The sequence below is a fragment of the Strigops habroptila genome, chromosome 7 (genome assembly GCF_004027225.2).
Source record: "Strigops habroptila isolate Jane chromosome 7, bStrHab1.2.pri, whole genome shotgun sequence".
Classification (NCBI taxonomy): Eukaryota; Metazoa; Chordata; class Aves; order Psittaciformes; family Psittacidae; genus Strigops; species Strigops habroptila.
The window spans coordinates 63,314,326-63,419,602 of NC_044283.2; the positions used below are offsets into that span (position 1 = coordinate 63,314,326).

Below are 105,277 nucleotides of genomic sequence, written 5' to 3' on the forward strand. Positions count from 1 at the left end.
AGTTGTATGTAAACACCTTCTCCCCCACCCTCCCATTCTGAAGTTGGGTTGCAATAAGCCCCGCCGGCCCCTGTGCTTTGTGAAGGAATAGCTGAACACATCCAAGAAATTCCGTGGGGTTAGCTTTGCACTAGTACGATTTTTCTTTTCTAACACAGGAAGAGAAAACGTCTTATTTTATTTTAATATTTTTTTTTTAAGGGTTGATGTTACTATTTTCTTTTCCACCAGAAATGAGGGAATCGCAGTGCGAAGACCCACAGATGTCCTCCCCCCCCCCCTTCCCATACACAACCCCTTTATGTTTGCAGAAGAACGAATCGGAACGGTGCAGGACCGGGGCAGCGCATCCTCCGCCTGGACCCCGCCGCCGCGCAGCGCTGCGCGGGAGCGGGGGCACCTTCCCCTTTGCTCTGCGTGTGCCTGTGCGTGCCCGCCCGCCCGCCGGGGTGTGTGTGTGTGTGTCTGTGTCCGTGTGTCCCTGCCTGCCTCCCGCCGCCCGCGGGCGAGCCGTGAGCGCCGCCGCCGCCGCCGCTGCCCTTTGATCCCGGCGTTAGTGTTAGTTAGGGGCCGGGAGGCGCGCGGGGCGCAGCCCTCGGCACCGCCGCGCCAGCCCTCGCCCCGGCACGGCGCCCGCTCGCCCGCCGGGAACACATCCCCGGCCGCTGAGGGATACTGCGACCGGGGACAAGCCAGGTGCACGACCGGGTTGGGGGGGTGGGGGGTGAGAGGAGAGGGGAAAAAAAGAAAGAAAGAGAGAGGGGAGAGGGAGCCCTTCGCGGTGGCTCCGGGAAAACCGGCTTCAGACCCCGTTCCCCCGGCGAAGAGGGAAAACCCGCCCCGGTTAGCAGCTCCCCCGGGGGCCCCGGCTTTGTGCCTGTCTGTCCCCCCCCCCCTCCCGGTCTTATTTGATCTCCCGTTAAACCAAGGAGGAGAATGTGAAAAAAGGGGGAAAATGCCCAGGAGGAAGCAGGAGCAGCCCAAGCGCCTCTCTTCACGTAAGTGCCCCCTCTTTTTGCCATTTTCTCCTTCCTTCTCTCCCCGTCTCCTTCCCCTCTGCAGCCGCCTCCGCCGTTTCGTGCATTAGTTTAGGGTTACAGAGGTGAAACTGACAAAGACACAGCCTGGGTTATTCCTCTTTTAGGTCTGAGCTAAGGCAGCCATGTTGGTGATGAACAGCCTTGTGCCCTTTTAATTTTTCCTCTCTCTCTCCTTTCCCCCCTTCTTTCTTCGCGTCTCTCGCCCTTTCCTCCCTCTCCCTCCCCTCGCCCGTGATTGTGCATTTGTGCTGGGGGGGGGGCAGGGGGGGCGGTGTGGGTTTCTCTTTGGGGCCGGAGGGAGGGGGGGATCTGTTTTATTGGGGTGGGGAGGGGGGCTAGCACCGGAGGGGAGGGCGGCGAGAGGGGAAGCGGCTGCTGGCGTCTTGTGCGGAACCAGCCGAGAGGTCCGTCCCCGGCTAAAGGTTGCGGCGGGGCTGGGCGGCCCGGGAGCGGGGGAGAGGTGGGCAGCGGCCGTGGAGGGGCTGCCCGCGGCGGGGACACCCCACACCGCCCCACGGCCACCCCGTTAGGGGGCCGGGGCCGCCGGCGGCGGCGGCGGGGGAGGGGTCGGCGGGGAGGCAGACCGTGGCAGGCGAGGTCCTTGCAGACCAGGGAGAGGCGGCGGCGGGCTCCGGGCTCCTCCTGGCCGCAGTGAAATGAAGGGTCAGGCGAGACTCGGGCTTCGGCGGCGCTGCCCCAGCCGAGAGCAGCAGAGCACAGGGCTAAAGTGCATCCGATCCGCCGCCTGCGGGCACCCTGTGCGCGCACACACACGCATACACACATCCCCTGACACAGCTCACCCTGCACTGCTCCTCCTCGCTCCCTCCCCCCCCTCCCTGCCTATTTTCTCCCCTCTTCGCAAAACAGTTAACTTTTCTCCCGCTCGCTCTCCCCCCTCTCCTTGTATTCAGCGCTCGGCGGCTATTGAGAGGGAGGCGAAGGGGAGGGGAAGGAACCTAAAAATACCCTGCCCCTGCCTGGCCCCAGGGTTGGTTTAAGGAGAGCGGGGGGTGGATGGAGGGGTCATTTGTCTGGCTCCGGCACATCTGCTCGGAGCGTGCCTGCAGCCCCTCCGCTCGGGCTAGGGGCAGGGTGATAGCTGAGCCGCCGATGCTGGAGCCGGGCTCGGTCACCGGGAGTTCACCGGGGCGGCCCCTGCCCCTGCCCGGGGGCCGCCGCTGCGGGCGGAGCTCCGCCCGTCTCTCCTGCGCTATGCGGGCGAGGGGGCTGGGGCAGCGCTCCCACCGGCACCCGGACTGGGGGGTGTGTGTGTGCCGGTGCGGGGTGCCGGTGCGGGGGGTGGCACTTGCAGCCCCGCAGATATTTTTCTCTCTTTTTCCTTTCCGCCGGCGTCAAGGGCTTGAGTTGTGATGGGGTTCGCCTCGGGGGGTGGAGGGTTTTTATTTCCCCTTCCCCTTCTCTCGCTGTTTGCCCCCGCGCAGCCCTTGGGCGGTCCGCCCGCTAGAGCAGCCGAGCTGGCAGCCCCGGTGCCGGCCGGGGCGGCGGGCACGGGGAGGGGGGTGCGGCGGGACCGCGGCGCCCGCCTCTGCAGCGCCCCGGCCCCGGCGCGGCGGGAGGGGGCAGGGGCCAAGCTCGGGCGCGCAGGGCCTTGCGTGGCCGTGGAGGGGCGTTCCGGGGCCGGGGGGCGGGAGCGGCAAACGCCGCCGCTCGGCTTGGCAGAAGCCCCGCGGGAGCGGGGAGGCGAAAAAGGGGCTCCCGGGGCGGGAGGCGGCGGCGGGGCGGGCGCTGCGGCCGGGCCCGGCGGCTGACCTTGCCCTCGCCCCCGCCCCGGTGCGGCTGCCCTCCGCCGGCCTCTCGGGCCGACATCAAACCTGGGCTCCATTTTAGCTCGCTCGGGCGTGCCGCTCCCGTGCGCGGCGGCGAGGCCCTGCCTGCCCCTGCCTCCGGGCTGCGGCGGGGGGCTCCCCTCGGCCGCGACCTCCGGCCGCCCGCGCCGGGGGAAGTCACGGCTTCTCCTGGGCCGCGGAACAATCGCCTTCATTGTGCGAGCCGAGCTGTGCGTGTGTTATTTGTTTTGGTTTGGGGTTTTCTTTCTGCACGGCCTAATTTGCAGTTCTTTCGGGTTAATTTTTCAGTTCGATTCGTGGGAGTTTTTTATTTCCCCTGATGTGTGGAACACGCACATGCTGCATGTCCCACACAAGTGCTGCTTTTTAATGGAGTTTATTTATTTTAATTTCTTTTACAACTACATTGCACTGGATCAGAAGCTATTATTTGACAGTGATAATAATAATATGTTAGATAATTCAGGAAGAATTGCGGGAATACTGTTCTAGCCTGCAGTCCTGCAGGTTCAGAAAATGCCTTGTAATCCATTGCATTCAGTGTGCAAATTCTATAAATAGTGATTATTTTTATTTTAGCAACATGTTGCTTTAATGGGTACTCAGTGTAAAATACATTTTTGTTCTGCAGTTCCTGCTGGTTTTAGCAATACATTTCTCAGAGGAGCAGTATGCGTATTTCGTTTTGGAGTATTAGTGATGGCAGAAGAATGTGAAGTGCACCATGAGCACCTAGAGAGAAGATGGCTAATACCATATTGACCCTTAACTCTGCCCCGTTGTGGTTATCAGGCCATGATTCACTGCAGAGTTATGTTACAGGTTGCTGCTGGTGTATGGATGCTCTCCAGTACACATAAACGATGTAGCATCTTACTGAACCTCTCTATGATATTTTGGATTCTGTTACAATTGTTTGGGAAATAAATAGTAAGATGTGGATACACAGAGTAACTTCCCAGGGTTGTGCTGTAACTGAGCAAACATAACTTAGTCTGGCAAGTCCTGTGGACTCTAGTGTAGGTAGGAAGCCTTCTTCTCAGGATCCCTAGGCCTTAATTAATTTCTTATAAATTGTTATGTAGGCTGAAATGCACCTGAAGAAGTGACAGTATGCAGCTGCTGCTCACTGCGACCCCGGTTTTGTATTTCTGGCCATTGACTTTAGAGGTAGTTTCATGAGAGAAGACTGCATTGCCATAGCGCATGCTATGGTGAAGAAGTTCTCTGTGTAAGAGTTTGCTAGAGATATATCAGGCTGTTGCGTCTATTTAGTGTAGCTTCAAGGCAGTCGGTAGATACTGTCGCTTCAGTGGTTGAAGGAAAAAAAGGATTGATATTATTAGGTGCAATAATACCATGTTTTGGCGGCATCTGCTTAAAAGGGCAGTGTTAAGGTTAAGCTTTCAGTCATCCGAGTTGTTTACAACATAATTTAGTTTGGAAGGGTCCTTTGGAGGTCATCTGGCCTAGGCTCCTGCTCGGAGCAGGATGAAGGAACCTCAGGGTTCAGTCAGGTGGATGGGCCCTTTGAGACTCTGGTATTAACACATACTGTAGGTGGAGTTTCCGTGTGTAAAGAAGTCCGTGCTTGGGAGCTGTATAGTCACAGATGTCAACAAAATGTCTTCACTCACACTTCGTGAAATACAAGAGAAAGTGCATCCTTTTAAATTTAAGATAACAAGTGAATGGGGAAAGGACTTCAGGAGTTCCTGGATAGACAATGGCTCATTCATAATCAAACTAAATACTGCGTCAGTGTAGACTCAGTTTGCAATGACAGTTAGGTCCATATGCTAAACATTTGCCCAGCGCACAGTGTCTTATGGTTACTTTTGTATGCAACTAACTTAGACAAGTCAGTTCATTCTCTATAGAATGTTTAAAGGAATTTTGCTCATTCTTTAGTGTGTGTTAGGGTTTTTTTCCCCCTTCAGCTACTTCAGCATATAGAGGTGCAGAACTGTCACAATGTTAGTTGCAGTATCTAAAGCTAGGTATGTGATAACGAGGGTGCATAACTCTTCTTGCTTTCATGGTCAGGTATAGTGTTAGATATTCCAGATACTGTGTTGAAGTGTTCAGCTGTTTCTGTGCAGTAAGAAGACCCTTAAACTCTCTGAAGCTTTTTATTATGTTGGGTTTTTATTGCTGGATTCTATCATCTAAGTGTAAAGAAAATACTGTCAAACAAGTAAATTAACGGTGATTTAGAGCTTCCTCCTTTTTTATTTCTGCAGCTTGCTTCATTTGATACTTTCTGATAGCAAGAGAGGATGTGTTAGATGGGTCTTTCAAAAGACTTCCCAATGTCAGAAAAGCCTTTACTATCATTTGGCATTTGAAAGTTGCTTCCAAGACAAAAGGCTTTTGCCAGTAGCAGGAATTTTTTCTCTTTTAATAGAGCTTATTACCTTACTAGCAGACATTGCATGTACAAGGGGAAGCTTTTAACATATTTTCTATTTACTATTTTTAACCTCTTACCACTGCAGGGATCGTGATATAGCTCATTGTCAACAAGAGGATCCATGTAGGGAAAATTATTATTCTTAGTATGATTAGGTTAATAATCTCATTGCTAGCATTGCAGTTGTCCTGGTGGAACTGTAATGCACCTATCAAGTGAACAGCAGCCTTTTGGTGGATGGAGTAACAGCCACATTACTCCACCTGAAAACACTGTTCTTATTTTGTCCCTCTCATGATAATGAAGTCATCATAGACTTTCCAGAAATACCTTCTCCCTTTAAGGGATTTTTTCTGATGTGTGAAGTCTGTGGTTTTAAATTTGATGGGGCTTTTATCTGTGTGTGGGGGGGGTGGGGAGTGTTTCCATTATACAAACTAAGTCACTTGTATAAAATCATTCAATGATCAACGACTAAATGCATTCAATGGTAGACCATGTTTTAGCGTTGGTAAATGGTAGAATATGTCTGATAGTGCTAAGTATGAATAAAGCACGCTGAAGTGTAGATGGGACTGCCAAAGAGTCAGCGTTGTGCTCATTAAGTTATTTAAGTCTTTAGGATCTTGTGAATTAGATTTTAGAGGGGGTGCAAAATATTGTAGAACAAACCCACAAACATTTTAGTTGGCCAAACAGGAAAACCTCAGGTAGAGGAGGGGAAGGGGAAATGTAAGAACTTGGAGTCAGAATGCATTTTTACTTTTAAATTTTAAAACGGATGAAGAAAGAATATGACTTAATCTTTGTAACAGAGTGATTGTTGTCTTTTTCATATGTAAGAAGGCAGGAGTAGGAGGAATTAAGTTTAGGGGAAAAAAAAAAAAAAAAAAGAAGAGCCAGGAGGAGCTGGCTGTTCAAAGTGAAGTATTAGTAATTTCCTATAATTTAATCAGACCAGATCCCAGAGCAAGATAATGAGAGCATGACCTACAAAAGAGGACTTTTTGGAAGTTAAAAGGGTTTCTAACATGAAGCTTTACAAGGCATATGATTTGTCATGAAGCACTGTATAGAGGACTTTTTATTTTTTCTTTCACATTGCAAAGAAATCATCATATAGGCATTCGTTCACGTGGCTAGGGAGAGCTAATGTGGCCTATGCCTGGAACCCTTTTACAGCTGATGTAAAAGAGTCATGCTTGAAGAGTGCCTCTTCTAAATAATCTTTTGTCCTGGTTTCTAGCATACTGGTTTTCTTGCTGACTAGTTTGCCATTCATGGTACCTGACTTCTATCATTTAGGTTTATGCATACAAAACCATTCAGGACGTGTGGGAGCTGAAGTATTGTGTGTTTCACAAAAATAACAATATGCAAACACTCTGGACTACAAAGTAGATGGTAGTATGTAGTAGAATCTAGTTTTCAAGGAGGTGGGGGGGAATTCCTTTCTCTTTTGCCCCCCAAAGTAAAACTTTTTATTCCACTTTAAAAAAATGTTTTCTGTGAAGCCTAATAAATGATATGGCTGTGAAGAACAGTAAATGATACTGGGCTGAAGGAAAGAAAAAACCCCACAACAGCTCAGAAAGGTAGATCATAACCCTTTCCCCAAAGATTTTGTATTTTAATGTAGTTTAATAAGAAAAGTCAGACTTGACCCATTCTTCAGTGGAAAGGATGCATGCTGCAGGGTACAGTCAGCATGGATTCTGCGCGCATACACGGCACTGTGGTTACTTTAATGAAGGATTCAGCAACGTGTGTCCATAAGCTCACATGAAAACTTGTCTTTTAGTTTTTCATTTTTACAGACTAACTTAGGGTCACAATTGCGGAAGCATTACGCTCACAAAGACGATTTTTCTTTTCCTCACATACCTTTAGTACATGTACAGTTGGTATCCTCTTTGGTCTAGACTCCAAATATTTTAAGTGTTCAGTCTGAACCTGTTGGATTAGTAGTTAGCTTTATTCCTTAAAGTTTCTCCTGCCTTTCAAGGGATTTCCTGCTTGTGGTGTAATTACACTGAGCAGTAGAATCCCAAGTTAAGCCTAACACTGAGACAGGCCTATTCTATTTTGCAGGCTAAGAATTCACACAGAGTCCAAGTTTGGTTAATTTGGAATCATGAAAGAGTTATGGGGGATATTTTTGGGAAACATGAAAAACCGGGCTGCATAAATAGTCCTTTCCCTCATTCTTTTCAGTAGTTAGGCAGCAGGGATGGAAGCTGGGGGGGGAAAGCGACCTGTGCTAATTGTACTGTAGACCAGGAGAGAGATGTTTTCATGCTGTTTTCAAGACTGATGGTTTAGCTGCTGTTTAGAATAAATTGTGTTAAAAATGAATGGGTTACCGAGTGGTAGAGGTCTTGTGATGAATGGTTTAATCAGCGGTTTCAGAAAGCAAAATTAGGTTGCAAACGTCTGCGCTGTTTCATTTCTTTTATTTGGGATGCTCTCCCACTGGGGTAGAAACAAAATTTTTGAAGCAGCTCTGAGCAAGCTATGTCATCATCCCTTTGAATTCTACGTGGTCCTGCCTCTAGGGATTCCCTTCCTCAAGAAGGGTTTTATAGCTCTGCTTGCCCTCATCTGGGGTTTGCTGCTTGGATGTGGTTTTCCTCTGTTGTGGGGCTTTCTATGCAGGTGCAAAGAATTCTTCTTCCTTGTGTAGTTTTAAGATTTATCTAAAAGTTTCTGTAAGGGAGAAGATTTGGCACAAGCTTACTTTAAAATTACAACTTCCTATTTTAAGCGAATGGTTTGGACATGTCCTGGATCTTGGTGCCTGTTAGAATTTGTAAGATGTTGTATCAGGGCAAAAAGGAGATTTCTGTTGGATTCTTAAAAATAAATGGCAAGTAACTTTTAGAAAATTGCATTAGAAGAATTGATGGCTTTAACAAGTGTGTATTCAGCTAATGAGTGATCTCCATATGTGACTGTTAATGAACACAAATTCTTTGCAAGCTACTTCGAGACTTCACTTTGACTTGTGTAGTAGTACAAATAATTACTCATCTCAAAAAAAAAATAATTTCTAAAATAAGAAGAGATCTTACACAGCTAGATGATCACACAGTGAAAAGCAGGTAAGGAACAAAGAGGGTGGCAGGCAAGCGGATTTAGATAGCAGCTGGTGCTGTATCTGTTTGTGTTTGCTTTCATGAAGCATAGCAAGAGTCTCTCCCCTTACAGACTGCTGTGCCAAATCTAGATGTGGCAACTAGTGACTGAGGACCCATTTCTTTATCCACGTTTGGAGCAGAACTTCGCCTTATCTACCTCTGTATTTCTAGCACTTTGAGGCCATGAAGAGCCCTTTTCAGGCACCATTGTAGGCATAACAGCCGAGAGCTGCTCTAATTTCTGCTGCCCCCAGGCTCTCACCCTGCTCCAAGTTCTGGAAAGGAAGGGCTGACATAATCCTTCTGTCAATTCTGTATTGCCAAAGGGAGTTCTTTGCACTGCAAATAACCCTGAAGGGGGCTCTTCTGCCCACCTGGAGGTACTTTTACATTGCCCATAAGGTCTAAATAGACTTCACCATAATTGTTTATATTGTCTTCCTGCACAGTGCTGTGCCACATTGAGATAACTAAGCAAGCTCTAAATAAGCTACCCTGTGTATGAGAGGCAGTTATCACAGCAGTCTACCCAGGTTAATTCAGCTATAATACTTCTGGGTATACTCAAGCTGGCTCAGATATCACTTCATAGCACTGCGATATTTAGTATAGACGTACTCTCATGAGAATTAGGGTTGTTGTCTATGAAGGCATTTACTGGCCTGCGTAAGAAGTGTTGGTAAAGCCCACAGAGTTTTCAGCCAAGAAATGCACTTTGAAAAAATAAAATCAGATCCCAGTGCCATTGGCACACTTGTTTGTTTGTTCAGCAGAAAAGCCAACAGTGGAATGGACATGAACATGAAACCTCCTCTTCATAGCTTTTAGCTATTCCTCTGCATCTGAATTTTAGGTAGATTTTTAGGCAGAATATAGAAGCAGGTTGCTGTCGTTTATGCTGTGTCTCTGCCCTAAGCAGCCATAGCATTAGTTTCTTGTAGTGAGAGCTTGGCACAGAATCCTAAATCTCTTTAAAATAAGATAAGGTTTGAGCAATAGCCACTTTTTATTCAGTGCTTCCACATTAATTATATGACCTCTGACTTGTCTTAAGGTTGAAAGCTGAGGCATTGCCTTAAGCACTGTATCTGAGAGTGAGGAGTACCTGTTCCACATGGAAAGGTCTGCTTCGGTGTGTTCGCCTACCACTACAAGTAGCTTCCTAATCCTGTCTTATTTGGCTTTGCTTGTTAACCCCAAGCAATCCTCTCAGGGACCGAGAAAGCAGCTGTCTTTGGTAGCAAACACAGCACAACAAAACAAACACTTCTTGAAGCTTCCCTTAGATATGTAACCATAATATCATCCTTCTGAGAGGAATTAGAAACACAGAGAATATAATCTTCTATGTTTTAATCTGACTTTGAGAGAGAGGAAAAAATTATAGAGAGCTAAATTCCTGTGACACTTACAGGAAGGAATGATTTAAGTATCTGAAACCTAAACCTTTTGTTTCTGAACCAGTCGCAAAGCAAATACGCATTAAGCATGTCAGGTGAGTAATGGGACAGAGTAAAATGGTGAATCGGGAGCACATTGTTTACCAAAAATAGAGGAGGAGAAGCTGCATATAGCAAAAATAAACAGAAACTAGTCAAAACCAAAGGAGATCTTTGTTAAAGCAGGTATGCTGGTCTGATGTCACCTGCTATGGTTGAATATTGCCATAGGTATGGTTTGTGAGCTCCTCCTCCCTTCACTTGTGACCCCTTCATAGAGGTTGATAAACACAATAGGGATAATTAAAGGCACTGTAGCAGCTTGATTTGAGGGTTCCTGTGTTTTGTTTGTTGCGGCCGACACATTAAGGAGTCATAAGGGTTTCTACTTGATTTTGTCATTTCTTTTACTTTATGATCACTGGAATAACCTTCATAAATATGTTCTAAAGCAGCAATTCCATATATTTTGAAATTCTAAGAGTCAATGTTTTAAGTGGTTAGTATGGGGTTTTCTTTTTCTATGTGTTAATAAAAGGGAAAGAAAGTTTACAGTATTTGCTGTCCCTACCTTTCCAACTTCAATATTTAGAATAATTTAAGATGAGTTCACTGAGTTACACTTAACATTGTTTTTAAACTAGGACTTAATGTTTATTATCAGCCATGGGCCAGCTTCACAGCCTTCCTCTCCCTTGTGCTGCTAGGGTGATGCAAGTGTAATGGAAGTTGCCTTGGCCTTCCCAGGTGGAGCTTCTCATTGCATGGGGATGTTCCTAGGAGAGAAATAATACTGTAGTTTCGTACACCTTCACATCACTGGAACTTAGAATAGACTGTGAATCAGAGATGAAGCCACAGCTGGAACACACTTGGATCTATTTATTGCTCGTTAACAGCCATTTCCAGCTGCTGTTGATAAGACAGTCTCCTGGCTGAGGCTAGGTTAGAGAACACAAGGGGGTATTAGAGTGCTGTAGAAGCTGTGTTCCTCCTTTTCCAAATACTCATGCGTCACACAGGAGAGAACCTGGCCCCATGTGTAAACTGAACAGAAGTGTCTGAATTATTGACGACGTAGCGGTAACGCTTCTTCCGAATCGGGTGGAATGAATTGCTTTTGCCAGGATGCCGCTGGGGCTATTGGGAAGTTGAGCTGTCTTATTCGTGCTCAGAGAAGGAAATAATGAGCTGACCAAAAAAGTTAAAGTAAGCGTAGGTCAGAATATACAACAGTACATCATATCATCAAGGCAAGCAAATGCAACCACTTCTTTCACAGTTTTCAAACTCCAATTTTTTTTTATATGAAGAGCAGCCAGCCTCCTGCAGCAATAAAGACACAGAGAGATGGAGAGAGAGGCTGTGTTCTTCCTTCCTTCCTTAGAAGCTAGCTGGGTTAACTTTGTGCTCAGGAGATGAAAACCTCCCTTTGGCAGACAAGTTTTTCTCTTGCCTTTTTTCTGGTGCTGTTAAGTTACAACTGTGTTCCTTGGAGCGGTTTTGGGGTCCAAAAGTTCTAGACTGCAGTGACAGAACTGTTGGGGTTGTATGATGTTTTTGGGGAAGTTTGGCCTTGGCAGGACAGTTTACAGACATCAAATCTGCAGCTTTTTTGTGTTTCTGGTTTTTCTTTTTTCCTGTGGCTCAATAGGAAGTTATCTTCGGAGATTCTTCACACCTATTGGGAGAGCTTCACAGACAGCTTTTTGGTTTTTTCCATCTTTAATCCTTGTGTAGTGCTACTACACTGAAGGGGACTAGTTTTCTTCCTTTTTCTCTAAAACCACTTGTGATATAATCACTACTTTTATCACTGATAAATCTTCTCTTTTTTCACCCTTTGCTAGTCAATTCTAGACCAGCTGGAGAACATTGGTCAGGAAGGGTAGGAAAGTAGAGAAATACCCATTTTTCACTTTGGTAATATCACTGCTTTATCAGTGTCACTCCCTGAAGACTACTGGCAGTCTCAGAAGTTAATAGAATGAGAAGTTATTTGGAACTGGTTCAAGAGAAGACATAGCATGCCTTTAATCCATCGGAGAAAAGAGGAAAAGTGAAGGTTGCCATTTGTTTTATCCCTGACATTTTTGGCCTGGTTTGGGAAATTAGAGCCAATAGTCATGAAGAAAGCAGACCAAAAATATCATGTTCTTCTGTAGGACTTCTGATTACTCTATCGCCTGAATGTCTCATGAACTTCTGTTTTCTGTGATAGTGACTAGACATCAGACAGTGCTCTCAAGGATTGCCTTGTGCATGAGAGAGAAAGAAATATTGTTTCCTTCACCTTCGCTGGTTTTGTATCGTGCACAGGAATACAAGCCAGGGAGTCAGCCTAGCGTCCTAGGCACGTGTGACCCAATGAAAAGATAGTTTCAGCCTGTAAGAGAACTTGTATCTAATTAGATGTCCTGTAGGAAAGATGCACTTGGCAGTTTCTCAGGGCAACCAAGGTAACAATAGTTGAGGTTGTGCATCTGTAGAACAGTTGGCCCTTGGAGGAACCAAGGTAAGTAGGGAAGAAGATACAAAATGTGCTTATGAAATTGCTAGATAGGTTCTGGATGTTGCTGTGTTTTCAAAGTGTTGCTGAAACCTTCTGAAGAGCTTCCCTCAAGTACTGAAGCTATGTTGGGCTTACATTAGTTTGTCCCTGTACAAACCCTGGTGGGAGTTCTCCACTTCTTAATTGCAAAAATTGACTATGCCTTTGAAGAGATAGAGGAAAACAGATCTGTTGTGCAGTCCTTTGTATTTAATAACTTCTGTGTGTAGAGGAAGAAGGATGATACATCGTTATCCTTTTGGTTTCCGCTTGTGTGTAATAATCGGCTGTCTTCACCCAGAGTACTGCGTTTAGCTTTGGGGCTTTGAGCAACCTGGTCTAGTGGAAGGTGTCCCTGCCCATGGCAGGAGGGTTGGAACTAGATGAGCTTTAAAGTCCCTTCCAACCCAAACTATTCTATGATTCTGTTCTTCTTTTCTGGAAATCCCTTGCTATTACCAGTGAGAAAGGAAGTATGGAAAGGGAAATTTTGTCCGAGATAATTTTGAGCCCAGACCAGCTCGCTGGCAAGGTCAAAGACCTTCTGTGGATTTCCCATACTCTCCCAGCACCTGCGAGGATTGCACTGTTCTTTGGATTCCCACCAGGGGCACTAAAGCATCTCTGCTTTGAAGATGAAATCGATAATTGCAGTGCTTCAGTAGTATTTGCTTGTCTTTACCTTCCTCTGTATGTTAATGATTTATTTCTGTTTTATAGGGGTATATGATTTATTTCTATTTTCTATTTCTATTTTGTGGGGGAGTGTATGGCTTGGGGAGGAAAGGTGAGACTTCACAGGAGGAGCTGAGGGGAGATTGGGGACTTCATTCGCTGTGTATATGTTCAGCTGTGCAGGGGGGTATTGATGGAGCAACAGCAGGTTCTCTTGCTATGGCATTCAGGTGAGCTGAGGGAGCACTGAGGGTCATGCACAGAGCAACACTAAACATGTAGACAGTGGCCTCAAGCAATGACAGCAAGGGAGCTTTATTTTCTGGAGCTATCGCTTTGGTGTTTTGAAATCTTTTGTAAATAAGTCTGTTGTAATCATGCTTTTAGTAATTAAGGATTTGCTAGCAGTTTAAATAGTTGGTTTTGGCAATGTACAAATCATCATCTCACAGGTAGTGGTACTGGTAATGTAAGGATGAAAACGTTTACACAAGAATAAAAGTCAAGGAAGCAGGTAATTGACCGATTTATCAACCTTAGCAGACAATTTTTCTGATACATGGTGGTAGCTATGGTAGATTTACTCTGGATTGCTTAAGAGTGCAGTCCTATATGGTGTGTACAACACGTGAGGGTGGCTCCTTGAAATGAATGGGTGAAGGAGCAGGTAATCAGCCGGTGTGGTTTTGGTGCCTCTATTAGCCTATTGGTCAATGGTTTGTCCCCTAGGAAGGTTTGGGATTGCCTTGCATGACATAGCTCAGAGCATAGGTGATTTATGGCTTTTTCCTGGAGCTTTTAGTTCAATTTTAGTCTTCCAGGTAATGTGAGAACTTTTTCTAAACTTATGGCTGTTCCCAGGCGGTAATGCTGAATTGCAGTTGTGATAAGGGAGTTATTTATTTTCATTGCAAATTGTTTGTATGCAACAAAGTGGCATGTTTGAACACTTTTTTCACTTTAGTCAGCCCCTTTTGCCAGCTGAATTGGCACTTGCAACTTCTCATCTGCTTCCTTTCCAACTGTAAGGGTGGCTAAAATCATGTTGCTGTGATGACCCTGTCAGTTTTAAATGACTAACCATACTAAAGTGAGTTGCACGTATTGAGGGTGAATCAGTGTTAGGGTAATCTATAGCATAAACAGATCACTTTATTCTTAGCTGCTGTAAATTGTGAAAAACATGAGGATTCTTATGCCTACTATTTACTGTGGGGGTTGTGACTGTGCTGAGGCTTGCAGTGCATTTCAGGCAATGAAGATGCATTTTGTCGCAGTAAAGAGCTGAGACAGCTGCCACTGCAGCCAGTTCTGGGGAGGTGGCAGGTCAGGTACAGGCCTTAATTAAGATGAATTGTTAGCTGATGAAGGCACTGAGTAAGAGCAGGCAGTTTACAGGTGTAGCTCAAAACCAGAGAACACCGGTATGCAAAATAGAGTGGACCACCGATTTTGTTACCAAGTTAAATGAAGATTGGAAAGCAAAGCGTTCCTGCCTTTTTTGGCACCTAGATCAGACAAAACGTGGAATAAGAAACTTTATACTATTTGTGCTTAATACCTTGCTTCAGTTTTGCTGTGGAAGCTTCTTTTCTTGGGAGGTTCTCGCTACATAAAAGTTATACCATTAAGGGTCCTTCTCCCAGTTTTCTTCTGGTGTTTGCCAAAGCCTTGTGGATACCAGTGACAGCCAAAAAGAATAGTCACTTTAAAATGCCTTGAGAAACCCAGTCAGCAGATAGATTTTCTAAACCATGTCTTATGCTTGGTCTTTGTTTTGGAGGCTGATTATCACAGCACCAAAAAACATTTCAGGGTATGCAGAAAGAAATTCTACTGGTTGTACTTGAACTGTTCAAGGCAGAGGCTTACCTCTCTGGAAATGGATAAATCTTCTTTATTTCTGAGCCTTTTCTTTCAAGTCATAGGTCAAGTTTTTGTCTAGTTCCATGATCATGAGCATGTACCCACCTCCTTTCTTGAAATCCATTCCTTTTTAAGGGAAGAAAGGTATAAGGAACTGAGGTTGTTATTCTGCTTTTTTTTTTTTTTAATTTTATATATTTTAATAACATAGTATGGTCTTTCCATTTTCTCAAGCAGAATTGTCCAGGTGAATAGATCTTGTCTTCCGTAACACCTAAACAGAAATGTATGATGATAGGAGTGCTGAGTTACTTCATTGCTTGAACTCGTAGTGATTGTCTAGTCTGACTGTGGTTTTCCTTCCTTCTATATCTTTTTCTTTTGTAAGTCAGGGATAATTGCAGCCTGAGATCTCATCAGAAAAAAATAATTCTGTATTTTGATGTCTTCCACCTCAAATATACAATAGAAGACAATGACCTAGAATCTAACTGCTACAAAGTAAGTAGCCGTTTGGAAATGAGTAACTGAGCCTCTGGTTTGCAGATAGACTATGTTTAAGATAAGGCAGTTTTGTGTTTCTGCTTAGAATTTCCTAACAGAGACACTAGTTCTCTGTTCTGTAAGCAGTGTTTCAAAGAAGATTTCATTAATGACCTGCCAAAGGAATAAAATCTCTTCTCATTTATGGAGTTAATTGTCATTCAAGGATGGCTTTAAAATATTATGGATTCCTATATTGACCATTTGGCATTCATGAGATTATCTCCCACAATATTTTGATCTAAAGTGGAAACAAAGTTCCCTCATATGGAGATCTTCCGGTTTAACCAGCTTTTCTGAATGGTTTGCTAGAATTTTTTGGGGTTTCATTTCTAATAAAGGGCCATGATGGGAAATCTTAAAGTATTTCCCTTCCTTTATGAAGTAGGCTGATAGGTTTTGGCTCTACACACTAAGGATAATAGAAGTCTGGAGAATAATCTTTAACTCTTCTTATTTTGGAGGTGCCAGCATCCCTATTACCTTCTGGTATTTGATAGTTTCTCACTACAACAGCCTATTGCCATAGACATCAATCTAGAACAAAACAAATGAAAAAGCAAAGTGAGTTTTAGCTAACTAGGAATAATTTTAAGGCGTTCTTGAATTTCCTTATAACTAAGAGAGGTTAGGGTTTCTGATCACTGTACTGAACTTAACATGTAAGTAAGCTCACAATGGGAAGTGTGCACTGGTGTAAATGATACACCACCACTCCAGGTGCAGGGAGAGTGTTCCTGGGCAGGCTTGCACATAGACCACTTGAACCATCAAAGATTGTTAAAGCTGATTCCCATTTCAAATAGAGCTGTGGGAATAACAGTTGATCCCTTGCATGTTTAGTTTGTCCTCAAATTTATAATGCTCTATCAGAGTCTTAATCTGATATTGTAGCTGGTTTTAAAAGACCCAAGGAAGCCTGAAATTCTTGATAAGGGACTTGAATCTGCCTCAGAAGTTGCTGCGTAAAAGTGTGTTTGGTTTTATAGCAAATGGTTGATCATATTCTCTTTTCATCAGGCAAAAGAGGTGTATTCCTTTGATATGTTAATGTATAAACTTCAGGTTTTCAGATGGCCATATTCCTTTAGTTTATAAATCATTCTGATCAGTATCTTGTGGTTTATGAAAGGTGTGCCCAAACTCAACTCTAGGCTATTGTAGGATGTTCATGAGGGTCTGTGGAAGAAACTTTCAATAAGGCTGGCTGTGGTATTTTGCTCAGTCTCCATTAAAGTGTTACAAGAACAACACTGGTACCATAAAATATGTTTTGTAAGGAACATGTTTTTCAATTGTTATACTGACACTTTATGTGCTTTATGAATCTGTCTTGGTGATACTAGCTAGCCGCTGCAGTGTAAGCTATCTTCAGAAATATTTGTGTCTTCTGAAAACCTCAATCATAAAAATTAACTGTCTTTGTCTACCTTCTCTCCAGGAGTTGTAGGTGTTGGTCAAGTCAGCTGATGAAAGCTTTTTGTGCAGGAGGCTCTTTTGTGGCGTACTGCTTGAGAAATGGTCTTCAGAAATATTCCCCTCCTCTGAGGCCATATGTATTCTGTTCTGTTTCATGCACACACCTCAAGTACTTCAGCTCACTGAGCCTCAGATAGTGCAAAATCCAGCCAGAACAAATTCTAAATTGCAGTGAGACAAATATTACACGTATATTATTATACACAGAATTATATATTATTGTATATTACTATATACATATACTATATATATTATGTATGTAACATTGTTATACATATCTATTACATTTTAAGACATACTGCTCTGCCCACCTACTTTTCTTGGTTGCTGATTACTGGGCCTCACTGTTAAGATACTATTTCTGGGTGGGTCCTTAGGACTTTTCTTCTCCCAGGAAGATGCTGCCAACCAATTTTAGAGAAGAAGCTTTTTTAATTAGTATCGGAAGAGTCTATGGTGGCCAACCCAGCTGCAGATGTCCCAGCTAAGGCTTCTAAAGCAGCCTGCATGATACTGACTGCTATGGCCATCCTGACTGCATGGGCCAGCTCTTCCCAAGAGGTATAGAACGTTGTTGAGGTTTGGGGTGGGAGGGGGAATCCTCTGGTGTTTTCCATTGACAAGACGTGATGTACTTTGTACCCCAAAAGGCCTCAGGAGATAGGTGGCTCAGCTTGTTGACTCCTTCTCCTGCTTCCCCATTCCTGCCTCCTTTGCATCAGTTTTGTTCTGATTTCTTCACAGAGTAGTTTTCTGCCAGATCATTGTGTTGAAATTGGCTCACCAAGTAGTCAAACAACAGAGCAAATGTAAGGGGGATGGTGGTGATGGGGTGTGTGCAGTACCACTATTTTTGTTGGTTTTGTGCTTTTTGTGACCTTAACAGCATTTTCTGACTGCACTCTGAGGCAGTGCCTGTTCATTTGGTGCTTAAAATCACCGAGTCCCAGTGGAAGCAACACTCCTCAAAGACTGATCCTACAGCTACTAAACTAGAACCCCTTGCCAAAACAGAAGAATAGTTAATCTTTCTTGGTGGCAAGATGTCAAACATCCATCATACTAGGAGTTATATTTTGAAGGGCTTGTTTTGGGGGAGATCAGGCTCGTTGTCACTATGAGGTCCTGTCTTGTGGTTTGTCAAGAGCTGTGAGAGCCTTCATCAAATAGTGACAGCTCACCTCAGGAGAAACCATGATTTCTGTCCTCTTCCATAAATACTTAGCTAGTAAAAGAAGGATCTTTTTGGCAGGTAATGAAACCCACTTGACACATTTATCCTGGGGCTTGTTGTTGAAAATAAAAGACCACTGACCCTGTTTCCCATCTACTACAAAATTCTTCTCATTTGAGGGACAGGAAGTAAAGGCAGTTTTATGTTGCCTGTGGGAAGCTTGTTCAGTAATTCATGCTGCTTCCCTTCTTGCTTGGAAGAGTCCCTCACACCTGGATTCTGCCTTTAAGAGAAAACTGAGGTGTTGTACATGCGTTTTGACCTTCTGTGGTTGTCCAGCAGTTGGCAAACCTGAATGCATGGTACTTAGGCACATTCACAGTTGTTGGTGCATATGGGCAAAGCATCTTGAAGAGTTGTATTTACTGCAAGGCAATTAACTTTCTCTAATCTTGTTCGTCTTGGAGCCCTTTTTAAAAAAAACAGTACTAGAGAAATTGCTAGGTGAATATTCTGTGATTTGCTTGTAAGTCAGTTTTTTCAAAGTCACTTTGTTAGGGATAAAAGTAGAGGATATATGCCTTGTCTTTAAAAGCTGTGCTTTTCTCTTCCCTCTCCTCCTTCCCTCCAGTTAGGAAAATCATTATTTTAGAAGATGTGGAGATGAAATGGAGAGTCCTACCTAGGGCTTCTTTTCCTGTCTAATTGTGTGAGTATTTTCACACATCTTAAACACAGGGGAAAAGGACAGAACAGAAGAGCTGTGGCATTTTGGCAGTTCCTTCTTGCAGCTGTGCTGCTCTCTCTAGGTCAGCCTGCAGTAGAGGAATTTGGTTCAAGCACCAGCAACAATGCTAAACCATTTTGTGATGAGGTCAAGAGTTGAATAATCATCCCGTTGATAGGAGAATGAGCCAGAAATTCCTTTCACAGAGGACAGTGACATCCTGTGCTGCTTACCTATTATAGGTCACAGAAATCATGAAGGGAAAACAGGGGACTGAGGTCAATCTAGCACATGACTATTTATGTAATTGTGACTTTTATTTGCTGCTCTTGATATAATAAAAGGAGTTAAGGCAGGACTTTGTGTCTTTATTAAAATCATGATTTTCTTGCAATCATCCCTTTGGGAATATACAGTCTAATGAGATGTGGCTGTAAGTGCTGCTCTGGATATACAGTCTAATCAGATGTGGCTGTAAGTGCTTTTTAAAGGTGGAGCCTGTGGGGTGTCAGTGCACAGCACGCTTAGTTCTTTGAGGTGGTCCTACAGCACACACATCTATAGGGTTTGGTGGGTGTGGGAGCCCACAGAAGTTGTTCAGCCCAGACAAATGACAATCACTCTTTTTTATTTGAAATGCTTAAAACCAGCCTGCATACAAAAAGGTTAACTTCTAGGCAGCTAGACTGAGCAATTTATATAGGATACCACAAAATAGACTTCCCAGATATGACTGCCATTTTTAGGCCTGTGCATGCTGCTTTCTATAGTACCTGGTTGTGAAATCAACAAGGCTTTATGTGAAGCTGACACCCAGAGACAATGTGAGTCACAAAGTCATGTGATATTAGCAAATGATCTCTTGTAATTATTTTTTACCATTGGTAAAAGGATGCACTTACACAGTATACATAGTTCACCTAAGATATCTACTGTATTGAGTCCTTAGCTCCTTCATTCTTTTCTCCTCTGTATTGTCTGGTCTGCACTAGATTCTGATTTGATGCTTTTGTGGCTGATAGTTCTCACTGAATGTTGCCGGTTGCACTTAGGACTTCAAGTTCCTCTCTCTAATTTCATCCTGGAGCTTCTCCAATATGGCTTTTGCTTTCCTGGTTCCACTAACACTGTTCTGCCCAGGGCAGCTAGCAACTAGTCTCTGGTCAATCTCAAGGCTTCCATGCCAGGGGTACTTACTGGGTTTGGCTAAAAGAAGTGAGCATCCTTCTGTATTCCAGTTCTAAAGGGCCTAAGTTGGCTGACTGTCAGAGAGCTAAGATAGAGACATTATGGGCCCATGTTCCCTTTTTGAACGTGCAGCCATCATGTGATGGGAAACTCCTCTTATTTGGATATGATGCTGATGGAGCCTGTGTTACAGCACCTGTAAAGAGAGGATTTTCTGAAATGGGCTGCCAGAAGAGTGAATTTTGGCATGTGGCCTGATCCCTAGTTCTCATTTGAGGGTTCTAAGAAAGCACATGAGTAGGACATGGGAAGCCATCCTGGAGGCCAAATATGTGCACACCAATTTACTGTCTGTCTCACCTCTTCGTTGCCTGTGACTAGTTAAATGCCTTTATGGTTGTCCATGCCTTCCTGGTTGTCTGCTGCTGCTTCTCTCTATTCACTCCCCTTTACTTGCCATTATTGGTAAAAGTCTTCTGAGGCTAAGTTCCAGGTTGCTCAGGTGTTGTCTCTGCCTTATTTTTGATGCATCTGCCTATTTACTTGGACTTTAACTGATTGGTCATCTGAGTCAGTCTGTATTTCCTCAGAACTCTTCATGGATGGCTACTGCATCATCATTTAAGTTTAATGCATCCTTTTAAATTCTTTAGGTATTTTTGCAGAGCTCCTCAGTTCCTTAGTGTAAACCTATCGCTTGATTCTAGATCTTTCAGTAGGCCTAGGTATAGTGTTTAGTACAAGATAATACAGAGAATGGTTTATGGTTGGTGTTACAGCTGTTGGGGTAACAAATCAGGAAGACAACATGGGTGCCAAATAGCCAAAAAATGCAATGGTATTTTGTTTAGATTGACACAAACTTGAATGATCGTATCTGAAATCCTTATATAGATCAAGATATTTGATAGCAGTATAATAAAAATGAGGTTTGGCTCTCCTATCCCTTTAAATCCTGGTCCTATAGATTCCCAGATTTTTCTTGAAACGTAGCTGCTGAAGTTAGGGCAATCTTACTTTATGTATCTCATCAGCAATTTTCCGGTGTGCATTTCTATGAAATTATTTGACTTCTGCCTACTTTTATATTTGTTTTAATTTTCATTCTGTAATCCCATAATTACAATTTCTGTATGTTTTATATCACTGTAGCATAAAGATTTTCAATGTTAATTCTGTATCAGAGTTCTTCAATTATTGCACTGGATGATCAAAGTGAGGTTTTGTCCCCCTTACCATTAAAATTCAGCCTCTTTGGGGTGGTTTCCTTAGCTGTATCCTCAGTTCTCTCTGGTGGTCCAAACGGTGTTCTTTCAGTCATGTTTTCATTGTCTGTTGCTCAGTGACACAACTTGGAGATTCTACCTGTGTGCTGCACAGACTGTTCCTAGGTCTAGCCTGCTACATTCAGATTTCTCCACACTGAGTCCTACAAAGTGGAACTGTGGCTTATCTCACACTTGCCACTTTCAGGAACAGCATGTGTGCATTACTTAGGGTAAAGTTAAAGTTTCCAGCATTTGAATTGGGTGGCTCAGTATATAAATCAACAAGCATGTTTGCCTCTTTCAGTTTCCAGATATAAGTAATTGGGGCAAGTTAATATTTACATTTCTATTGATATTAGGGTCAAATTCTAATCACCACTCTAAGTAAAAGGGCACATGCTTACAAAGTGAAATAATATACTTCAGGATCAATAAGGTTTGTCTGTCAAACTGATCTCTTGAAGAAGAAACAGAACTTCCCCGTATTTGAAAACAAACAAATGAATGGGTGAGCGAGGGAATCTGGCCCTTCTTTAAGCACTGCTTCTGCACATGTTTGTGGCTTTGCTAGAGATTGTTTGATATTGGGCTTGATATTGGACATCAGTGGTAGCAGTCACCCAAGAGCACTTTGGTGCTTTTTGTCATTGCTAACAGGAGTGGGAAGTACCTGTGTGAGACTCCTGGGTGCTGTGTGATGGGATAGTCCCAAAGCGTGCAGGACACCTGTAACTACCACCAGCCTCTGCCAATGGCAAATAGTTGGGGAAGCGGTTCTCCTTCCAGAACTGGCATGGGAATGAGGCAAGAGAAGCATGGACAGGTCTTGACTCTTCAATCAAGTTGAGAAGAGGCAATTTTAGTAGTGGTAGAAGTTGGTGAGATTCCCAACCAGGTCTTGTTACAAATGAAGTTAGTCAGAATTTGCCTCTAACTCTGAAGTTACCGTTTCCTGCTTTGTAACTTCCATGTTGTTTGTTACCCATGTTTAGCATTTCAGGCTGCAGTAGAAATGAAATGCCAGTAGCTTAATGTTCATAAGTAATTCTGTAATAACTATGGTATCTTTATGGTGGAGACGAGAAATTTAAATGTGGTATCCTATCCTAGCTTTCAGGAAGTTCTGGCTGGAGCTTATTAGCTATATTGCAAGAGAAGAGAAAACATATCATGCAGATCTTCTGCCAGAGATGTGAAATACAGCTGATGTTTCTTAACAGATATGTGGAGATTGGCTCCTGTTTAAGACAAACCTGGTCTTGGTGTCCCATGAACCCTTTGAGCTCTGAGGGAAGTTTTTTAATCAATTTGAAATCACAGGAAAGTTGGTAGGTTGGGCTGATTTCTCCTGGAGTTCTAAAGCTTACTCAAACTCCCAGGCTCACAAGTCAATGTGAATTCAAATCCTGCCGTGAAGGCCTCAAATGGCAACTTTGCTTAGAAATTAAAATGCCAGGCTTCACTGTTATGCTTCTAAACCAATTCACTGCTGTTTAAAAGGAGTCTTGACTGAGCTCATGATGCTGGCTTTTTCAGCATTAACCTTACATCCTGAAAATACGGTGGGCTTGATACTGCAGCGACTGAGGGAATTACTGAGAAGAGGAAAATTAGAACCGTGTCAGCAGTTAGAGGTCTGGTTTCTGGGTACAGAAAGAAAATGCACTGGTAAGGGAAAAAAAAAATTAAAAAATCATCTGATTTTGGGATAGAGATGCTGCAAAGGAAATTTGCCCTTTGTTAAGGAGACCACTTGGAGATTTGAGAGAGCGATTGGGTGGTACAGGTAGATCAGCAACGTGAGGGGGAGCTCTCACTGAATTACTCAAAGAGGAGGGAAATTTTGGCCTTAGTAGCAAACCTTTAAATGAAGAGTACTGCATTCCTGCTGCTCCCTGTCAATAAAATAGTGGTGGCTGCTCTTCGTATAGGCAAGACCAATGGAGAATATGCATGTCTGCAAAAAGAAAGGCAATCCATGTCCTGTTCCTATCTCTCCTGCTATTGCTACCTTATTTTTTTGGTTGCAGACATAGTATAGTTGTGTTACTGTTGAACAAAGCTGTACTGCAGCTGTGCCATAGCATGTGTAATTCCTTTTCCCCTACCCTTACCATCAACTTCAAATACCAGTCTTGTTCCTTAGCTCCTGTGAGTGTTCCCTCAGATGTCAGCTTTAGAGAAGAGAGAGAGATAGTGAAAATATATGTGGGACATTACTTTTATGGTTAAAGCAAAAACCAGTGCAGGTGAGAATGAAAAATTCATTTCTAGTGCAAATAGGGTGAACAAGATAGAGAAATTTGTAAAACAGTGTTATTTAACTGGTATTTAGAGGCTGGTTACAACTAGGAAACATATCAATGTTTATGAGGTACATGGCAAGGAACAGAGAAGGTTGGGCATTTAGTAAGCTGGAGATTTCTCTAAAACAGAAACCCACTTTCTCTTGTAACCATTTACACTTAAATATTTCTCAGACTAATTTTTGGATGACTTTCTGAATGAAGGGAAATGCAATTATTCCTCCCTATTTATGGATGAGGAGCAGAGACACAAAGAGAGTAGGGTTTGCAGGGGAGAGGAGAGGTTGTTTTAACAGTCGGTTTTAAGCAGAAACTGGATGTGAGTGGTAGGATGCAGGCTAGCTCTGGTTCAGAAGCTGTGTAGTGGTGTCAACTCTAGGCTGTGTCCCAGAGTATGTGCCCTGCTCTTGGTGTATTGGTGTAGTGGCAAAGTGCCAGTAAGATGCTTATTTTGGCTTCCAGTCCAGAACTTGCTTGCATCTGGGATGAGTAGACAAATCTCTCATCTGAGTGCACCCAACTGTACAGACATGCCTCAAGTTACTTTTTAATGTTCATGGGGTGAAAAAAGAATATGTTCAGTTCTCCTCTAACATGCATAAATGCTGGTTCAACTGATTAGCATCTATCTTCTTGATTTAAGTGTGCATTGTACTGGCCTTTATGTGCATGTTATTATTAATCTTGCTGTGTCTGTGATGCTAACTTGTTTAATGTCAGAATAATTTTAGGTAAGTGCTTTTGTTTGTTTTGAATAGGAAAGATGCTAGCCCTCTTCTGCTTGAATTACTAATCTAAGGTAACTAGGTGGTTTTATTGTGGGCTCTTAAAACATTGGTGAATTTTTTTCTAAAGGGTTTTGAGTAAAAGGAACCTATTGTAAGAGACTATTGCTCATATTCTGTATAACATTTAAAAAAAAATCTTTGCTTTCAAAGTGTATGTTGGTATCTCTAAGCTCGTGATATATTTGGCTGGGTTTCTCCTCCATAAATTCATTGGATCAAAGCAATAATATAAATCTGAGGTTTTATTCATCAACTTCTCTGCAACTTTTGCAATTTGCTGGAATTAAATAGGGAATCTGGGAATAATACATGGTCGTAGGTGCAGTACATAACATGCAGGCTTATTTCCAGGATGTCAGTGGAGGGTTATATTAAATCCCTTTGTTTTGCTGTAGTATGATTACAAAGATTCTTTTGTAGCTTGGGACACTGGCAAGAGAAGATAACATGAATTTCATCCTAGCACTGCTGCTGTTCTTAAATACATTTTGACTGGCCAGCAAGAGCTGCAAAAAAAGTCTTGGTCATGTCTGTATGACTTTGAATACCTATCAGGAAGAAGAGCAATCCAGGGTCACAGTGCTTTAAACACTGTCACTTAGGTCTCAGGAGAGACTAGGTATGTCGCAGTTACCAAAGAGGAGGAAATGTAACTAACTGCATTGAGACCAATGCTGGGGGTTTTTTTTGCCTCCCTCTCCCCCCCCCCCCCCCCCCCCCCCAACTTTTCAGCTAAACTAAGTTCAGTTTAGGATGGTCTTTAAAACTTCAACATTAATGGAGAGTGACAAGCAAATAATAAGCAAGAGGTGTCTATTAAGAAGAAAAAACCACAAATACTAGTTCTGTGTGTCTGATATTCCTTCTCAAATAGTTGGAGAGATGAGAGCTTTGGCCTGCATTCATGTATTAGTCATTTCAGCTGTTCAGGAATGAATTGTGTATTGACGGTACAAATTTTATTCTGTTTTAGATAGGGGTCACTGCAGGATTGGGCTGAGATTTAAAGTAACTGGAAGAAACTACTTTGAGTAGCTACATACTTGATTGGCTTTTGAAGGCGCGCCTGTGGTAGCTGTACAAAGACACGAGTATCCACTAATTTCTGGGCCCATTAAATCCTTGCTTTATACCACAAAGTTCATAATATTTTGCAGGTTGTACAGACTATACCAATAATGAAACGTTTGCAATACATGAATATGTATGATGTGTATTTGTATTGTTGCAGTTTTAGCTGGTTTGGTTACGCTGACTGAAAGATGACAGGCTTGTCATGATCTTGTCTTCCAAGAAAGACTTAATCATTTTCCAAAAAAATTTTCCTGGTCACTCAATCCAGGCTGATGCTAAGTCCAGTAGTGATGCTCAGTACTTTTTTTTATTCCATACAATGGTATTTTCCCCTCTTACCAAGTTCAGAGTAAGTCCATGCACTTCAGGGGGATGTTAGGTGACCGACTAGGCAGGAGGGTCATGCAGAGACCAGGTATACTTCATGCTAAGTTATTTTACACGTATTTAGGAATAATACTGTTGTTCTTGGTTCCACGCAGATGGTACCAGACAGGAAGAAGTGGAAGGTGAACTCAGTGAAGAAGAACGCTGGTTTGGAAATTCTTCAGAAACTCCTTCAGAGGCATCGTATGGAGAAGTCCAGGAGAACTTTAAGTTGTCTCTTGAGGACAGGATCCAAGAGCAGTCCACTTCCCCAGATACTTCTTTGGGAAGTGCAACTCCTAGCAGCAACACAGCGGAGCTGGGATCCATTGAAAATGAGGCACTAAGAGACACACTACAGAGCAAAGAGCACCTTTCTCCTGATGTGTCTTCTCTTTGTGAAGAAGAACCTCCTGGTCCAAATAAGCCACTGAGTAGTAACTTGAGGCGGCTGCTGGAGGCTGGCTCCCTCAAGCTGGATACTGCTGTTACAGTCAATGGCAGAGTTGAGTCCCCCGTAAATCTTGGCTCAGACCTTTCCTTCTCTCCACCTGCTCATCATGCCCAGCAGCTAAGTGTTCTTGCCAGAAAGCTTGCTGAGAAACAGGAACAAAGTGACCAATACAATGCAGGTAGTCACTTTATATGGAATCAAGGTAAGTGGTTGCCAAATTCAACCACCACCTGTGGTTTGTCCCCTGATTCAGCTATCCTGAAACTGAAAGCTGCAGCCAATGCTGTTCTGCAGGACAAATCTCTGTCAAGGACTGAAGACACTATAAGATTTGAATCCTTTTCCTCACCTTTTAGTTCTCAGTCAGCCAGCTCCACATTAGCAGCTTTGTCTAAGAAAGTGAGTGAAAGAAGCATGACTCCTGGGCAGGAGCACCCACCTCCAGCTAGTTCTTTCCTTTCTCTGGCTTCCATGACCTCTTCAGCTGCCCTTCTCAAGGAGGTTGCTGCAAGGGCTGCAGGCACCCTGTTGGCTGAAAAGAAGAAATCACTGGTTGCTGAGGATCCCCTGCAGCTTTCAGAGTTGAAGCAAGAGAAAGCAACTCCACCACAGTCTTTGGAATTACTGTTACTGCCAGTCCCTAAGGGAAGAGCATCTAAACCCGCTACTACAGGTATGGAGATAGTTTGAACCACTACACAGAATGTATCTGTTTTCCTATAGGCTTGTGTAACATATCTTCAGTGGGCCTGGATTTGGTTCGATTACATGTATTATAAGAAATAGGTACTTTAGGTAAACAATAGAAAAGCTTTTTAAAATACCACTTGAAGACCAAACTGTCACAAATGTTTCCATATTTGAAAGATATAAAGTGTACAGCTCAGTACTTTTTTTTATTCCATACACTGGTGTTTTCCCCTCTTACCAAGTTCAGAGTAAGTCCACAAAAATATTTAATGGAGAAGATCAAAGAATCCGTGTTAGGGAGCTCATGGTAACAGTGAGCATGTACAAAACTAGTGCTTTTGAAAGACTGGACAACGGAGAATTCTCCCTCCTGCTGTCTCTGTCACAAATAGACTTTTGTATAATCACTTACTACCCTGTCCTAATTTACCAGAGTATATTATTATGTTGCCACTTTTCATTAAATTTTTTTGCAGCAGTTCTGTATTTTGCAGTCCTTTGTCTTTTTTTTTTTTTTTTTTTTTTAAAAAGGCAAACTGCATTTTCTAGTTTCTTCAACAAGAACCATTTTTACACTTCTAACTCCCGTTCACCAATTCCAGCTGTTGGCAGTCAAGGAATAAGGCTTACAGGGAATAAGAAGAAACAACTTTGGTAACAAAAGCTTTCAAGAACTGGCAAGCCATGCAGGGAAATTGCAATGATCCACCTTCAAAATAAGGAAAAATAAGGTTTCTTTCATCTCTTTCTATAAAAAGTGCCCATCATGGATTCATATTTCAGGTAGAACATACAGCTTCAGGTGTTGTCAGTGTTCTCCCTGGAGTGGCATTCTGCTGCAGAGGGGAAGGAAACATGTCAGCTATCTTCATAAGGTGCACGAAGTGGTTCAGTGTGTTAGAGCTTTACCAGACAGAGTTTTATCAGGAATATTAGCTTGACTGCACAGGTATAGCAAGCCAGTGTACATACATAAAACCTGACGTGGACATTGTATCATTGCAATACCATCTTTCTGACTTCACATTTTTGTTTAGGGATGTTATGAGGTCTGCTCTGTTCCTGTGCAGCTCTGGGTAAAAACTTACAGAGTGGAAGCTATTGGATAGACAGAAATGTTTTTTCCTCCCTTGGAAGAGGAGAGGTAGGGATGTGATGAGGTGCAGCTGGTAGCAGTGTTTTGCTGTGAGTTACATGTGTTCTACAAATGCTTTGCTGGTGTGTTTTGATAAGACAATTGAAGTAGCAAACTACTCCTGGCATGGGTCTGGCCTAAGGTTTTCATTAGTTTAGATGAAGTCCTTTTTGGAGTAACATAACCTAAATGAAGAAAAAGGTCCTTTCATGTGGGAATAGGAGTACCCCCACTGGCTACACCAGTGTGACTGTGGGCATTAATTTAATGTAACTTTCCCCATGAAGACTGGCCTTCATATAAGAAAAACAGCAATGTATAGAAAAGGAGTAAGGTTAAAATTTATCTGAAGTTATTAGTTTATTTCCTGTGGGAGAAAAAGCTGTTCACATCATCAGTTTTTGCTGGGGAAAAGTAGGTAGTTGTAGTAAAATCCAGGTTCTGTGTTTGACCAACAAACTGTGAGATTTCTCTGTACAGCTTATACGAGGGGAGTGCTCTGTACCAGCATGCAAGTGTGCTGGTAGTACTGGTGCTTTATACACTAGCTCTGATGCAGCAAATTCCTAGCAAATACTCTCTTTGCTGAAGGCCCAAGCATACTGTGTTGCTAAAAGATGACAGTGGGGGCTGACTGCCTCAGGTCCTTAGTAATCAAGGAATAACTATTCATTTTTTATAATATATGGGACTAGTACCCCAAGAGGAAGGGTGTTCCCTTTCAGTTCATACACACTGAGCCAATGCCAGTTGGCATCCAAGCAGACTTTATAGTGTAATGTTCATAGCAAAAGTCCATTTTCTGTTATGCTACTAAGTTTTTCCTTTCTATATAATTAAATGACTGAAACTAAAAAGCAAGCTGTTGGTTAGCATATCTGGATGTTTATTATGGAAAGCTAGACTCCTTGGTCCCTTCAGCTATGGAGAAGTGCAGCTTGCAGAAAGAGGTCACTGTTCAATGACCTTTGATTGCAGACTTCACTTCTGCACATGTTGAGTAGAGCCTGGAATCTCTGTTAAAGTTCTGATATAATTTTTTAAGAAGTGTTGGTGGCAGACCCTTCTTTTATTGACCGAATGCTGGTTCGGTGTAACTTTTTGCCTGTGATGCTAGCAATTTTGTTCCTGAAGCTTCTTCGGGAAGCACTGGCTGATTCTCTCCTCACTGGATTAATTTCTTTCCAACTGATTGACACCATTTGACATAAAATAGACATCAATATAAATGAAGAAAAGCTGAAGCCCATGATTTTCTCTCTTAATGCTCAGGTCTGTGTAGTAGAGTAAAGAGCTAACATGGTTCAGCTTTGGAGAACATTGACATAATTCCTTTGTACCATTGTCATTGTTACTGGTGAAGTCACATGCATTCAGTCCAGTTCTTTGCATATTTTGTAATGTGCTAAATTACTATTGATCCATCTTGTTTGCAGATTTATTTTTATTGGGGTGGAAAACGGGTAATAGCTTGTTACGTGTTTCTTTTTGGATTCTTTGTGATGATAGCCAGAGGCCGGAGAAAAGATATGATCAAAAGAAAAGAAATGACAGGTAAAAATGCTACTAATGCATTTTTTTCCTGTGGTTTGTCTTTCTCCTGCCTCGTGTGAAGAAGTAAAGATATTTAAAAACTGAAACACAAGCAATTTTAGCATTGGTGTTGGCGTACTCTTTAGAGGTGCAGAGAGTGGAACAATTTGATAATATGTTGAATGTGATAGACTATTTCACGACGAGAATTTCCGAACTTGTAGAAGTGCATGCTTTGACAATGCATCCTTTTTTGTACTTACATGATTACCTAATCAGTTGGAGTACAGTGTTTTTGTTTCCTACCTAATAGCAAGAATTACATTTTAGGATATGACAAATCTTTCTGGAGGTTTTTATCACTTAGTTCCTCATCAAGGGAATTTGATGTTTGCTATATCCTTATCAGTAGGAAATAACTGATAATAACGAGATTAAATATTCTGAGAGAATTTCTAAATAGCAGGATGCACATTGCTGAGCTCTGGATAATTGGAAATAGTCTTTTACAGTGACTAAAAGGGCTTCCAATTTCACAGTAACACTAGACCTTTCTTTACAATAAGCAGAGGAAATTGTGGTGCTAGAATGAATAGATGGTTAGTTGTGTAAAGTCAGCAGCAAAGGATTTCTCTTTCCTTCAACCTTGCAGTGGTTCCACACTCGGTGACATTAACCACATTTGCCTGATAAATGCCACCAAATCCCTTTCATGTTTTAGGTGAATTGGGCAGTAAAGCAGAGTGCAAACATTTTAGGAAGGTTTAAAGCCCAGGTTTAAAGCCCTGGCATCTAGAGGAGCAGAAGGAAACCCATGACCTGAAGACCCTGGTGACTGAAGTTACAGCAGCATCTGCTTGACCATAACTAAACAATTTCAACAGCAGGGGTTCTGAAGCCATTCACTTCTGTAGTTCAATATATCTGATATGCAATACCAGCATGCTTTTCAGTTAAGCTGTGGATTGTTCTATGCTTTATATCCTGCTCCCCTGCTGGATAACCATCAGATATGGAAATGGATCATTTTTTGACAATTAAGCATATTTTCCATACCCTGCTATAACCGGCCTTTGATAGGAAATGAAGCTGCAAAGTAACGATTATGAGAGACATCCATCTCAGTTTAGTTAAATTATAAGGACCATTAGGACCAGGTGAGATAGAGTAGCATCCCCTCCTGATTAGCCAAAGGATGTTTTGGACATTAACCTTTACAAATTATGGTGACCTTTCTTAGAGGGAGAATAACTAGATTAAGGGGAAAAGGGATATGCGGAGGAGGGGGACAGAACTGAAATTTCAGGTATATGTTGTTTAACAGATGTCTCTTTGCAGATAAAATTCTAGCATTGAAAAATGGTATCTTGATTATGTTTACAAGGGGAAAGTATTCGACAAGTAGCTGTAAAGGATCTTCTCTTTTTCTTCCCCCTTGTGCTAAGCCTCAGAAGAAGAAGGAGGAAAACCTTTCCAGTGTCCAATCTGTGGTTTGGTTATCAAGAGGAAGAGTTACTGGAAACGGCACATGGTGATTCATACAGGTTTGAAAAGTCATCAGTGTCCACTCTGTCCATTTCGCTGTGCACGCAAGGACAATCTCAAATCACACATGAAGGTAAGGGAAGTGTTTACTGACAATTGAATCACTTGAATGATCAATAAAAAAATGATAGTATAACAAAACTACTTTGAGTTTGCAAGAACAAAATTTCCCTAGTTGTACTACAGTTAGAGACCATAAAAAGAGAAAGAAATAACTTTTTTCCTTCGCTTGCCTTTCCATTTTATGCAGTGTGGAAACTTCCTTGGGTTATGTCAACTTGGTGCAGCAAAAGCTGTTTGTGATTGATTTAGTTCTGGACTTGGAACCACCAGAAGCAGGGGTGTTAGCTGAGGTGTGGCACCGTGCAAGCACAGCAGTGCTGCTTTTCAGGATGCCAGCTAGTATCTCTGCATGCCATTGCATCACACTAAGTGGGCATTTCAACTCAGCCAGCACTAGCAGGGGATCTCTCCATGACTTTCCACAGACAGGCCTGCAGTTTTAACTTTTTTTACTGCTGTAGTTTTTAACTGCAGACACTTCAGCAATGAATCATCCAAACCAAAAAGAATGACATTTTATACTGTAATGTTTTGTTTTGAAGTGTTTCCATTAAGTTTAAAGTGCGCTTTTAACTCAGCCTCAGTTTTAGGCTCAAACTGAAGATGTTCTTTTGAATGAAGCAATATCTGTGTTGATACGGAAAAATATAAACATGTAAAGAAACTGCCTGCCTTCTTAGCTGAAGTACTACATGGTTGCAGTATACAAAGTGCGTGGTCTTGCAAGCTATAGAACATGCTTGATGAAGTAAAAATGGTACCTGCCACATTAGCCCATGAATGAAGAAGCTAAAGTGCAAAAAGTTTCCCCTGTTAATGCAGTTGAGTTTTATAATAGTGAAATATTTTATTACAGTTAGTATTTTGTCTGGTTTAGACAAATGTGTGCAACAGAGAACCAGACTGGTGTGGAGGGGGACAATAATGCCTGTTCAGCTTTTATATATGCTATTGCAGAATTTGAGATCACTAAACAGGAGTCTTAACCTTGCTTACAGCCAAGTAGCTTTTCACTTCCATGCAAATGATTCAGATGATTCCACTCATCACAACAGCAAATCTTACTGTATTTCAGGTCTTTGCTAGGTCTGGAATCATCCCCCTAAAGTCTGAGGGCTTATCCTTTAATGCTCCTACTATGGATCAGTGCACTATTCCCAGGCATCCTTGATGTATCATGCTAATCCTTATTAGGTACAAGAAGGTTTGGTGTTTATGGCTCGCTCTTTTAGGACTTGGTGTTCCATGTTGACTATAAGGCACATATGGCCATCAGGAGTAGAAGATGAGTAGCTGGAATGGGAACACAGCATGATTCTATCATAAGAAAGGCTTTTTGGTTTTGGTTATTGACAGGCTGCAAAGAAGCACATATCACCTAAAAGCTTGCTATTGCCTGGCAAAGACCTGTTGTTGTCCCTGCTTTGTCCCCCTGTCGCTATTATTCCCTGCAGAAATTCTTGTTCTGTGCTTTTTTAATTTTTTTTTTTTTTTTGAGTTATTATTTGCAAGTCGAGGGCCTATCCATTCCTTTTTAGCATGGTGATTTCCAAAGGAAAGAAAATTCTGAGGAAAATCAGGAACTTTTTCACTGTCTCTGTGTGCTGTCAAATTGATTGCTGTCTGAAGTCCTTGTGCTCTTTTCTGCTCCCACCAAACTGAGCTCATGTCATCTTAAAACAGACCCCTTGTACAAACATGTAACATGTAATTATTTGGTAATACAGTAATTATTACCAAGTAATGCTCAGTTAGACATAGAATCATAGAATCAACTAGGTTGGAAAAGACCTTTAAGATTATTAAGTCCAACCATTACCCCAGGACTGCCATCACTGAAGTCAGAGTAGGGCCCAGAGCTGCTTGACGCAATGTAAGATATTACAACCTCCTTTAGCCTTACTACAGAGGTAAGATCTGAAGTCTGATGAGGAGTCAGTGCAGTCCAGTCATGCAGATCATGATGGGCTATGTGGTCTTTGCTGGTAAAACTGCCCCCTGTTTAAGATGAAGGCAATTATCTTACAAAACTAGACGACTTGTATTTGCTCTTTTGTCCTTTTATAGCCTCATGGATAGAGGTAAAGAATCACAAGCACAAGAATCTGAAAGATAATGTTTTACCTTAATTTCAATGGGTTTCACACACTTTTCTCAGTTGAGTAGGCCATTTGTAATAACATTTTCTATCACATCAAAATTGAAGCAGGTGAATGAGGTGGGGGCATGTTAGTCATGTGTCCAACAGTGTCAGACATAATTTGAATTCCCTTTGGTGAAAGTGTAAATTGATAACAAGATTAAAAATAAAAAAATACCAGATTTCTTATTAAAAGAAAGTGCTGCTTTTAAATCTGTGTGTAAATAGGTATGAGATTATGATAACTGACATATATATATGCCAACAGTGTTCAAAATGGAATGAATACACATCAGACATGCTACAGCACAGCTGGGAGCTACTTAGCATGCAGTGTTCTGGTTATGCCAGTCAGGTGTTTCAGTTTTCCTCATTGTCCTGTGATCCTTTGGGAGCTACCTGGCCTTATCTCCTTCTTGGCAGGCAACCCATGGAGGTGGAGCTGCCTCTAGCTCTCTACTCTTCTCTCCCTGCCCATGAGTCAGCTGCAGCTACAGGTGAAGACACATTTTTCAAAACCAAAAGGCTACTCAAAATTAGGATATTAGGCTGGTGTTTGTCATTCATTATAAGCCAATTTTTATTCTAGGATACTAACACAAGCCAAGCTTTTTTCCTTTTGGATGCTTTTTGGTTTTCTGGTTTTATGTTGTATTGATAAGGATGACAGGCAAAACCCGCTGAGGTGTTCTGTCCAGCTGCAGTCCTCAAAATCTAATAGGGTTGTCTTTGTTTCCTCCTAGGCAGCATGGCAAAGAGCTGAAACATTTCCTCTTTTTTCTAGGTTCTTGTATGGATTTTCCATTGAAACTGATTATTTAGAGATTTAATTTCCATGAGTGGTTTGTGTGTGTCCATATGGTCCTTCCTTATTGTGTCTATCTTTAGATTAATGAATAATAACTAAATAATATAAATACTGTGTAATTCTATGGTAATTATAACATGTCAAACTGATTGACCCAGAATACAACATTGCCAACATTTTTGGTGTCTTGTCCCCTGCTAGAGAAAATCTTAATAGAGAGCTGTATCGATTCCAGCTCTAACCCATATTCAGATCTACATGTGCTACCCACCATGTTGATGGAACATTCTACTAGCAAGGGCACTTTGCCAGGACCAGCTCACAACTGGAGGCAAGGAAGTGAAAGGCAAGAAGGGAAGCACAAGGAAAGTTTCCACACAGACACACAATGAAAAAGAGAGGCTGAGTAGTCTGCCTTTTAAGGCACACAGCGTCTATAATTGTTATATTGCACTTAGATTCCGCAGTGATATGCACCTCAGAAAAATCCTAAAATAGACACAGTACAGTATTTTTGATGTCAAATTATAGAACATGCATAACCGCAAATTTTGGCCCTTATTTCCAGGAATCTGGGGGTAGCATCTCAGGACTTGATTCTGGTATCATAGTGTGGTTTCCGGGGGTGCTGAGAACACTGAAAATGAAGCTGGACAAAAGGAATGGGTAACTGAGAGAGGTATCTTGTCAAAGCAGGCAGAAAGGGTTGTGCTTGAGTCCTCCTCTCTGTTTATCTGAGCATATATTCAGTTGGAATATGTTGTTTTCTTCTTGAGAGAGAATCTTAACGTACTTCTGCAGAAAGCAACAGAAAGGGGCAGTGTAATTCAGCAGGATACACTCAGGCTTTTCTGTTTTCCCTGGTAGGGAAGTGGGGATTAAATTTACCTCAGAGCAATACCACAAGCATCAGTCAGACTTTGGCCAATTGGTGTCTTTGGATCATGCACATAACCTCCTCAGCAATTGGTGCATGGGAGAGGCTTGTGAGATCATGCAGATATGTTCCAAGAAAGCAACGGGATATTAGCCTGGGCACTTGGAAGGGGGAATGAGGAAGAGGAGCATATGGCCAAAAATAATATCTATAAATGTTCCTTATGCTGTTATATAGACGTTAGGCAGAAATGTGTGAGCCAGCTCTTCTGGCAGTGGAAAAGTTAGGCATTGTGAACACGTGCTGAAGCATGATGGTATGGCAGAAAATGAGGAAAGAGAAGATTAAGCTTAACAGAGAAGTTAGATACAGTGGCAGGTAGGTCATGTGATGCTCAACCACAGGATCTTTCTGCTTCTGTTGCTTAAGAAGAGGGACCATGTAGTGAGATCTCAGATTAATGTTCCTGTGTATTATGAAGAGGGTTCTAATCAGCCTCTTGATTAGGAAGAGGCTATTAATTACATTATAGTGGGAATAAGAAAAGGCCCTGAAGAAGCTGAAGAATGTAGCCAGGTGCTCACTACCCCTTAGTGATTTGCTTTTCCCTCTTTCTTTTACAGGTAGGGTCAGACAATTGAATAAGTATTCCTAATCCATTTTGGTGAAGTACAGGACAGATCATTTTAAAGCATCTTCACTAGATGAAGTGGGGAGAGAGAGGTTGACTGTATTTTGTGGGAGAGTTTTTGCTTTGGTTTAAGGTAAACTTAAAGAGCCCTGAGAGGCACCTGTGATTCTCTTCCTCAGCCAACGGGAGGTAATGCAAACTTGCACAGCTTTTCAGCAAGTGAAGTCTGTGCCCTGAGTCTCAGACAGGTACCACAAATGACTTCAAATATCTGCCTTTTAATCTTGTCAGTTTTTGAATATGAGACAAGGATAAGACAGGATATGCAATGATACCTTAAATCTTAAAGAAAAAAGGAAAAAAACAAAATTTTTTTGTGAATGCCTATTCCAGCCCTGCAGAGAGGCTTTTTTTTTTGTTTTCCCTTTTGCTTTCAAGCAAAACAAAGAAATAGTTCCAAAAAGAAAATAATATATAAATAATGTATGTGTCCTGGGGGGAAGGATCATATCAAAACTAGCACCATAGCACTACATTTTTGAAAGTGCAATATTTTTAAAATGAAGGAATTTATCAGAAATGAGCATGAAATGAAAAAGCAGAGTAGCACATGATAGATGCAAGATAGAGACCTCTCAAGTGTACTCTAACACAGTCACAGAAGGCGGCATTTTACTAAAAGAGATTCAAGAGAAAAAAGAAAATAAAAATCAAACCCCAGAAAAGATCAGTGGGTAGGCAGGTGTGGCTGCATGGCCAGGTTGTAGTAGTTGTTGATTGTAGTAGTTGCTTAGACAGATGCCCTTTGTGGAAATGTTAATCCACTTCAAAGTTTGTGAGAGAAATAAAACCTATAGTAGGCAAAGAAAGGACTGATAATTAGGTCACAGAAAGAAAGCGAAGAGTGAGTAGCCAGAAGCAAATACAGCAGTGAATGGATTCAGCACCCCAACCCCCTTATGCTCTGATTTTGCTTAGGGATGGAGGTTCTCAGAAAAAAACACTTCCTCTTATTCTAAGTGTTTAAAAAATAACAACAAAAACCCCCTGTTAAGTTCCACAAACAAAAGGTGAACGCCAGTCCTTCCTTTCCTGTGCCTCATAACTAGAAGGGAGCCTGTGCAAAGCATTACCCCAACTTTAAGGAAGGGGAAAAGAAAATATCTACCTCACCAGTACTACAAAATTGCAGGAGGTGCCTGTGCCACTGTTTCCCTCAACCCTACTCACCATTGTTAGGTGGGATCACATGTGTTTGTAACTGTGGTACATCTGTATGGGCCAGTGTGTAGTTCCTAGGACGTAAACTGGTGGGTAAATCGGCAGGGCTGTTGCTTTTAAGTATGAAAAGTTGATTGAATAAATTGCTTAATATGTCAATAAAAACCTAACAGGAAAAAAAAAACACAGTGATACGAATGATGTGTTGTGATAGGGGCATGTGGTGTCTGTAAAAGAAAATCGTGTTCTTCTACTCAGATGTTCTGAGCATGTCAGGAAAATCATGGACTTAGGGAATCGGTTGAAATTTATTTGGTCTTTAAAAAAGCCTTTGGCAAAGCTTCTCACTGAGAAGCTGCCAAATAAATTAAGCAATGGGATGTACTATGGCAAATTAGAAATTCACCAAGAGACAGTAAAACAAAGGGTAGGCAGGAATTAGCAATTTTAAGCATGACAGAAGGCTAACAGAGAGGTATTCCATTACTAAGTGGAATTGTGTGTATTTTAGCAAATGTGATCTGCACAAAATGATGTCTGTGGGTAAGAGAATTGTAGACAATACAACCTTGTGTGCATGAATCAAGATTTGAAAGGTAAAGCTTAAAAGGGAAAAAAAAGAGGCTGTCTGACAGATCAACAAGGGGCAAATGAAGTTATTGTTGACAAATACAAGGTACTGCACATTGGAAACAAGAGTCTAATAATGCACCTGGCTGTCTGATATAATGAACTGTGACTACTCAGGGAAAATATCTGGGTATCATTATAGACAGTTCAATGAAAACCTTTCCTTAGCATGCACAGCAGTGGTTAAAAAAAGTACATTAGATATTTGAATGTAGAATAAAACAGAAATAACCCTGAAAATATTACAATGCTGTTATTAACATATGGTGCGCTGCCACTTACAATACTCACTTTTGGTCACTGCATCAAAAAGACATGTCAGAGATAGAAGGGGTTTTAAAAGCTGGCAATCAAAATGATCAGTGTGATGGCAAGAACTCCCATTAAAGAAAGAAGCTGAAAAGAATGAGACTGCCAGAAGGGTGAGAGAAGTGTGATCGAAGGTGTGAGGTGTGATCAAAATAGTGCATGTGATAGAGAAGATAAATTGAATGGCCTCCTTTTTTTCTTTTTTTTTTTGGTCTTGTGAGAATGAGGAGGCAGCAAGAGAAAGTGAAAGAAACAAATAAAGAAATGACTAATAGATAATTATTACCCAAGTGCTCAAAGTAGGCCTGAAGTTTGTAAGGAGTGTAGAGTTCTGTTTACAATTATTGCATATGTAATATCAAGCACACATTGAAAAAACTGTAGAACCACGGAATATTGTTGGAGACTGGGAAGACCGTAGGGTTAAAATAAAGATGATGCACAGTCAAGGAGAATATCCAGAACTAAATGAAATAAACTCAGAAGGCAGAAGTCCTTAAATGTTTCTGACATAAGTCAAACAGTAGGTTTGTTGGATTTTGAAAGAGCAGGTTGTGCACTGTGGTTTCTTGCAGCATAATTCAGAGAGATCCAAATCTGGGAGCAGCTGGGCTCGGACTGGGGGTTTGGAGAAAACCTGTCAGCTGCCCTCTTGTCTCCTCCTGCCTGTGGTTCGTCCAGGAACAGCCTAGTTGAGTCTAAAGAGGGCATCTGATGGTTTGTGTAGCGTTAGCACAGTGTAAGAGCCATTCTCCTGTCTCATGGCGGGAGAGGGCAGCTTTTTGGACGGTAACACTGTGTGACCTGGATCTCCCCTGCGGCTTTCTGTGTAGCTCTACAGGGTTTCTTGTTTCTTATTCTGCAGCAAGTAGTTGCTGCCTTGACTTTTCCCTCCAAATAGCATAGAGTGGCAGTTCTTGGCTCTTCTAGCTGCTGTCAGATGAGTAAATAAAGGACGTTTTTTTCCTTTGAAGGGACTTTAATTCTTAGCTTCTAATTCTAATGGGGTTCAAATTTTAAAATATTTATTTTTGATAATTAAAAAAGAAATATTTAAATCTCATGGTGGGACTGGACCCATTGAAGGTTAAATATTGGGCTTGATGTTGTTTCATGTAGGTTTTTTGATAGAGCTAAAATTCTTCCTTTTAAAACTCTAAATATTTGGGTTTGGATTCTGTCATTCCTTGGCTGCAAGTTATAAACATACTTTATTTTATAAGAAATCCATTGGTGATGCTGCTGTTATCTTTGGGCAGGAGAAAAATCCAAATCAGATGAATAAGTCTCCCCTATTCTCATCCATTCTCAAAATTGATACTGCAGGGGTGGCATGCCGTACATGGTAGGCTCCCACACAGACCTTGCCACCTGACTGCAGCAGTGGCAGCCTTCAGAAGGCATAGTATTGATGATTGTGATAAGGGGCATCTAGTGGTTAAATACGTAGGCAGGGAAATGTTGATTGAAGGGGATCCTGGAGAGAAACCCTGGCAGGCAGAATCTTAGTGGGTGTAAGAGATAAAGTTGCCATGGTGAGAGTGCTTGCTACCATTAGTACATCTTGGTGCTCTTGGTGAAGAAGAGTGCTTACATACTTCTGTTCTCACAGACCATCCTGTTTCCAGTAGTGTAGACAGTCAATCTGGTTGGCATTTCTGTTGTAACCTGTTAATATTTAGAATTTATTGTGCTGCTGTTCTTCTGCAAGGTTGTGCTTTAAAACTGTCTTAGGTTAGCATTAGCTTCTAATTTTTTTGTTGTCAGGTGCAATTATAAGATTCCAGAATTACTTTGTCTGTAAATGTCATGTTTATACAATATTGAGAATGTCATTCTGTAAAGTGGCTGGCCAAGAAAAATTCTTTCCTGCCTTCTGTTTGTTAGGTACCTAATCTCCGGAGCCCTTGGAAAACTACTGAATGAAAAGTTATACAGCACTAATGAAATACGTATTTGCTGAAAGAAAAAGGGACTAAAAGAGGGGCATCTCTTAGCTTTATGTTTTAGCAGATCTGAATTCAGGTTCTGTGTGTGTAGAGCTGGGAATCATAGAAAGGTTTGGATTGGAAAGGATCTTAAAGATCGTCTGGTTCCAACCTCCCTGCCATGGGCAGGGAGAACTTCCATTAGACCAGGTTGCTCAAAGCGCCGTCCAACGTGGCCTTGAACACTGCCAGGGATGGGGCAGCCACAGCTTCTCTGGTTAACCTCTTCCAGTGGCTCACTACCCTCATAGTGAAGAATTTCTTTCAAATATCTACTCTAAATCTGCCCTCGTCCAGTTTAAAGCCAGTTCCCATGGTCCCATCACTACATGCCCATGTAAAAAGTCCCTCTCCAGATTCCTTGTAGGCCGCCTTTAGGACTGGAAAGCTACTGTAAGGTCTCTCTGGAGCCTTTTTTCCTACAAGCTGAACAAGCCCAACTCTCTCAGCCCATCTTCAGAGGAGAGGTGCTGGATATGAGCTTGTGATTGAATTCCTCTTACTATATAGAAAATTAATCAGGCCAAATCTACAACCATGGGGAACTCCAACCGAATTTTGACAGAGCTGTGTTTGGGAAATGCTACCATTTCCTCAGCACTCTGCAGTGTCTGCACCAGGACTTGAGATGTAGATCTCAGTTCCGCAGGAAACTGCAAAATGCTGAAAGCCTTAGCTAAAGCTAGGTTTCCCAGGCTCCCTAGCGTAGAGCTGAACTTTGATTAGAGCTGGAGCCCTCAGGGCTTTTGGACTCTCAGGCTATAGCAGCGAGCCTTGGATTATTGTCACAGCTGCTGTTTCTGAGCCAAGCTAGGGAGCAGGGAGTAGAGTGCCACTCATTAGGGTAGGAGAATCATGCCTTGCTTGCCAAGAGTTCATCAAACCTCTCTGTATTTCAGGTGAAATATTTTGCGTTCAACAAATTGCCATTTTCCAACAAAAATCTGTCTCACTGAAAGGTTTCCAACCAACTTGAGTCAGAAGTGAAAACGAATGTGTGGAGCTCAGTCTGGTGCCAGTTTGTTCTGATCCCATGTTCATCAATTAGTAAGGAACAAATGTATGTATTTGCCAGTCTTTCTGCAGGGAGTAGCCTGGAGTGTCCCTGTCAGGATTTAAAATTCCTTTGTGAAGCTATAAGGAAAAAACTTTTTAATATACCCACTCATACCACTAGCCACTATTACACTGGGCTCAGTTATTCCTTCCTTTTCATAAGTACCATGTTAAACAAGGAATTGAATAACTATTTGTATATAGTTTATATTAATGAGTGTGCCTGTTCAAATAATATGTAAACCATTACACGTGGATGGATGGATAGGGTTCTATTTAAAAGGTAATCAGGATTGAGCCTGAGGACACTAGGCATTGTGGTCATACTGGAGCATGCAGACTCTATAAGAAAGAGCCTGTAGTCAAAATATGAGGACTGTAAGATTAACTGTTATCATTAATTGACTGATAAAATAGAATAAATGGCAAATGTTTATATTTTATCGTAACAGAGCTGTTTGTTTTCTGGTAGAATTAATTTGTAACAAACTGTTTCAGTAGTGCCTTGGTATTGCCAGGTGCTGTGTTTTTACTCTAATGATGCAAGAGTCAACGATGGACGTTGCTGTGAGGGTGTTGTTTTGCTGGTTTGCTCTAGACAGTTGTTATTTATGAGGTTACACAGAATGATCATGCTTAGCAGATCACATAATAGAGAAGGGTGTTTTCTTTGTTTGTAATGAAGAAAGCTACTAGTTACAGCTTGGAAGTCTTTATGCACAGACAGGTCATCAGGATCTGGTTGTAAGAACTGTTTGATCCAAAGCAGACTTCATCATTTCCATGCTGCAGAAACAGATGTTCCTGATTTTTAATTTTTTTTTTAGTTGAGTCTGGTGTTTATGTTCATTGACTTATGTGTGAAAGAATCCTACTGTTCCTAGTGCCTGACCTCTTTCCAAGTGCTCAGAATGAAGAGTTCATTAGTTAACTTATTGTAAAATGGTGTGAGAAGTGTAGTTGAGTTTTCTATAATGCTAGTAAACTGTTTTCTGTTTAATACATGCTTTTATCTTTCACCTCTTGAACCAGGTTCATCAGCACCAAGACAGGGGTGAGACCTTTCAATGCCAGCTATGCCCTTTTACCTCCTCCCGCCACTTCAGCCTGAAACTTCATATGCGTTGCCATCAACATTTCCTCAGGACAGAACCCAAAGTGAAGGAGGAAATACCAGAAACTGAGGTGAAGGGGTCACCACAGAGAAATAGTGACTCCTGCCCGGGACCACAGAGGGAAGGAGGTGGACCTGAACTTACAGGATCAGCATCTGTATCTAAAACACCTGATGTGGCTGGGCAGCCTAGTGGAGGTATTCCACCTTTACTAGTGAAAGAAGAGCCCAAAGATGACAATGGCATATCAGCTGCACCTTTTGCTCTTAGCACTGTTGACAGAGCGCCCAACAACACAAAGCTGAAAGACTCCTCTGACTTTGTGGCCAATACAGCATCAGCACTATTCAGCCAAGACATCTCTGTCAAGATGGCATCAGATTTTCTTATGAAGCTGTCAGGTAATTGAGCAGCAAGCGGCAGCAGCAGCTGCTTCTTTACAGGCTAAGAAACACTTTGCCTTCGGTTTGCTAAGTCATGGAATTGCAGGGAGAAAAACATTGCAACTTCTTAACTTATAATTTCTTGTTTCTTCTGATAAGGAGGGGTGCATGAGGGATGGAAAACAGTGAGAGGAGAGGGGGATTTTTGCTGTTTAATTGCGAGGATTGGGAGAGAAAACTTTCTATCCAGGATTTCGTGTTCATTGACAATTACCTGGCAAGTCTCATTTGGTGTGTTTTTCAGGCATGCTGAATACCTGTAGTTCTGGTTTGAAATCACTGAGGGTCACAAGTGCCCAGCACGTTAGAAAATTCAGCTCTTAAGTTTCTGCCTTTACCCACCTGTTTAAATAGGACCAATAAAGTATTGGTCACCCTTTTTTCAGAGTAATATTTGAGGTCTAACCATTAGATATGTGTGAAGTATGAACATTACTGCATTTCTTGGTTATTAACACTAAAAAGGTAGTCCTAGAGATTCATGAACAGTTTTTTGGTTTTTGTTTTTCAATTTTTTTTACTATTTTACTTTAAATCCTCATCTAATGCAAAGCACGTGTTTATTGTGTTTTCTTTCACTGTCAGATTATTGCTCTAAGAATGATGTTCATATGTGAGACTGAAGTTGCGGATGTGTTTAGGGTGAATCTGTTTTATGTGCTCTTTTATTGATTTTACTGAACACTTTGGAATTGTGGACATACTGGGGGGATGTTCTGCACTAAATATTTTTAAAATTGGCTTTTAATTTTTAAAGAGTAAGAAGTCAGAAAAAATGTCACTGAAGAAACTTTGTTTCACAAGGAGATGGCAGTCCCTATGGCAAGTTTTAGACTTTGGAGATAGAAGATACCCTTTTCATTAGAGAACAATTGGTCAACTTTTTACTTTAAATGGAATGTAAGTTGCATTTTAGCAAATTTTCTTATCAGGTAAACTAAGGAATTAATTCTGTGCTGATGCCATTGCCTTGGTGAAACTGCAGGCATTCATTTTTGAAAGGCTTGCTGTCCTCATCTGCCCAGACCCTTATACCTCTGGGATCACGATTTTGTAGGGAATTGAGTAGAATGGGTAAACATGAGGAATCAAGCCTGAGGCTTCATGGAGCCAACCAGGAAAATGGAAAAGAGCTGAGGACAAGCAAGAGGTGAAATGAGCTGGTACAAATGGTTTGCTGTGTGGGTTGGAAGAAGCAACAAATACCTTCCCTAAAAAAGTAATAATAATCTGTTGGTATAACTTATTATTATGACCAACACCAATTGAGCGAGGCTGTGTCTGTTTTGATTTGCTTGTACATTTTTTACTTGTACATTTTTTTAAATTGAGTTTTAAATTGGGACTCTGTATGAAATCCATTTTTTATGTTGTCTGACAGCTGTCCTATATATGTTGTCGTCTGATGTCTATCTTAAATTTGGATTGCTGTGCACGGAGCAGCTCTACACACCAGCTGTACTGACCTATAGATGGTAGTGCTCATGATGGCTGCATGTAGCAAGAATGAGAGCAGAAAGCAGGAGAGGGAGGAAAGCCTGAAAGCTGAGAAAACATACAACATTTTGATGTGTTGTTTTTTCATGTAGCAGTTGAGGGGGAGCTGTTTACAGTTTGGCAGACGGTCATGTTTTCAACATCTGATCTGTTGGCATCAGAAAAAGGATACAAATGTACATTATTCATGCAAAAGGCCTATGCAGTTATTTTATGGCGACTTACTAAAGGTCTTGAAACCTGACTTGTGTGCACTGTTACCTAGCAACATGTTATAAAGTCACTGGGGGAGTGAGATGTATCTGTAATTTTGTATGTGTGCATATTTGGATAAAAATGTACTGCCAGTCACCAAGTTTACTACACAAGAAGAGCAATGTTAAAAGGAAAGGAATTTCTTTTCTCCTGAGATTTATATTGTGTTATATACATTTAGCTCATGCTTTCCTCCATACAGTATGCATAAATTTAGAGTAGAAGTAATTCTCTTCTAGGAAGTTGGCTAAGTATTAGCTGCATTTTTTTGACTGCTTACTGTGCTGAACCAAGCTTCTTTGAGTGATTTCTTTATTACGACACTCTCTTGTTAGGTGCATCACATCTTCAATTACTCGCCCTACCTTTTCCATGATATAAATCTTTTGACATCTCAAATTGTATATGCCAATTGTAACAGCCAACACAGATTTGTCGAGACCAAATTATGTCAAAACAATCTAATTTTCTTCTCTGACAGGCCTTGTGGCTAAGAAAGAAACAGTAGATAGATATATAGACTTTTAGAATTTGGCATTTATTCTTGTTGAATATTGATGGTTTAAATGAACATTTATTTTTGCTTGCCAATGTTTATTGCATCTCTTCTTCTTGGTTGGTGTCAGTTTGTATGCCTCCAGTTTCATGGGAAACCTCAGGGACTGTTGGCTTTAATTTCTCTGCAGTTTCAGCCTCTTTTTCCAAATGTGTGACTCAGAAAAGTGCTTGTGTCCCTTCAGACCTAAGAGTTACAGTTTCCAGAAGTTTAACTGGTGCGCCTAGGCTGAAAGACAGTATAAATTGGTGTTTATTAATGATTATGATTTTAAAAATCTCAGTAAGCGTGTGTGTAAACTTGACTCTATTATTTCTGATTCTGCAATGCAGTACATTTTCTAGCCTAGATGAAGTGGGTATGAGATGGCTGGAAAACAGTACATTGAAAGTAGTTAACAGAAGAGTCACATTCGAAATAGATCTGTGAAAAATGTGCAACTATTCAACAAACAGTTGCACAAATACAAACCCAGGAACAGCTAGCTAGGTAACAGTTCTGTGGGAAAGGAGCAGGAGTTAATAATGTCATAGTGGTGCTAAAAAGGCAGTTATTATAGTGGGATGTATACAGAGAGAAACAGCCTCAAAGAAGGGGAAACAATCCTGCTCTTAGTCCTTATGAAGTCCAAGAGTTTGCCACTATAGTTTATGAAGAGTGTGGACGATTGGAAAGACTTCAGAGGAGAGCATCAAAAATGACCTGAGATTTAGAAAACGTGTCCAGTGAGGATGTATACAAGGGAGTGAGGTTGTGAGGCCTATAGAGAAGGCTAAGGAGAGTCATAAATAAGCCTTTAATGCATTAAAGAGTTTGTCTTGGGGAGAAGGAAATAATCTGTTGATGATTCGTCATAATTATGACAAAAAATAGTGGGCTTACATTGCTGTAGGGTTTGAGTCAGCACTAGGAAAATCTTTACAAAAGTTGAGGTAGTTAAAACTCTATGATAGTGTGGCTGGAGAGATTGTGGCATGTCTGCCACTGGAGAATTTTAAAAACAGGTTGGATAACTACCTGTCAGATATGGGTGATCACATACTAGGCAGTAGGATGGGCTAGATCTGTGTGTGTGTATCTCAGTCAGTGGACCATAGAGCATTAGAAGCAGTTGGAAGAAATTTCATCTGAACATAAACAAGCAGCAAGATGTAGAGAAGCAAAGTGGGGAAAAAAATTCACAGATGGTCAAAGTTAGACCTGATTTTGAGTGGGCCAGAAACGAATTGTGATGACACTGCTCAAAATGGCCTCCGAAATTTTTTCAGAAAGGCTTAGGGGAGCTTATGTTTAAAGAGATTGAGAAATATTGCTGTGGGTGACCTTTTGAGATCCCTTCAGCCCTTGTTATGTGCCATTGCTTGCCGGAAAGATTTTCAGTTACATGTTTTATGAAATAAAGCGTAACACAAATCACCAAATGTAAATCTAAAAATAAGAACAAATCTTGATCCCCCCCCCCCCCCCCCCCCCCGATTTTATTCTCTAGGTCCTAGTTTAAGGTAGGAGATTCTTTTATGTTCACAAGAAATTCAAAGGGTTCTCTGAAATTTTATTTAAAATTTGAAAGGGTTATTGTTTGTAATGACAATTATCAGATTAGTCTTAACATAGAAGAATATTTAAGCATGGGCAAGTTTTTACCTTCAAATTTTCCCCCTTTTATTTCAGTAGGACTGCTTGTATGCTTGAAGTTGCCCGACTGCTTTGCTGGATCAGTGCTTTGCCAGAATGTTTTCTTCCCGAAGTCTCTTAATTCCATGTTGAAACTTTGTAACTGCATTCATATCTTAATTTGCAGAGCATTTGCTTTTCCTGTTTCAAAGATTTCAGTGGCACATGTTATACAACACATCTCTTTAAATACCGATGTCCTTCCACCTACTTCCAAGACTGGTTTTCTTTTGTAATAAAAAATGGCTTTCACAGTGATCCACATTACAATGGCCAGTGTACTCTAGTGAAGTTATTACTGTGCCTGTGTTATCTGCTGCAGTTACTTTTCATAACATTCAGAAATAAATAAATCCCATCAAAATGAATGTGATTCTTGCACTATTGATCTCAAAGGAATTCTGTGTGGAAACAGTAATTGTAAGGCACACTTCATTGCTGGCCTCTCTCTGCAACTTCCCTGTGTTCACCAAGTGCTTTATTCTAGAAAGCATGTCTCTTATCTTGTGGTGGTGTATATTATCAAGTGTGCCCTGCTTCTGCAGTTCTTTTTATGTTCCCCAAGTTACTCGCATGAAAAACTTGTAAAATAGAGAGGAGGAAGGAGAGATAACATGCTGAGGGCTTGGCTGGCCCTGTTAAACAAATGAGAAACTATGTTTTCTCACAGTTTAAGTCATATCTGCTGTCACTATTCTGTGAGGAGTAGAATCTTTATTTTGGAAAATAATGCCACCATGGAGTTTTGGTGACTATCCAAAGTACTTGGACTTTGCATATTTTATTAGCTGGTTCCATTAATGGAATAATGAAGTAGTAAATCATCAGACAGCTACATACAAAATATTAATGGGTAAGCTAAGTAATCACTTAGATTCTTTGTTCTGTTTGGTTCTTAAAAATTACTGCATTCCTTAAAGGTAACACAAGTAATTTGAAATGTTTTAGATTTGCCATTGACAATACTGAACTGACTGGCTTTAACTCTTCAAAGAGCTATTTTTAATAGAATAAAAGCATGTTTAATTAAATTGTCATAATTGATGCATTTGTGTAGTGAGTTCCAAAGAAAAGACCATGCTGCCTATATTTAGGATTCATAGTTGATGCCAGAATGTAAAATTTCAATTAGAATATGTAAGCGCATAGGACTGGCAATTATTGAGCTATATCCTTAATTTAAAAATACTGTGAATTCCATAATGCTGCTGTCAGTGTAAATACCCCAGTGTCATCAAGATCTCTCTTTGAAGTGTCTCTCCAGATTCACAATTTCCATATAAATCTTTAATTTAAAATAAAACTGAAAAGGGGCAATAGCGCAGCTAATTAGGACTTGGGCAAATAAAAGCTTTTACTAATCTTTGCCACTGATAAATCACCGCCATTATAATCTCTTTTTAGCAATTGCTAGTCTTACATCCACAATTTCCGACCATCCTTAAAGGCATACGCTGGCATGTTTCACACCTTGAAGGAATATGTAGAACTTAGCAAGATAAAGCTGTGTAGACTCTGTTCTAGTCCAGTCATTTAAAATGCAGGATAACAAACTACTTTTTTATGTACCCAGCCGAATACAGCTTAAAAGAAGACATGAATATGATTCTGGACCAGTGCTGTGCTTACGATTTAATACAATATTTTAATATCTGCACAAACTGTTAGAGTACAAGACTAGTCTCTTTTGCTTCCTTATTACACCATTACTCTGGGCGGAAGTCCTAGCTCATAAGCCTTTCTGTCACATCTATCCGAAAGGGGAATTGGAGACATTGTTAGTTCAATCATCTCTGATTGTTTTGGGTTTTGTTTTCTTAAACAAATATAAAGGTCAGTCTGGTGGTGTTTCTCTCCTTCTCTGTTTCTGTTCCTTTGTAGAGAAAAGAAATATCTCTACTACTAACAGTTATTTCCTATCAGCCACAAATTTCCCTTTGCTCCTTTCACTCTCCTCCTTTTTTCTCCAGCTTCCCCAGAATTTTGCCTATTCTACTGTTATTTTTATCTGGAAAGGAGATGATGGTCTTGGCATCATCCTTGTTTAGGAAGTGGGACTTTGGAAAGGTAACAGATATCTTGGGGCATGGAGGGATGTGTCATCCTACAGGTGCCTTAGCAATTTGCCTGATTCCTCCATTCTCCTTGGACTAGAACAATGTGAAATTTTGAAGGGACAGTAGCAGGACTGGTCATTCTCCAGTGCTGTGTCTCATTTTGCTTGACTACAGCTCCTCAAATACAAATCAGAATCATAGCATGGTTTGGGTAGGAAGGGACTCTAAAGATCATTTGGTTCTGTGCCCCCTGCCATGGGCAGAAGCACTTTCTACTAGGCCAGGTAGCAGCTTTAGAGAAGATTGGGATAGTTAGCATGTCTTTCCTTAATCTCTGCTTACATATTTTCAACATACTTAAGCAAGATTGTTTGAAAGACCTCATATTCTAAGTGGTCTCTGGAAGCCCAGAGGTGGCAAGTCTTGGCATCATCATACTTCTCATGATTGTTTATTCCGCCATTCCACTGTTTTGTTAAAAAGAAATGTTGTAATGCTGAGTGCCCTTGAGTAAGAAGTTGGGTTTTTATCAATAGTTCCCATCCTCTTCCTTGTAGCCCTATAGGTTAGTTTATTTGGCTGAGAGCAGAGTAGAGAGCTTTGAAAATGAAATGTAATAGTGTTAGAACTCCCAGGAGGCTTAGGAAGCATGATGTGCTCTGGGACAGATTAATACGCCAGGGCAGAAGGCACTAAAAAGAAATGAGGGACCATCTAGGCTACCAGTAGAACAGTATTTCTCCTTTTGGGCCACTTACAGTGTAGACAGCCTCTATGTTTAATAAGCTGGACATAATTTATCAGCCCAATTGGATTTTAGTCTGGAGATTCTCCAAGTGGTTCCAATTGGATAGATTTTTCTTGCAAAGCAGTTAGCTCACCAGAGGCCTCTATTGCAGTGTTTGTACTCCTTACTCAGTTCTTGAATGTCAGCAAATATAAGCCCTAGTCTCCATGCAAGAATGCCAATGCCTACCTGCATTGAGCAAATTTCTATTTCAATTACTAGAGCAAAACCAGTAGAAGACTCGAGTCATATCCTTTATTAACCATTGCTGCCTTCTGAATTATGGTGCTCAGTGTCAGGGGAATGTGTCTTCCAAATACTGCAGAACTGATCTGTCAGAGGTCCTTGGTTTCTTTTAACTGCCACAACTCACAACTTACCATGTGCAATGGAAGGCTCTCTGTATTATTCAGATGCTTAAGACCAGTTCAATATGTAGTGCCTTTTGGAATATATCTTCACTTTTCCCTCAGCCATGACTGGCCCGCTCAGTCTCATCTTTGTAGCTGTAGTCAGGCATCACTTGTAAAATAATATGATGGTGCAGCAGTGTACTGTGGCACTTTCATCGCAGTTCCTTTCGACCCAGACTCTGTAGATGCTTTTTCTTGTGGCCTCTTTTGTGGCAGCATTTTTGTTGTGGATTCTTTCTCATGTTTGCTCAGACAGATGGATGGAATGGTGACCAACTCTTTGCCACTTGTGACTTGTAACACTGAGCTTGGCTTGAAATAATCAGCCCATTTTTCCTCTTTCAATTATAAACACTTTGAGCATTTAGAAGTCCTCGTAAATCGACTGATGCAGTTAGCAGCTTCTATCAGAGTGTTTCAGATTAGTGGCAGATGCCCAAAGCTTTTCTTGTGGCATTTGGCAGGTTGAGGAAAGTGTTATAACTTTCATCATCCACTTTTGCTACATGGCTCAAATTATTCCAGTTGCCAGGAAGATAAAAATCAGCAGTCTGGAATCTTCTTTGATCTGGGTTTTGGTTTTTTTTCCTGGATATGGAGTAGAATGGAACAAATGGAGTATTATCAACTCTGCTTGAGAGATTGCTGCCTGTTGGTTGCATTTGCTGGGTGGGTTGGGGTTTTTTTTGCTCATTGTATATTTCAAAATTAAATTGCTGGGGTTTTTGGACTCAGTCTGCAGGCAACACATCCTTCAGTCTGCTCTCATTGCAATTCAGAATGAATGTAAATTAAATACAAATGAAATATATGTATGTGTATCTATTTTTGTATGTAGATAGAAGATGTTATTCCTTCTGGGGAGTAATAATATTGTCATTCAAATATACTTTAATAGACCTAAACATCATGTTTTTAATCCTTGTCTAGTTCTAATTTTTAAAAGATTCCTCAATCATAGGTTTGGTTTTGGTTTTTTTTTTTTAAAACCCCTCTAGCCTCAGTCAACATTTATTTCCCTTATTTGCAATGTTTTTTCTTACATCTGTTTACTGTTCTCTCTAATATGACTAGTGGATGCATCATAGCTGCTATTTCCCATGTGTTAGCAATTTTGCCTGTAAATATGGATCCAAGATGGGACAGAAGCAAAAGTGGTGGGGATTTTTGGTGGTTTGGGGATTTTTTTCTCCTCTAGTTTTAATGTATGGATCTAATAGGCTGGATAACCTCTTCCATTTTTTATTTGCCTTTCTATTTAGGCTTCATTTACGTTGGAAATAACTTTAGTATATTTCAAGAAGGAGTAAAAACCCCATTAATTGAAGGAAAAGTCCCATGAATTGAAGCAATTGGGTTGAAAGTGACCCAATAGTTGTCTGATTTTATTTGGGTTTGTTTTCTGGGAGAAGAAAAATGAGGTAAATAACTCATCTGTTTTTGTGTCTACAATTAGAGTGTTTGATTTATGGCAAGTGTGGTCAGTTCATAAAGTGTGCTGTCAGTTAATTAAAGAAATAAAAGCCTACTTCTTTCCTCATTTATTAATTCTATCATCTGTTCAAAGCACAGCAGCTAGAGTAGGCAGAACCAGTAACATGGGCAAGAACAATAGTCTGGGCTTCTTTTCCCCCTCATGTAATACTGCCAAATGCACATCTTCAGGACCTCCTCTGGACTGTAGGACCCTGACTATTTTTTATATTTCTTACAGGCGATGTCTTGTAGACACACAGGGACAAACTGAGTATACAGATCTCATGAAAAGCCCATTTAAATTACATCTGATGTTGTACTGGTAATTTGTTGTCAACATAGTTTTAGCATTGGTATCCCAAGTGGCAGCTCAGAAGTGTGAGGAAGCAGTGGCTTACAGCAGCGTGTGGAGAGCTAATAGAGCAGCAGGAGGAGAGCCAATGTGTGGGGCAGGGAGAAAAAGGAAAGTGAGACATAGGAAAGGAGGGAAACTTGCTGGATGCCCCCTTCAAGTTATTCTGGGTGTGTTTAAACTCTGATGTGACCTACGTTGAAGTTTTGGTTGTCTGAGCTATGAGAACTTGGCTTCATCTCAGTAGAGTTTGAGAGTACCCTTGGGATAAAGAGCATAGAGCACTTGACATCTGCCCTTGGATTGGGTCAAATTGGCTGCTGAGTTTAGGCTTGGTGATAGAAGGGTTTAATAAATGCTGATTTCTTCCAAAAGTGCCCACTTTGATCCTCCTTCTTGTGGTAGAGGAATCCATAAGGCATCTGCCACTGCATACTCTAGAGCCTGACTCTGAAAAAGGTTCCTAGTTTAAGGCTGTGATATTATATGTATTCTGTTACAGTGATTCTATTTGCATGTGGATGTTTTTTAGTTGTTCTTAACCTGGCTTATAATGGACCCATGGTTGCAGTCTTACACTGATCTGTGTATGTTCAAGGCCAGGTTGGACAGGGCCTTGAGCAACCTGGTCTAATGGGAGGTCTCCCTCTCTCCATGGCAGGGGAGTTGGAACTAGATAATCTTAAGGTCCTTTCCTACCCAAACTATTCTGTGATTATGTGTGAGTTTAATATCACCTCTGTATTTTGAATGGTAAAAGTGTATGCTGACCTGGTCTATAGTGCTTCCTCTACCTGGTTCATTTTCTGCCCTGATTCATGGGCAAAAACATAGCTGGCTTCACAGGTTAATGATTGTTCTTAGCGGGTTGTCTCTACCTCTTTACTCAGATTCATGTTTCTTTTGTTTTCTGGGAAATTTTGAATTAATAACTTATTGAATAAATTCAGACGGTTTATTTCTTTTTCCTCCAGGTTTTTTGAACATTCAGGCAGAATGCTATCAGTTGCACTCAGCTCCTGGTGGAGGTATTTTTCATATCAGTGGCAGCTAGAATAGAATGTTTTAAAAGAGAAGGAAGTGTGGCGTAGAAAGTTTGGATCTTTTTGGGTTTTTTTGGTGACCATTAATCACCCCAGGTCAAACCTTAGAATAGACTGAGCCAGAAAGACGTAGAAAGATGTAGGCCTGGATAAAGAAGATAGATAGAATTTTTCTGTAAGTACCTTGGTAATGTTAAGATCAGTTTGAGAGCCTTAACCTGTATTTTGATGAATTATAGCATGTTTTAATGTTTCATATTTCAGATTTTGCTCTTTTTTTTTTTTTTTTAAAAAAGGGGGAAAGCAATTTCTAATACTGGTAAAAGTGCTTATAGGTCATATTAAAAATTACACATATAAGGTTTGGAGTAGTGAATAGCACCAATGTGTATGTTAATGCTGCTTATGTATACGCTGTTCATATCACTTGCTTTAATCTTGTTCTTCGGTAATGGCTTGCCAACCAATAAGGAAGGAGAAAACTCAAAAAAGCCTGCAATATAAACTGAAAAGATGTAAGCGTTGTGCTACAGGATAATGCAGAGGATTGTCTTGTGGAAGGAGGAAAATATGTGGAAGAGATAGTGGGGTAATAAATGGTGGGAGAGCTTAGATGGCTAACAGAATGGGGATGATGCTCTATCAGAATTGTGGAGACAGAGGTTTAGAGAGGTGAGAAACATGTAAACTCACTGCAGTTTGGGGCACTGAACAAGTCATCTGCTGTGCATTACTGGGAATTTAAGGTGAAATTTTGAACAAGAAAAAGGCACTAAGAAGGAAGGAAATATCTCTTAATGGTCAAACATAAAGAATTAGAAGGAGAACTGCTGAAAAATAGTTCAACTTCTTTAGCCTCCTGTTTGTCGTGCAGTCTGCCTGTGAATTTATATTGCTTGGGTTTGGAGATATTTTTTAAGAAGCATTCTTGGTTTTATCCCTTCAACCAAACACTATGCAAAGGATCCACCGCTGTCAAAGGGTATTGGAAAGACCGTTCAAGAAGAAGATTGTTTAGTGAGTAGGTTTTAAGTAGCTCCAAGGTCTCTGTGCCCTTCTCTAAGGTTATGCAGCTGCTTACATGGAGTGATTGAAAGGATTATTTTAAACTTGCTCTCTTTTATGGATGTAGAACCTGGAACACTGCTCTAATAGCATCTTCTGGTGCAGAGCCGTCTTCCCAAAATCTCTCTGCTCTCTTTCTTAACAAATACCAACTTTTAGGACCTAAGAATTTGCTGTCTTTTCCTTTTTTCCTCTCCTTCCTAGCTTTCTACTGTTCATTCCTTGCCTCTCTTCCATGCTCTAAGAGCTCAATATGTAGTACCCATGAGCTTTAAGAAATTTGCCCTTGCGTGACATGATGTTGTAAGCTTCCATCAAGCCTATAGAAGACGTACAAACCAATGACCAGGGGAATGCTTTTAGGAGGCATAGGGACAAAAAAGTAAGAGGAGAACGATGGTTTCTTGAGCTTTGGTACATGCAGGTTTTGTGTTTCAAAATTGTCCCTTTGTTCAAAAGGTTCAGAAGTTTGTTTATCTCTTGAAGTATCTTTGGATACTGTTTGACATGCTTGCTTCCACTGCCTGCTCTAGCATTTCTCACGTTACAGTTTCTTCCTGTTACTAGCTGCTCTATGATGATATATTACATACCTTGTTAAGTCTCACTTGTTTCCTTCTCTTGACAGCTGCAAATCAAAAAGAGCCCTTGACTCCTAAATTTAAAGTGAAAGAGGAGCCTACAGATGAAGAAGCTCCAAGTTCAGCCTTGTCTCAGTCCAGCTATGTGTTCAGCCAGGAACCTGAAGCCTCAGCTCCAAACATCCCTGAGGAGAAACTCAAACCACAGGAAGCACAGGCAAATGTAATGAGGCAGGACATGTCAGTCAAGGCAGCATCTGAGCTCCTCATGAAGCTCTCAGGTAGATATTTAATTTAATCATATTCAACTTCTCAGTTTCTTTTTCATGTATGCTCTCAAGCTTACCTTGCAGAAGGAATATTTAGCTTTAGTAGCAAGTGAAGGAACAATAGAAAAGGTCTGTCTGCACAGGTTCATATACGTATGACACCTCAGTTTGGTCTGTTGCCATAGTATCTAATTATCTGTGCTCTGGTTTTCAAATTAATGACTATGGAATAAGTCAAAAGAAATGATGCCTTAAAGCTTTTAGATGTTGTCATTTTTTAAATGTACCAAAACATGTTAATATCAATTTATTCACATCTTTCATTAACATCATAAGACTGTGTGTCTGTAGTGAACTGTATCTGATACAGCTTTATAAAGGATGACTTTCAAAGCCTTTTCTTTTTTTCTGACAGTATCTTGTACTCAAAACTATAAGATACACAGTTAAAAATATAATGCAAACTGAGCCAGATTTCTGGTGTTAGGGAGACCACTTGAACTTGCCTACTTTGCCTTAGTGATACATCCTTTCGCCAGACAAGTATGCATGTGTATACACATATGTACTGGTACAGCTGGAGGGAGTAAAATAAAAATATATGTACTGCTAATTATGCTTTGTCCAACTGTCAGAATCAAGGTTTAACTTTAAGGGAAAGTGGAAGGGTTGATTTCTCTCTACTGGGAACAGGTTAAGTGAGTGACAAAAAGGCTTTGAAGTTCTAATAAACTTGAATTTTTAGGAACGAGATGTGAAACTCACTCTGGGAGGATGGATTTCGTACTTCCTCACCTAAACTGGATCAGTTAGTTTTTAAGTCTTCTCCAAAACTTGACATACTTATTTTTTTTAAGCATGCCAAAGTCATGCAAGAGGTGCCAGTGGAAATGTTTAGTAACTTTACAAGTTTGGTAACTCCTGAGAACCCTGCCAAACCTATCTGAAATTATTTGGCTTGATTGAATGCTTTCAACATTGACCTTGAGATCAAATGTGTACCTGAAAGACTTTAACTGACTAGGATTTCCCCCATAAATTCTAACATGTCATTAATTCACTCCTGTTCATACCTGCACACTTTAATTTTCAAAAGAATTTAAATCATTGATAGGCAAGCAGTTTGTGTGAATGGTGCAAAAAGGTACAAAAGTTAATCAGAGCAGAAGTTTCCTAATTTTTTGCAGAGTCCCAAATACTAAACGTTTGGTTATTGACATAGCGCACTGTTGCTACTTGTAACTGGTTTGAGAATGGTGTTCTGATAACAGAACTTTGTAGCCTAATGAATGTTAACCTGTGACTTTATTTTTCCTGGTGCATATAAATTTATGTATCTATTTTCATAAAGAAAGAGCTCCATAACTCAAGTACTTCAGAGACAATAGGGTTCTTGATTGTAAATCTTTAATTCAGCACTAGCAGGCTGTGTTTAAATAGTTTTATTGCAGGCTATTATGTTAGAATATTTGTGCCTTAAATATCTGTTTATATGAATGAAGTCTGGCATATATAAAATCTTGGTCAAAGTCTTTGGTCACTTCTGTTGGGAACTCCCAGTCTTTAAAGGTTGTAGTAAGAAATGCACTAGTTTAACATTTCTCTTATGATTTCTTTGTGATTGAGCAGTTTTTGCTGATAGTGGTCTTTTTGATTGATCCATAGATGAGAAAGTAAACCATTACTCTCGGATTTATTCAAACGGTATTGCTGCAGTTGGTGTTCCTGAATCAGCCAGTGGGTGGGGTTACACAAAGTTTATCACACTGTTTTCAACTTGCACTTTCCTGAATTCCCATCTAAGTCAAAAACTGCGAAGGAGGGAAACACTAAGATACAGTTTAATGTAGGAAAAACAGAAGAGGAATATCTCAGCTCAGTAGCCACTTCAGTGGTTTTTTTTTAATGTTTACTTTATCTGGTAGAATGCTCAGATAACTGTTGACTTCCCAGCTTATCTGAAGCAATTCTGCGTTCTGGTTTTGGTCATTTAGAACTTAAACAATTAAGCCACTTCTTCAGAATAAAGTGAAAACAAGAACAAACTTCCTTCTTTTTCCTGGTACTGGAATGAGGGGAAAAAAAAAAAAAAAAAGGAGAGGAATGAGTATGTCTGGGTGTTTTACTGTCTGTAGGAGATCTTCAGTCAAGTGCCCTTATTAGATTTGATATATAATTAGGTTAAGTCAGGTCCTTCCAGGCTCTCTATATTCTTGGTAAAGACTGAATGGATTGCATCCTTGCTTTGTTGTTTTCAGTTTCTTCTGTATTATACTAATTACCAAACCCTGTAGTGCATACAAATTCAGCAGGGGATTTCTGACCCTTCATAGTATTTTGCTTTCCATGTTCCTGACATATATGCTTCTGTTATCCCCTAAGCAGTAATATTGCTGATTGTTGCAGCCTCTTGGGATTTAGGCATAGACCTTGCTGTCTCCTTTCATGTAAAAGATACACTGCTTTATATTTTTCACTGGGAAATCTCTTTTCCCAAACAGAGATGCTCAGCTCTTAGCTGAGCTTGTACAGTGTAGTGGAAGGCCTTTCCAGCTCTAGAGTCTAGTGTGGGCTGGTGCATATTGTAGGAGAGACTTACTGCAAACCACCAGCTCCTATAATGGAAGGATTTGTCAGCCACTCAGAAGCTATTCTAAAGCTCAGAAAATGTGGAAGAATGAACATCATTTACTGTAATAGAACATTAACAGAACATTTACTAGTTGTCTTTGTAGAGGTAGATGTACAGAACCTTATCTGGAGATGCTGTGCCTTTCTATACCAGTTTTTTCTCTACTGTGTCCACTTGGATTCAAATCTTCTACCTCACAGTTCACAAACTTGATACCTAGTCACTTGATACCTACTCGCACTTCTTCCAAAGGGTTATTCAAACTAAGAAGGCTAATGTCTCCTGGGTGTATCTAGGTAGAACCCATTTCCATCCAGATAGTCAAAACAAAACTTCCTAACAACTGATCTGGAATTTAAAAATAAATGCCCATTTTGAAGAAATGGGTCTTTGGGGGTTAACAGGCAAAGTTTGAGCTTCAGTGCAGACTTTCAACCTACATTTTCGAGAACATGAAACGACTGCCATTATTTATATCAATGTACAAAGGTGAACTGTGAATTCTGTCCATTACTAAGTCTTGACTGAGTCTAGATTGAAAGGTAAGCTAACAGATTTGAGGAGGTAGTGGAGGGGGGCAAATCACTCTCATCTCTGTTTGGAAGGGGGCCATCCCTGCAAGATTTTAAATTCCTACTAGATGTTGCACAAAATCACTTACAGGAAATAGAAGTAATGTATTTAAAATACACCTGAACTGGTTTTCTGCATTCTTACTAGTTCTCTTTCATGGAAAAGCTAATTTACTTGTCAAAATGTTGAAATAAGTGGTGTATCTGGTCAGTCTTATACACTCAATCTTATAAATAGAAAGGTAGGTTTCAGAGGAGACTGAAATTTAAAATAAACGTTTGCATTTACATGCTAAGGTATAAGTCTAAAAACTTATCTTTCTGTTGAAATAATCATGCTGCTAATATGTTTTGGGCATGTATTATCTTCCAGAAGCATACAGTGTTCCCCCTTGTCCAAAAATAAATGCATAGCTGAAGGTGTATCAAATCTATTCCAGGTACTAGCATTTTGTAAGTAGTCTTTTACCCTAGTGCCTTGAACTGTGACATTAGCATGTCCCTGCCTTTCCTAGAAGTGTTACCTGAATCACATTTGCCTTTATTTCAGCTGTATCTTATTTGTCATCATCTTGCATTTCTATAGTAACACAGGTTGTTTTCCTAGTCTCTTTTTTTTTTCTGCTGGATCAATTCCCCATGTATTGCACGTATCCTTGTTATCACTAACAAATGCATTACCTTTGTACTATTCAGTTCCTTTGGATTTTTTGTACTTTCATCCTTGGGACACACTGTGCTTCTTGTAATACACCAATTGCCCAGTACCAACAGTGTGTTATAATTTTGGGTTATCAGCAGTTGCAGTTAACTCATACTTAATTTTTGTGCCAAGATCATGAAGTACTTGTTGCATTCAGTTGATTCCAAAAGAATTCTTAATCAACTCCATTTATTATCACCTTAATATTGTCACAATTATATGACAATTCCTCTTTCAGCACATATGGTTATTGTGGGAGATTTGGAGGTTTTTCCCTGCTTTTTTTGGTTAAGTCTTTATCCACTTGAAAATGTTTATGCTGATTTCCCATTTTGTGCCTTGCAGTTAATTTTTTTGACACTATATCTTACATTTAACTGAAACCACATGGATTAGAACTGTTTTAAAAGAGGAAGAAAAAGAAAAAAAAAGAATGATAGTACAATTCTAGCATATTTCGGAGGCCCAAACACCTCCCATTCCAAAAATGGCACATCGTGCATAAGGGTACAGTGAGGTGAAGGACTATCTGAGAAGGCTTTAAATTAGCTCATACCAAAACCAGTCCAGTCACAGCAGCACAGACTTGCAGAGGAACTCAGTAACTATAAGTTTAAAAAGTTTGCTAACTAGGAGTGCTATCTATGTTTGTGTGGCTGGAGAGCTGGTGTCAGATTTGCCTCGTTTTAAGGCTTGGGTTGCTTTATGCTTGGCTGTCATCAGCAACGTAAATCGACAACAAAAACGAGTCCATGGCTAGTAAGCTATTATTCGTAGCAGTCATAAAATCTTTCCAGGTTTAGTGGGTTGAGTTGGCAGTCTTTTGATTCATTGTTACTATGGTGAAGAAAAAGAACATTACTGCATTCTTTGGGTGAGATGGGGAGAGAGAAACTAACCTTGCTGTATATTTCTTTTTCATAACTTTGTGGACTGTTCTGGGAAGCACTTTTGTGGAGGTAGGCTGCTGTCTTTGGAGTTTGCTGTTGTCAGGACCTTGTAAGAGTCTCAGTACCTAGATTGCAGGGGAGCTGTCAAGAGTGCTCTCATCCCTGCTTAGAGAGCCTTGATAATGGGCAGAAGAGTGAAAATACAGGGAAGTTTTTTGTTCGTTGCTCTCTAAATAGCTCATTAGAAAGCTCTGGGCAGCAGCAGGTGCCTCTGTAGAAGCCCAGAAAAGAAAGTGGGGAAATGTATGACCCAAAATAAGACTCGATGGGAATTAGAGAGATGGCAAGCCATAGCAAGTCACATCACCAGATTACATCCTGCTACTAGCCAGGTGTTTTTTGTTGGGTGTTTTGTTTGTTTGTTTTTAACCAACAGGAATGTGAAATTGATTGTGAATGGTTAGAGTGAAGCTGTGTTTTATTTACAGTATAGAAAAAGATACAAGTTTCTAGATAGATAGATTTATTATTGCAATGTGTCAGGCTCCAGATTTTTTTTTTCCAAGGTTTTGAAACTCTCCTGGCAGTGCTGTACTACATGAAGTTCATATCAGGCCATGGTACATCTAATAAGTTTTTCCATGACATCTGCATAATAACATAATCCCAAAAGAACTCAACTAGCAATGGATTCTTACCTATTGATGGGGTTTACCAGGTTACATTACAACATTAATGTCTAAGTCCAAAAGGAGGAAAAAAGTGAAAAAATACTGCCCATTCACAGGAGAAGTATAGGGTGGAAAGAATGGAAGTCTGCAAAGTCTAAGGTTTTTTTCTGCCTATAGATCTTAAAAAAAAAACAAACCACAAAAACACAAAAATCACAGAAAAACAAGTACCTTCTACTAACACAGGCTAGCTTTTATTTCAGTAGATGCTATACAACATCTTTAAGTTATTGCAATTCATATTCTCTTTTCCCACATCCGGGTAATCTTGACATTTAATGAAAACCATCTCAATTCAAAAGATTAGATAATTTGGCATAATAAGAAATCATAATGTCTGTGGTTCAAATGTACTTCATTTGATGTTCTGGATTTATTTTTATTTATTTTATTATTTAGGAATTGTCATTAAAGAGTTTAAACACCACCACCTCCTCCTCCCTCCCCGATTCTTTGCTTTGCTGCTATTCCTTGATGATGTTCATCCAGGTGGGAGTGGCTACAAAGCTATGGAAAGTGGGCAAAGTGTCAGGGGGTTATAGATGCACAGTATTTGCAGAAGGGCCTCTTGCAGACACTTTGCCTTTGAAGAGTCAGCTTGTAAAGACAGGAGACTTGGAGCCAGGCGCTCTGCAAAAGTACAGCTTGCTGCAGAAATGCTAGACTAGAATTTTCTTGAACTGGGAGATTTGGATAGATTGGAATATGTTGTGAAATAACAATTTACTGCACATGTAGACTTTTTATCAAATGCTTCTTGATCTATGTTTTGAGGGATTGGCGGTGTTCTGCAGGTAGGGTCTTTCAGGTAACCACCATAATCCTACCATTTAATTGGAGGAGCAGCAGATGCATGTCTTGTCACAACTCAAATTAGTCTGTTGCTTTAATTTGCTCCTTTTCTGTTGTTGTTGGCTTGCATTTTTGTGAAACTACTCCGTAGTTGCAAAATTCAGGGGTGCCACTTTAACAAATATGATCCGTTTAATGATTTTTTTTTAAAATGCAAGACCTTGTTACATTGATTCAAAGCCCATTGACATTGTCTTACATAAAACAGCAGTTTGAAAAAAACAAAAAAACCAAACTAGCAAAATAAAGCATCAAGCACAGCGCCCTAGGGAACGTCAGATGTTACTTGTTGTGTCTCTAGCAGAACCTTCAGGGCTCGCCAACTGTTCCCTACCTCTGAGGTTTTATTTAAGCTGTTTTAGGGCATATTTATTTCTAGCAAATCAGAACAATTAGCATAACAAAATGCCTGATTCTTCATACTGAAAGCTTTTGAAGTCGGTACAAGTTGACCCACTAGTTACCCCTGTCTGCTTGATTGTGAAAACTAGTACATGAGTCCAATTTATGAGACATATGGGAAAGGCTTTCTTGTCTAAGTTGATTCATAAAGTTGATTTGTAAAGCTGATGGGCATTTCAGCAAATATGAGCAACTGAGCAAACCCAGTTCTCTTAGCTTTCTCCTCTGATGTCTTGCAGCAGTCCCCTAACTATACTGGCAGCCTTCCACTGAACATGCCCCAGGATGTCACCTCTACTGGTGAGCCCCAAATGGGGGACAGTACTGTAAAGGCAGTCTCATAAGTGCAGAATAGAGGGTAAGACTCTCCTCCTGATCGGTACAGTTTTGATAATACAGCCCAGAACGTGGTTGGCCTTGGTTGCCACAAGGGCACATTGCAAACTTGTGTGCAACTTGCGTGCAACTTGCGTAGAATTGTGGTAGTCCCAACTTTCTGAGAAGTAGCTTGACTAAGCTCTTTCTAAAACCTGTCAATCTCTGTCCTAGGCTGTAGAGAGGCATTTTTAACACTAAATTTCAGAGACGGTCATATTGCTACACCTTCTTCAGTTGACAGTGTCAGGCCATTAGGAGTGAATTCTGTACCCTGAGCTTTTAGGTCGCACAAGTATCGTTCTGTGTTTCTGTTTTGTTTGGGTTTTTTAGCAAGTGCCACTACTTTACAATTCCTTGCACTTGTGAATGCCAGAGAACCTGAAAGCTGTGGAAGAAATTACTTTCTCCTGGAACGAGCCTGTCCAATACTGCATTTTTCATATCCGATGTGGAAAATTGTCTCACTCAATGTGAATATGATGAAGTTCATTGAGGCTTCTATAGACCAGCTGATTAAAAGTCCTACCGCTCTGTAAAGAAACAGGATCTCTGTGGCTTGATGATAGTACATCCGTGTATGCAGTAATTTTGTCTCATTTTGTTAAGCTCTTTCCGTTTCACAAAGTTAACAGCAGAAAAACGCGCATTAGGTGATTTAGTTCGTTTTCTGCCAGATGAGCTGCGTTCACTGCCTTGCTGTTGTTCTGAGCTTCATCCAGGTTAGTTTTGAATGAATAGCAGACCGTGTTTAGGAGATCACGGTCTGGATACTTTAGAGCTACTTAAGTCTTTATCCCATGCTGACTTTTGCTAGGAATTAGATGTCTGTACTTCTATAAAAATCTGACATGAAGAAAATGACTCTTGTGTGCTGACATTGTATTCTGATACATTGCAGTTTATTTAACCTAGCCCATTTATTCAAGGAGAAATGCAAAAGTGGAAAGAAGCCAAAGCTATCATGATTTTAATTATTTGAACCAGGAGACCTTTCGGTGTACCAGTCCTTGACTTGAAAAACTTTAGCTGCGCTATGACCATGTGAGATACCTAAGTAAGGAAATAAGGGGTATCACCTTACTCCACAAATGTATTCCACTGTCTGTAGCACAGAAGGGAAAACAATCTTCAAGAATTTGCAGTTTGACTGTGCCTGTGTGGTGAGATGGGTATGGGAATAACCTTAATTACAGTCTTTTGCCAGCACAAAATCTAGCACAGCTGGGTTGTATGCCTCTGATTGCTGCTCATGGGACAGACTGACTATGTTTCCCCTTCATTAGCTCTTGTCAAATTATCATAAAGACCCTCCTTCAATGTTCTGTGTGTTTGCTTTTGGGAATCGGGGTATGACAGGATTCATATTTGGCAGGGACATTCTGTCAGATCAGAAGGGTGCAGCTGGGAAGATAAAGGTCAAAGGAAATGATCAAATATGTAAATTTTAGTTAAGGGCAGTTGGAGTGCTAGCTGATTATAAGGGGGAGAAGGTCATCAGTATTGCTTGACTCTTGCCTTAGTTGGGGTCAGATCAGTTTGTCTGATACAAAAGCATTTGCAGGACCAGGAATTAAACTGTGTGGAGCAAGAACAGAAATAGAAAGAATATTTTAAAAGCAGAGAGAGCAGCAAAGGTCAGCTTGACTCTGCACCTGAATTTGGCAGCTGGGTGCAGAGCTCGGTCTCTTAGACATCTGAAGAACTCATTTGTTTGTGGAGTTACCTGAGCTTTTGATTGACAGTGTTACCTGATGCGTTCCTTTGCTGTTCTGTGTTCACTTTCAATGCACAGCATGCTATTTTTACACTTTTGAACACGGATGCAGTGTTCTGTGGTTTTATAATAAGAGGCTAATGGAAGCTTTAAATAAAAATAAATTTAAAAAAAGAAAAACCTGCTTACTAGGATAAAAAGGGATTATATTGTATTTCTAACTTGTCTTCAGTTGAGAATTCTTTATGAAGATATCTGAAGTCTGAAATGTGTCTAGTGGATCATAGATGGCAAAGGGTTTTATCATTGTTTATATGTTTAAGGATTAAAAAATGTCACAAGGAAAGATTGAAAGCACTTCATGTAAATTGTCCCTGGAACATATCCAAGTGCCTTTTATCTCCTGGCTTCAATTTTTTTTTTTTCCCTCCACTTAAGAACAACAGGAATATGGGGAGAGGGAGAAACCAGGGGAATGAAAAAGGACTTGATGACACACATCAGTTTACTCTTAGGTGGAATGCATATGCCCTTGTGCTAAAGAGATTTTGTTTGGTTTGGCTAAAGACTACGTGGCACCAACAAGCTGACTAGCTAGTTATTGGGAATTACCAATCCATGTTTTGGTGCTGAGATTCATTGTAATGTTGGGTAATTGAAAACAAAAGGTGTAGTGGTGTTTGAAACTTTCACACCAACAGCAGAAAGTCTGAATCATAAGGGCTGTATAGGTGTTTGGGGTGTGGGAGGCAAATGATCTTGGAGCCTTGATTTTGAGATTTCAGAGCTTTTATTCTGAAGAAAAAATGATCACTTGCCTTGCAGCCAAACCAGAACATTCAGCAACGCCTGAGGAATCTCAAGCATAGAAAGTGAACTACAAACTGGCTTCTAGACTATGGTTTTGTTTGCTAGGCCTAAGACACCAGAGAGGAAGGCAAGGAGGGAAGGATATGGGCTTACAGAAACTGGTCATTGAGGTTACTGGATCTTGTAATGTATAAGGGAATATATATGCTTGTTACAAAATTAGACTTCAGAAAAGCATGGGCCCCAGAATAATTCTCTCATCTTGAAAGCATATGCAGATAAAACAAACCAGTTCTTCACACAGTTGTCTGGAATTTTCCATAAAAGAGAGAGAGGGCAGAAGAGGAGCAGATGAGTGATTTAGAGTTTGTAAGAGGTCTTTAGTGCCCACCTTTGGAGAGCTGGTGTGTAGTTGCAATTTGATTTAATAAATAAAAACAAAGCTTCACAACTGGTGTATGATCACCCAGTATTCATAGAAAGTGACATAACTCTCATATTTACAAATACACAACTGTTTCCTGCTCTCTAGTTTGAAAAATTATTTTCAAGAGATTGCTTCTATTTATAACCCCCAAAAGAATACTGTAGCAGTCAGCTGCTTGCTGCCCTTACCATTTGCAGTGCTACGGTATACAAATTATAACGTTGTAATTGTGATTCCTGCTTTGAGTACTCTGAAAAATTGTAGCCTAATTAAATAATTGTGGTGGTTGTTTATTTTTTTAAATACGTATTTGCAGCTGAGAGTTACAAGGAAACCCAGATGGTAAAGATAAAGGAAGAACCAATGGAAGTTGACATTCATGATTCGCAGGCTTCAGTGTCACCCAGCCAACCCAGCCAGAATGTTGGCTACAGCACTTTATTAGGGCGAGACATTAGTGAACACGTACAGAAGGCACCAGAAGGCCGTGTGCTCCCAGAAAGAAATCTGTTCAGCCAAGACATATCAGTGAAGATGGCATCTGAGCTGCTCTTCCAGTTATCAGGTAAAAGCAGTGGAAAAAGTAGAAAGTTGAACTTAAAGATCAAAAAAAGATTGTGTTATAACCATTAAGGTGCTATCAAAGTGTGAGATTGCTATGGCTGAAAAGTAATAGGAATTAGAGCCCTTCTACCCTCACATTAGGAATGCAAAAGCCTTGCCAAATGTCCCCCATTAGTTAGCATATGCTCTAAAGCACTGTGACAGGTCAGGTTCACAATATTTGAACTGAACTGGAAAAGCCAGAGTTCAACTCCTGTGTTTTTGAAAGCTAATTAAATAATTTTGTGACAACTGGTTGATCCAGGTCTTGGAGTATAGAAGAGCCTATAGATGGTAGCTACTGGCTTAGGGGCAGTGGCTGCAGCATGCAGTGCTTCTGGGGCTGCACTGTCCATTTCTCTTAACAAAGTGAACCTCAGCTATTACATAAAGGCAATGATATCAGCACTGTGTTTAATGAATGCTTGTATTGCACACTTTGCATGAAGCTCTAACACCGAATTAGGAAGCTGAAAAAATTTGTTGGTGCTAGTTTAAATAAAATTATGCCCATTCTCGAATCATGCTGTAACCATTTACCCCATATTACTGTGGGTTATGCTGTTATCAGAAAGCATTAAAATAGTTCTGTTGAATAGAACCTGATAGGGAAAATATGATATATGCTAATCACAAAAACCCATGTATGTTCCTCTGCAGAAAAGGTGAGCAAAGAGCACAACCACAATAAAGATAACACCATCAGAACTACAACCAGGTAAGTACAGTCCGTTGTTATCTGCAAAGCTGTAGGGTAAATGGCATTGCTTCGTTTTGCCTTGTGAACTTAAATATGTCTGTCTCCTGCAAGTGTGACCTGATATTACAAATGTAAGTTATTTTCATGAGTAATGTAACTTATATCTGAAAAATTACACTTATGGATCTGATTGCTTAGAGTTCATTAGAAAAAGGGCATTTGAACCCAAATTGACTCTGATCAAGTATTCACACATCATTTTGAGAATTATTTTTTTTTTCCCAATTTTTTTTTTCTACAAAAACTGAAACTTAAAAGAAACTGCATAGTACATGCAGTGCTTGAGGGAAGAGCAGGCTGACAACTGGATTTTAAGACATGGACCAATGTAGGAAGAGGTGATTTTGGTTCAGTCTTCTGTCAAACTTGATTTCTTTAATAAAATTTCATTTTAGTATTTCTATCGTCTCAGTGCCTTTCAGAGATGAATTTTTAAAAGTCAGACTGTAAGACAATGCTAATGAAACATTTGTTACAGATTACAGTCACATTAATATGATGAATGAAATTATCTGGGAATTAAAAACATGATCCAATTATAGCACGTGCTGTTAAAGAAATACGCACTTTACAGTATTGTTGCTGGGAACAAGCCCGCGAGTTGTTTATATATACGTGAGCAGCAAAGTGAGGTGTCCCTATGGGAAAATTCAAAGCTCTTATGTAATAAGTGGTAGCTGGAATTGGCAAAAATTTAGGAGCCCATGGTGAGGAGTAGGCAGGAATTGGCAAGAGTTCCTACCTGAAAGTAGGCAAGTATTCTTTCCTACCCAGAAGTTCCCTAATCATTGTGGATGGGTTGGAGACTGAGCACACTGAAGTGACAAAGAGTTCCTTCAAAGATAGAGAAAGACTTTCTGTGCCTCTTCAGCCCCTTCTACAGAAGTTCCCAGCATGTGCAGTGCCTGCTAAGACAACTTTGTCCAGGCAGAAATTGAAAAGCATTTCAGTTGCATAAGAAATGATCTCTAAAATACGTTGTTCTTAAATTCCTAGGTCTGTCCCATTCATTTCATGGTAACTGCAATAAATAAATAATTTGGTTTTAATAAACTGACCATCTCAGTAAACTTACATTAGGGACTTTTTCATGGTACAAGTTGAAAGATAATTAAATTGAGCTTTTAACTTCTGGCTTCTGTGAATGCTTCCCATGTTTGCTTGTTTGGGAATTTGTGGGATATGCAGCCTGCAAAGCCCTCCTGTGACTACTTAAAAAGCATAAGTCTGAGAGATACATATGGAGATAAATGCATATGTTGTCCAGCTACTCATTAACTATCCGGTGTGCATTGCAGGGAGGGTGTGACAAATAGTTGAAAATAGATTTCAGTGTCTCATGATGTTACCGGCAGGACTGGTGTGAGAATCCAGAGCTGCTTTTGGATCTATCAAAGGTAATTCAAGCTGGAAAGGTTGAGGACAGTTCAAAGACAAGTTCCCCTTCTTCTGGCTGCCAACTGTTCAGAGTGTAGCACAGTTGCCTCTTGTCAAACTTGCACTGAGTTTTACTGAGAAGTCCTGGTAATGGCTGCTAACCATCAGAGCATGAAATACCAAGTGCCTGGTTCAATTCTTCTGGGTGCTTTTCTTATCTTACCTATCTATCAACAGAAGAAGACATGAATGAGAAGAGCTTCTTAAGGGGAAGTGAGTCAGCGTACTAAATCCTATCAATTCAAACAGATCGACTTGAAAGACCTTGCCAATAAACAAACCACCCAAAACCAGCCAAACAGCTGGAAGTCTTTACTGGTAAGGGTATGACGCCTTCTCAAAAATAGAATGTGATGGAGCAGCCAGTGGAGGATAGAGGCACGCAGACTGCATCAAGAAAACGTGGTGGTGCAGTTTGGCTCACCAACCTACATCTGGAGTAATGACAGAAAGGCATTTGAAACACAGTTGTTGAATCACAACCTGACAGCTGCAGAGAGCCAAGGTGAGGTCAGTGTTATCCACCTGTGAGTATCTGGGGAGCGGAAAGATTAAGCTGTGTCGTTGGTGAGTCTTAAATCAGCAAAGCTCAGCAAGATGAGATACACAAGCAGTTTTTGCTGTCTTACTCCATATTAACATTTCTAATTGTCACCTATCTGTTGCTATTCCTCCTGTGAGTATTCCTGGACTTTGCGAGCATATGACTTTGCTTAAGCAGCTGAAATTGGCAAGGATTCCTCACAGTTCAATGGCTGAGAGAGATGGTAGAGCCTGCCATCTGTGATAAGAAGACAGAAAGTGGAGAAGCAAATGATCTTGAAGGGAATATGCCAGCATAAGATGCCAAGATAAGTTGCTTTCATCTAGAGAACTGTGTAGCCATAAAACTGGAAAAGTGCAGCCAGAAAAAAAATCCTAAAGCTTGATCTTCATCTGAAGGGACTTTGCACACTGAGAACAATTTGTGTCATTTCTTACTATGAAGCAGGAGCTCCTCCCCCTATACTTTGCGCTGGGAATTGGAGGACATATCTGCTGAAATTAAAATAATAATAGGGCCAACACTGAAGAGGCTCAGCTGCCATTCTAGAGAAAGGCAGAAAAGAGGTATCCGAGGACGGTTCTGTAATTCACCAGAGGCCGATGGCAGAGAGGGAAATCCTTGGGACACAACATGATGTAGTCTTCAACAGCAACCTGCTTGTGATATATGGCCTAGCCTTTAAACAGATAAGCTTTGCATTGTCCATTTTGCTTAGAACCAGCAATGAGCAGTGTCCCAGTGACTGAATCTAAGGCAGAAGCAAGAAGGCCAACATGGAAACCTGAGTGGATTACAAGATTTTGAAGAGTTACAACAGTAATAAAACTTTTTTTATTGGTGTTTTTCTTTCAAATCGTTATTAAAGCAATGAGAGGAATGTTGCAATAAATGATGCCATATTTTTATACAGCGTCAGTCTGTTTTATATTATGTCACCCCTGAGTAGAAGCGTAAGTCTTCGAAAAAGTTTTTGCACATGTGGTCTAGAGCTGTTTTGCTTTATCCTGATCACTTGTTTTCTTGAGTATTATGCATTGTTCAGCTATCTGCAAACACTGAACTGTTCAGGTTTGGGGCAGCTGCACACCTTCACCTGCAACACAACCTAACGCTGACTGTGTTTATGGTTATGTTCAACCTTTTGTAGAAATACCAAAATATCCCACTAACTGTCACATATGGAACAGCACAAAATGAATAATGGCCACAAAACTTAATGAGAAATCAAATGACGTGATTGACAAAAGTGTTACATCATCATGTTAACTAATTAACAGCAACTTTCCTAAAGACAGAAGAGATCTGACAGAATACAGGTGGCTCAGTGGGGAACACCTTGTTCACCTTCTGCAGAAAAACTCTAAGAGGAAAAACTTACGCAAATGTCGTCGTTTAGATTGACACCTTGAGTATCTGGACTGGTAGGGTCAACTTGGTTGGTGCTACTGGCATGTACTTTCTCGATCTGGACTACCCACTGTGCAATGCTTTGTAAGACCTCTTAGTACACGCTTTATCCTGAAAAGGTTATTGGATAAGAACAGGCTGTTGAAATGAGCTGGCCTCCTGTCCTACACCTTTAAAATAATCTACTATACAGCAGCTTGTTAAGGATTCTCAGTATGAGAGAGATCATGTTTAATGTAATTCTCATTTTGCTTAGAAGAAACTGATAGTTTGCATGCAGATGAAGTACACTGCCTTAGTAAACAGTTTTCCAAGAAAGACTGCCCTTTTCCATTTTGAATTTTTTGATGTATACTCTTAATGATGTCTGTCTGTATTGTAGACGAGGAATTCTTGTTTCTGTTATGATCTTTAATTGACCAGAAAACAGAAAACTGACAGAAATGCCAATTCATTATTGAAACTGACTTTTTACTGCCTGTTAATTAAAAACAAAGCATGCTATGGTTTTTGGAGTCAAATAGCTGATAGGTTTTGCACTTAATACTCTTTGGGAAGTAACTATTCAGTTAGCTTATATGAATTGTTTCCTGCTTTCAAAATCAAACTCATGCTTTCAAAATCAAACATATTCATTTCATTCGCGGAATGTCATGTTTAACCTGACATTTGAAAAGTTTTGTTTTAAAAAATAATAACTATATACTGTATTATTAAATAATAATATTTTCCACTTTTCCTGATTTCCCTCTCCAGATACAACAGTAGAATACAAATTTTTGAAGGATTAATTTTAATGATGCAGATTGTATTGTGATACAGCAAATCTGAGATGTTGAATTGTAGGTAAAAGCCTTTTGGGATTACTTCAGTTTTCACACTGAGATGCAATTTTACCAAGGCATACCTCTTCTCCCCACCTTGCCTCACAGTCTGCGTATCTTTCAGCATGAATTCTGTAAATGAAACAGGGCTTTTAACAAGGTGGTATTTGTTATAATATTAAGATGATAGGGTCAAAAATCATGTTTACTTCTTATGTTAACTACTATTTTGTGTACGAAAAGACATTTTATTTTTTCCTATAGCCCTTTCTTTTCTGAAGACACATTTAGACAATCACCGTTCACTTCCAACTCGAAAGATCTCCTGCCTAATGACACTACTCTTCATGGAAGGACATCTGCACCAGGTCAGATACTTTCTTCTTTCATTACTTCCAGCTAATATACCTTTTTAAAATTTTGTGACTGGAAACTCCACCACCTGACCAGTGCTGTTAAGATGTGGTCTGGTTTGTCAAAAGGCCACAATCTCTCCATCACAGTAAATGGTTCTTATTAAGAATAAAAAGAAAAAAGTTATATATTGGTGAAGCATTTTTATTAATAGTCTTTAAACTGCTATTTCCATGAATTCTGCTAGAGTCTATAACAGGTTAAACTCAGCAGTATTAACAGAGGCTGGGGGTTTTGTGTGTGTGTCTCCCATATGTAAAGGAACTTGACTGATGTCAGATTACTATCTGCTATTCTCCTGTTACTGGCCATTTCCACCTCCATCTCTCAGAGTACAGATGAAATGTTTGCACTACATGTATCACAGTGGCTGAGCTTGGCAATACAATATTCCTGCCTTTAACAGTAATTTAAAACCTTTTTGGAAAGATAGGGAGTTCTTAAAATATACTGAAAAGTCTCAGTATTTGAAGGTACATTTCCACTGATATTCTGCACTAGCTGACAGGCGTTTTATGTCTAGGTGTAGGTTGGGTTATATTCTGCATTAAAATGGAAAATAAAGGCATGTAACAGTACTATTCAGGGTGGCACTGACAAAAACTTGATAGGTGCCTTTACTGTCCTGTTGCAAAATAAGTCATTTGCTAGTTCACTGCTATCTGTTCTTAAATTAACTGCTCTCAGTTCTAAAGGTCAGTAATTACACAGCCAGCCATAGGGAGGGTTATTCACCTTTTCTTAGCAATCAATAAAGATTTGGGCATGTTACTGCTAATTTTCAGCTATAGACTGTCACTTAATTTACAACTTAACAGACCCTTCATTTTTTTTAATGCTTGAATAGTCATTTGACAGCTTGTGAAGTGGCAGATGAGGGTAAGAGCTAGATGTTGTCTAAGGGTAAATATGCATAACAGGAAGAAAAAGAAGATTTGTAGCATAAGGACAAGGGTCTTCAAGCTAGCCTGAGCCACACTTTTGCAAGGAAGTAGTGGATTTTGTAACTCTGGGTGAGGAGATGCAGATCACGTGTGGGTGCTTTTAAGTATTAAAATGTAAACCGGGTTAGCACTTCAATCCTGGCTTTTGACCTTGGCATAACATGGAATATTCATATACCCAGATGAAAGACGAGAACTCTTAGACTCCTCAGGCAGTGCTCGATACCTCAGAGGACATGGCCTCTAGTAGCAATATTCTTACATCATACCAAGATGAATGTATAAGAATTTTAATTCTCTGTAAGACTTCATTTTAAGTGAGGCCACTAAAACTGTGGTTGGGTTTTGGTGACATGTTTAATCTTACACTTGAAAGATGTAAAGTATCTAGCTGGTCAGGACATCCTGGAGTGTTAGAATGGCTTCTAGGAACTGGGTTTTGTATGTCTGTGCTGCCCCATAATCTGTCTTATGGAATATAAGTACTACCTTGATAGGTCTGTGTATTACATATAATACATATTTCTCTGTGAGTATAAGACTCTGATATGTAATAGCAGCATGTATACTGAAAATGAAAAATGCCAGTTTCTGCTTAGTTTTTATTTTTGGAACAGCCGTGTCATTCAGCAGCCCTGTTGATTTTTCTCAGCTTAATAATAAATCCTTGGACCTGAAGGGTAACTTTACAGTAGCACCAGGAATGTGGTTTAAATTTTTAATCAATTACAAATGTGATATTCATGTAAAAGAACAGCAGAATACCCATAGGTAGATTTCCTACTAGTTTCAGCCTTGCAAGAAGAAGTAGTCTCTGTAGTGCTATGGATAACTCAGAAGAAACTTTATTCCTGAAGAAAGCAGTGTATAGAAACAGTAACAAACCATTGTAATTGACAACGGGATGTAAGAGAAAATGCTGTGAAAATGTGCATGTGGTGTCCTGTGGACAAATGGTATATGTGCTTTCACTTGAGATTTGTTTTGGGTTATTTTATCCCTGAAAGAGGATAGTAAGTAGAAAAGAACAGCGTAAGAAAATGACAGAAAATTTGCAGTCCAGTGTTATCTTCAAGTCGTCAACTAAGATCCAAGTAGGTTTACTGCTCCTGGGCAAGAGCCTTCATTAAGCAGTACTCATAGCCAAAAAGGCAACTCTGTGCCACTGTCACCACAGCTAGCAGAGTCTGATGAGCAAGCATGGGGCCTGAGTTGCTGCTCTGTGCTGGCTTTCTACAACCAGACTTGACTCAGGCAGGCAGGGTGGCATGAGGAAGCCTTTGCTGCCACTTGGTCTTGGGTGGCCTTGGTTGAACCCCACGTACGTAGTGCTGCTTTCCAAGAGAGCACCAGTATGGGTGGTTGTATCCCCAGACTCCTGCCAACTTTCTGTCTGCAGACTTCTTGGCACCCTAGCTGCGAGGAATTGGGAAAAGTGACAGGAACATAGGACAGTAAGATCTCTTGTGTCAAATTCAATTATTTTCTGTAATAGGTGACAACATTATATAATCTCATTCATTATCAAGCTCCATCTTAAACCTGTTGCAGGTTTAAGTATGAGAACACTGGTTCTGAAGCTCATCCCTTTGAAGGGCTGAGACCACTCTCTTTTCAGCCTGAATTTATTCACACCAACTTCTGGTTTTGTTGTTTCACCAATGCTGCCTTTCAGCTTTGATTATTCTTCTCCCTTGTGATGTTCACTATCTGATGTTCCATCTTACATCCCCACTAATCTTTTTCAGAAAAGTAAGCCAGCCAATGTTTTTTAGTCTCTTTTAGTATGATAGAGTTTCCATTTCCTGACTGACATCGTAGCCTTTTTCTGCCTGTTTAGGAAAATTAATTTCTGCAAGTATAAGTAGGTAGAACCATACCTGCTATTTTACAGGAGGTTTTACCAGTGACTTTTTTAGCAGCATGCAGTCTTCTATATGTATATTGGAAATGCCTCTCCTGATTAATCTCGATCTTTGTAATTACAACATGCTGATGACTCTCAGTTCATTTGCTAATCAAATAGTAACATGTTTTCTTTTCCATTACAATTTCAGCTGATGGTTTCAGCATGCAACAGAAATTCTTGTTCCTACTTTCTAAGCCTATGACCTTGTAATCTGAATTGTTTCACTTATTATTCTAGCTCTCAAGATTCTTTAATATTCTGAAATTTCTGCATGTTGATGATACTGCTTTCACTAATGCAATGCTGGGGTTTCTTGTGCTGAAGCTATTAAAGAGGATTTTTAAGTGTGGTTTGTCCAAAATTCAGTCCGTGGAGACTTCAGCTTAGTGGCCTCCTCAGTGCAAACCACTGCTCTTCATATATAAGAAAACTGCAAGAAAACTTACAAGAAAACTGCAAGATCAGGTATTTAAGAGGAAGAGCACTCTTTGTGGGGCATTGAGTATGTAAGATCCCCAAAGAATATGAAATAATTAGGAAAGACGTCTTAAAAGATGTGTGAGAACAATGCACTGATCAGGGCATTCACTGGAGAAAAAAAACCCAACTAACTAAATGACGACATAGTCATGGATTTGGCCTGAAAAAGAGGTGTCGTAATCCTGATCAGCAGCAGTATCACAGGCAGGAGATGTGATTCTCATGCAGTAGATTTGAAGTCTGGTAGCCAAGGAAATGACAATGAAATCTCCAACAGCTGTCGGAAAGGACTGAACAGCCCCGCAGAAGCTATGGTACCCCCCTGATAATCTGTGGTGAATTCTTAATGTTCTGAGAAGGGAAGAAAGTGGTTTCCTATAGTACATAGTTTGAAGGTATTGGATGGATTTAGGGCACTACTTCCCTTCCTTTTGAAGGTGTTTTGTATATTAATAAAAATACAAAGTTAGTTGTAGTTACATTACACTTGTCTGTATTGCTGTTACCATCCAAATAAGCTCATTTTTACTCAAAAAATGGAAATAAAATAAAATGGTATTGATGTCTGCATCAATCAAACCCACTTTGCTTAGAAATTACCATAGTATCAAAGTCATGCCTAATACAAAGTCACATCAAAACCAAATTAATTATTTCAGCTTTCCCCTATAAGGATAGCAAAACGACCTTTTTTGGCCTAGCAAAAGGTAGGAAGTAAAAAATGATCATTTTCATTCCAAACAGACTCTTTAAAGGGGCATTTTTATCTTCTCTTTTATAAGGCTCTTCTTATGACAGAGTAGAATTTAGTTTTATGTCAGACTATATAGTTCAGTCCAGATGACTGGATAAATTAAGAACTTGATCTTATGCTGGTGTTCATGACCCTTAGCTGATCTTCAATGTGTTTTAATCGTTTTCCACTAACTCACTGACTCATTCTGTAAATCAAACTTGCGTTCATAAAGTCAAGATAAGCCATACTCACTATTCCTTTTCTGGTCAGTTTATTGATACTGGTGAAGACTCCGGCTATGAGGTTTTGGAAGTATTTTTTCTCCATTTGTATCTGTGTGTAGTATAATAATATTTCATTATTTTCTCACCTATTTACCTATGGTATTCTCCTTCACACATTGATAGTGCTGAATATTGAAACAATCTTCTCTGTAGACAATTAAATTAAAAACAAAATTTTTTTTTCTTTTTTAGGTTTACTACTTCTTGCAAAACTATTATTTATTGTGTTAAGTGAATTTCACATGGCTAAAATAGACTTTTGGAACTGGAGGATGTACGTTTTGGGGAGTTGTAGTCCATGAATAGCACTGGCATTTTTAATGTTGTCCATTGGTGCTAGAGATAAATTTACCAGTGTCACTTATTTCAATGAAATAAACGCAGTAAAGGCTCTGTGCTCAAGTACTCTTTTGAAAATGCATCAGAGCCTCTTCTGTCACTGTGTCTTCATACTCTTCACTGGCCTGTAAGATGACAGAGTTGGCCATACTTCCTCTTTGGAAATGTCCAGAAGCCAATATTTTGTCAGTACCATGGTACTTGGTTCAGTAGAGAATTGGAAACATAGTGCAAAAATGTTGCATTTTGGTACTGTCAGTTGTATTTTTATTGATGATGTAATTAGTGGCATTATCCCATATTTATGTTTATTGAACTAAGGTAATATGTGTAACAAAGATTCTCATATGTTTGGAACTACAGGACTAGTCAGGAGATGCACACATTTCTCCTGTTACTGTTCATGCTCACAGCCTCCTCCTTTTCTCTAAAGCAGTAATTCCTCTGTAACTTTTATATACTGGAAGGGGAAAATCTGCCTGCTCCCTGGGCCTCATCTCTGCACAATCTCCAACACAGCAGCACTAACATTTGTGTGGCCACACTGTAAGCCAAATCAGGGCAAGTAGTGAACTAATCTCCTTATTTTTCTGATAGTTTGTGGGAATGTTGGGATGTGAGCAGGGTGAAGGGAAGGCCATATCTTTCGGCCGTGTGAAATTTCAGCATTTGTGTGATTGACGTGGCTGTGACCACACTTAATCTTGTTTACGGTCTTCTGTGACTGTAGTTGAAAAATACCTCCTGAGGGGTTAGAGTTTTAACTTGAACGTGATAAATAATCAAGCTGTTCACGTTGCACGGATAACACATTCTTTAGTATGAAGTATTTTGCATGTGTCTTCCTAATCCCTTTTTATAGACCCTATAATGTCAATATATACCTCTTGATGTTCTAATTTTGTGTGACTTTAAGTATCTAGAAAGTACATAGCAAGAGCTCTTCTGGTCCAACCTGCAGATGTACCCATTCATATATACTCTTTTCCAGAAGTATTTGTGCTTGGTTCTGGTCTCCTGTGCTCTGCAGCAAACTAAACTTCTCCAACCATCTACAGCAACCAGCTCTGAATTTTGGTTCATCACTGGGTTAGTTAAGAAAGTCATGACTTTAATAAATTGAATATGAGGTTAGAGTGAATCTGACTATAGTTTCCATTTCTTCACAAGTTGCTGGTGACAATTTTCCTTCTTGACCTCTTTTAGTCTGCTGCCAGGCTTTATGTTTTTAACTTACCTTACGTTGTTCCTGAGACCACTGTAACTTCACTGCAGAAATGAAGGGACACCTTCAGGGTTTGATTTCTGTGTAGGGGTGTCCTGGTTTCAGCTACAACAGTTATTTTTCTTCTTCCAAGTAGCTGGTGCAGTGCTGTGTTTTGGCTTTAGTCTGAGAACAATGCTGATAACACACCCATGTTTTAGTTGTTGCTCAGTAGCACTCACCCTGATCAAGGACTTTTCAGTCTCTCGTGCTCTGCCAGTGAGGAGAGGCATGGGAATCCGGGAGGGAGCAGAGGCAGGATACCTGACCCAAACTAGCCAAAGGGGTATTCATATTTCATATGTACATGACTGCTTTAGAGCATTAAGTATCTGAAGTATCTTGAAGAGGGCCTTCAGGGATGCTGGAGGGGGTCTATTCATCAGGGACTGTAGTGATAGGAAGAAGGGGTAATGTGTTCATACTAAAACAGGAGATTTAGGTTGGATATAAGGAAGGAATTCTTTGCTGTGAGGGCAGTGAGGCACTGGAACAGGTCACCCAAGGAAGTGGTGAATGCTCCATCCCTGGCAGTGCTCAAGGCCAGGTTGGACGGGGCTTTGAGCAACCCGGTCTAGTGGAAGGTGTCCCTGCACATGGTGGGGGGGTTGGAACTAGACGGTCTTGAAGGTCTCTTCCAACCCAAACCATTCTATGATTCTGTGATTCCATACCACAGCATGTCATGCCCAGTATATGAACTGGGGGGAGTTACCCAGAAGGCCCAAAGTGCTGCTCAGGTTGGGCTGGGTATTGGTCAGCAAGTGGTAAGCAATTGTATTGTGCATCACTTGTGTTTATTGTTTTTTCCTTTACCTTTTTAGCTTTATATTCTTTCCCGTTGTTATTTCCCTTCTCATTAGTAGTAGTAGTAGTAATTTTGTATTATATTTTAGTTACCGGACTGTTCTTATCTCAAGCCGTGGGGTTTACATTCTTTTGATTCTCCTCCCCATCCCTCTTGGAGGAGAGGCGGGGAAGGGGGGATTGAGTGAGCAGCTGCATGGTTCTGAGTTACTGACTGGGCTTAAACCACGACAAGGGGACTGTTGGCACTTCTGTCACCCTGGAAAATGTCCTTAGGTCTTAGGGGACTATGAAATGCACAAGCCCTGAGGATTTCTGCGAAAGTGAACAGCAGTGAAATGTTGGCATTTAAATTGCCTTTGTATAGCTTCCCAGCTATGTACCCATGGAGTTAATTAGAACAATTCACACCTCCTTATGGTTTCTTAGCTTACATCTGCCAAAAAGTCTCTAACTTCACATTGTGGGTAATCCTCTGTTTACTTTAGGAAGGCTCTCTTCACAGTCCTAAATGCTAGAATTCGTAAAGGAAATCTAGGGTTTAAGAGCACAATTAATTCAGGACAGCAGAACCTGGGGATTATTGTTTTCGAGAGAACCACAGGATGCTTGAGGTAGGAAGCCTAGTTTCCACCCGCTTCCTCAGAGCAGAGTCAGCTTGTTGCACAAGGCTGTGTCCAGTCAGGTTTTGCGTATCTTCAGGGATGGAGACTATGGGCAGCCTCTGGGCAACCTGTGCCAGTGTTTGACCACGGTCACAGTAAAATGAGTGTTTTCTTATGCTTAAATGGAGTTTCCTGTGGTTTAGTTTGTGCCATTCCTCCTTTCCACTCAGCATCACTGTGAAGACCCTGACTACTTCCTCTTATTCTCCCCCATCAGGTGTTTATACAAATTGGAAAGATCCCACCAAGACTCGTCTTCTCCAGGCATAACAGTCCTAGCTCTCTCAGGCTCTCCTTGTATGACAGATGTTCCAATGCCTTAATCATATTTGCTGGACTTCAGACTGCTTTGAAAGTCTAAAAGAATATTTCAAGATCCTGGCAGCGGTTTCCATCCCTGTGATGTGATGGAACAGCAATTTTTATTGCCAGTATAGTTGCAGAGGAAGTGCACATGCACGTGAATTATATCGTACCTTTTTTCCCCTGCTTTGTCCCATTATTAGTGCTTATGGTCATTTTATTTGCTTTCAGTTTTGGTCTGAGTTATGAGCTCTGTCTACTCAGGACATTAGATATCCCCTTCAGTTTCTTGATGAGGAGAATGCCTGACCCCTGTTGCCTTCCTGGCAGGGTGGAGAAGAGTGGCACTTGGTCCTGTTCATTTCTATTTGTATTTCTGTGAAATGTGCTTGTTGAAAACAGTGTGGGAGGTAGATGTCTGCAGAACACAATGGTAGGTACTCACTAAGCCTTGCTTAGTCTCACTAAGTCTCGTTCTCAGTCCTCAAAAGCACTCATTTCATTGCTCTTCCAGTACCTGTCCGGGGCAAGATTCAACCAGATACTCTCCTTTTGTATATGTGGGTGCATATGTATGTTTGTGTAAAAATCCATGCAGATGCATGAAAAACAATAGTGAAGATATTCCTCTGACAAATCTAACCTGTATGACAGCTTCATAGATAGTAGGAAAATTTTTATGACAGAGTTGGGAGATTGATTTGAGTAACTGATTTTAGTTCCGTATCTCCAACATGCATTTTACTTTCATTCTTCACACAAAAAGAATGTCTTTTGGGCTCTCATTGACTGGTGTATGCTCTCTGTCTTTGCACTCTCTGGAAGACATTGGTCTGTCAGCCGTCGTGGTTGTTCTCTGAAGTCTGTTAGCAAGAGACAGATAGCTGGCAAGCTGTGGAGAGTGATTCTAGGAAGGTGAGATAGTTGGGCTGCTATAGAAGTGGGCTATGCTTGGCATAGTTCTCCAAAGCAAGACAGATTTTGCAGAATTTATTCAACATAATTCAGTGCTAAACTACGTGACAGTGGTTCTGGCTCTAGCATGGTTTTTCTCTCTCGCATCCTTTCTTCACATTCCCATGATCATCTGCCTGGGTGCAGCATTCTCTCACTGTGCACCCAGCTGCCTTGACAACCGCTTTGCACTACAGACATCGAGCAGAGGGTTCCAAATTTCTGGTTCATTTAATAGAATCATAACCAACGAGGCTGCAACTGATTACAGCATTACATTTCCCTTGCAGCTTTTTCTGGGTCTGCTGCCAAACAGTTTGCAGGTAGTGCATGTGTACTGTAGATCTGTGATACAGTAATAGAGATTATGTCCTGAGCACAGGCACACAGTCTTCATAACAAAGTCCCTTCAGAACTGAAAATACTGTTACGCAGAACAGATAATTTCAAATCAGCAAATTGTCTCTAGCTCAAACACGCACAGTGCATTCTTAGGCTAAAACAAGACAAGTGATAATGTGCCGCATTGTTGTACATGTTTTAATTTTTCTCAACCATCAGTTGAAAAATATTGGCTATTCCCACAGCAACTAAGGAGAATGTGATCAGATCATTCTGAAGAACACACAAAACTGCTTGTGAATTGGCCAGTCCGTCTCTCAATAACAGCACATGCTAAATAGCAGGACTTTGCATGAATTGTTATGGGCATACAGAGTTCACTTCTTTTCCTTGTGAAGTCACTGCACTAATTACTTTGCCAATTATTTACAGGACCTTCAAGATGAAAGGTGTTAATTAAAATAGACAAACAGAAAGATACGCATTCAGGTCCATGTGTAATGGCTGTCTTGAAAGGCATTTGACATCTATCTGAAAATCTGTGATCCTTGTTTTATTATGGGCTGCCTTTATACAGGGTAACTTTTCCCCCTCTAATACCGTGCAGTCTTCTCATACAGGCAAAAATATTTTTTTATTTCATGTGCCTTTTGTGTTTGTTCCTCCTAAAGCAGGATCAGCTTCGTGGTAAAGGACAGAAGAACAAAGTACTTGGAACAAATACCTTCAGGTTTCATTCAGAATAAACCCAAACGAGATCCCATTCATTAAACCCAGCAAACCAAAAGCTGGGTTTAATAATTAAGAAATTAATTATTAACTGGTTTAATAATTAAGAAATATTACCAACATCAAATCCAACACAAAATGGCAAAAGGTAACTGTTTCACCCCACGTGCAAAAATAAAACTTAGCAATTGGGTTTTTTACCCTTTCAAACAGGGCAGGTTTTGGCATCTCTTCTAATTTTTTTAGTATGTTTTCTGAGTCTCTAGTAGTTACTGAACAGCAAGTGATCTTTTCAAAAAGTAAAATAGTTTTACAATAAATATGTAACGCAAGTGAGGGTCAGATTTGAGAAAGGCATCCTGAGCAGCTGCACTCACCCGAAGTACAGAATGAGAAATGTGGGATTTTGTCTACCTCGTCTTCTACTGGCAGGTGAATTGCAGACAGCACAAGGTCTGACAAGTTCTAGGGACCTGTGTTTTGATGCAGATGGCAGAAGGCAACTTGGTGAAGAATAGCCATGAAGTGATAGAACATGGGTTTTGGGAAAGGAAGAAGGGAAAGCAGCAAAATAACAGCAGCTGGCTTCAGGAAGGACAATGGTAACCAACTTGGAGAAGAAAAGAGGGGAGACATGATAATGGTATTCAAATATGTAAAATGACAGCTTTGAGAGAAAAAGAATAAACCTTGCCTGTGTTCATGTGAGCAGAATAAGGAATAACAGGCTAAGTGACAACAGAGGAAATTTAAGTTAAACACCAAGGAAAACTTTTCAGCAGTGGTTTTGCACTCGTACAGCTGTGACAGGAGGCTGTGGAACCTCTGTCATGGGAGGGCTTTTTAAAAAAGTAAGTTAGACAAGCAATGTCAGGACTAATGGGTGTGTTTGGTGTGTGGCTGGTGTGCCTCTGGGCCAGGGAGAATCACGATGGCCTCCTGAGGTCCCCTCCAGCTCTAATTCTGTGATAAAAATTCAGTAGCAAAGCTTCAATGGTGATTAAATAGCCTCTTGAAAGAGACTTGATAGATGAGGCTTTTGGTTTATAAATACTCAGCATGCTGCATTTTAGACTCTGCATCTTATTCAAACCCATCTATAGTTTCATATCCTCTTTTGTCTTTCTTAATACCACAATCTTTTGTAAAAGTGAATATCAGCACTGAGTCAGACTGTTTCCTGAATATGAAACTTTTCCGCATAGAAGCTCAACATGAAATAGAAAGACAGGTTTTAAAATTACTTTCTCGCTTTTCAAAAGGAATTGGAACAGATCATTCCTGACATTTTAGAGTTACCTTGGGATTCTCTAGCCCTCACCTGTCTTATCTTGTACAAGGTTGTCTTCTAAAATGTTTGTCTGCCTAAGAATAAATTCAATGCAAAATTCATCAGGCTACTTGGACAGATAAAAAGACCATTGTTTAAAGAGTTGGTTTAAACTCTTTTTTAAAGAGTTGGGTTTTTTCTTCTATAGCATGATTTCAGTCAGGGTACAAATTTGCCTTCCTGGTTGCTGGGTGTTTTGGCTGAGTTTGGGGCAGTTGTTGTGCCAGTTAGTGCCTTGCAAATACAACCTTAAGCAGGAAGTAGATGGGAGAGTAGTGCAGAAGGAAGAAGAGGATAGTTCACAAGTAGATGCATGTGCCTATGATAATAGAGCAGGGAAAGAGGTAAATCTCTTAAAACAGTGACTTAAGGGCTTCAAGGAAATGGCAGATTCACTGCTTATCACTTGGGGAATCTGCAATAAAAGCAGTAAGAAGTTTTCTTTTACAGCAGCAAACACATACAGTGGAGAGTGGTACCTCTCCCCGGCACCTTGCTGAAACATGGAAAGGTGGATCTGGCTGAATGTTGGCAGTTAGTTTCATCTAGTTTTGGCTCTTGCTAATTCAGCCATCTCAGGAAGAGGGACTCAGTCTACATTTGGGGCTTTATTTTGCATTCTCCGGTGAGGTTTTGATCACCAGCTTCCAGTTTCTCTGGTAGAGCAGCTTTTGTTTCACTAAAAAGGATGCAGAAGGCTGAAAAAAAAAAAGAAAATACAGTCTAAAGGTCAATTCGTCTTTATTTGTGTCTGAATCCTGGATGGGGAGTACTAGCGTTAGCCTCTGCGAAGTGCCCTGGATACGTTATTACTTTATGAAAGAAAAGCCTCTATTTCAGGTGGACTTCCAAGTAGAAATCAGCACAGTGACAAAAATGAAATTAAAAAAAGGAAAATTTGTGCATTCACCACAGTGGTCCTAAATATGCACAGGTGTCTGCACGATTCTTAAAAGGGTTTCTTAGGAAGTGTGATTTAAGCAGAATAGTAGGAAAGAAATTAAAAGGCTAGAAACCTGTTGGCATTATGGAAATTAATTGATTGTGGTTTTAAAATAGGAGTAAATTATACTTTCATAAGTTCATGTGAACCCAGTGTTGTGGCATCCAAAATAAAAGTTACAAGCAGTGTAAATGGTTGAGCTGAATGTGAGGGCCACCTGCTTGGGAGTGAATTAAAGAGAGCTTATGTAAATTCATTATGGCACATCTTACAGTTATCATGAAGATATTTTCAGAAGAATATTCTAGCATTATATTGAAACAAAATACATTGTGCAAAGGTAACAGAAAGCACGTTATCAGGTTTTTCTCTGACAATAGGTGCAGAATTTAAGTTCTATTTACAATAGTTATTATTTCTAAAAAAGCAAAAATGTAAAGTTGATGATGGAGCTCTTTGCTACTGAAAGGACTGATGGTTCTCTTGGCCAACAATGATCAGGTAAATGAGCTTTAAAAACAGTTCTGGGGGAGTGGATTTGTTGGTGCTTCCTATCCCTTTCTTGCTGTGTCTCAACTCCTTCGTGGAAAAACTAAACAATTTTCCATCTGGGCATTTCATCATCTATAGTCATGAAACCAAACTGACCACCTTCAATGTGGTAACTATGAATGATTAAGGAACTACTGGAGCCTGTGCAGTGAGCTACAAGGGCTCTTCCATGACTACTTCTTTTTGGCCAGTAAATTCACAGCTCAGGGCCTTACTTTGCATATGTCAGGAGTTTTACATCGTTCTATTGTTCCCTACTGTGTAAGGAATGAAGTTACCACCAAGACAATCCTGTCTGTGCTCAATGCTAATCAGTACAGTGGATATTTCCAACTTTCATGGTTGATGTTTTTAGAAAGATCAATTTAAGCACTATGCTACTGATACATAAATTCACTTGGGTTCTATTTTCTTCCATATCAAGGATTTAAAATTATCATTACATTGCTGCTTTTTACCATACTCCGTAGTAATGTTAGGTATTTGAAAAAGCATTTGAGTAAAAAATAAGAGCATTAGTTGGTAAAGTTTTTTATTTAGCAAGGAGCCTTTCTCTGCCTCCTGTGTGCAGTTGTTCTGTCCTTCAGACTGTCTGATTATGTGCAGCTTTTCAGGACTTAAAAAACAAAAAGTACATGTTCCCCTCACAAGTCGAACGAGGGTTCTTTTATTTGAGCAATAATTTTGTGTTAATTTTATTTTTTTCCTATTGGAGCATTATTAAATCCCTCTGAATAACTTCTCATAGCTGATGCATGTTGTGAATGAGAGCATGGCTACATAGACCCTTCCCAGGTTGATGCAAGCTCACCCCTGGCCAGCCAGCCTCACTCACAGGGGGGACCTGGGTTTGTTTGAACAGATGCCTCTGAATTGGTATTAGAGTGGATAGCACTGACTCCTTCTAATAGCTACATAAAAGCATTAAAAAAAGACTACAGAGGGGTCAGGAAAAACAGCCTGAGATTTTAGCTGAAGCTCAAGAGGTTTTTAAAAAAAAAAAAAGTTTTCTTCTTTTTGTGGAGAATATAGAAGAATCTCCTGCCAGAAAAATAGTTGCTTATCTCTGGCTAATAGTGGATGAGTCTGCTCACAGTAAAAGATACATCCTAAAACAAGACCAGGCAGGTTGCTGGGATGCTGGCGGTGACAAATGAAGCCTGCAGGACCACTCAGGATCACAGATACCTTAGATAAGTCACAAGACATACCTTACTTGGGAACTACAGTATCTGGAAGTATTCCACCGTTTATTTTAACTGACTTCCTAGAAATAAGAATTCTAGTGCTATAAATGAAACCTTCGTGAAAGTAAGTTGGGAAGGGAGTAAGATATATAGTATTTGGAGTGCTGTAATTTCATGTGGTCAGTATATTTTTGAGCTTGTGAGCTTTTCGCAGGCTTTCAGCAAACAAGCTTGCAGCAGAGACTTAATTACGTATTTCACGAAAGGAGTTCTCAATTTTTAAACACAGTGTGCTTGCCAGAGGTGATAGATGAACATGCAAGTGGAAGGCTCCAAAGCAATAAAATGCATATCTGATGATGAGGACACTGCAGAAACTAGAAAGACATTATAATAATATAGATGAATGCAGACAGAAGAAGGAAAGAAAATTTCTTTGACCAGATGTTTTTTAAAGCAGTGTTTGCACGATTGCCTGACCTGAATACCTTGTTTCTGAATAAATAATTTCTTGAACTATTTGTCTGTTAGACAGAACAAAATAGGAACAAACTTACAAATGGAACAAGCTTTTGTGATGTTCATACAGAGCTGCATACCGTATATTACCTCTTGGGTAAACAGGGTACTAGAAAGATTGCAGAGGACAAGCTAGCAGCAATCCACTTCAGGCTGGTAGGAACCAAAAGTTATCTGATGACTGTTTAATGTCCCAAGTCTTTCAGAGCAAAGTGAGGTGCCTTGCCGTGGGACATCTGCACTACTGGAAGCATTCATCCTCTTGCGGTGAGCTCACAGAGACCCAGTTACCTTTTCCAGCACTGTTTCTCGGTCAGTTTATTGATTCGCTGATTTGGTGGAACTTTTTTAGATGCATTTTCCCATGGGAGCTTCCTTCTGCATCTTCTATTCATCGCATCAAGTTTTAGCCCCTGGAGTATGAGGAGGGAGGTACTGCCCACTTCCTTCCCTCTTTTTCTGTATCAGCTATCATCTACCTTTTCCTAATTCATCTTCTGGTCTGAATTTGGGCATCTCTCCCTCTTAGCCCTCAGACTCACCATAGGCGGCTGTTCTGTCACCAGATCCTCTAGACATCTAACTTGTTTTCTTCATCATGTTTGGTTTGCAAGCAGGACTGATAGAAAATAGCCTAACGACCATCCTCTGTTTTCTCCCTTCACAGGATTTCTGTTAATTTCATGTTCAGAATTACTTACCTGATTTCTTCTTGACCATCTGTGTGGTGTCAAACTGTCTGAATAACCCAAAGTATAAATATGACCTACACTTCCAGAAGAATGGAGGAATAATAAATTTTGACCTTCCTTGTAAAGACTCATCAGCACCTCTCACTTCCCCCTCTTTAAGGAATACTTACTGCAAAGGGCAATCTATTTAATTTATATCTGTAGGATTCTGTGTGACCATACGGGTCTGCCCTTGTGGATTTTGCTGCTTCTGAGGTCTATGGAGGTGTGAAGATGAAACAGAGAAGCAGCTGTTTGAGTGAGTTGTAGGATGTGAGAGCAGACAGTAAACCAGCAAAGGTTATAATTATGAATTTTGTCTTCTTTGAATAACACTTCAGCCTACTTTTTGTTTGGTTTATTTTTTTAGCTTTGACTTTTTCAGTTAAATAGTGGTTTCATTCTTTCAGTTATTAGTATAAAGATACAAAGGTAGACATGGCACTGAACAACAGATTAAAGCATAATGTAGCATAAGACACTGTGAAGCAGTAATTGAAAAATACATAAGCTAAGTAAAAGAAAGTGAGTAATCAAAGTACCACATAGCAGAGTCCACAGCTGGTCCCTGGGGAACTTTTTGTGTGTGATAGCTCCTAGCAGTCACAAAGCTGATTTGGTGACTCTAGACAGTTACTTATGTATTCAGGTCACACTTTATTCTCTTCTTCAGTTACAGCTTCAACCAGATATGGTATCTTCTCTCAGTGTTTCTTGACAAAAGTCAGGCTAAAGGCTTTTCAGAAGGCGTGATTAATGCACTCTCCATATTCATATTACCAGTTTGAGGATAGGAGGGAAAAAAATAATGTGAAAACTGAGAATGCATTCATGTTCGGAATTATGCCCAACAGTTTAGGAAGGGAGTAGATAGTGACTCTCGCAAGCAGCTGGGCTTTGTGTGCCGGAAATTAATCTATTTGGAGAGGCAAGAACAGTGACAGAACAGTACTTCTGCAGTTGATGTCCACCTTATCCTCACCTTGGGGAAAATACACAGGGTGACAGTCCTGGCAGTTGTAACCCCATCTTGGATGGTCAGCTTTACACAGCTACTCGTTATGAAGTTGACTTGTGGGAAGTAGGGAAATGATACCAGGTGACACAGAAGGGCAGGAAAGGTGTCCATAAAGATGTATTTCACTATGTTTCACTGAGAATTAAGTCTTACCTTCACATAAAGTTTTTAGCTCTTAAGACTTCTACACAAAATGATTTCAAAATAATTTTATCGCTAGCTTGTAATGTACTGAGTTTTAATCTTTCTATTACTTTTTAATGATGTGCTGGAGAACTTGGAGGCCTTCCATTTTACTAAGAGTATTCTGTTTTAAACTCCAGAACCCATACAGAAAAGCAGTCTATTACTTAATAATTTTAATATTATTTTGTAATGTTAATGTTTGTAATTTCCATGAACACAGAATTTCCGGAATTTGCTGTGGAGTATTTGTTTAAAGCAGAAATCTTGTATAGGTCCTTTTTCCCCTTTTCTTTCTTTCCCTCCCCTCCTTCCTTTTAGTATAGGCATGTCATGGTGAAAGACGGATTTCTGTGGGACATGTCTCACAATTTATTATTTAAGATTAGTTGGTCTCAGTCCATCTTCTTCCTGGCCACTGTGTAAGGTATTCTTAAAGGATAATGATGCTGACTGACTGAGTAGACTGCTTTGGGATACGTCTGTGCACAATCACTGTTACGGTCTCAGAGTCACTGGACACACACTCACTTGGCAGAAAACACCATTCCCCACAGTTAATTAGAGACAGAGCCCAGGGACTGAATGTGGATGTTGACTTACCTGATCCTTCAGGTCACTGGCTGGGTGTGCTCTGGGGAGATTTCTGGACCACTGTATGGACACAGGGCTCCAGTTGCCAGGCTGCAGGAAAACCCACCTTATTCCAGAGGGTAAGGTGGGTGGAAGTAGGGTGTTTCCATTGGAGCTGAGAATGAAGTGCTGAGGCTCCTGTTGCACCAGAGACCAACTCTGATTTCCCATGCATAAGCTAAGCAGCTTGCTGAGTAGGAAAAGCACTTTGCTATTGAGAGAAGGTTCAGTCGAAAGAGAAGAAAGAAGCACTGTAGTTAGGCCTCCAGGAGTGAATCTTTAAAGTAAACAGAAGTACTTTCAAAATACCTACAGTGTGCTCTTTTGCATCAGTGAAAAATATGCAACTGCTTTGCAAGGGACTAGCTTAGAATAGCTTGCGATAATCAGAAAGCTGATATTTTTCCAGCTTCCCATGAGCTTCCCAGAACTGATAGCTATAAATCCACCATAGGCAAGAGGATATTATAGTTCTTCCTCTTAGGAGATGAAAGAGGGCTGATGACTAATGCTGAAGTGAATTAAGAGACTTACTTGCTTAATTGAGCCTGCTTGTTTGGTATGTGTCCCAATTAATTCATTTTTGTTGTGACCACATTGAAGCAACCTACGGCCTTGTGACCTTCTCTTATAATTGTTACCATATCCCTCTTTAGAAGCACTGTTTTGATTATGTACTCAAAAAGCTCTGCTAAAATATCTGTAGCATTAGTACAGAGTCAGATTTTTCCATTGTTTTTAATTCAAGGATAGTAACAAGAAGAAGAATTCTTTATTGAAGTTCTTGGAGGTCACTTACAGCACTTAGGGGATTGGGGGAGAGGGCTCCTTCCTTCTTAATTTCACAAAATGACTATTTTGAATAGGCAGAACTTGTTCTCTAACCATAATTCTTTTAAGAAAAATGTGTTGTTGGGTGGTAGCAGTCAGACGTGCCTCAGAATTCCTCAGGTGTGCTGAATATTGTACATTATGTGTACAATCTGTGCTGAATACTGTATATTACAGGGTCACAGGAGAAAGTAACAGCAGCTGAAAAGGGGCTGGCAACTATGACCATCCCTACACTTGCTGAGATTGCTGTGTGGAATCTCTGTCCCAAATGAGGCATGTTTTTATTATTGCTTAAATTAACTACAGTACTTAACAGCTCTTTGTCTAAACCACAGATAAGCCATCTGGACACCTGTCTGTGAGGGAGAGACTCTTTCAGTCATATCTGCAGTGGTAGTTGGCTCTGTCAGTGAGGGGTTTCCTGTGCAAGGGGGTGTTCATTCCTCAGTGCTTCATCGGATGAAGATTTTATTGGTTTGTGCCAGCCTCCATGATAGTAACTCACACTCGGTACAATGTTTTTGTACTCCTGTCCCCAGCTACTCTCCAGCCGTTTACCTGAAAATCTCAGACAAATGGTTTTCCTCCACTACGGCGCACACACATGCACTGGTGGAGCTAGTTCTGCGCAGCAGTCTCACAGGCAGTGTCGGGTTAGAGAGATGCTCTGCATGTGGCATCTGTCATTCCAGTAGAGATAGGTGGTCTTTTACCAGAAGTCTTAAACCAAGCCCCTTCACCACTGGCTATTGTATTTGGAAAGCTGCTGAGTACCCTTGCAGCTTCGTGCACCTTTTATCACAGGGGATTCTTCTCCTCAGTCAGCAGGGCCCTTTGCAGAGAATCTTTCTTTAGGCAAGGCTTGCTGATACTGTTTCTCTTACTGAGCTACATAGCATCACTGCTATCCCTGGTCTCCCTTGGCTCTCTGCTCCCTTATGTCAAGATCAAAACTGGCCATGCTTTTAACTTCTTTTAACTGTGAACCCTTATTCCTCTTCCTCATTCCCAGTCCTTTTCTCTCTACTTCCTTACAGAGTGCCTTCATGTCTGTGTTTTATGCTGCATGGAGTTTCTTTTTTCTATGGCATACTCTGTCCCTGAAACAATTAAAACCACTTCTTTAAAGAGAATAGCTTGCTCTGGGTCTCAGTTTTTCATTGGATGGCCCTATAAGCTGCTGGGGATTCTGATGCTTGAAAACAGCAGGTGCTGGGTAGAGCTTACCACAGATGCCAGCCATTTCTTGGCATGCTATGTCCTCTTGGTTTAATGTTTGTCTGAGCAATCTTACATTCCCCGTCAATGTAAGACTGGTCATGTAGCAAAAATTCCTTTGCCAGTTGAAAAGGGTTGGAAATCTTCCTTCAGCCATGAATAATAATCCAGCGTAAAACAGACCACCATCTCGGACCAGGCCTTCTTCATGCACCAGGCAAGGGTGGGTGATTGAAAAAGCCAAAGGAGTGGCCTCTCCACAAAAACAGAATTAGAGGTTGATGCTTTGCCCTGCTTATTCTTGACTTTCTCTCTTTACATGACTTGGTTTAACTCTTTAACTACCTCTATGTCTAGAACACTCTGAGTAAGTGTTCCGCTTTAGAAAGATGCTGTGTGAAAGATTAATTTCCTTTCCATCATTGGGAGTTTCCTTTTTACATGAGCTCATGTGCCAGATCGCACAGCATGCAGCCGAGGTGTTGCATTTTATATGACACCTATAGGATTCTGCTGAATGAAATCTGCAAGTCGTCAGAGTTCTTAAAATACAACTTTCTGTTGATGTGTTTTTTGGCACAGAAACAGAAAAGCTGGGGCTGGAGGTGGGAAATGGATTGCCATCTTGGAAATTTAACGACCAGCTCTTTCCCTGTGACGTTTGTGGAAAAGTGTTTGGTCGACAGCAAACTCTGTCCCGGCATCTCTCACTGCACACAGGTAAGCCAGTGCTGTGTGGCTGGTTGTTACAGCGCTGAGGAAGTCTGTGTGTTTGTCAAGTTTTGTTTGAGTGGAGGGGGGAGAATGTGAGCAGAAGAGTGTGACAGCCATCCTTGGCTCCTTGCACTTAAAGCAGAGCCAAGCACAAAACCAGGACAGAATGTCAGAGTGGTGCTTAGGGAGTTAACATTTTATTTCTTTACAGCCCACTTGTAATTTATCTTTACAAAATGTGTAAATTCCAGTTTGTTCAGGTTCCAGTAGGCCAGCCTGTAGATACCAGCTGGTTAACCAAGCCCGTTAATGGAGTTCTGAAGAGAAAGCACAGGCTTTCTTACATTCACCTGATGAGCTTTTTAAGTGTCACTGAACAACAAACGATTTGGCGTTGGTGTCTCAGATCTGGTGAAACTGAAAGGATTTGATATCTGTCACTTATCTTTGCCCTCATCATCCAGTTCTGAGAGGAACAGGGGCTGTTCTACCCCATACCAACTTTCTTAAAGTGAATCACTTCAAATCAACTGAGACTAACAGAGTTTTTATACAGAAGATGCACCTTGTCAGCCTGCTGAGGTGCACTGCACAAAATAAGACTTGAAAGCAAGAATTTCTCATGCAGTGCTGAAAAATATTATTGGTATAATGGCAGCGTACATGCCAGCGCCTAGTAGAGCCATGCTGAAGGAGTTCAAATGCTCTGTTCGTGGTGTCTTGGGGTTTCCTTAGTCAAATAGCTGCTCTATTGAATGCCTTTCCCCTAACACTTGTAGCATTAGATTTCAAATTTAGAGCAGCAGCTCCTCAAAGGGAAAGGCTGTAAAAGCTGATGTAATGTTTGGTTATTTTAATCAGGTCTTTGCAAAATAAAGCCTGGCATTTACAAAAAATGTGCTGCCAGGACTTAGAAATGTTTAATTTAAAATTATTACATTTTAAATTAAATTGTGAAGCATCAGAAGCTCATAATGGAGCTTTTTTAATTTCTTCAACTGTGAGTTGAGTGAGGTTTTTTTATTAGCTTGTGTTCGGAACTGGCCTAATGGTACAGTGTCCCCTTTCCTCCTCGCCTTCAGATTTTAATACAAAATCCTCAACCATCAACTCTCTGTGAGTGATCACAGGGACAGCCTCAACTGGTCCCAAAATCAAATAAAAGCTGCTAGGTAAAGGAAGTAGTTGTAGATTATTGACCTCCTTCTGTACTGGCTCTTCTGCAGCTCTCAGAGCAGCAGTTGCCCCCGTTTTCCAGTTTATAAAGTTTTCTATTATCTGACTACAAATGGCAGAGCAAGTTAAAAACAAAATAAAATAACCCTAAACTACCTCCAAATTAGTTTTTTTCTGACTAGGTGCTGTGAATTCCTCTAAGTTTCCAAAAAGTCAAGGCTCCAAAGTACAACATTCTGAAAGCTGGTTGGAGAAGCCCAAAGGAATGCATGCTTGGTTATTGGCAGCTTTAAAAATAGCTTGCTTCAAAATGAAGTCTACATGTAAGATTTTCTGTTTCTTTTCAGAAGAGAGAAAGTACAAATGCCACTTGTGCCCCTATGCTGCTAAGTGCCGTGCTAATCTGAACCAGCACCTGACCGTCCATTCTGTGAAGCTGGTGAGTACAGACACTGAGGACATTGTCAGCGCTGTCACTTCTGAAGGCAGCGATGGAAAGAAGCACCCTTATTACTACAGGTGAGGAACCAAACAGGGGCTATGCACCAGGCACTGGAATCTGAATGTCTTACCTGCCTCCTAAGGACAGGGCCACCCTTCTGGTGTCGCATGGCAGAACTGTAATGAAAGTATTTGTCTTGCCCATATCTGATTTGAGCGTAGCAGCAAAACCCAGCTGGCTGCCTCATGCTGTTTGACTGGGCTGACCATTGGGAGAGACTCGGGGTTGCTGTGGGGTTGGTTTTGTTAAACAGCTCTGTAAGGCAGCTGGGCTCTTAGAAACCTCTTTAACTTTTTATATGGTGTTCATTTAAGTTTTGTCTTTGGAAACATCCCATTGTGTGCATGGATTCATGTCAAATCCAAAGCACTGTGTTTCCAGTTGCCTCTGGCAGCTCCATTGTTTTTAGCCAAATCTATGCCGTCAAATAGTAAAACGTAGTAAGAATTCTTGTATCATTATACACGTTTCCTCCATTTGCTAGAGGTCTATACCAACATGATGAAAGAAAGAAAGAAAACCTTTAGGAGCATTTGCCTGAAAAATTAAAAGGAATTGCCCAGATAAAATGGATATTTGGACACTCTCCTTGTTGTACACATTGTTGTGCACTCTGCAAACTGTGATCTGCACTCCAGTGGCCAAGCAGATTACCAAATCACTCTTACTTTCAGTCAAAGTGCCAAGAGCAGATTTAATTACAAAATCATAGAAGTAAGAAATGAATGAGATCTGCTGGATTAGATTATCTAGTCCATCCTCCTTAGGAAAGCAAAATAGTGCCCTAGAGTATTTTGCTTTTGCCTTTTTAAATGTTTTTGGCTTGTTTTAGATGTTAATGGCCTAATCAAAGCAAGAGGCGGACTCTGCAAAGAAAGTTAAATTGAAGGGTCCTTTCCATTGCCTCTCAATATCCCTGTGTTTATGCACTGGCTGTGAAATCTGTATCCCTGCTAATTATTTGCATATCTGATGACTGCTGTTTTGCAGTCAAGCATAAGAAATGTTTGAACCCATTTTTACTTGCTTACACTGAAACTGCCAGGCAGTTTTGCACAAGATCCCAGTTTGGCATGGGAACCATTCCAGGGCTTGAAAATAACTCCTGGAGTGTGCAGCAAGCTCTCCGTTTGTCAGTGTATCAGCCATACTAAACATCTTGGCAGAGCTGCAATGCCTCTTATTGCCCAAAGGAATCGGCTAGGTGATGCGCAGCATCTGGAATCTGTAGTTTTTAATTAACTTTATGATTATTTAGCGTCATTATAGCATGTACAGGATTGTTGCATTGTGCCTGCCCTTAATCACATTGGCATGGCCATCAGTTCAAAGGCAGTTCAGCAGACAAATGAATTTTACAGTGAACATTCAACAGTGAGGAAGAGAAAAAATCTGTGCAGTGAGTTTTTTCTTGCAAATTCAGGGAACGGCAATATGCTTCTGTTTGTGGTTTGGTTTTTAATGTTTCTTACTCTTGAATTCCCTCCTGCCTGCAGCTGTCACGTGTGTGGGTTTGAGACCGAGATGAATGTCCAGTTTGTCAGTCATATGTCCCTCCATGTGGATAAAGAGCAGTGGATGTTCTCCATTTGCTGCACAGCGTGTGATTTTGTCACCATGGAAGAGGCAGATATGAAGGCTCATGTCAACAGCAAGCACACAGGTGATGATCCTTCTCTCCCAGCTGCAGTGATCTCTCTCTTTCTTGCTTTCTAGGTGCAACCTTCACACTTCCCATTAGCACTCTACTTTCACTGAAATGCTTGCTAATTAAAGCCTGATCTCTCAAAGTTAAAGTGAATTGGACTCCAGCCAGGCAAATAATCTGGTAGTGCAGATCAATTTTCAAGCTTAGTGAAATAAATGAAGGACTACTTAGCCCTCATTCTTCCTATTCTCCTTATCCCCCAAATCCCTTCCTCACTGAAGTCAGCATATTTCATTTGTTTTCCTGACTGGTTTAGTATTTCATCAAAATCCTGGTCTGACTTCAGTGGTGATAAGGTGACTTTGAGTGCTAACTGTGTGTACCTGGCTGCAAGTTTGAAATACACAAGATGTTGAGCTTTGCTGTTCCGTGTGTTTGCCTCCACAGTCTATCAGTTCGGAATCTCAGGCGGATGTTTAGTTGACACTGTGATTCAGCAATACCATAAACGTAACTTTATATTAAATAACAGAACAAGTCATGTGTTCTCTCCCTGGCCCTGTTCACTTAATAGCCAAAGAGAAGAGCAATAGCAGTTTTCAAACAAGCTCCATATGCTTAGTGCAACTAATGAAGTCTGGCGTAATTTAAGGAGAAGAAAATTAGAATCCTTTTAATTAATTTCTCTTACAACACCAGGCAGAAGCATTTTGCTGCCGCAAACCTACTAGCAATTGTGTTGACAATACAGAACCTGAATTGCATCCAGCACAATTTTTCCGTTGCTAAATTGCTTTTCCTGTCCTACCAGGAATAAAATTGGGAAAACAGGGAGGGGTGGAGAAGGGAGAGAAGAATGCAGTTGGTTGTGCTCACAGATGTGTAAGTTAAATGTAACTACAGAAACACACAGTACTGGAGAGCTCTCAAGGATTTTTATGCCAGCACAGCTCTCAGCACTATTCCCTGCTAGTGTTTGCATCTAATTCCCCATATAGGAAGTCAAGGCAAATGAGAAATGCCACCTGTAGCCACGTGAAAAGCTTATACTGGGGAAAAACCCCCTTGTTCTTCCTTCACCCTGTCAAACCAAGCCTTCAGCTGGTGATTCAGCCAAATGCTTAACACGTATGGCAAATACAGAAAGTAAAAAATAGAATGGATTTTCTGGGTCACTCACCTCCAGTCCCTTATCCTGTGATGTTAGTAAGTCATAAAAGGCCTGCTTGTAAGGATGTTGGCATATGTCTTCAAACAGGTATAATTGTTTTAAACCAACTACTTCTGTAGATAGGCAACTGCAGATTTTCCTGCATTAAAGATTAGGGACTTATAAAAAATTTCCAGTGTGTCTTACTGATAAGCAGAATACACACACGTTGTTCCTGTGCCAGAATTGTCCTTTACCTGAAACAGCAGTCCGCCTCTTGCTCCCTCCACCTTTCTTCCCTTTGTCCACCGTATTTATTCCCTTATTATTATTTATGGAGAATGGCCCTCTCCCCTCTAAATGTACATTGAGCCTTTTCTGAGATGAAACACAGTTTTTTCACTGTACCAATCCCTCACTGCATGTGTTCTTGTTAGAACCCCTGCTCGACATATGCAATCACAGCTGTACATGGTGAAATGAAAGTAGTGGTGGCAGTGTAAAACAGCAGCAGCTACTGGGAATAAATCACACAATAACATTCTGTGATCATATTTACCTTCCTTGAAGACTCCCCTGATTGCTCATGTTTGCCCCATGTTCTGCTCAAATTCTTCTTTTGTTTTCCTTGGCTGTTTCTAACCTAAGCACTCCTCATTTGTAGCAAAAATTCTTGTTACTGGCCCTTCAGGTCATAACCTTGTACTCTCTGCTATTAAATTTCATTCCATTTCTATTACTCTGGTCCCCAAGGTCAGCGAATCTTTCTATATGATATCCCAGTCATCCTCCCTATTGACAGCTCGGGTCATCAGATTTCATTAGTGCATTCCTACATTTTTATCTTAGACTTAAAGGTGCCGCTCATCAGTTTAAAGTTAGGCACACAGGGACTGGTGTTTGGAGAGGCCTTTGATCACATGGAGAATATGAAGTTTTAGGAAAGTTTCTTTTTAACACAGCTCTGATTAAACCAAGACATAGGTGGGAGGTAATAATTTGTGCATTGTTGGCTCACAGCAGTTCTCATATGATGACGATTACCTCTGCTTCGTTTCTAGTGTGTGAGAGGGCTTGGGATTTGAACTTCATGCATTTATTGCACACGTAAGGAAACTGGTGGGCTTCAGTTTTAGATCCAGTTAAACAACATTTTTTAAATTAATTATCTTCAATAAGATAAGCTGTTATCCCTTACAATCATTAGTGAGGATGCTCCTCAGTACAGTGAGTGAGATTATTCTCCTTCACCCTTTCTCCCAGATTTAGCCATTGGACCCACATAAACGGAAAGGTGAGGGAAGTTTAGCTTGGACCAGTGGGTGCTTTTGGTTTCCACACCCCAAAGCTCTGTTTCCTTTCTGAATGACAAATTTTCTGTTGGTTTTGAACTCTGAGCTAACCAAAGTGTTTTCTGGAGATTTTTTCAGCCTGGTAATGAGGTAGAGTTGCACACTTCCTTCCCACTACCATTACAGACACACTCAGTTCTAGGGTAAACTGAGAGATGTACTGTTGTAAACGCTAATAAAAGGAAGGAGGTACAACTATGCTTTCTTACCAGATTAATTGATTTCAAACTTGTTTATAAGCATGTTTGAATTAACTTTAAATATGTTTTCCTGAAATTTAAAACAGGATCACTGAGATTCCATCTGATCTGCTGTACTAGTTATTGTTCTTTACTCTTGTTTTTCAGCTGAAGAGAGGAAGACACCCAGTGAATCTAACAGTCCATCTTCATCTTCGCTGTCAGCACTGAGTGACTCTGCCAACAGCAAAGAAGATGCAGATATAACTCCAAAAAACAAGGGTTCAAACAACCTGCTAGTCATTTCGGTAGTGCCTGGTAGTCAGACCTCAGTGAACACTGAAGAGAAGTCAGAGAAAGGTAAAACACTGCAAAACAAATACAGACTTGGCATCTTCTATGCAGTCAGTCTGGTCCCAGTGTAAGGAATACATTTTCCTGCTTTATTTTCCAGGCTTTGAATGTGTTTTCTGTAACTTTGTCTGCAAAACGAAAAACATGTTTGAGCGCCATCTGCAAATCCACCTGATCACACGGATGTTCGAGTGTGATGTGTGCCACAAGTTCATGAAGACACCTGAACAGTTACTGGAGCACAAGAAATGCCACACTGTCCCCACCGGTGGGCTCAAGTAAGGAAAGCAAGTACACAAACTTTTCCTGTGTTAAGCACCTCTAATACTATGGGGCTAGGACAGAAGGAAGTGAATTAGGAAGGGTCAGTTAAATGTCTGATAACCCAGATTTGGGGCTTCCTTTTATTTAGATGACCCAAGCCCGGTCCTTAGTGTAGGCAGCCATTGTTACAGCAGATGGGTAACCTAGCAGCAGATGTAGTATCTACTGGTCGTAGAGCTTTAGCAAACCATGGTCCTTTCCCTTTTCAAGTCAAACAGGAGACAGTCCTCCAGAGAATGATGCAGCACTACATAGAGGTGTCTGTTTGCAGACTAAGAGGGTTTTTTTCAAGGCATCAGAGCAAACGAGAGCACACAGCACAGGCTCTATTCTGCCCCGAGGCCAAAGAAACTAAACCCTGTACGATCTCTGCAACTAGGTATGAAGTTATAACCTTAAAGGTTACAACGTTTGTAAGCTCTAATGCAAAGTCAGTCCTCTCCAAGAATTAATAACTTGGCTGCTTTCTGCTTTAGTTTGCATGCCCCAGAATGATTACTGTTGTATACATTAACATGTAATGAGTAATACAATCTTTTAAGAAGAAAGCCCTTTGGCTTTGGCTAAGGTGGTGTCCTTTAAGATCTGTTGGTGCAGAGCAGTGTTTTTAGGGAATGAGTGTGCCCCGATGTCAAAGTTGGACCCTTGAGGGAAGGAGGGACTGCTGGGGCCATATGCTTGCTCTCTGTGGGCAGGAAATGTGACAATTATGCAAGATGCACATCCCTCGTCTGTGTTCCTGCTGCTGCAGGAAAAGAGGCTGGAACCACTTCATGCCCAGGCAGGGTTCAGCACAGGGCTCCCTGCTTCTGTTGGTCTTGCTAAGCAAACTGGTGTTTTCAGTGCACTGTGACTGTCGTGTGATGAGCACACCACGGTTAATGTTAGCATGAGTAGCTCTATCAGTTTGCACTGAAGTTTTTGAAAACGGGTTCCGTTTGCCAGGCAGCATCTGGTCTCCAGCTCAGTAGTTCCGTGAACTGGGATCTGTGGTCACTTGAGATGTGATGACTGAATCTGGGAAGATGACCAGATTGAGAAACAAGTAGTGTGCCAAAGCGGCGGGATGTCTGCCTTGGACGTACAAACCAGTTGTCTAATGCACTTTGGGTTAAGCTGCACAGAATCTGTTCTATTTACCAAGGAAAAACCATGACCTATGACTCAAGCCTTCCTGACAGAATGGGCTTCTGAGTCTGCAGAAGTTATTCCTGCCCAACTCAGGTAGTAATTGGGTACCTTGAAAGCTGCACCTAAGAAAAAGCTCTGATTATTTTTTTTTTTAAGGCATCCAGAAGAGCCTGAAGAGATCTAAGTAAATTGTATTTTTCTGTCTCCTGTTTGCTGTGGGGGAAGAGGAAAAAATATGATTCCTCCTGCTCCAGGTCAAAATCTGAGATTCTGATCCAGAGAGCACCCAGCCCAGGAGAGGTATGTGTGCACAGACAGCTGAGTCCTCTTGCAGTAGAGCCGATCACGTTAGCAGCCTCAGTGCCAGGCTCCCTCTCTGGATCAGAGTACTTGATGTGCATCGGGAAAAGGGTCTGGATGTTTTAGTATCCGTTTGTCCTCCCGTATTACTTAATATGCTCTTGATTGGCAGGTAATTAATATTACACCTGTATGTGCAACCAGTGGTAGCAAGGGAAAACACACACGGAGAGAGAGGATCTCTGCTAGGGGATGATGCGAAATGCCAGAACACAATTGGCAGGCCTGCTTTACTGTTAATGCGCATCAGTGGCAGTGGAAACACTTGTAAGACAGCAGCCAGGTGCTGTAATTACACTTGTATTTCTTCATCTAGACCTGCTCTTTTAGCTCACCAGTTAGCTGCGGAACAGAGGCGGCTTTGTTTAGCACAGCAGAGATCCCTGGCAGGTAGCTGTCCTCACCAACTTCCTCTCAGCTACGTCAAGCAACAGCGGGTGTGTTTGGGATTTGTTGGTGTCCAGGCTTGTTCAGCTCGGGCTTCCTTCCAAGCTTTCAAGCTTCCCTCTTCCAGCCTTCTAGGCCCTTCCTGGTTCAGGAACCAGGGGTGAGGCCCTTTGCCATGTCCACCCCGGTCCGGATGCTTGCCGCTGTGAGTAAGCAGAGCCCACATCCTGTTCCCACACATGAACAATTCCTGTCATGGCAGGGGCAGCTGTAGGCAAATGCTGCCAAGGACAGGCCCCCTTTGAGCATGGCTAGATCCAACTCCCAGAAATGAGAATCCCTACAGCTCATCCTAACAGACTGGCTTTCAGCTGCTCCTAGCAGGATACCCAGCAAACTTATTGTTCAAAGTCACATAAGAGGAATTTCCTAAGCTTTTGCTGTACATGTGGTATTACAAGTTTATTCCATCTTTACTTAAACAGCTGCTTTCATACTCATCTGTAAACACTCACTTTAAACCACTTCTTAACGGAAAAAATGGCCAAAGTGACTTCGTGCAGATACTAGGAATGTCGTTACACAAAGTACCTGTGAATCAATCACCCACTCTGCACTACCCGGCCTGCTTTGCAGAATCTTCCCCATCAAGGTAAGCCAGAAGATTAAAGGGATGCTCCTTCAGCGTGAATCAGTGTTTCCCTAGGAACGCGTGAGTGCTGTTGCCACTGGATGGGCAAAACTCCTCTAAGTAGAAATGTGTCAGGGTGAGCCGAGTATTCGAAGGAGGCTCCGCAGGGAGAACTGAGTGCCTTTTTGCTCTTCTTCAGTAGGTCAGAGAGGGGTTGAGTGACAGGGTTAAACCAGGAATGCAGGTCTTCTAGCTGAGTGACTTCTCTTTTCTCTGTCCATGCCTTTCCTTGCTGTGTTGCCAGGTGCCCATTCTGCATCTACTCCACTAACCGCCCCGCAGCGATGGAGTGCCACCTGAAGACTCACTACAAGATGGAGTACAAGTGTCGGATCTGCCAGACAGTGAAAGCCAATCAGCTGGAGCTGGAGATGCACATCCGAGAACACCGCCTTGGCAACCATTACAAGTGTGACCAGTGTGGCTACCTGTCCAAGACCGCCAACAAGCTGATTGAACACGTGCGTGTCCACACCGGCGAGCGCCCTTTTCACTGTGACCAGTGCAGCTACAGCTGCAAACGCAAAGACAATCTCAACTTGCACAAGAAACTGAAGCATGCTCCGCGCCAGACTTTCAGCTGCGACGAGTGCCTGTTCAAGACTACCCACCCTTTTGTCTTCAGCCGCCATGTGAAGAAGCACCAGAATGGGGACTGCTCCGAAGAGGAGAAGAAGGGCCAGTTTTCAACCTCCAAGGAAGCCAGTCCACTCCTTCCAGTGAACAGCTCCAGAAACCTCCTGTCGCCCCTCTCAGTTATGTCTGCCTCCCAGGCTCTGCAAACAGTGGCGATGTCAGCTGCACACGGCAGCGGGACAGAGCCAAACCTGGCAGTGAAAGCCTTGGCCATCAACGGCACTTCCCTGTGCTTTGATAAATACTGGAACTCAGAGTATGCCCACCTTATTCCTTTAACAATGTTTTTCCCCAAAAACCACTACGAGCTCACATTCCATCCACCCAGACCTCAGACTGCACCAGGAGGTGCCTCCTCACCTAAACACTCCTTCCTTGCCTACCTTGGACTAACAGAAAGGGCAGAAACTGTCTGAGGGCAGTTACATTCTGTACCAAAAATACCCCAACAAACCCAGCAGGTATACATTGCTGCAAAACGTAGACCCAAGAGGTAACGAACACTTGTACTATATCATTAGTAAGATTTAGAAAATGGCTCTGTGTGTATACTTATTGCATTGACATGAAAGCTGCTTTATTAAATCTTCAAGAGGTGACCTACTGCATACTTCTACCTTCAGAGGCATGTTCCCAGTACTCTTATCTAAGAAACTATTTTGTCTTGTTAAGCTGAAAAAAAAAAAGAGTGTCCTTAATGGCAATCAGCACTTGTAAGATTACATATTGATGCATTTTATTTTGGGGCTTGGTGTGCCTGCGGGTGCGTGGAAGAGAGCCTGCCTGTAGCGTGCCATGACATTGCTTTTGCACATCCCTTGTACTGGCTTATTTATTTATTATTCTTTTCCCCTTTTCACACACATGCTCCCTCCCTTCTCTCCCGTCTCTCCCTGAACTGCAGAGTTGTGGAAGGAGTAACGCTTGGTTCAGGGCGGGTTGGTCTATTATTTCAGTGCTGTTTGCAGCTTCCTTCAGTTGTTTGATGCCTTGTGCTCACTCAGTTGTCAAGGTTTGAGGATTTGGGGTAAAACTGAGGAGGAAAAAGTTGCTTTCAGCACTGCAGGATCAGAGCATGACAATGAAACGTGTGTGTATGTACGTGCACGCAGGCGCAGTGTGTGCAGTCTACGTGCTCACACAGCAGGCCCGATTCTTAACTGTTACACAGGTGTAACAAACACCCACCTCTGGGCCATAGCATACATCTTTTGTTTTAAAAGGGCATATAAATATTATATATATATATACTGTATTATGCAGTGGTTACCTTTTAGTTTGCAGGAACAACTTGTATAACTAGAATCCTATGGTGGAAAAAAAGAAAATCCAGCAAGGGGATTAAAAAAGGGTATGGATAAATTCTGGGTATAAATACTCAGACTAAAAAAAAAAGGCAGTTTTGCACAGTGCTTTAGTCTTGCACTAGTTTGTTTCTCACTTGCAAAAAAGAAAAAAAAAAGAAAAAATCCCAAATGTGGGCTGAAGGTAAGATGACTGTTCATTTGAAAAGGTACCAATAACTTCTTTGAAATATAAAGCTATAAAAAGATGCTGTTTGAACCACACAGTTCTCTTTTATACCCTCAGTATTTCAACTGTACTTGCAAATTCTACAGTCCTGTTGCTACCCTCCGTGTTATTAGTAATACTTTATTCCTTTTTGTTAATGGCAGACAGAGTGGACACTGCTAGGAAGCTAACTTTATACTTAGTTAACACTCCTACTCATGGTCATTAGAATGACATGTTATATGTAGCACTTTATTGCAGGAAGAAGCAAACGCAGATTGGTTGTATAACCATTGTTAATCACAAAATGCCAGGAGTGATCTTAATTTCCAAGAAGCTAACTGACTGTAAATGGATTTGTGTTTCTTAGACAGCTGAATATCCAGGAAGGAAGATCAGGATTAAAAATACTCTGCATTAAAATTGGAAGTATAAAATACGAAACATATCAAAGTTATCACATGACTTACAGGAATGCTTTCTTACTGGACTGTTGTTTTCCGTGGCATCTCTTGGATTCAGATCTCGCTGTCTTTTCACCAGGAATTAGAAATGTCTGACCTGGCTTGTGTCAGAGTCCCCTCTCCGTCCCTTGGCCAAGCCGCTCTAGGAGGTACCCTGGGTCACATCTAACACACCGTCCATCCACCCCCATGCTGTCCTAGAGGAATGGCCTTCTGCAGGCTGCTGTGGCATGGGGGGATACGACAGGCCAACCCCTTGTTCGTAACAGCACGAAAGCAAGTTCAGGAAGGCATTTCTGGTCCACAAGGGCTCTTAGCCATATACACAACTAGAAACAGAACTCAATCTTCGTTAGTTTGTACATGAAACTTGTGTAGAAAAACTTTTTTGATGCAAAACTCATGATTTAACCTGTCTGCAAGATTCCTACATTTGTTTTGCACTGAGATCGCCAAACATTCTCCACTGTCATGACCAAACTCTTCCTGTTTGGGGAGGACATCCTAATGTGTTCACTCTTCTTAACATACTGGAAGCTACTTACAAGGGGGAAATGTCCAAAATAGTAGGAGGTCAGCATTTGGAATTATTAATTAAAGAAGTCCCACCATTTTGTTTACATTCCAGCAGGCAGTTTTGGTTCTACCGAGCATGTGGCAGTTCTGTCTGTCTCCGCAGTAAGGCAAAGCCATCTGTTCCAAGGTATGTACAAATGTCTGTAAGCAACCTACCGAACTCAGGGCCCTGTTTGCCATGCTTTACTCCATCAGAACTCCCGATAACACACACACACACACATCCCCCCCCAGAGGACAGACAAAATAGAAAATGCTGGGTTAGTAAATACGCAAAGCATAAAAAATTGAGTGGCTTGCCAGCATGAAATGTGCAGTCTGCATCCAGAAACTATACCTGGTCTTTGAAATACACCCAGTGCGTAGATCTCTGACCCCACCATAGATGAGCAACCACTTCCAAATCAAAAAGCTTATGTTCCAAACCAGCAGGTAAAGTACAACAGGTGAAGTCTAGGAGGAGGACGTAGGAATATTAGTAGGACACTTTATGTAAACCGAACAGCAGTTTAAACAGGGCTGGAACTTCCAAGAATGAGCTGTCAGCATGCAACGATGTTCGCTGTACCAGTATCTGATCTAGTAATGTTTAATGTACCTGGGAATTTGTTTAGCACTTTGGAAAGGATAAATCAATTCTTTCTGGCAAGTTATAGAAGTTTTCTCTGTAAGGAAAAGTGTGTGAGGAGGTTTTTATTTTTTTAAGGAAAAAAAAATACAGTATTTATCAGAGCTCCTGCATATTAAAACAATTGGTTTGCAGTTCAAGGCTGAAGAATGTTCTCCAGAGGTTCCCCCCACTGACTAATGACCAACAGTTCTGATCAATTCCCCCCCACCATGAAGGTAATTTCATACTAGTTTTCACTATGCATTCTTTAAGGAAAGCTAGCATGGTTTTCCATTCGGTAATTCAGTTAATGTTCTCAGCACTTTCTTCTGTCTCTTTTTTTTTACTACTTCTATTATGTTCAACTATCATTCTGTCAAGGTTTGTGTACATTAATAAAAATTTGTATTGTATAAAGCTTTTTGCATTATAAGGCTGTACAGGGTCATTTTGACAGTAACTGGTATATTTCTTTGCATCTTACGTTGCATTGCCAATTTCTAGTGTATCCAGTTTGGAAGTACAATATACTCTAATTAAAAAGGTTGGCTATATTCTGGTTTGATTTTTGGTTTTCCTTCCTCTCTTTTTTCACCTTCAATAGATTTAGGCTTGATTTGGGGCGGGGGGGAAGGATTCTTCAAGACAAGAAGATACGAAGTAAAAAAGGAACGTGTTATCAGTGGTTGAAGCTGAAAAGGAAAGCTCTGGTTCTTACAGCTCATGAAGAAATACTCCTGGGATGGCTACAGGACTTCTCTCTGTCCTTCTTCTCTCATACCAGTTCTGCAAGGGGCATAACGCCTCTTCTGAGGAGCCTGCTCAGCCATGGGGATGATGGTGTTCTCTGGCCCTGCCCTCCTCAGCCCCGCAGTTCAAATATCAGATCCTTACCCAGCAGTTTGGTGAACCTGGTCTTGACTGGGGGGAGCCCCGGTGAAATCAGGAGAGCAAGAACCACCCTGTGTTCATCTTACATATATGTATTTTTTCAAACATGCCCTATATGTTAAAAAAATCAATAATTAACTAAGTTAAAAATGGACATTTTTTTCAAGCAGAATTATTTCTTATAATCCTACACCTGCCATAGTCATCATGGGCCCGGCAGAACACAGTGTAGGAGAGAGACTTTGGGGAAAAAAAACTTACTATTTTTCTGTAAAACATGACTGTAGAGAAGGCTTCTTTTGCAGGGGATGGCAGAGCCATGGTTTAAAATACATATTGTGTTAAAAATGTATCGGTTGTGCTCCTAGCAGACACACATCTGCATTATATCATCCACCATCATCTCTACTGCTAATTGGACTCCTTGTTGACAAGGCTCAGCAGCAAGGTGAAGTACTGGCTGTAAAAGCAATCCAGCCTCTTGCCCGAGGGGTCAGCGCTCAGGCAGACCCTGCAGGAGCCTGCCGGGCCTCTTCCCTGCTATATATTTTCTGAGAGCTAATAAAACACCGGCGCGACCGCTCCTACCTGGAGGTGTGCCAGCTGCCACGCGTCTGTGGAGCTGCAGCAAGTGGGATGTCCTCGTCTGTCATCGCAGAGGCACTCACATAGTCTGCAAGGGAGGAGGCACCATCATTTGCATCAGAGTTTTAGAAACTACCAGTGAAGCATCTAAATACCCCAGAAGTGACCGCTGAGCTTGGGGCAGCCGAGGCCTGAGTGCCCAGCAGGAGCCCCTGGAAAAGGGATGGGTTGGTTTTAGTGCCCTGAGTTCAATGCTCCCCTAAAGGTGAGTGTCTTCAGGGCGACTCATCCTGACTAACCAAACGCATTAGCTGCTTTTAAAAATCCTGGCCTAAAAATCCTGTTGGGAGGCTGCAGGGAGCAGCCTGTTTCCCCAGGAGCGCGCTCTGGCTGCAGTACGGACAGCGCTGCAGGCACTGAACCAGGCAGGATGGCTCAGACACCGCACGTGTCCTGGCAAACCTAGGCTGAGTTAACACGTTACATCTGAAACAAAGACCAGGATTTCACTTGGCTTGTG

General features: G+C 40.9%; 1 protein-coding gene across 8 annotated transcripts; it reads left to right on the forward strand.

Moving 5' to 3' along the window:
- The first annotated feature begins 526 nt into the window (after positions 1 to 526).
- Positions 527 to 103,835, forward strand: ZNF827 (zinc finger protein 827). Of its 8 annotated transcripts, none has more exons than XR_003992328.1 (15): positions 527 to 998; positions 25,962 to 26,972; positions 31,103 to 31,275; positions 41,958 to 42,441; positions 54,287 to 54,520; positions 64,936 to 65,184; positions 65,883 to 65,940; positions 70,462 to 70,565; positions 90,098 to 90,235; positions 91,753 to 91,924; positions 93,404 to 93,570; positions 96,405 to 96,596; positions 96,691 to 96,868; positions 98,202 to 99,444; positions 99,728 to 103,835. XR_003992328.1 is itself a non-coding variant. In XM_030492742.1 (14 exons), the coding sequence occupies exons 1-14, from the start codon at positions 956 to 958 to the stop codon at positions 98,227 to 98,229; spliced, it is 3,231 nt and encodes a 1,076-aa protein (XP_030348602.1). In that variant the 5' UTR covers positions 527 to 955; the 3' UTR covers positions 98,230 to 103,835. The 8 variants fall into 8 exon arrangements, 6 of the variants coding, with proteins under 6 accessions (XP_030348602.1, XP_030348603.1, XP_030348600.1 ...); XR_003992329.1 differs by having other exon boundaries at positions 98,202 to 98,345; positions 99,278 to 103,835; XM_030492742.1 differs by having other exon boundaries at positions 98,202 to 103,835.
- Positions 103,836 to 105,277: the final 1,442 nt, after the last annotated feature.

What these genes read in the sequence shown, in the direction of transcription:
- ZNF827 (XM_030492740.1), top strand. Translation starts at nt 956, where the DNA reads ATGCCCAGGAGGAAGCAGGAGCAGCCCAAGCGCCTCTCTTCAC. An exon ending in GCCCAAGCGCCTCTCTTCAC is followed by an intron (nt 999 to 25,961) that starts GTAAGTGCCCCC and finishes GGTTCCACGCAG; the next exon opens with ATGGTACCAGACAGGAAGAA. An exon ending in ACCATCAGAACTACAACCAG is followed by an intron (nt 65,941 to 70,461) that starts GTAAGTACAGTC and finishes TTTTTCCTATAG; the next exon opens with CCCTTTCTTTTCTGAAGACA.